The sequence below is a fragment of the Microcaecilia unicolor genome, chromosome 3 (assembly GCF_901765095.1).
Source record: "Microcaecilia unicolor chromosome 3, aMicUni1.1, whole genome shotgun sequence".
NCBI classification, from domain to species: Eukaryota; Metazoa; Chordata; class Amphibia; order Gymnophiona; family Siphonopidae; genus Microcaecilia; species Microcaecilia unicolor.
The window spans coordinates 205,062,746-205,184,641 of NC_044033.1; the positions used below are offsets into that span (position 1 = coordinate 205,062,746).

Consider the following 121,896-nt stretch of genomic DNA (forward strand, 5'->3'; position numbering starts at 1 on the left):
GCTCTCAGCCTGCAGTGAGGCCTTTGACACTGGTGTTGCGTGCGGCTCCAGTGTCAACAGCCACCCAAGCCGGTACCTTTTCGACGTCAGTGGAGGAAGCTTCACTGGAGTCAAGGCAGGAGCTGACTCCTCAACGCCCTTCTCGAGGACATGTCTCCTCAAGGTTGAGGCAGGCTCGGTCTCATCCTACTCATGAGGAGTAGCTGAATGACAACGATGAGGATCGTTCATAGGAGGATCCAAGGTACTTTTCAGAGGATGAGTCTTATGGCATCCCCTCTGAATCCTCTCCTCCACTGGAAAGGAGAAAATCTCTGCCGGAGAGCCTTTCCTTCCCATCTTTTATGAAGGAAATGGCTGAGACTATTCCTTTCATTTGGAAGTGGAGGGCGAGCCCAGGGCTAAGATGCTTGAGGTTCTGGACTACAAATCCCCTCCTAGGGGGGCTGTGACTGTTCTCTTCCACGAGGTACTCAAGGAAGTCCTTGATCAGAATTGGAAGTCCCCTCTGTCAGTCCCTGTCTTTCACAAGAAGATCGACACAATGTATCAGATCCACAGCACACCTGGGTTTGTTAGGCCTCAGTTGCCTCAGGGTGGTGGAATCCGCCCTCAAAAGAGCCAGAAATTCTAGAGACTATGCCTCTGCGCCCCCAGGCAGGGAAGTTAGCACCTTGGACTATTTTGGGAGGAAGATGTTTCAGGCCTCAGTGCTCATGTCCTGTATTCAGTTTTACCATTGATATGTGTACTTGTGGGACTCGGTAAGCAAGTTGCTGGACTTGGTGGGCTCTCTCCCACCAGAGCAGGCCGAGTCTATGCACCAGTTGGCCAAGAAGCAGAAGGCGTATCATAAGTTCTTGGCCAGAGGTGCCTACGATACCTTTGATGTGACATCCAGGATCTCTGCTCAGAGTATAGAAATGCGCAGATTCTCATGGCTGCGTGTTTCTGACTTTAAACAGTCGGTTCAGCAGAGGTTGGCAGATGCCACATGCTGGGGGATAACCTTTTTGTGGAGAAGGTTGAGGAGGTCACTGACCAAATCAAGAAACATACTGATACCATCTCTTCTCTCTCCCGCCGGGTGCCTTCTGCATCAGCCTCATCTAGGAGGTCTTTTTGGCAAGTTGAGGAGGGGTGCCTACTACTCTCAGAGGCATAGGTATGCCACCTCCTGTCACCAGCCTGCTTAGGCTCAACCCCAGTGTACTCATTCTCGTCAACAGCATGTTCCTAAGGCCCCTGCTGCTCCCCAGTCAAAGCAAGGAACGAGCTTTTGACTGGCTCCAGCAAAGCATAACTGCTGTCAAAAGTGTCTGTACCGGATGACCTGCTGGTCGGAAGAAGGCTGAAGTTTTTCTATGAAAGGTGTCCCCTTATAATCTCTGACTGGTGGGTTCTCCAATAGTCTGACTCGGATACGCCCTCAATTGACTTCGAAAACCTTCAGATTGCCCACTGAGAGCTCACTACTTCAGCTCTCAGCATGAGCAAGAACTTGCAGAGGAACTCTCCGCCCTTCTGAAGGCCCATGCGGTCAAGCCCATTCCACCAGGAAAGGAAGGGCAGGGATTCTATTCCAGGTACTTCCTCATGCAAAAGAAGACAGTCAGGATGCGTCCCATCCTAGACTTAAGGGACCTGAACAAATTCCTGGTCAAAGAAAAGTTCAGGATGGTTTCCTATAAGTGCATTCACTCTGCAGTTCCTCAGTACCTCTCCACTCTCATCTCTCCCCACATTCCTCCCTGGGAACTCCGTTCACTGGGTAAATCTCTCTTATCTGCACCCTTCTCCTCCACTGCTTACTCCAGACTCCGTTCTTTTTATCTTGCTGCACCATATGCCTGGAATAGACTTCCTGAGCCGGTACGTCAAGCTCCATCTCTGACCGTCTTCAAATCTAAGCTAAAAGCCCACCTTTTTGATGCTGCTTTTAACTCCTAACCCTTATTCACTTGTTCAGAACCCTTATTTTATCATCCTCACTTGAATATTCCCTTATCTCTTGTTTGTCCTAATTAGATTGTAAGCTCTGTCGAGCAGGGACTGTCTCTTCATGTTCAAGTGTACAGCGCTGCGTAAGTCTAGTAGTGCTATAGAAATGATAAGTAGTAGTAGTAGTTTCCCTGGGCAACTTTTGATGATTCAGGAAAACGATTGGCTATGCTCTCTAGACTTGAAGGATGCGTATACTCACATCCCGATACTTCCTGCTTACTGGAAGTATCTTTGACTTTGGCAGGGAACTCACCACTTCCAGTACCGTGTATTGCCTTTTGGCCTCGTGGCAGCACCCAGGGTCTTTACCAAATGCCTAGCAGTAGTTGCAGCGTCGCTAGGCAGGCTGGGGGTGCATGTGTTCCCTTACGTCGATGATTGGCTGGTAAAGAGCACATTGCAGGATGATGCTCAGGAGTCCATGCGGAGTACTATTCGGGTGCTGGAACTACTAGGGTTCATTTAAACTACCCCAAGTCCCATCTTCACCCTGCCCAGCAATTGGAATTCATCAGAGCCCTGCTAGATACACAGAAGGTTCAAGCTTTTCTCCCAGAACTGAGAGCGGACACTCTAGTCGCTCTAGCTTCTCAAGTTCGAGCCTCACAGCAGGTCACAGCTCGGCAGATGTTGAGGCTGTTAGGCCACAGTGCTTCCACAGCTTATGTAACACCCATGACATGCCTTCACATGAGATTAGCCCAATGGACCCTAACCTCCCAGTGGTGCCAAGCTATGGGAGATCTAGAAGATGTCATCCAAGTGACTTCAGAGCTTGTTCACTCTCTGTTGTGGTGGACCATTCGATCCAATTTGACTCTGGGACTCCCATTACAAATTCCTCAGCCTCAAAAGGTTCTGACGACAGATGCATCTGTCTAGGGTGGGGAGCTCATGCAGGTGGACTTCACATTCAAGGAGCTTTGTCCGCCCAGGAAATGTCTTCAGATCAACCTTCTGGACCTCCAGGTGATGTGGAATGTTCTAAAGGTTTTCAGAGATCGTCTGTCTCATCAAATTGTACTAATTAAAACAGACAACCAGGTTGCAATGTATTATACCAACAAGCAGGGGGCACTGGATCACACCCTCTGTGTCAGGAGGTCATCTGGATGTGGCGTTGGGCTCACCGACACAGCATGTTCCTTCATGCCACTTATTTGGCAGGCAAAAACAACAGTCTGGTTGAGAGACTGAGCAGGGTTATGCAACTGCATGAGTGGTCTCTCAACATGGGCATTGCCCGTGAGATCTTCCAAGCGTGGGGCACCCCCTCGATGGATCTTGTTGCCACTAAACCGAACCACAAAGTTCCTCAGTACTGTTCCAGACTTCAGGACCACGACAGTGTCAGATGCCTTCCTCCTGCACTGGGGGACAGGTCTTTTGTATGTGTATTCTCCCATTCCTCTTGTGGCACAAGAATAGCAAGTTTGGTCCAGTGAAGACTAACTCCAAATAATCTCTTAATTAGCTGGGCCCTAGTATTACCATATTGAAAATGTGACCATACCATGCCTCTGTGGTTATGTTCCACTAATAAGTTTAACTTAACGATTAACTGGATTTCTTGAAAGGATTATATAAACTTAGGATGTATGACTAGGGACACAAACATGCACTTATTTATTCAATATCACAATTCCTCATATACAGCCACAAAACAACTTTTTAGGGTGGATAGTGTTCACAATTTTATTATCGACCAGATAGAGATAAGAGTTTCCAGTTTTGGCCAGTGGCGTAGCTATGGGGGGCCTGGGCCCCCTCAGATTTGGCCCTGGACCCCTCCCCCGGCGTTGCCAACCCTCCCCTGCCGCCGCCACCATCGCCGTCGAGTACCTGTGCTGGCGGGGGTCCCCAATCCCCACCAGCCGAAGTTCTGTGTCTTCAGCCCATCTCTGAGTCGGCGCATTGCTGCAGACTGCTGCAGCAGCTGATCTGATTCTGCAGGACGTCAGGACGATTCATACCATGCAAAGAGAATCGGCTTCCCACTTGCAGAATCAGATCAGCTGCTGCAGCAGTCTGCAGCAACGCGCCGACCCAGAGATGGGCTGAAGAGTCTTCAGTGAAGACACAGAACTTTGGCTGGTGGGGATTGGGGACCCCCGCCAGCACGGGTACTCGACGGCGATGGCGACGGGGGAGGGTTGGCGACGCTGGGGGAGGGGTCAAAGATGGCATCGGGGGGGGGGGTCAAAAATGGCGGCGCAGGGGGGATTTGCCCCCTCACCTTGGGCTCTGGACCCCCCTCCCGCCGAAGTCTGGCTAAGCCCCTGGTTTTGGCACAGTATAAGTCATCACAAGAACAAAATAGAAGAAAAACAATGGGCAGCATTAGGGGCATTTATGTTTGAACAAAAGAGATCTGCATGAAACAGAATATTTATTTTTATTTTGACTTGTAAAACCACTTGCCCCTGAAACATGTTCGAAAACAAAATAATCTATTTGTGTTTCTAAAAGGTAAACCTCTAGAAAACAAATTGTATTGTATAGAAGAGTGTAGAAAAATGAGCACAAAAAGTTGCTGTTTCTACCAGCTACAATAATTTTTGAAGCTGTTTTTTTTTTCTATATTAAATTGTTATTTCTTTTCTCCACCACCGTTTAAGGCACTGCCTATCCGACTGAAACATCTTTAGACTTGTTACAGATGGACCAACAACAATAAAGAACGACAGTGTGGATGCAGCAGTTCAAAGGTTTGATTGCTTTATTTTGAGTGTATGGCAATGACGTCTGCGCGGGAGAGTGGAAACAGAGATTAACCAAATTGGCTTCCTTGCTTACAGTGGACTAGATAGGCTCACTTCCACTCCCTGGGCCCGATTGGATGCGGCACTCGTCTTCCGGAAGTGACCTCAGGTGGGCGAGGCCGGAGCGGTAAAGTGTGTGGTGTTTCAGTTCTTGTTCAAGGAGACGGGAGGAGGGTTTGAAACGCTGGATTGCATCTTTGTCACCGTACGTATCCACCGGTGCGTTCCCACCTGGCCACTTTAACGTTCTTTCTGTTCCTACTAGGGGGAAGAGAGACAAGGGCTTAAAGAGGAGAGAAGTGAAGAGCAAGGGATTGAAGGGGTGAGAAGGATGGGGAAGAGGAGTAGGGCAAGGGATTAAAGGGGTGACAAGGAAAAGAACAAGTGATTGAAGGGGGTGAGAAGGATGAGAAGAGGAGAACAAGGAATTAAAGTTGGGAGGGATAGGACTGCATAGGAGAAGGGATGTAAAGGAATTGAGGGATGAGGTAGAGGAGGATTAATAATGTTATTTGCTCATTTTAAATGATGAAAAATCAAAATGTGTTGGCTATGAACAGTTTTGGAAGTGAGTTTATATAAGACAATTATGTGCATTAGGATATTGGTTGTAGCTGTTTTCCTAGCCAACTAAGATGGTTTTATAATGATACTGTGAGCATACTCACTGTGACAGTGTAATGTAAGCCATGTGTTGCTCTTTCAAAAAGATGGTCTAGTGTTGAGAACTGGGTTGAGCACTCCAGCTCATAACACACAAGCCCCTGGCTTCCAAGGTATCCACAATGAATATGCATGAGATAAATTTGTATATTCTTCTATTTTTATGCATATCTACCTCATGCATATTCATTGTGGGTATTCTGAAAACCTGCCTTGCTAGGTGTGTTCTGAGGTCAGGTTTGAGAACCCCTGGGTTACAGAAATGGACTAAAAACCAAGAATGTCAGGATTCAAATCCTGCTGTTCTTCCTCTGAACCTTGAGGAAGTCGCTGTATCTTTTATTTCCTGGGATATAACAGAGATATTGCCATGTATCAAGTGAGCTTAAAAACTTCTGCTAAAAGCAGTGGTTAAATTTATTTTTTAGGAAGGTATGAAAGGTGTCATTGCCACAGAGATTCCAGGTAGACAGAACAGGATATTTACCCACATGCCCTCCTATGTCTCATTACTTGCAGGTGATAGCACGTCCACCCCCCAATGGTAAGGCTTCCTCTAGCCATCTCTCTGGGACAGTGGGTGCTGACTGGATCCATCTGTGTAAGTGGAAATAAGAGAACTCGGGGTGGGGGTGCATAAACAAATGATGCAGAATGGAACGCATATAGACCTGACCCCTCCCAGCATTTATCCATGAGAATCACTGCTCTTCACTCCTTGATATGAGGATTGCTCTCCTTGTCTTGTCTTTCACAGGCATTGTTGGGGATATTATTTATGTACACTCCCCTGAGGATTGTAGGAACGCGTTTCTTTTCCATGGCGTCTGAGGTCTACATATCTGGAACCCACTCTGCTGCATTTATCACATGTCCCAATGATACAGTAGCAAAAGAAATCGCAAGGTGAGGCTCAGTTTACAATCTGCAGCACGCTGCATGCCATTCTTTGAGCCATGCCAGGTTCTCTGCCTGCCATGGTACAGTTTAGATCGCAGCTGGAAACGCATCTCCTTGCTCCCATATGTTGTGTTGTGAATTGCATCTCCTCTTGCATGAAATATTAAACACTCTTACCGTTTCACATTGTATTTTCTCAGAGCTTGAAACAGAAAGTTTTTATATGGGTTATTTCCTTTTGAGGATTACCTAACCCCCAACCATAGTCATGTCTGTTTTAAATCATTCAGATCATTATCTCCTGATGCAGGTCCTACTCCAAGGTTCCACAATTAATTGTTATTGGTCCACCTCTTATGGAGATACTACATAAATATATTGCCACTACTGAGCATCAGGAATGTGAAATGTTGCTGTCAGCTACAGCTGTTTGTCTTTTTTGTTGACAATTTTTATGAATATTGTGCATTTCTTGTAGACTCTGATATTTAAAGCTAATGATTGAGTGGCCCAAAGTTGTTTTTTTTTTTTCTCCTTCAAGCATTAGTTATAAACAGTTTTTATTGAACAACAAATACATCAACAATCAACATGGCAGATATCTGAGTTGTTTATTATTTTACAATACTAATGCAATCTCTCCTCCACCCCTAAATAACCCATCCACCAACCCATCTGCAACTATGGAATTACCAAACATCGTGAAAACAACGTATGACCTATCAAACTTCCGGAAATCACTAAAAACTAACTTATTAAAAAAGGCATACCCTAACGGCCCAACTTAAATACCTGAGCCCTGCAACACAATGAAACTAATACTCAAACTGGACATAACTTAACTCTTCTCCCTTTCGATTCCCTAATGTGTCTGCCACACATGAACTTTACTATACCACAATATCACTCTGTATTTGACATACCGGAATTGGCGATTGCCTTCACGGTACTATGTAAGCCACATTGAGCCTGAAAATAGGTGGGAAAATGTGGGATACAAATGCAACTAATAATAATGTGCCTACCCACCCTAACAAAAAAAAAAAAACAATTAGAATGCGCAACACCATAAATCCCCAATTTACAACCCCCCTCCCACGCCAAAATATATTGTAAATGATCATAAACAGAGAAAGCCTTGGTTCTTATAGTTTCCCCTGCTATCTTGTAAAAAAAAATCCCCAGAACCCTATAACTAGACATAAACCCCTAAAAAAAACAAAACCCTATCCAAATTTTCCACCCATATTTACCACACCAAAACCAACAGTACTCAAAACCCAAACCTTAAGTATAATTAGGTGATCCCCCCTCAACTGATTTAGAATTTGGCTCTGGGGGGGAGAGACTGAATATAGCCCTCCCAAATACTAAGAAATTGTTTAAGTTGCTTATGATAACCCCTAGCTCCCTGAAGCTCTAAAGTTCAGAGGTTATGCAGACCATTTCTCCATTCCCAAAATGAAGGGGAGTCTATGGAATCCCAATGACAAAACATACACTTCAATCATGAAGGTGAAATATATTTGTGAGATGGAGAGACTGACGGCTGTGAAAAGAAAAGTGTTACCTAAATGGCAGAAGGTGTGGATGCCATTTTTGAATGCCTGTCCGAAATAGATGAAGATTGGTCTGAGAGGGGAGGGAGAGGGGGAGGGATTGGAGGGAGGGTGGTCGAGGGAGGGCATAGGGGAGGTAGGGGGGAGGGGGGGAGAGGGTATTACAAAACTGGATTAAAAATATGAAGTATACAAGGCGATTATGGTGAGGCCAAAGACACCATATGATACTTCATGTATATTAATTAATGTTGTGTGGGGCTCACTTGGAATATGCTGTATTGAGCCGAGTTATATATGTTCTGTCATGTTCTTTTTGCTCAATAAAGACTTCTAAAAATTAAAAAAAAAAACCATACACTTCAGAGCTAATACCCTTGCTTGCTGAACTAATAGTATTTAGGACATTTTTCACGCTCCCAACCTATCACTATAGAAGGAATGTTGCTTGCAGACATTTGTAGATAAGGAATGTTCTTTGTTTACACACATATAAGGTGTAAATAAACACTATACCCCCAAGCTTGACATTTAACACGTCTCCCCAAGCTTTAAAAAACTTTGTGTGAACTAAGTATTGGTGGGAGTAGGGTTTTTTTTTTTTTTGGCTTCTGTTATTTTTCTCCATATACCCCTGGATTCTATAGTGCGCTGAGATTTCCATGTGGTAATTGGAGAGTAAAACCAATGCTGGGTGGACTTCTATGGTCTGTGCCCATATTGTGGCTGAATAGGTATGGATGGGCTAGAGTGTAAATTTTAAGGGGCTTCGTTAGCTTCAGAACTTTTAGTACAGGAACAGTGCTGGGCAGACTTCTACGGTCTGTGCCCTGAGAATGGCAAGGACAAATCAAACTCGGGTATAAAGTATCACATACCATGTAAAATGAGTTTATCTTGTTGGGCAGACTGGGTGGACCGTTCAGGTCTTTATCTGCTGTCATTTACTATGTTACTATCATTTACTATGTATTCTATAACAATGTTCATAACCTATTTGGGTAACAAGTCAATCAGTGCTAATTGTCAATTAGCTAGCAGTTATTGACACTAATGGGCATTAATTAGAATTTACACAAAGAACTAACATCCTGCGTGTAAATTTTAAGTCACATAGTTGAAAAGGTGGCATGGAGTGGGTGGATCATGGGCATTTCTAGAATCTATGCGCATTGTTTTAGAATAAACCCGGTCCATACCTAATTTAAGCGTTGGCATGTACACCAGGTTTTACTTGATGTAACTGCCCACAACTAAATTTAGTTGCGTGGACCAGCACTCGGCATACTCTACAAACCACACAGAAATGTAGGCTTATTCTATAAAGTATGCGTAAATTAAGGTGTACTTTTTAGAATGCTCTAAGGCAAATTTAATTTTGGCACTGAATTTTTAGGCATGATATATAGAATCTAGACCATTATGATCTTTTGGATTTTGCCAACTTTGAGGATATTTTGACCAATAAGAAACTGTGCCCCATTATAAGCCTTTTTGAAAATTATAGGCATGTAGGGGGTTTGAGGTCTATTCTTCTCTTAGTTTTGGATATATGTTTGTTTTGGAGCCCTCATCATCGGTTGTATTTCAGCAGATTTGTTTTACGAAATAATACTATGCATTGGCTTATTTTTACTATTTCCTCTCTGGCAGGGGGATTGTGGAGAAGAAATTGGCAGCATGTGTGAATATTGTTCCTCAGATAACTTCCATGTAAGTAGAAAAACATCATTGATGGTCCCAAGACCCTTTTGGTTCTGTTCTGTTTTTTTGTAGTTAGGAGATTTACTCTTTGTTTCTGTGTCGTTCCCCCCCCCCCCCCACCCCCCACCCCCCGGTCCTGTTGTCTTGGCTGTCCTTATGCTGTGCCACAAATTTATCAGTCTGTCCTGGTGCTTGTTGGTCACTCTCTGCCTGTTTCTCATCTAGTATTCTTTGTTGGATTTCATCAGATATGAATGGAAAGGAAAGATTGAGGAAGATTCTGAGGTTTTGATGGTAAGTGAATCTTTGTTTCTGTTTTAGCTTGCAAAAGAGTTTCATAAAGGCCTCTCCTCTGTCATTCCTAATACTTGTTTGCCCAGGCCTTTGCTGCATTAATCTTCTCTGATGTATTGGATTTTATTCCGCTAAGCTTTCATTGATATTTTACTGCTACAAGTGCCGTGTAATTTAGACTTTTTTTTAACTTAATTTATGTTGCATTTATATATCTTATTATTTATGTTTTATTATTAACCGTTTTCATTTAAAATTTGATATACTGCCCATATACCTATCTAGGCAGTTAACAACATTAAAACAATATTCAAAAATTTGAAAGGAACCGGAAAGAAAACAGCAAAGGAATAATAATTTTTAAAAAAACCACACATACATACACAATGACAGCAGATGCTGAATGGTTTGCACAAAAGTGCCCACCTGGGCTCAGTAGAGCTTTCAATTTCTTCTTAAAAAGTGGTAGAGAAGTCTCTAATCGCATGGTAAGCGGCAAAGTGTTCCATTAAAAAGGACCAAAAGCACTGAATAATTTAGCTCTCAGTGGACGCTATTGCTCGAAATGAAAGGACCACCCATTGATTCTGTGAAGCTGACCTGAGAATTCTTGTAGGAGTATAGGGGGTCTTTTACAAAGCCATGCTAGCAATTTTAGCTCACGGTAGAACTCAGCTAGCAGTAAGTGCTGAAACACCCACTGATTTCTACCATGAGCTAAAAACACTACTGCGGCTTAGTAAAAGACCTCCATAGAGAATTAACTGAAAAGATATTGTGGGGTTCCTGAATTTGAATATGTTATAAACCAGGTGTGAGATCTTAAAGGTTATCTTACGATTTAACACAAAGCCCATGTTCATGCCATAAAAGATGCATGACATGATTATATTAGAATTTGTCAATAATTTGATAGGCAGTTTTTGCTATTACCAGATAGCTGTAGACCATTATATAACTGCCTAGAATTGTCAGATTATGCAGTCTACAAATTTTTTAAATAACCCTTTGTTCTTCCCTCCTTTCCATCATCCCTGGCATCTCTTCTCATTCCTCTTTCATTACCTGCAGCCCTTTCTTCTCTCCATCAAGCACAATATATTACATTTTTTTGTTCTTTTTCAGATGATTAAAACACGGAGTTCCAAAGTTCCAGCACTGACAGAGTTTGTGCGGTAAGCTGGCTTGTTTGTCCTGGATTGCTTGGTGCTAGATCATGCTTGTGTTTGTGTGTACACGATTTGCTCTGTGCTGTTTTAAATTTTTACACATCTGTGTTTGCACATAGACAACATCAGACTCCCAAACAGCTGCCATGTGTGTTTGTGTAACCTAATGTGTGTATATGTTTGTGGCAGTCTTTGTGGAATCTGGGAGGTGCTTATAGTGAGAAAAAAAAAAAAGGAATGGAAAACAAAAGTGAGGACATTATAATGCCTTTGTATTGGTCCATGGTGTGACCGCACCTTGAATATTGTGTTAAATTCTGGTCACCGCATCTCAAAAAACATATAGTGGAATTAGAAAAGGTACAGAGAAGGGTGACGAAAATGATAAAGGGGATGGGACGACTTCCCTATGAGGAAAGGCTGAAGCGTCTAGGGCTCATCAGCTTGGAGAAAAGACGGATGAGGGGAGATGTGATAAGAGGTCTATAAAATGATGAGTGGAGTGGAACGGGTAGATGTGAATCATTTGTTTACTCTTTCCAAAAATACTAGGACTAGTGGGTATGCAATGAAGTTACAAAGTAGTAAATTTAATATGAATTGTGGAAAAACTTTCTTCACTCAACGTGTAATTAAACTCTGGAATTCATTGCCAGAGAATGTGGTAAAGGCGGTTAGCTTAGCAGGGTTTTAAGAAGGTCTGGATGGCTTCCTAAAGGAAAAGTCCATAGACCATTATTAAATTGACGTGGGGAAAATCCTTATTTCTGGGACAAGCAGCATAAAATGTATTGAACTTTTTCGGGATCTTGCCAGGTATTTGTGACCTGGATTGGTCACTGTTGGAAACAGGATGCTGGGCTTGATGGACCTTTGGTTTGTCCCAGTGTAGCAATACTTATATAAATGTTTTTCTTTCCCTTTCTCCAGATCTGTCCATCCCTATGAAGTGGCTGAGGTTATTAGCCTTCCTATAGACCAGGGAAACCCTCCCTACCTGAAGTGGGTGGGGGATGTGGTGCCAGAATGAGTCACCTTTTGCCTCCTCTAAAATTGAAATTATGTATCTTTTCTCTGATTTCAACATCTGATCAGTCAGAACATTTGCACAATAAATTGAATATTTATATTTGAAAGTTAACAGTCGTCCTTCTCAGGGTTTTTTTTAAGTATCTCAGAACTATCAGTCCATGTGTTGCCAAGTAGCAGTTCCTCTCTGACACGGTGTTGCTGCCTGCTAGTCGAGTTCAACAGCTGAGTATTGGGTATATTGCTGATGAAGTCCTGCCAAACAGAATTGCCCTGGCTTTGTCCATAAATTCAGGCAAACAAGCATTGTTTCTTTTTACTGTGCATTATGAGCTGAGAAAAATTATGTGGCCCATCATAAAGATAAAATGTAGTAGAGAGCGAATTGGTGGCAGGGCCGGTCCAACCCAGTAAGCGGGGTAAGCACCGCAGGGGGGGGCGCCTGCCTTCAAGGGCGCCTCCCTCCTGCGGCCTGCCCAGCTGTTCGACGATGCCCAGGCTTCCCGCTTCCTGTAACGCTGCATGCTGTGCTGCTCTTGCCTCTTGTCTCCTTCCAGCCTTCCACTCTTGACGTCACGACGCCTCCTCCCCCTGCGGCACCTTCGTGCGCGCCTTGCAGTTGCGGCCCTGCTTGAAGCGTCTCACGTCTCTGAGTCCTCCGGCCGGCTCGCTCCTCCATCCCAGCCAGGCTCCGTCCCGTCTGAGGCTCCCAGCTGACTGACAGTGCCCTAAGGCTCTGTCCCTGCCTTGGCCTTTCCTGCACTGGCTAGTGCACTCCTCCTCCACCCCTGCCGTCCATGGACCACGTGCCACCAGTCAAGACTCGGCAGAGCAGAACGCAGAAGAAGAACAAGAATCTTCAAGTTCTCAATCAAGTTCTTTAAGCCAGGTAAGGTAATGGCCCTGCGGCACGGATCTATTATTTATTTATTTCTGCTGCTGCTGCTGTCAGTGCTGCTAGAAGTTTGATTTGATGAGAAGAGCACTAGAGCAGCAAGCTGCAGTCAGGGGGAGGGGGGCAAGACAGGGTCATAATGTGAAAAGGTCAGGATGGGGGGGGGGGTGGGCAAGAATACTACTATGGTGGATGGGATGGGATAGAAAGAGGGCATGATGTCGATGATGGAAGGCACTGGGCTGAAAAAGGGGACAGGGTGAGGGAGGGAGAAGAGAGAAAGAAGATGCTAGACTGGGGGGGCACCAGAGACCCTAGGACTGGCCCTGATTGGCGAATATAAACAGCTTTCTTCTGTTCCACTCCTTGCAACTGTCAAGATTGTGGGGCTGTGTTTTAATCCAGACATACTGCTAACAGCAGCCCAGATACTGCTGAAGTCTGTTGCTTTAGATTAGACCAGTACATCCCTGTCCCTGGAGGGCTCATAATCTGTTTGTACTTGAGGAAATAGAGGGTTAAGTGACTTGCCCAAGATAATAAAGGAGCCACAATGGGCTTTGCTCACCCCGCTGCTCTATTGCCCCACCCAGGGTTGAGGCTGGAGCTGCATTCACAAATCAAAATGAGTCTGAAAAGAACTCCAGATTAATTCAGATACTTTTATGTATAAGAATCATTTTGAGCTAGATAGCCCAGGAAAACTATTCATCTAAGGCCGAGAAAGACTAGATCTAAACTGTAGAGACCCTCACTTTGCTTGAGCCTGAGAAATAATGATGTGGGCTGCACAGGACCCTTTACATTGTTGAAGCAGTGGTCCTGCTAGCAGCAGACACTAAACACACATCTGGACTAGTTTGGAAGGATAAAGAAGAAACATAATTTTGAGCTTAATAGGGAAACATTATTGTGTTTACTGTCCTTCCTCAAGCCTTAACCATCTTGAAAATTCGGGTGAGGATAATGCACACATAGAAGAGTGCTAAAAATGAAAGGTAGCTTGCGGAATTCTTTTCTAGTGTAGGCTTTCTGGCATGAAATGGCCCATTTCAATTGAGAATTTTCACCTATTTGTAGGATAGTTATAGATTATCACATAGACCAGTGCTTATCCAACTTTCTGTAGCCCTGACCCTATTATCATGGCCACCGAAAGAATAGGACCCCTCCAAGAGGTATGAGCTTTCCTCCTCGAAATGCACCACCTGTTCTTCTGATCCCATCCCCACCAACCTACTTAACACCATCGCCCATACTGTCAACCCCTCCATCTGTCGCATCCTTAACCTCTCTCTCCACTGCAACTGTCCCTGAAACCTTTAAGCACACCGTAGTCACACCTCTCCTCAAAAAACCATCACTCGACCCTACCTGCCCCTCCAACTATTGCCCCATCTCTCTCCTACCCTTCCTCTCCAAAATACTTGAGCGCGCCGTTCACAGCCCGTCTTGATTTTCTCTCCTCTCATGCCATCCTCGACCCACTCCAGTCCGGTTTCCGTCCTCTCCACTCGACAGAAACAGCACTCCCTAAAGTCTGCAATGACCTGCTCCTGGCCAAATCCAGAGGCCATTACTCCATCCTCATCCTCCTCGATGTTTCTGCCGCTTTTGACACAGTCAATCACGATTTACATCTCGCCACACTGGCCTCATTTGGGTTCCAGGGCTCTGTTCTCTCCTGGTTCTCCTCCTATCTCTCCCACCGCACATTCAGGGTGCACTCTCATGGATCTTCCTCCACTCCCATCCCGCTATCTGTTGGAGTTCCCCAGGGATCTGTTCTTGGACCCCTTCTCTTCTCTATCTACACCTCTTCCCTAGGCTCACTGATCTCATCTCATGGCTTCCAGTATCATCTTTACGCTGATGACACCCAGCTCTATCTCTCAACACCAGACATCACCGCAGAGACCCAGGCCAAGGTATCGGCCTGCCTATCCGACATTGCTGCCTGGATGTCCAACCGCCACCTGAAGCTGAACATGTCCAAGACCGAGCTCCTCGTCGTTCCACCTAAGCCCACTTCTCCTCTTCCCCCACTCTCTATCTCAGTTGATGGCACCCTCATCCTCCCCATCTCATCTGCCAGCAACCTCGGGGTCATCTTCGACTCCTCCCTCTCCTCTGTGCATATCCAGCAGACTGCCAAAACCTGTCGCTTCTTCCTTTTCAACATCAACAAAATTTGCCCTTTCCTCTCTGAGCACACCACCCGAACTCTCGTCCACGCTTTCATTACCTCTCGTCTCGACTACTGTAACTTGCTCCTCACTGGCCTCCCACTCAGCCATCTATCCCCCCTTCAATCCATTCAGAACTGTGCCGCACGTCTCATATTCCGCCAGAACCGATATACTCATATCACCCCTCTCCTCAAGTCGCTTCACTGGCTTCCGATCAGATACCGCATCCAATTCAAGCTTCTCCTCCTTACTTACAAATGCACTCACTCTGCTGCTCCTCACTACCTCTCTACCCTCATCTCCCCCTACGTTCCTGCCCGTAACCTCCGCTCACATGACAAATCCCTCCTCTCAGTACCCTTCTCCACTATAGCCAACTCCAGGCTCCGCTCATTTTGGCTTGCCTCACCCTATGCCTGGAAGTCTTCCTGAATCCCTACGCCAAGCCCCCTCCATACCCATCTTCAAATCCTTGCTTAAAGCTCACCTCTTCAATGCTACATTCGGAACCTAACCTTTCGAACATATAGGTTGCCCCAATCTATCTGACCTATCAGATTAACTGTACATTTGTCTTTTAGATTGTAAGTTCTTCGAGCAGGGACTGTCCTTCCATGTTAAATTGTACAGCGCTGCGTAACCCTAGTAGCGCTTTAGAAATGTTAAGAAGTAGAAGTAGGAGCTAACATTTGTATGGACAACCTGTCCAGGTCACAACCTCAAAACAGTGGTTTTGCAACTGCATCTGGTGTCCCAGCCCACAGTTGGGAAGCTCTAACATATATATTTTTTTAAACTTCTGTATGAAATTATACACATTAGGAAGGGGAATAGAATTTGATATATTGCCTTTGTGGTTACAATCAAAGCAGTTTACATATTATATACAGGTACTTATTTTGTACCTGGAGCAACGGAGAGTTAAGTGACTTGCCCAGAGACACAAGGAGCTGCAGTGGGAATTTAACCTGATTCCCTGGGTGCTCGGGCTGCTGCACTAATGGTTAGATTATTTCTCCACTTATTTGCCTGATTTTAAGGACTAATGTTTTACAAACGTGAAATACACAGAATACAGTCTGGAGGGATGCTAAAGAATGTCGTGTTGGCTACGTGTGCACAGCTCTGTGTCAGAAGAGCGAGACTTGTACTCTTTTCCAGAAGCTTGTTTATTGTATAGTTAAGGTGCTGCTGTTACATACAATATGGAACTGGAATGGAAAGCAGTTCGATGAATGTGACTTGGTCCCTGCTGAAGATCAAGAGACCTTTCCATAGAACAGAACAACTGGCACAATGAGGCAGACTTCTACAGGTTACATTCACAAAAGATCACCGTGGTATTAAATTACAGAAGCAGAGCGGTGAACTCTGTATCAGAACACAATATTTCTCAGGCATGGTGCTACGAGTAGGTTATCCTGTCACAGGTTAGGACAGAGGGCCTTGCAGTGGCTGTCTTGTTCTGGTAAGAAAATGGACAATGAAACACACACCCAGATACCACAGCAGTCTGACACTGACATCCATGCAGTTTTGTGGAAAAGCTGCAGTCTTGATGGGTTTCTGCTGAACACATCCTGTATGGATAGCTCCTGCTGGAGCAGTCCTGGCCTGTGTCTATCCCCCAGAAAGCTTCTCGTGGAGTATGATCCTGTGTGTTATACTGTACACATCTTATGTCACATATTTTCTCCCACTACAGTTACCCAGGAAGCTTCTATTGTGGTTCCATCCCCACAAAGGCATCAGTTGGAACAGTACCTGAGTCCTGTGGCAACTATTCCCTGCCATCAGATGACCCAGAAAATTTCTGCTAGAGTAGGGCATTTTAACTTAGTCCTCAGGTCACACCTAAGCCAGTCAGGTTTTCCAGATATCCACAATGAATATGCACGATAGATCTGCATGCACCACCTCCATAGTATGCAAATCTAACTCATGCATATGCATGTAGATAGCCTGAAAACCTGACTAGCTAGATGTACCCCAGGGACTGGGGTGAGAAGTACTGCCAAATGGTATAGCACATCCATCCTATGTGTCACTCCCCTCCCTCCCCCCCCCACACCCCCACTTTGGTTCATTACCCAGAAAGTGTCTGCTGGGCCAGTACTGCCACCTTGTGGTATACTGCACTGATCCTGTCTGACATCACCCCCCCCCCCCCCCCCGGGACATTACCCAGGCAATATCAGTTAAAGCAGCACTTACACTGTGTGATATGCTGCATATATTCTCTTCCACCTGCCAGTGGAACAGAGTTTGCAGAAGATGCACCATTCCCATAGGGTACAGTGTACATATGCCACATCTTTCCCACCATCCTCTAGAAACTGTTTGAGCAGTACTGGGTTCAACCATTACACTGCACCCATATCATGCCTTTGCATGAGAGAAGCAGCTGTGCTCTGATGCAGAGTATTATGATCCTGCAGCTGTACACACTACTGCAGTTAGGAACATTTGTGATGCATTACACAAGCATCCTGGGCTATGACCTCCAGCCACCTGGAGCAGTAACATGACCGTGCAATGCTCTCACACAAACCATGACTGAACATTGCTGTCCCTGCATTTTTGCAACGCTGTTCTGCTGGTATGTGATTTCCTGTGACTTTTGTGTATATCATAAACGAGGGCCTGAGGAAATTCCCAAATCCCTGTACTAGCCGCCTTCCTCCATAAAGGGACTGTAGCGCTGCTCATAGTTTTATTAAATATATATTTACAAAAAAAAGAAAAGAAATAAGAAAATAAAGGTTTTATAAATAGGAACAAGACATCATGTCCTTCTCCTGCCACCTTCATAGAGGTGAAATGTTTAGGGCCCTTCTCCAGAGCTAACTGCACCAGGCCGACAATTCACAGCCTAAAAATAAGAGGGGGGGGTCAAGCAATACTTTCAAGATTAACCCCTCCTCATCTGTGACTCAACCCCGTCCCTTCTCTTACCTTTCTGCACCAACTGTATATTACAGCATTAACAAATACTGTACTAATATAACCTTTCATCCCAGTTCACTTAGCAATGTCCATACAAAACAGGCTGTGCTGTGCTGTGCACACAGGCTACACCAACCTCATTCTGTGGTTCTATCTGCTCCCTTCTCACTCGGTGGAAGGAGTAGGACATGGCTGGGAATGTATTTACAGCTACTCTGATTGAGCGATTGCTAGGTTACAGAGTCGAGCACTACCCAGATTTATCGAAGCTGAATGTAGGGGAACCAGCTATTCCCCTTGATACTTCCCCTGCAACCCTCTCTCTCCTGGAGCATTTCCATTCTTGCCTGGAGCTTTTGTGCTTTTTTCAGGGACTCAAGGAGGCAGAATGTTCAAAAGAAATCTCATTACTGGATCAAGGCTGAGCAGAATGGAGAGAAATAACTGAGGCTCCTGGTAGAGATCCATCCCTAATGCACATCAAAACATTACACTGAAAGATAAAGCACAGGAGACCATGAGTCCATACTGGTGGAGGGTGTCTGTGCCAGGAGTGTAGAGTTCTTCAAAATATGTCTCCTCCCCCCCATTCCACTAGGTACTGCACAGCCCCATCCAGGGTGACCCGGCGGGCCAGAACGCGTACAGGCTCGCCTTGGACCAGTTGTCCTGCTGCTCCAAAGCAGCTGGCAGCTATGTTCGTGGCTGAGCCCGAGACTAGGCTCTGTGGCAGCTTGCTGCTACAATGGGCGACAGCTGGAACTTCTGGAGCAAAGGGAAGCAGGGAGGGCAGAGGAGAGCAATCCAGTCGCTCGGGATCGGGGCACAGAGCTGAGCAGCATGGGTCCTTCTGATCAGGTGAAGGGTCACTAAAAACACAGATCAGTAAGTGTTTAGTAATAATCACAATATCACCAAACTACAAAAATCTGTAATCACTTAATATCAATAAAACAACAAGACCAGTAATCAATAATAATCACATCAATAAAATACACAGATCACTAATTACTTAATAATAATAATCATATCACCAAAATACACACATCAGAAACTGCTTAATAATCATTACAAAAAAACCACAAATAAGTAATCATTTAATAATCATCACCACAAAACACAGATCAGTATTTGCTTAATAATAATCATAACATCACCAAAATACACAATCAGTATCACTTAATAAACGTAAGATCAACAACACACATCAGTAATTGCTTAATAATAATCATAACATCACCAAAATACACAATCAGTATCACTTAATAAACGTAAGATCAACAACACACATCAGTAATTACTTAATAATAATCACCAAAAAAACACATCAGTAATCGCTTAATAAATCATAACAGCACCAACTTCAAAGCGTCTGGTCACATGGATTATGAGGGGAAGGTTTGTGTATGTTAATTTAGATGTAGATTTATTATTTGTAACCCGCTCTTATTCGTGCCACAAACAAAATAACATACATAAAATCACATAAATAAAAACAAGCACATAATCAACAACACATCTAGGCAATATTCTCCAGTATTAACAGAGGTGATCATAGCTCTGTTCAACATGGTCCATGCTCCCCAAGCAACAATTTATATGTGTCCATCAGGGTTATAATAGACCAAACATAACACATTGTCTTTCAACTGCCATTTAAACACTAACATGAGTCTCTTTTCAGTCTACAAGGCAACTTGTTCCACGCAAGTGGCTCAGCAATAGAAAACACCCCTCTTCTCGTCTGGTCCAGCTGCAAACGATGCAAGGCAGGCACAACCAGGTCACATGCCGCTGCCGAGATGCAAACTACCACCAAAGGCACAAGTTCCTTACCTCGGATGTAAAGAGGCAATTAGTGATCCTGAAGTATTTGTAGACGGGTGAAAAGATGCAAACATCCTGATTGGAGGACTGCAAAGGAAAGCCAGATGCATAAGTTTAAATGAAAGACAGAGAATGCCACTGGTTTCCTGCCTGAATTGGCAAGATGCAGAGTGCATCTCTCTCACTTTTTCTTTATATCTGTAAGACTGTTTTCCTTTCTGTGTACATGTGTCAACAGAGGAAAAACAGAAATGCATTTCCTGCAAAATTCAAAGACAGCAGAAATGCACATTTCCCACAACTAGAAAAATAGCATGTGTGAAGCAAGATGGCACATTGTACAGAGAAAAACCTGTAGATCACTTTGCAGAAGTGGGCACACAGACTATCCCTTGGTCATGTTGCTGCCGGCCTGAGGATGACAGATTGTTCAGTTCCAGCTACTGCTTCTCTTCTCTTCTGGTGTTAGTTGTGGGAAATATGCATTTCTGATATTTTTGAATTTTACAGGAAATACACTTCTGATTCTCTTCGGTTGCACATATACACTGACGCTCAGTAAGACAAAGCCTTACAGATCCAGGAGTGTGAGAAGGCTCTCTACATGCAAGATACACGAACAAACATCTCAGTAAAGGGAGAAACCAAAAACAGAGAACAGCAGCAAGAGATCTGAATGAGACAGGAGGAGACCAAAGAAAGAAGGAAAAATCTCAACTTTAGAGTTGGAGAGACATCAACTAGGAAAAAGATAAGGAAGTCTCACTCACCTCTCACTGCATCGGCCTTCGGAACGACGGAAAGTGTGACAGTTCCCACAGTAGCCCTCGTAGCTCTGGTTAGCACTGACTGAACTTTCTGCCACACCCTACCATTACAGACAGAGAGAAGGCGGGAAGCCTAATTACACCAGGGAACCAGACCGTTACAACATCTCATTCTCTTCCATGTCTGCACTCTCTAAATTGCAAGCTCCCTTCCTTCCATCCCTTTCTTCACCCTGGTTTTCCCAATTTCCCTTCTTCCTGTGTGCTTTCATATACCTGGCTCATCGCTCTCTCCAGCCGCAGTTTTTCCTTCTGGTTCCTCAATTCTACGCCCAGAGTTTCCGCCCGGAGTTTTCTCCTCTTCAGACGTTTTCTCTGTACAGTCCCACCCTGCCCTGAAAAAGAACTGTAAGACATCTCTTTATCTGCACAGCAGTGAGGGCAGCAGCACCATCCCTGGGAGAGGGAAGGTGGCCAGCAGCCGCGGCACTGTTCCCTGGGAAGACAGAGGTATGGTGTGCTTAGGTGCACACATGTTGAGACAGGGGTACTGTACACTTGGGTGCGCTTGTGGCAAGATAGGGAAGGTACAATATAGTATGATCAGGTGGAGGTAACAGTGACGAGACAAGTTAATTCCCTTCAACCAATACTTTCAAAGAAAGATAGCAGAGCGGACATATGAAAGAGATGTTCAAATAAAACGCATGGGAGGTGAGTCTCTTTCAACTGAAAGGAAGCTCTGGAATGAGGGGGCATAGGATGAAGGTGAAAAAAGACAGGAGTAACCCGAGGAAGGGTGGTGAATTCATAAAACAGCCTCCCGGTGGAAGAGATGAAGATTGTATCTAAATTCAAAAAGGTATGGGACAAACAGGATCTTTAACGGAGAGGAAGTGATAGTGGATGGGCAGACTGGGTAGGCCATATTGATGGTCTTACAGACAAGTGGGCTAACCCTCAATGTTGCTGATTTGTGGCTTTTTGGATCTAGTGCATCAAGGCATTGATAGTTACCTATGGAAAAGGGGGGAATAAGCTAAAAGCCAATGAATTCTGCAGATTCCTACAAATGATTAAACAGGTTATCCCTTCTGGCTAGTTGGGCCAACCACAAATGCTATGAAAATGGGTTAGCCAACTTGGCCATGAGACTATCCATATGGTCTTTACCTGCAATCATGTTCTATGTTTCTAACAAGACTAACCTTCCATGGGTAAGTGTGGGATGAGCAGTCCTCCCATGATTGGTTGGTACCTCAGTCACACGACTGATATCTCTCTCTGTGTGTTGCAGGGCAGGAGGTGGCTCACGACTGTGAAGCCCAAACAGACATTTCTTCTTTTTAATCTCCTTCCCTGAAATGAATCTGCAAGAGAAAATAAAGAGTCAGACTACAGAAAAGATTCTAGATTAGATGAGTTATACATTTTAAATTAAAAAAATTAAAATAAAGGTAGACGGTGAAAGGGACTTCAGAGGGTGGCAGTACAGACATAAATGAGAAAGGGACGTCACCCTTAAAAGGGCAAGCTGATTACATGGAAGTAGCTGGAGAACCAAACTGCTTATCTGGAACAGGTGCTCTCTGATGACGGCAGTGTCATGTGCCACAAGGATAGGTCACGTTAACTCCTTGTAGTGTACAGCTGCAACTGTCGAGTGTGGACAAATTTAGACTAGGAGGACGGACCCGTACCAATGTGGAAGGGCCCGTGCACGGTCAACAGACGCCAAAAGGTTTTTTGAGCTGGAGGAGGGCTTTGGCGCAGTGGATTTGTCATGGACAATGTCACCAAGTGTGCCTCCGTGTTCCCTGCTTGTCAATAGAGAACAGGTATTCTCTGGTAACAGCAGTGCCATAAGCCACAGAGATGGGTCACATTAACTCCTCCTGGTACATAGCTATGGATTAAATCATCGCAGTTTAGTTTGCAATCTGGGAGCTTCTTGCATGCAACATTTCGTGGGTATCTTGCAAAAGAGAAGGGGCGCTGCAGTCAACTCCTTCGGCGCATCCAGGTATTTCAGGAAACCAAAGTGCTCCTGAGATGACCTAAATTTCTGGTTGTCATGACAAGATAGTTGTTTGTTGCTAAAAGAATGGGTTTGTGTGTTATATATATATTTTTAATGCACACCATATAATGGGCTCTTCTAATTCCACAGTATGGCAAATCATTTTGAATAAACAAATAAATGGGGACAGGATCTGCAAAAATGAGGAAAGCAAATATCCTCCGATGGGAAAAGAATTCTTTAGCTCTGAGGAGGAGTCATCTTCAGCTTAGTTTGTCAGGCCTGATCCTCATTTTGCTATGGAGGATTCCAACGATGGGTCAGCCTGGACATTTTGGGTACAGATGGCATAGATCTACCAGTAATCAAGGCAGATATGATCACTGGTTTGACTAGTACTGAGCAAAGTTTACCTGAATTGCGGCTGAGTTTGGCACAGGCACTGCCTGGCACCCTTGGTGATGTCACCAAGGCAGGCCATTCGAACACGTTTACTGGTGTTGAAATCCATATCACGTTCGCTTAACACTTCTGAGATGTTGACTGAAAACCTTCAAGATGATCTTATCTCCACACAGAACGTTGCCAGACACAAGACAAACTAGGCCAAGCAACGAAACTGCTCAAAGCCTGATGGATGGCTCTTGAGACACTGGCATAGTGTGGAAGACTAGGCAGTCCTCAAGCTAGGCCATGCAACATGACTACTCAGAACCTGATGGATAGCTCTTAGGAGATTGGTATGATGTGGAAGACTTGTCTCACCAATTTGCCAAGGGAAGTCTTGCCTCACCAATTAGCTTAATTTCTTTGAAGGTGTGAATAAACATGTGGATAAAGGTGTGCCCATTGATGTAGTGTATCTAGATTTTCAGAAAGCTTTTGATAAAGTGCCTCATGAGAGCCTCCTGGGAAAATTAAACAGTCTTGGGATAGGAGGCAGTGTTCTGGTGTGGATTAGGGATTGGTTAGTGGACAGAAAACAGAGGGTTGGGTTAAATAGTAATTTCTCTTCAATGGAGGAGGGTGAACAGTGGAGTGCCGCAGGGATCAGTACTGGGACCAGTGCTATTTAACATATTTATAAATTATATGGAAATCAGAACAACAAGTGAGGTGATAACATTTGCAGATGACACAAAAGTATTCAAGGTTGTTAAAACACATGTGGACTGTGAAATATTGCAGGAAGACTGGGCATCCAAATGGCAGATGAAATGTAATATGGACAAATGCAAGGTGATGCACATTGGAAAGAATAATCGGAATCATAGTTACCTGATGCTGGGGTCCACCTTGGTGGTGAGACTCAAGAAAACAATCTAGGTGTCATTGTAGATAATACGCTGAAATCTTCTACTCCGTGTGTGGCAGCGGTCAGAAAAGCAAACAGGATACTAGGAATTATTAGGAAAGGGATGGTTAATAAGACCGAAAAATATTATGCCTCTATATCGCTCCATAGTGCGACTGCACCTCGAGTATTATGTTGTTCTGATCGCCGTATCTCAAAAAAGACATAGTGGAATTAGAAAAGGTTCAGAGAAGAGCAACCAAAATGATAAAGGGGATGGAACGTCTCTTGTATGAGGAAAGGCTATAGAGGTTAGGGCTCTTCAGCTTGGAAAAGAGCCAGATGAGGAGAGATATGATTGAGGTCTACAAAATCCTGAGCGGTGTAGAATGAGAAGTAGTAAATCATTTTTTTACTCATTCCAAAAATAGAAAGACTAGGGGACACTCAAGGAGTTACATGGAAATACGTTTGAAACAAATAGGAGGAAATATTTTTTTCACTCAATGGTTAAGCTCTGGAACTCTTTGTCAGAGAAAGTGGTAACTGCGGTTAGTGTATCTGGGTTTAAAAAAAGGTTTGGACAAGTTCTTGGAAGAAAAGTCTGCTAGTGAGACAAACATAGGGAAGCAACTGCTTGCCCTGGGATTTATAGCAAGGAATGTTGCCATGATTTGGGTTTCTGCCAGGTACTTGTGACCTGGCTTGGCCACTGTTGGAAAAAGGATACTGGGCTAGATGGACCATTGTTCTGACCCGGTATGGCTGCTCATGTTCTTATGACTAGACTTCATCCCAGGCCAAGCAACAGGACTGCTCAAAACCAGATAGCTCTTAGGAGACTGGTATGGTATGGAAGGCTAGATGCTCCTCCGAATGTGATTGCTCAAAGCCTGATGGATAGCTCTTAGGAGGCTGGCATGGTGTGGAAAGCTAAACAGTTTTCCAGGCATTGGTGCTTCCACCAAGTGCAAACCTTCAGAACTGTGCACCAAGTACTAGGTCAGTGATGGGCAACCTTTTGAGCTTGGTGTGTCAAAATTCGCCAAAAAAACCGAGCATAACTCGGGTGGTGTGTCACTTCGAGAAAAAAACCATAATTTCGCGATATTTATAGTTTAAATAACAAAAATGTATAATTGTAATATAAAACTGTATTTAATAAACCAAAAACTAATTATTTAACTTACCTACTTAGTGACTTCTTTGTTCATCTGTCAGTCGGTTTCTTTTGTTGGTCTTGATATTATTTAACTTGTGTGGGGTGCCATGAACTAAGATAAGTGAGGGGGAGGGGGAATTCTTTAACTAATCTGCCTATTAGTGACTTTTTTGTTGCTGAATTTCATTGGCTAAGGAGAAATTAGATCTTACCTGCTAATTTGCTTTCCTTTAGTCCCTCCGGACCGGACCAGGATTGGACTGTTGGGTTGTGCCCGCCTACCAGCAGGTGGAGACTGAGAAAAACTCTGACTCTAGAGAGCCAATAGGAGCCCTGGCCATGTGACCTTAGCCTCAGTATTTGAATAACAAAGCAGGAAAGAAAGAAAGAACTTCTGTGCCGTATGGAATCCTAGCAGCCACAAATTCCTTGGCAAACCCGAGTACTAGAGCTCACCAGCAACTCTCACCAGAGAAGTGGTATGGCCCATTTGTATTAGAGCTCGCCAGCAACTCTCACCAGAGAAGTGGCATGGCCCATTCATATTAGAGCTCACCAGCAACTCTCACCAGAGAAGTAGTATGACTCACTTAAGGTTTCATATATATTCCATCAACTGAGCTCACCAGCAACTCTCAACAGAGAAGTGGTATAACATATTCAAGGCTTTATATATATTCCAGCAACTGAGCTCACCAGCAACTCTCACCAGAGAAGTGGTATGACATATTTAAGGCTTTATATATATTCCAGCAACTGAGCTCACCAGCAACTCTCACCAGAGAAGTGGTATGACATATTTAAGGTTTTATATATATTCCAGCAACCGAGCTCACCAGCAACCCTCACCAGAGAAGTGGTATGACATATTTAAGGTTTTATATATATTCCAGCAACCGAGCTCACCAGCAACCCTCACCAGAGAAGTGGTATGACATATTTAAGGTTTTATATATATTCCAGCAACCGAGCTCACCAGCAACCACCAGAGAAGTGGTATGGACCACGCAAAGTCTTTTTTTTTTTTTTTTTTTTAATATATATACAGTATCATCTGTTTTGGTTTGTTTTTTGAAACATTCCACTTTAAACTTAATAAAAGAATCTAAAGAGTTGATAGAACATGGGAGGGGCCTGGTCCGGTCCGGTCCGGAGGGACTAAAGGAAAGCAAATTAGCAGGTAAGATCTAATTTCTCCTTCCTTAGCGTCCCTCCGGACCGGACCAGGATTGGACTGTTGGGAAGTACCAAAGCAGTAATCTTACGGGAGGGACAGACATTGAGAATGCGGTAGAGTTCCTGAAAACACCCAAACTAGGATGAATACGAAGCCAAAAGCTTGACGATCCAAGAACCGCCAATAAACTAAATAGAATGACTACAAAGCAAAAAAAGCTGAAAAGTCCAAGCGACGCTGAACATTGTCCCCTACCAAGTGGCCGCTATATAATGTCCCCTATCGCAAAGGACAGAGAGACTCAAGAAAAAAAAAAAAAAAAAAAACAACTGAAAGAAAGATGGCAAAGGTAGAAGCAGAGCCGCCTGGAAACAAAAAACTGCAATGAATCTACCTCAGCTGAGAAAGTGGAAACCGAGATCCTGAAGTACAATACTCCAGATATCGTAGACTGTTGCTAACCTAGCAACAGATTGGAAGTATGTAAAGCCTGTCAGTGAGAAAGTACCTGATCACTAGAAGCTAAATAGGTAAAAACAAGAATGCAGTTAAATACTATGCAAAAGAAGAAGGTACCTAAATCCCTGCTGCAAACTACACTGAAGGTCCAAATAAACTGACAGCCGCTGCAGTTACCCAACATGAAGAAAACATATCTCAGAGCGCAATTCAAATGAGAGAGAAAGAATCATCTGTAGCTGTTGCCTCTGCAAGCAGATCACCTGAGACTCTTGTCATAGACCCCAATTAGTGAAAACGGGAATAAATCAACAGTAGACACTTGTTAGTACCTTTCATCTGTTAGATACATATAGAAGTCCATAAAACACTACACAGTTCCAGGAATAACATGTATAGAATGTTTGTACGTTTAGGAATCTAGCCAGGTGCTCATGGTCTGGATTGGCCGTGGACCGATAGGTGGGCTCGATAGGACCTTTGAGCTTTTCCCAGTGTGGAATTAAATATGTACTTATGTAGTAGAACTATAAATATACATATATATTTTCACAGATGCAGCCATCAAAAAACTGCTCACTGTGTATATGCTCCCGGCATACTTGCAGGAAGAATGCTCAATCTCAACCACCAGACCCAAGTGCTGCACTAGTGAGAATACAGAGGCCAACTGAGCGGAGGGAATTCCATCCGAGATAAATATCTGGATACGAGAGGGCATCTATCTCTGCCGCTGACAAGTCTTTTTAGCAAGAGAGTAAGCGAGGCACATGGAAGCTCAGATCGAAAAGAAACAGTTCTAGAACTGGGACCTCCCCTTAAGGTACTATCCACTGAGAACTCGCAGAAGTTTTTTTTTTTTTTTTTTTTCCAATGGTCACGAAATTGACGGAGTGAAAAGCTGCCAAAAAAGACTACCGAGACTCCAAAGAGAATGAAGAAAAAATTCCTTCTTGGGAGCTAGAAAGTAAAATTTTACTCTGCAAAATAGAGCAAGGTAATGGCTGAAGGCCCAAGAACATCCAGAGAAAACAGAAAGTGGGACGCTTGTAGAGAAGACAAAAACAGTCTGCGCCAACTTGACTAAACAAAGAGAGAAAAAATAGAGACATGCTACAAAATCTAATGAGATCACATGAGAGCTCAAAAGAGAGATCAAATGAGAGACCTGGCTACATGCACCCCGTAACAACCTAGAGTGTGCCCGAAATGCACCACCCGTTGCTGGACCTGACAACTCTGCCAATAAGACTGTCTGTAATGAACCAGACATCTAGGAAAGGATGAAACGAGGAAACGTTGTTTCATGAGCGCCGCTGCTACTACGACCATAACTTAAGAAAAAAGTGCGCGGAGCCGACGCAAGACCGAAGAGCAGGGCAAGAAAACTGGTAATGAGGACCTTCTCATCATCCTCGTATCGTGGACATTACTCCTCCTATACTGAGATGTACTAACCCACACCCATAAGAAATGAATGTGGTACTTGCAACCTGGATTGACCACAACTGAGGACAGGATGCTGGGCTTAATGGACTCTTAGACTTTCCCCGTATGACAATACTCGTATACTAATAGCAAAAATGCACAGGAAGTGAAAGAATCCCCTTCCAATTGAAAGGAAGGTCTGGAGTGAGGACGTATAGAATGAAAATGAAAGGATCACCATATGTTGAGCGTGGACTGAGACACACTGGCCTTTAATTTTACCGGATCTCCCCAAACCTCGTATCATGTCATGCCTCCTTCCTCAATGAGATGTACAGAGATGAACAGATGCACACTCACGAGATATGAATGTGGTATTTGTAATCTGGATTGACACCATCTGAAAACAGGATGGGGACTCTTGGCCTTTCCCATTATGGCAACACTTATGCCCTTATGGCAAAAAATGCACAGAAAATGAGTGAATCTCCTTCCAAGAGAAAAAAAAAAACTCTGGAGAGAGGAAGAATAAAATGAAAATGAAAAGGAATAGACTTGGAAAATACCTATTACGGAAAAGGTGGTGAATTTGTGCCACAGGAGACAAGACTGTACCTGACGTCAAGAAAGCTTGAAACAAGACCCTAAAATCTGTAAGGAAGAGAAAGGGATAGCAGATGTTATGGATGGTCATACTGGACAAAACCAGAATGTTTACCATGTGCCCAGGCTGAATAGATAGAGGAAACAAAAATACAAGAAGATGGCATGAGGACCTCCCACTATCCTTAAGTGGGAGAAAATGCAAATTGACCGGATAACTTTACTCCCTAAGTGGACATATATCTTGTAAGTCCTAGAAGAAAACTAAGATAACACATGAGAAACTCCAAGACAGTTGGAAAGTAGAGAAGACGTGAATAAAACATGCCTTCTAAAGCATCTGAGAAAACTGGGTGCTCGGTAGACAGGACTGAGTCTCCTAGAATATGAGAACCATCTGAACCATGTAGCCTATGCAGCTGTCATCTGCTATGCCAAAGAAAACGCATAGCCATGAAAGAAAATTGCTGAAAGGAAGTAAGACCTTATGTCCAGAATTGCAAAGTACGCAACAACTGAGTATCAGACAATGTATTTAATTGCACATGGCATCTGAACCATACAGCCTACACTCTAGAGAACGTTTGTTAAGATCTTAAAACACTGTATAAGAACATAGCCACGGAGGAAAATTTCCTGAAAGGAATTAAGATCTTATATCCAGCATTGTAAAGTACCAAACAGTAGACTATCCGGCAATGTAGTTCTATCCACATGGCACCTGAACCAGATAGCCTATGCCATAGAAAATGTTTGTTAAGTTCTTAAAAACACTGTATAACATCATAGCCATGAAGGGAAATGCTTGAAGGGAACTAAGATATTATGGCCAGATTTGTAAAGTACTAATCAATTGACTATTAGACAATGTAGTCCTATTCACCAGGAAATGAGAAAGACACAGAGTGACGTACACTGGACCCCCATAAAAACTGCGCTAGACAATAGCGAAGACCTTTCCTCCAAACATCACACACAAGGGAAAGGAATAGGAAAATGGTTATTTTGGAGCTGAGATACAATTTAATTCGCCCCATTGTCAAAAACAGAGAATTTCCGACTGAGCTGCACTTTAATTCACAACATTGCTAGCAACCAAAAAGTCCCCGACGGACAAAAAACAGAGGGAAAAACAAAATGAGCGCCATTCGTATCGTAGCATTTCATTTTTTTTTTTTTTTTTTTTAATAGCTTGAAAAATACATGTAAAAATTAATTTTGGGGCAAATATACTACCAATTGCCCCAACTACTGGAGAAAAAAATATCTCCTTTCCATTGCACAAACAGCCAAACACAGTAAAAGCAGAAAAATGCTGCCGCGTCAAGGGAAATTGTAGCTGCAAGCAAAACAATGGCGGCCAAGCGCACCAAAATGAGAAGAATAAAGTTCGGGGGAGAAAACCACTGACCGGACCGACGAAGAAGCAGGAAATCCGTGCCGCCGAAAAACAGATAGCCTCCGATGCCGCACAAAACATGGTTTAGCCTCTGGCCCGAACAGGAACCGTCAATACAGCTTCCAAGCTATACAGACCCATCCAAGAGCGAGCACGCGCTTAACAGTTCGCGCCTCTTTTTTTTTTTTTACAACTACCGCCGCTAACAACGCCGGATAGCAGAGGAAAAATAATGAAGATAACAAAAAAAACGCCGATTAAAGTCACAGACGCTGACTTATCACTTTTTTTTTTTCTTTTTTTTTAAATAGCTCCGCCAGAAAAGAAAATAAAGATTACTCAAACAGAATAAGATAGAAGAGCTACCACCTGCTCATTATAAGCCTGGGGAAAGCAAAAACTACTTCCTTTAAATTCCTTTCAATTGAATTAATTCTTTTAATTTTCTTTTACTTGATTTAATTCTTTAAAAACAGCTGCCTATTAAAAGTGGCTGCCTCTCCCAAAGACAGTACACCTTTCCAGAGAAAGGGACGGCCCTTCCCTGCTAAGCCAGGGAGATGGGGAGGAAGGGGGGTGGACTCGAGACACCCGAGTTTAACACCCCAGAGGCTGTCAAAGAAAGAAAAGAAACCCTGTCAAGCCTCTAATTACGATTCCAGGCACAGAAGAAGTATTATAAATATATCTGTAATATCTTATAGAGAAAAAGAGAGAGAGAGAGACTAATGGGCTCACTTCCTACCTGCTGAGAGACTGAGAAAATACTGGGGCTAAGGTCACATGGCCAGGGCTCCTATTGGCTCTCTAGAGTCAGAGTTTTTCTCAGTCTCCACCTGCTGGTAGGCGGGCACAACCCAACAGTCCAATCCTGGTCCGGTCCGGAGGGACGCTAAGGAAATCTTCAATTGAAGGTTGGTATTTTGTACACTTCAAGCCCAAGCAAGCGCTACTAACTTCATCTGTCAATCTGTTTCTTTTGTTGGTTTTGATATTATTTAACGCTGAGAATAAGGTTTCACAAAAGTACGTAGAGGGAAAAATTGTGAGTAAAGCCATTGCTATATTTTTCAGGGTGCTAAAAGTGTCTGGTAATCGGATCCAGGCACTCCAAATTTCCTGGTAACTCAGATATTCTCTTAATAATTGCATCTTTATTCTGCATATCGTGAAATAGAACTGGTGCACATCTTAGGAGAGTTTCTTTAATAAATTCTCCCTCACTGAGTGCTTTTCCATGCTGAGCTATGGAGTGAGCAATGCTCAAACTTGCAGATGTTAAATTTGTAGAACCTTTTACAAATTTAAGGATGGACTTAGATTGGCTCTTATAAAAGTGTAGCTGCCTGGAAATGTATTCCTTCCGTTCATCCTCACTTTTTTTCAAGAGCTGGGAATGATTAGTTTCAAAATGTCTATTTATATTCCACGTTCTGCTTACTACCGTTTCAGTACATAGAACGCAAAATGATTTGCCATTTTTTTCTATAATGCCATACATCTCGGTCCATGTCTCTTGAAAGGGTCGGCTACTGCTACTACCACTTCCTTTACTTAACCTTGGTTTTTTATTTTTTGAGTTCTCCATCAGGGGGGCAGAGACAGAAGATAGAATTATAGATAGCCTGTTAGCCCTGCAGGCAATTAAGGGTTAACTAGCCTAACTGACCACCTTATGTAAATTAAGATGGCTGCCGCTATTTCTAATGGCGGGAAACGGCACCCATAGCACATGCCCTCGCCTCTCCCAGCCTCCCCCTCACCTATCTCAGTAATGGTGGTCAATTACAAATCCACGACACCCCAGAACAGTAGATTGGATGATGGTTGCTGGTAATGGTGATCACAGGGCCCTCAGAGATGCGTCCCCCACGGCATTCCGCTGCTCTCTGCTCCGCCGGCCGGAAGTGAGGAGCCGGGGCAGAGGGAGCAGCAGGGAGGGAGCCAATAGGAGCGCACACGGCACACCCCCAGCGGGTAAACATGCACCGGGTGATTTCGCCGGGGGGGGGGGGGGAGGTCGCGCTGCACCGGGGGGGAGGGGGGGCGCATCGGCGATCCGCCCCAGGTGTCAGCAAGGAACTCCGCTGCTTCTCTGTATGCGGCCACATGCGGCCGCGTGTCACTGAAAATGGCTACGCGTGTCAGTACTGACACGCGTGTCATAGGTTCGCCATCAGGGTACTAGGTCTTGCCCAATTTGACTCATGCCGAATCCTTAAATTGCTTGTGATGATTCAGCTTCAGTAGCTGGAGAACTACTGCGACTGAAGAAAGCAGTGAGCCAGTTATATGAAACACACAGGAAGGGATAATTGGAAGAACCAGGGATAATAAAAAGGGGTGGAGGGAAGGGAGCTTGCGGACATGGAAGAGAATGAGATGTTGTAACGGTCTGGTTCCCTGGTGTAATTCAGCTTTCCGCCTTCAATGGTGGGGTATGTCAGAAAGTTCAGTCAGTGCTAACCAGAGCTACGAGGGCTATTGTGGGACCTGTCACACTTTCTGTCGTTCCGAAGGCCAATGCAGTGAGAGATGAGTAAGGCTCCCTTATCTTTTCCCTTGTCGATGTCTTTCGAACTCTAAAGTTGAGGTTTTTCCTTCTTTCTTTGGTCTCCTCCTGTTTCATTCAGATCTCTTGCTGTTGCTCTGTTTTTGGTTTCTCTCTTTACCGAGGTTTATGCGTGTATTTTGCAAATGTAGAGGAGCCTCTCTCTCACTCTTGAAGCTGTAAGGCTTTGTCTTACTGATCTTCAGTGCCGAGAACTTCTATGGTCCTGATCGTGGCTGGACAGATAGGCCAGTGCCAGGCCGACTTCTACTGTCGGTGTCCTGATCACGGCTGTGATTTGGATGGGCTGGAGTGGAGCTTTGATGATAGCTTCAGAAGCTGGAGAACAAGGCCAGTGCCGGGCAGACTTCTACAGTCCGTGCCCTAAAAATAGCAACGCCAAATCAAGATCAAGTATGCATTTGTAGTATCATATCATACCTCATGCTATAAGTTTATCTTGTTGGGCACACTGGATGGACCGTACAGGTTTTCATCTGCCGTCATCTACTATGTTATTATATTTGAGCAGAAAAGAGGGATTTTTTCCTGCGTGACCTATCCTTGACCTGAAGTGTTGAGATTATAGTCCTCGGTCACTTTGATGAGACCTGGCTACCAATATGAATTCTCAATTAGTTGCCCAGGTCTTCTCCATTGACTTCAGCTTTTAGTTAAGACTTGCTGAATGCCGACTGTAGGTTCAGAATATTTCCAACTAAATCTGAACCATACTCGGTGACGAAATGTTTGTACTGAAGTTGCACAAGAAGATAGCCTGTTAGGTGCATCTTCTGTGAGTATTATGAGCAAATCCTGAAGCCTTTAGTTTGCTTCTTGGTTGTGCTGGGAAATCAACTTTTAAAGAAATGTTCAGAGAAAGCAAAGATGCACGTAATGAAAAAAACCTGCAGAACTAGTAGAATACAAAGTAAGCGGAACTCAGGTAAGCATGCAGCAAAGTCCAAGGAGGAAGCTTCTTAAAAAAGTACAAAACCAGAACACAATACAATAAACCTGCAAAGAAAAAATGCTCTCAAAAGTCAGAAGGCCCAAATTAACGGCAGAAGTGGTCAGGTAGGATAGTCCGCCAAGCACAAAAAAAAAGGAACAGCCAGCCCAGCAGTAAAAGGGAAGTCAACACACACGCCCAGAAAGCTTTTCAGAACGTTGTATAAGGATCCTCCATCCTGGCACAAGACAGAGTCAAGTGACCTGTCTGCGTGGCTCTAATACACCTGTCATCAGAGAGTCTTTGGTGTGTGAACAAACCAAGGGACAGATGCAAGGGAAACTAGTGAGTTGCAGGTGAAATGGAAAAGAAACAGCTGAAAGACCTTCTGTCCGATGCTGATGGAAGAAGATGAGAGGTTCTTCACATACTGTACCTGTCTTTATGTGTGTTTAATACGTTCAGTAGCTGATTATAGCGCTCTGCTTTGGGTGTGCTTGAAAGCTGAAAAAGACCAATCAAGTGGGGAGTTAGTGTCAAGAGACCAATCAGAGAGCAGCAAACCAGCGCTAAAGGATCTGCTACAAGCTGGCCGCCTCCTCTTTGTACACATATACAATATACATCCTTAACCAGATGCTGGCCTGCCCCTTTTCTCCCTACGTGTAAATATAAAAAACCTGGCCTGCCCCCTTTTTAAAATTTATTTACAGATTTTCCAATATGATAATCAAGTAAATACACGTGTACAGCAAATGTGATAGATTAAAAAAAACAAAACAGCAAATAAACAATCATCTGCATCCACTACATTCCCCCCTTTTCTCCACAAACATAGGGCCTGCCTCCCCCCCCCCACCCTGTCAAATCCACCTTAAAACTCAGTCCCACTGGTTTGTCCTGGCTCCGGGCCCGCCCTTGTTCATACTACCACTTTGTTTAAAAGATACAAACTCACCTCCCCTAGCAGCAGGTTCTCCCAGTTCTCATTGGCAAAGGTAAGAATCTCCCTTTCAAAATCAAAATATTTCTTTTTGCAGCAAACACTGAGGTGATAAAGGATAAGGTGAGCAATATCCACCCTGGGGGAGAGAGAAAGAGGAGGCAAAAAAACAGCATGGTGGGCAACATCCATCTTGGAGGGGAAGAAAGAGAGAAGGGTGATAGAGGCCAATGGATTCCTCATACTAAGCATTTCCCCATAGATGCAAAATAAGAAAAAAAAAAAAAAAAAAGGTTTAATGCGTCAAGCTGAGAGCATCTAATATCTGTCCTGGGAGGAAAGAGGAGAAGGAGACAAGACAGCAACCAACCCAGTGTGCAGAGAGACAAAGGGTACAGAATATGCTCCCAGCACCCACCCTCTCTAATGATGCAGTGTAACCACAAATGCAGCCCTTCCTCCCCGTTAGGTACGGTGGCCTACTTCCTTCAAAAATCACCACTGGTTTAGTTTCCTTTCTTAATCCGTTTAATGCTGCATCACAAAAGTTAATCTTGCATAATCGATTCTTTCCTACCTCAAAGAGGATTTCAATCCTACAGAAAAGTGAACTTACCATCGCAGAGGAAGCCTCCAGACGCTTTCCAGTCCCTTGGTACACACAGCACACTCAAAAACGTAAAATCTGGAAAATAAAAACCACAAACCCACACGGTCACAAGCAGCACAGTCCTCTTCCCCTACCCGACAAATTTCATGCCCCTAGAGTGGGAATAAGTAAAATACGGCCCACCGATTTACTGCAACGTGTCTGCGTTCACCCTGCAGCCTGTGTTTGCAGCGAGAGAACCCCCAGAAGCAGAGCTTCCTTCACCTGCAGCCACAGCACACATACAGAAACAGATTTCCAGAACAAAACAGAAAACAAGAAGCACACTCCGCAGACTACCAAGAAAAAAGAAGGGCAGAGACGGCCAAAGGAGTGCGGGCTGCCGCACTCCTGCTACTTTGAGACTACGCTTTTTAAATCCACAAAGGCTCAGTTTTTATGATATATGTGTCCATTATCATAGAGGGCATACTACTGTGCTTAAGTGTCTATAGTTCTAAGGGGCCCCTGGGTCACTGAGTCAATGTAAGTAAGTATGGCTCCCTGTGGCAATCCTCACTCCTTTGATCCTAAAAACAGATATCCAATATCCTTAAACGCCCACATCGATAGAATCTGTAGAACCTTCCAGCACTCACCCCTGCATTCTGTATTGCAGATCCATATGTAAAATAACTAGCTAACTGGGTGCTAACAATCAATAATTGATGTTAATTGGCGACCCTCAGGGGGAGGAATGCTGGCTTCGGCCTAACCCCTGGTAAGCCTTTCCTCAGCTGAGAGGTGCCCAGCTCTACCACCGGCTGCCTTTCAGGTACTGTGGAGGACTTGCAGCTCATCTGCATATCCTTACAGCCTTCTTCGGGGTGACACCCAGGTCCACGCCAATCCACTCAGGGCCTCCGCTCTAGGTGGTGCGCGCCGAGGCATTTTTCTCTTTACATCTAATCTTCTTCCCAGTTGCTAAAGTACCTCAGTCATTTATGGCCCCTATTCACATTCTCTTCCTAGCCCTGTCCCTTCCTAATCTTTTCCCTCACCCCCTACCTCTCTCCGCTACAGGAACTCACTGCCCATCCATTGACTTCATCACCTCACCTTCTCTCCTACCCTCTTCCTCCCTCTTGGCTTTTAATCTCCGCCTCTTTCTTCCGTCCATTTTGCCTTCCCCATTCCACCTAAATACCTCTCGCCTTCGTGGCCACACCTCTCCTACTCTCCTCCACTCTCTTTTACTCCTTCTCTTACTCTCAGCCAGTGACATCAATCCCAATCCTGGCCCCCCTCACCAACTATTATCCCAATACAGATCTCACCGCGACCTCTCTAACCTCATCTCTATTTCTCTACTCCCCTCCTCTTCTCTGCCCTTCTCTTGCGCCCTATGGAATGCCCGCTCTATCTGTAACGAACTCGCCTATATCCAGGACCTCTTTATCTCGCGTCACCTCCATCTGCTCGCCATAACAGAAACCTGGCTCTGCCCTGATGACTCTGCTTCAGTCGCAGCCCTGTGCCATGGCGGTTATCTATTTTCACATACTCCTCGGCCTGCTGGCCGTGGGGGCGGTGTTGGACTACTTCTCTCTCCCTCCTCCAGATTTCAACCCCTTCTTCCACCTCAATCTCACTGTTTTTCCTCCTTTGAAGTCCACTCTATCCGCCTTTTCTCTCCTCTGCCTCTTCGAATAGCGGTCATTTATCGTCCCCCTGATAAGTCCCTTTCATCCTTTCTCAGTGACTTTGACGCCTGGCTTGCCTTCTTCCATGATCCTTCCTCCCCCTTTTTTTCATCCTTGGTGACTTTAATATTCCTGCTAATGATCCTTCCAACTCTTATATTTCCAAGTTACTCGCTTTAATGTCCTCCTTTAATCTCCAACTATGCTCCACCTCCCCCACTCATCAAAATGGTCACTGTCTTGATCTCATCTTCTCCTCCAACTGTTCACCCTCTAGTTTCCTTGCCTCTGATCTTCCCTCCTCTGATCACCATCTTATAACTTTCACACATAAATCTCCCTCCCTCCCAGTCCCGTCCTATCTTATCTAATTTATCTAGGAATCTTCACGATATTGACCCTTCATCTCTATCCTCCCATGTTTCAAACCTCCTCTCTACTGTGGCACCATCCACGTCTGTCAACGAGGCTGTTTCTTCTTACAACAATACTCTATCCTCTGCCTTAGACACTCTTGCACCTTTGATGACCCGCCCTGTAAGGCGTACAAAACCCCAACCTTGGCTGACTTCTAATATCCGCTACCTACGTTCCTGTACCCGCTCCGCCGAACACCTCTGGCGGAAATCTTGGGCCCTTGCTGATTTCTCACACTTTAAGTTCATGCTGACCTCCTTCCAATCTGCTCTTTTACGTGCCAAACAGGATTATTATATCCAACTGACCAACTCTCTTGGCTCTAATCCTCGACTTCTCTTCACCACATTGAACTCTCTCCTCAAGGTGCCCCCTCCCCCAACTCCCCCTTCATTATCTCCTCAGACCCTTGCTGAATTCTTTCACAAGGTTCAAAAGATAAACCTTGCTTTCTCTACCTCACCACCTCTCCCTCCACTAGTCCGTTCCCCTCTCTCTCCTTCCCTCCTTTCCTGAAGTTACTATTGAGGAAACTACACTTCTCCTTTCTTCCTCAAAATGTACCACCTGTTCCTCTGATCCCATTCCCACCCACCTTCTTAATGCCATCTCTCCTGCTCTTATTCCTTTTATCTGTCACATTCTCAACCTCTCACTTTCCACTGCGACTGTCCCTGCTGCCTTTAAACATGCTGTGGTCACACCTCTCCTTAAGAAGCCTTCACTCGACCCTACTTGTCCCTCTAAGTACCGACCCATCTCCCTCCTTCCTTTTCTCTCCAAATTACTTGAGCGTGCTGTTCACCGCCGCTGCCTTGATTTTCTCTCCTCACATGCTATTCTTGACCCACTACAATCTGGTTTTTGCCCTCTCCACTCAACCGAAACTGCTCTAACTAAAGTCTCCAATGACCTATTACTGGCTAAATCCAGAGGTCAATATTCCATCCTCATTCTTCTTGATCTTTCTGCTGCTTTTGACACTGTTGATCACAGCATACTCCTCGATACCCTGTCCTCACTTGGATTCCAGGGCTCTGTCCTTTCCTGGTTCTCTTCCTACCTCTCCCTCCGCACCTTTAGTGTTCACTCTGGTGGATCCTCTTCTACTTCTATCCCTCTGCCTGTCGGTGTACCTCAGGGTTCTGTTCTTGGTCCCCTCCTCTTTTCTATCTACACTTCTTCCCTTGGTTCATTAATCTCATCCCATGGCTTTTCCTACCATCTCTATGCTGATGACTCCCAAATCTACCTTTCTACCCCTGATATCTCACATTGCATCCAAACCAAAGTTTCAGCGTGCTTGTCTGACATTGCTGTCTGGATGTCTCAACGCCACCTGAAATTAAATATGACCAAAACCGAGCTTCTCATTTTCCCCCCCAAACCCACCTCCCCGCTCCCCCCGTTTTCTATTTCTGTTGATGGCTCTCTCATTCTCCCTGTCTCCTCAGCTCGAAACCTTGGGGTCATCTTTGACTCTTCTCTCTCCTTCTCTGCTCATATCCAGCAGATTGCCAAGACCTGTCGTTTCTTTCTTTACAACATCCGTAAAATCCGCCCCTTTCTTTCCGAGCACTCTACCAAAACCCTCATCCACACCCTTGTCACCTCTCGTTTAGACTACTGCAATCTGCTTCTTGCTGGCCTCTCACTTAGTCACCTCTCCCCTCTCCAGTCGGTTCAAAACTCTGCTGCCCGTCTCGTCTTCCGCCAGGGTCGCTTTACTCATACTACCCCTCTCCTCAAGACCCTTCACTGGCTCCCTATCCGTTTTCGCATCCTGTTCAAACTTCTTCTACTAACCTATAAATGTACTCACTCTGCTGCTTCCCAGTATCTCTCCACACTCGTCCTTCCCTACACCCCTTCCCGTGCACTCCGCTCCATGGATAAATCCTTCTTATCTGTTCCCTTCTCCACTACTGCCAACTCCAGACTTCATGCCTTCTGTCTCGCTGCACCCTACGCCTGGAATAAACTTCCTGAGCCCCTACGTCTTGCCCCATCCTTGGCCACCTTTAAATCTAGACTGAAAGCCCACCTTTTTAACATTGCTTTTGACTCGTAACCACTTGTAACCACTTGCCTCCACCTACCCTTCTCTCTTCCTTCCCGTTCACATTAATTGATTTGATTACTTTATTTATTTTTTGTCTATTAGATTGTAAGCTCTTTGAGCAGGGACTGTCTTTCTTCTATGTTTGTGCAACGCTGCGTACGCCTTGTAGCACTATAGAAATGCTAAATAGTAGTAGCAATTTGGAGTTTCTTGCACATTTGTCCTACGCTCTATTCCATAACATGCACGCCTAAATTTTGTACACAACTCCAAAGGAAGCGTGACCATCATTGCCCCACAAGTCTATCATTTACACACCTAACTACCATAAGTTGGGCGCCAGCCTATGGCAGGCGTAAGGGGGATCATCCGAACTTTGGGTGCCATTTATTAAATCTCCCCCCCCCCCCCCCCCATTACCATCATCATGCAGAGACAGACTCCTGATCTGCATGGCAAGAATCTGCATTTGTACATCGGGCACACATCTGCATATAAAACCAGTGCCCCCCCCCCCCCCCCCCAATCTCTCTCACCTATCTCCATACAAGAGTGGTTTGGTAAGACATTGAGTGCAAGCTTCATGGAACCACTGGCCACATCTACAGCACTGCAACATCTTCATATTCCATCTGTAGCAGAAAGAAACAGCCCTGTCACTATTCTCCACAAAAGGAAGGACACTCCCTACCAGCAACCTACAGAGAGACGGAGGCTCACATTCAGTCTCGCTCATCTCCCACAGTTAAGGATCCACCCAACCAGCCTCCATGAAAAAGAGAAACTTCAACCTGTCAATCTCCCAGAAAAAGAGAGAGGCTCTGCATGGAAGTTGTTGCTTGGAGATGAGTTTACAAATATATCTCCTCTCTTGTGAATCTACACTCAACTGCTACAGGCTTCTCCAATCAGCTCTGCCACTGGCAAAAGTACACCTGAGAATGGAATGGATATAGCACCGTTCACGGAAGAGAGTGTGTATCAACAACTTGGAAAGCTAAAGGTGGACAAAGCCATGGGACCGGACGGGATCCACCCCAGAATATTGAGGGAGCTCAGGGAGGTCCTGGCGGGTCCTCTTAAAGATTTGTTTAATAAATCCTTGGAGACTGGAGAGGTTCCGAGGGACTGGAGAACGGCGGAGGTGGTACCTCTTCACAAAAGTGGTGATAGGGAAGAAGCTGGAAACTATAGGCCGGTAAGCCTCACTTCGGTTATTGGAAAAGTAATGGAAGCCATGCTGAAGGAAAGGATAGTGAATTTCCTAGAAGCCAACAAGCTGCAAGATCCGAGACAACATGGTTTTACCAGAGGGAAATCGTGCCAAACGAATCTCATTGAATTCTTTGATTGGGTAACTGGAGAATTGAATCATCGACGTGCTATAGACGTAATCTACTTAGATTTTAGCAAAGCTTTTGACACGGTTCCTCACAGGAGGCTCTTAAATAAACTAGATGGGCTGAAGATAGGTCCCGAAGTGGTGAACTGGATTAGGAACTGGTTGACGGACAGACGACAGAGGGTGGTGGTAAATGGAGTTCGCTCGGAGGAGGGAAAGGTGAGTAGCGGAGTGCCTCAGGGATCGGTGCTGGGGCCGATTCTGTTCAATATATTTGTGAGTGACATTGCCGAAGGGTTAGAAGGTAAAGTTTGCCTATTTGCGGATGATACTAAGACTTGCAACAGAGTGGACGCCCGGGAGGGAGTGGAAAGCATGAAAAGGGATCTGAGGAAGCTAGAAGAATGGTCTGAGGTTTGGCAATTAAAATTCAATGCGAAGAAATGCAAAGTGATGCATTTAGAGAGTAGAAACCCACGAGAGACGTATGTGTTAGGCGGGGAGAGTCTGATAGGTACTGAGGGGGAGAGGGATCTTGGGGTGATAGTATCCGAGGATCTGAAGGCGACGAAACATTGTGACAAGGCGGTGGCCGTAGCGAGAAGGTTGCTAGGCTGTATAGAGAGAGGTGTGATCAGCAGAAGAAAGGAAGTGTTGATGCCCCTGTACAAGTCGTTGGTGAGGCCCCACCTGGAGTATTGTGTTCAGTTTTGGAGGCCGTACCTTGCGAAGGATGTTAAAAAAATGGAAGCGGTGCAAAGAAAAGCTACGAGAATGGTATGGGATTTGCGTTCCAAGACGTATGACCAAAGACTTGCTGACCTGAACATGTATACCCTGGAGGAAAGGAGGAACAGGGGTGATATGATACAGACGTTCAAATACTTGAAAGGTATTAATCCGCAAAAAAATCTTTTACGGAGATGGGAAGGCGGTAGAACGAGAGGACATGAAATGAGATTGAAGGGGGGCAGACTCAAAAAAGATGTCAGGAAGTATTTTTTCACGGAGAGGGTGGTGGATGCTTGGAATGCCCTCCCGCGGGAGGTGGTGGAACGGTAACGGAATTCAAACATGCGTGGGATATGCATAAAGGAATCCTGTGCAGCAGGAATGGATCCTCAGAAGCTTAGCTGAAATTGGGTGGCGGAGCAGGTGGGGGGAAGAGGGGTTGGTGGTTGGGAAGCTAGGATAGGGGAGGGCAGACTTATACGGTCTGTACCAGAGCCGGTGATGGGAGACGGGACTGGTGGTTGGGAGGCGGGAAATACTGCTGGGCAGACTTATACGGTCTGTGCCCTGAAAAAGACAGGTACAAATTCAAGATATGAGTTTATCTTGGGCAGACTAGATGGACCATGCAGGTCTTTTTCTGCCGTCATCTACTATGTTACTTACTCTCCAGGGCCGCCGCAGTAGCAGTAACATTGCTGCTGATTGGTCTGGTGCAAAGGGTCCCAGTCCAGAGACTTCAGCTGATAGGGCAATACCAGTTTCATAAGCCGCATGGCCTTGGCATAGGGACCTTTCTTCAATGCTCCGCCTCGCTACAGGAGAGTGGGGAAACAGGACAATGAGAACCCCACTTACAGAAGTGTCAGCAACAAGCGAGCTGGCGCTGGGAAAGGTTACCTTTGTGGCCACAGCAAAGACACACTGCCGACACATCCAGGAGCTCAGCACAAACTCCGCCTCGGAAAGGATACTGGGAAGATGGCATTCCTGGTGATAAGCTATGAAAAACAGAGACAAAATAAGCTGAGGAAGAGCAGAGCAGTCTATAAATTAGGACTGTTTCCTGTCGTACAACAGATCCTGGGGCAAAGGGGTGGGTGAAACACATTTCTTCATCAATATTCGTTCTGCTTACCATGTTTACATTTCCCACAATGCACTAGTTTGTTTTCTACGGACACAGTGCGATCATTACACACACAGCACACCTGCTGTGTGCCAGGAGTCACAGCTAGAGAAGGAAAAAAGCAATTTAGTGACATAAAACCCCAAAACATAGGCTGTATGTAAAAAGTTATCAGCGAGAGGCTGCAACTAAGAAATCGTCACACTGCTATATATCCCAGGGGTACTATACAGCAAAACGTTGAGCTCTGAGCGCTAGGTTAGAACAACATGGTTCCAGTCAGATCATGCTGAAGAGATCGGTCCGGCTTCCAAAAGAAACAAATGTAGGGCATTAAAGGTGATACAAAATGCAGCGGCTAGAATGGTGATGGACGTTTCCAAATATTCACATAATATTACACCGCTGTTGAAACATCTGTACTGATTAACCAGTAGAATGAAATATAAAGTTTTGATTCATCACACTGTATTTGGTTGCACCTTGGTATTTGTCTCAGGCCCTTTTAAGATAGCTGCCAGGTAGACGATGCTGTCTGTTCAGGTTGTGTTGATGGTGCACTATGCTGTAAGGGCCACTTTTGTGGAATGCACTGCCGAGACACTGCACAATTTAAGAAGCTTTTGAAAACTCATTTATTTGTACAAGTGTTTTGTTATTGATTGATTATGAGGAGATGTGGTTTGGCAGCAACTAGAACGATAAAAAGCATTAGGCAGTTTGGGGTGTATGTTTTGTTCTGGAATCCACCTAGGTTATAGATTATTTAAAACAAATAAATACTTACGAGGGCTGATATCTTTCCAGAGAACCAAGAACTGTGAGTTATCCTCAAACCGCACCAGGCATGTCTGCTGAATGCTGTCAACCTGGAGAGAAAGATGGGAAAAATAGTGACACAGATGTCACATGTGAGAGGACTGCACCAAGCGAATCTGCCTCCTGCTGTCCACACAGAGAATCAAGGGTGGTAGATGCTGATTTTTTAAACTCCTTTATTAGAAAAAGCAAAGTATATTTAACACATTTGTTTCAAATTTTAAAAAAAATAGCATCCCCCCCCCCCCCCCCCCAATTAATTCTCTATGTGCGTGCCATTCAAGGCCCGATTCTGAGTGCATTGGAGGAAAAATGTAATGAAAAGCCTTAGGCTTGGAGTCACAAGAGGGACGGATCCCTCCAAAACCATTCAGTCCAGGCTACTGTCTGAGGCCCCCTGACAATTTACACATACAGACAGGGCTGGTCTTAGGGTGAGGCGACCACATAGGGCTTTGCGCTCAAGGGGGCGGTGCGACTCCGCCCCGACCACCTGAGTTCCAGTCCCCCTCCCTCTGAATTTTAAAAGTTACCTCGTCGGGTTACAGGCAGCAGCAGTGAAAAGCGTGCGAGCTGCTCGGCGCTTCAGGAGCCTTCCCTTCTCTCTCTCAGCTCTGGTCCCGCCCTCGTGGAAACAGGAAATGAAGGCAGGACCAGAGCTGAGAGAAAGGAAGGCTCCTGAAGCGCCAAGCTCGCACGCTTTTCACTGCTGCTACCTGCCGCTGCCTGTAACCTGACGAGGTAACTTTTAAAATTCAGAGGGAGGGGTCCTGGAGCTTGGAGGGGATGGCCCGGGAGGGAGGGCTGGCCACCCTGGAGCTCAGAGGGAGGGGTGGCCGGCCCTTGAGCTAGGGTGGGGTCCCATCAAATTGGACTGCACAAGCCCCGCACTTGCTAAGACCGGCCCTGCATACAGAGCCACGTTGAACAAAACTGTCACGATCCTTGTGGACCCCAATAACATGTAAGGAAATTTAGTGCTAATCAGACATAAAGCACAAAAGTTGGTGGGAAAAGAGAAACATGAAGAGACGGTAATCTTGGCCAGTAGGATCAAAATAATTCCCTTACAAAAATAAAGAGAGAGAGCGAAAAAGAGGCCATGAGAGAAAAACAGGAGAAGCCTCTCGTGGGGTACCAACTCCAAATAGGTAACCTCACGTACACCAGGATAGAAATGAACCTTGCTCCTGAGCCAGGGTATGCCAAAGATGACACAGCCTCTCAAATGTACTGCTAACTCCTATCTCAACACCTGTGTTGTGCCTGAGAGTTCCTTCTGGAAGTCATATGGTGTAACTCAGGCCAGTGGTGCCCAATACAAATAGGACTATTTCTGTATCTTTTCCCCAAATGTTTTGCATTTGTTGGGACTTGAGAACCTCCTCTTTCTCCACCCGTAATATAAACAAGCTTATCAAGCAACCTTCTGGCAAGGGAGAGAGGAAGTGCTACTCACCTTTTTAATTATCCCCAGGTAGAGCAAGCCGTCGGTCCAGCGGGCCAGAACATCCTGCCCTTCCCAGAATCGGGCCAGTGTCTGAAAGCGTGGCCTCTTCACCTGGCCACACACCAGCTTGGGGCAGTTGCGGGTCACTCTGGGGGACAGTGCTGAAGGCTCACCCTCCATTACATTGTAAAACAACTGAGCTAAAACAGAAGGGACAACAAGCCACGAGGAGAATCATCAGCCAGTATATTCAACCAGAAAGCCAGACACTGACCACATAAAATCAGGGCTCCATACACTGACCACATACGTTAACAGAGACTCCATTCCATCCTTCACCAGAAGAAAGACAGAATGTCAGCATCCCCCAGTTATCAAATATTAGCTCAAAAACACAGGATCCTATCACCCACACAGACACCAGAACACAGGGGATCCTGTTACCTACCCCCGTGACCAGAACACTGACTGGATCCCCTCCCCGAATGACTAGGCACTACAACACAGACTGGTTCCCATCACCCCTCAGTGACCAGACACCAGATAAATTGGATCCCATTACCCCCAGTGAAAATAATCCAAAATATCTCCCATCACCCTCTGTGACCAGACAGCATAACAGATCACATCATCCCTCAGGGACCAGGCACCAGAAAACAGATGGGATCCTCTCCCCCAATGACCAGGCACTACAACACAGACTAGATCCCATCACCCTCAGTAATCAGAATGGATCCCGTCACCCTCTGTGACCAGACAGCATAACAGATCACATCATCCCCCTGTGAACAGGCACCAGAACACACATGGGATCCTCTCCCCCAATGACCAGACACTACAATACAGACATGATCCCATCACCTCGCATTGACCAGACACCAGATTGATGATCCTTCACCCCCACCCAGTGATCAGAATCCAGTGAGGATCCCATCACTGGACACCAGAATGCAGACTAGATCCCATCATCCCCCCCAGTTCCCTGAATATAGACAATCCCATCACCCACCGTGATCATGCCAGATGATGCCATCACCCCCACAGTGACCAGATACTAAAACACAAATTGGATCCCGTCATTCCCCCTGTGTCATGACACAGGCAGGATCACTACACAGACTAGATCCAATCACACCCCCTGATCAGAATCCAACCTGAATCCTATCACCCTGAATTATCAGAATACAGAGTAGATCCCCAGCCCCTCCCCCAATTAGAACACATACTGGATCCTATCACCACCAATGATCAGTACACAGACTGAATCCCCACCCCCAAAATCAGAAACTGGATCCTTCACTCCCAATGGTCAGAATTCAGACTGGATCTGTTCATACTGAATCCATCACCCCTCAGTGATCAGAACACAGACTGGGTCCTCAACCCTCCCCCCCTAGAACAGACTGAATTCATTACAGCCCAGTGATCAGAACACGGACCTTGATCCCATCGCCCCTCATGGTCCGAATTGAGACTAGATCCCATCACCCCTGTGATCAGAATCAAGATTAGATCCCAAGTAATCAGAATCCAGATATCATCAACCCAGAATCCAGACGATCTCATCACCCCAATTGATCAGAATTCAGAGAAGATCCTATCACCCCCCCCCCCCCCCACACACACACACACACACAAGATCAGATTACGGACTGGATCCATCACACCCAGTGATCAGTACACAGCCTAGATCCCCAACTTCCCAAATCAGAATCCAGAATGGATCCACCCCCCAGTGATCAGGATCCAGAATCGATCCCCCTCATCCCCTGTGATCAGGATCCAGACTGCATCTCCATCACCTGGATCTCTCCCCCCCCCCCCAACCCCAGTGATCAGTACACAAACTGGATCCACAACACCGCCCCCCACATATATCAGAACACAGACTAGATCCCTTCACCCGCAGTAAACGGATATGCACCTCCCCTCTTTTTTTTTTTTTAAATCTCCCGACCTGCTCCCGATCCCGCTATCTGAATATAGCCTCTTCATCCCGGTTCGTCCCGTTACCTTGTGTCGCCGTCAGTCTTGGTCTCTCAAGCACAGGGCCCGCCGCAGGGATGCGGGAACCGGAGCCCAAACAGCGTCATCACCATCACCACCACTTCCATCCCTGCGCCAGTGACGCAGCAAGGAAAGGACCGAGTACGAGAACGCGGAGAGGGGGCGTGGCCGAGCGCGAGCCCGCGGAATGCGAAGTGAAGGTGGGCGAGGTCGACATGGGTGGAGCGAGAACGCAGGGGGCGGAGCCAAATAAGGGTGGGCGTGGCTGCAGAGCGGAGGGCGACGCTCCTATTGACCTTTCCAAGATGGCGTCGCTATCACAACTTTTCCGCTGCCGGGGAGATAGCACCGCGCACCGTTTTCTATTTTATTTTTGCTGTCGCTCCCTTTACATGTCCGGAGCCCATCTCCCAACGGTTCCCGTGGCGCTCAGTGGGTACGCCAAAACCGAGGGGAATCGCTAGCTTTCTGCGCATGCGCCATCTGGCTAACACCGGTCTCCTCTTGCTATTGGCCGGATGCTATCGTCCGCGGTTTCAAATTTTAAAAGTGAGCGCGCGCCGCCCTGAAGGCCGCCTGGCTGAGGCAAAGAAAGAAAAAGAGGACAGGAGAAGAGAGACGAAAATTTCAGAGATACAGCGAAGAGACGGACAGAGAAGGGGCAACAACTCGGAGGCCCCTAGAGATTCTGGGAGAGACGAACTGAGGAGGAACCATTAACCCGAGAGGCCCCCCTGGGTAGGTGAGAAGGAGAAATAATGGGGTAGGAGTTGGGGAGGAGCAGGATACAAACTCGGGAGGCCTCTGGTGGGGAAGGTGATGGAGGAGAGCCACCTCCTAAAGGGAGGAGGGTGGGGATGCCAACCCAGGAAAAGGACTTCTTGTACCTGAAACATTTTAGGAGGGGAATAGAGGCACTGGCAGACCTTATGTGTATCAGTACAGTGTTTGATACACCTGGTAAGAGGATTTCTGCGTCTCCTCAGCCCAGCTCTTACGCCTTGCTCGCCTTCCTCCATCTCCCCAGCAGTGGTGGCATTTGAGAGTACAGAGCAGAGATTGTCTATTTATAGGTCTGGTGCTGTCCTAGATCGGGTGATCACCTAGGGTGGAATCTTCTTGAAGGTAGCCCAGAGAAATTAATCACAGTCCAAAGCAATAAACACATTCAAAGAGCCACTTGTGTATTCTTAGAGGGTGGTACTTTGCTGATCATGTTTGCTGAGTATGTCCAAATTCCTTGGGAGGGACTGGACATCCTTGGGTTCCATACTCTTACACCAGCCCTGTCTGTCTTTGTACAGTACTATATATACCTGTCATCAATATGTAAGTGCTGTTGGTAAACAGCAGCTTTCTCTAGGTGCAAGACTCCTGGCACTTGAGGAAAAAGGGGGAAGGCTGGTAACCTGGCATGCACAAAGCTTTAGTACACAGTGTTTATTTATTTATTGCATTTGTATCCCACATTTTCCCACCTCTTTGCAGGCTCAATGTGGCTAACAATACATCATGAATGTTGGAAATGTATAAGAGAATATACATTTAGTATTACATAAGGATCTTGTTTAACATGATAATGATGAAATAAGATAGTAGAGTGACAAGCAAATGCTGTAAGACAATTCTGGGTATATTTGTAGGAGTTCACATTTGTTGATCTTTGTGGTATGCCTTGTTAAAGAGGTGGGTCTTCAGTAGTTTGCGGCAGGGGCGTATGTGGACTCCGGCGGTAGGGGGGGCAGAGCCAGAGGTCGGGGGCACATTTTAGCCCCCCCCCCCCTAACAACCCCCGCTGCCATTGCCAGATCCCCCCACCAACGACTCTCCACCCTCCCCCCCCCCACCGCCAACCCTTCCCCCGCTGCCGTTGCTTACCTTTGCTGGTGGGGGACCCCACCCCCCGCCAGCTGAGGTCCGCTGCCGCCTTTAAAGATATTTCTTCAGCTGGCGGGGGACCCCAACCCCCACCAGCCGACCCGACGTCTTTAAAGTTCTTCGGCCTCCGTGACTGAAGAACTTTAAAGACGTTGGGTCGGCTGGCAGGGTCCCCTGCCAGCTGAAGAAATATCTTTAAAGGCGGCAAGCAGACGTCGGCTGGCGGGGGGTTGGGGTCCCCCCCAGCAAAGGTAAACAATGACAGCGGGGGAGGGTTAACGGCGGTAGGGGGGGTCCAGGGCGAAATCTGCGGGGGCCCAGGCTCCTGTGGCCCCACGCAGATATGCCACTGGTTTGCGGAAGTTAGTTAGTTCATAGATCGTTTTCAGGCTCTGCAGCAGCGAGTTCCAGAATTGTGTGCTCAAGTAGGAAAAGGTAGAGGCATGCGTTAGTTTGTATTTTAGACCTTTACAGTTGGGGAAATGAAGATTGAGGAATGTGCGGGATGATTTTTTAGCATTCCTGGGTGGTAAGTCTATTAGGTCTGACATGTAGGCTGGGGCATCTCCGTGAATGATTTTGTGAGCTAGGGTACATATTTTGAACATAATGTGTTCTTTAAGTGGGAGCCAGTGTAGCTTTTCTCGTAGGGGTTTAACACTTTAATATTTTGTTTTACTGAATATGAGTCTAGCTGCTGTGTTCTGAGCTATCTGAAGTTTCTTGATTATTTGATCCTTGCAGCCAGCGTAGAGTGCGTTGCAGTAGTCTAGATGACTACCATTGACTGTACCAGATTGCGGAAGATGGTCCTTGGGAAGAAAGGTCTTACTCTTTTTAGTTTCCACATTGAGTGGAACATCTTCTTAGTTGTGTTTTTTGCGTGACTCTCAAGAGTTAGGTGTCAATCAATGGTAACTCCAAGAATTTTTGGGTATCCGAAATTGGAAGGTTCAGTTTTGATGTGGTAATGGTGGTGAATTTGTTCGTGTTGTGTTGAGAGGTGAGGTTTAGGCATTGGGTTTTTTCTGCATTGAGTTTCAGTTGAAATGCATCCGCCCATGAATGCATGATATGTAGGCTTTGGTTGATATCATTGGAAATTTCCTTTAATTCTTGTTTAAATGGGATGTAAATCGTTACATCGTCTGCATAATATATATGGGTTGAGGTTTTGGTTTGATAGTAATTTCGCCAAGGGTATCATCATTAGGTTGAATAAGGTCGGTGAGAGGGGGGATCCCTGTGGAACTCCGCATTCAGGTATCCATGTGGCTGATGTAGTCGAGTTAGATGTCACTTGGTATGATCGTGAGGTTAGGAACCCCTTGAACCAACTGAGAATGCTGCCTCCAATTCCGAAGTACTCGAGGATATGTAGTATTCCATGATCAACCATGTCGAAGGCACTAGACATGTCAAATTATAGAAGTAGTATGTTCTTGCCAGTTGCAATTGTTTGTTTGAACTTATTCATGAGAGTAACTAGTACTGTTTCGGTACTGTGGTTAGACCGAAATCCTGATTGGGAGTCATATAGTATTGAAAATTTGTTTAAGTTGTTTGGTCACCATCCCTTCCGTTAGTTTGGTTATTAAGGGAATGGATGCTAATGGCCTGTAGTTGGCTAGTTCACTAGCATTTTTTTTTTTTTTTTTGCGTCTTTGGGTTTGGGGGTGAGTAGGATGTTTCCTTTCTCCTTCGGGAAAAGTCCATTTTGTAGCATATAGTTCACGTGATTCGTTTAGGTCTGTTATAAATTGTTGAGGGGCAAATGTCATAAGATTGTTTGGACATACAGTGGTGGAAATAAGTATTTGATCCCTTGTTGATTTTGTAAGTTTGCCCACTGACAAAGACATGAGCAGCCCATAATTGAAGGGTAGGTTATTGGTAACAGTGAGAGATAGCACATCACAAATTAAATCCGGAAAATCACATTGTGGAAAGTATATAAATTTATTTGCATTCTGCAGAGGGAAATAAGTATTTAATCCCTCTGGCAAACAAGACCTAATACTTGGTGGCAAAACCCTTGTTGGCAAGCACAGCGGTCAGACGTCTTCTGTAGTTGATGATGAGGTTTGCACACATGTCAGGAGGAATTTTGGTCCACTCCTCTTTGCAGATCATCTCTAAATCATTAAGAGTTCTGGGCTGTCGCTTGGCAACTCGCAGCTTCAGCTCCCTCCATAAGTTTTCAATGGGATTAAGGTCTGGTGACTGGCTAGGCCACTCCATGACCCTAATGTGCTTCTTCCTGAGCCACTCCTTTGTTGCCTTGGCTGTATGTTTTGTGTCATTGTCGTGCTGGAAGACCCAGCCACGACCCATTTTTAAGGCCCTGGCGGAGGGAAGGAGGTTGTCACTCAGAATTGTACGGTACATGGCCCCATCCATTCTCCCATTGATGCGGTGAAGTAGTCCTGTGCCCTTAGCAGAGAAACACCCCCAAAACATAACATTTCCACCTCCATGCTTGACAGTGGGGACGGTGTTCTTTGGGTCATAGGCAGCATTTCTCTTCCTCCAAACACGGCGAGTTGAGTTCATGCCAAAGAGCTCAATTTTTGTCTCATCTGACCACAGCACCTTCTCCCAATCACTCTCGGCATCATCCAGGTGTTCACTGGCAAACTTCAGACGGGCCGTCACATGTGCCTTCCGGAGCAGGGGGACCTTGCGGGCACTGCAGGATTGCAATCCGTTATGTCTTAATGTGTTACCAATGGTTTTCGTGGTGACAGTGGTCCCAGCTGCCTTGAGATCATAGACAAGTTCCCCCCTTGTAGTTGTAAGCTGATTTCTAACCTTCCTCATGATCAAGGATACCCCACGAGGTGAGATTTTGCGTGGAGCCCCAGATCTTTGTCGATTGACAGTCATTTTGTACTTCTTCCATTTTCTTACTATGGCACCAACAGTTGTCTCCTTCTCGCCCAGCGTCTTACTGATGGTTTTGTAGCCCATTCCAGCCTTGTGCAGGTGTATGATCTTGTCCCTGACATCCTTAGACAGCTCCTTGCTCTTGGCCATTTTGTAGAGGTTAGAGTCTGACTGATTCACTGAGTCTGTGGACAGGTGTCTTTCATACAGGTGACCATTGCCGACAGCTGTCTGTCATGCAGGTAACGAGTTGATTTGGAGCATCTACCTGGTCTGTAGGGGCCACATCTCTTACTGGTTGGTGGGGGATCAAATACTTATTTCCCTCTGCAGAATGCAAATAAATTCATATACTTTCCACAATGTGATTTTCCGGATTTAATTTGTGATGTGCTATCTCTCACTGTTACCAATAACCTACCCTTCAATTATGGGCTGCACAAGTCTTTGTCAGTGGGCAAACTTACAAAATCAGCAAGGGATCAAATACTTATTTCCACCACTGTATGTCTAGTTTGCAATGAGATTTGGCGAATCTTTTGAGCGTTTGGGAGATGAGATCCTCCGATAATATCTCGAAGTTGGTCCAGGTTCTGTCTGCTGGGTATACACCAGGGTCTGGGTCTAGACAGTCAAGGAGTGTGGCGTAATCAATGGTACTGACAGGTATTTTAAGTCGTAGTTGTATGATTTTCTCATTGAAATATCTCGCAAGATTATCTGCTCCTGGTGTATCTTTGCTGTTGGTTGTGACTGGTGTGATATCTAGTAGTTTATTCACAAGTTGGAAGAGTTTATGTGTGTCCTTGTAATTTGGTCCAATTTCAGGTTTGTAATATAGTCTTTTTGTTTGTCTTATGGTATATTTATATTTTCTTTGAAGTTGTTTCCAGGCGTTGAGTGTGGGGTCGTCTTTCTTTTTTTTCCACGCACGTTCTAATCTTCTCACTTGTGTTTTAAATTTTTTCAGTTCTTCATTGAACCATGGTGTTCTAATGCATGCCCACTGAAAACTAGTTTTAATCCGGATGCAGCAAACTAATGGCATGCAAATTACCCCGGTGTTAAATGTGCACGGACACAAAATAACAGCACATGCTAGAATTTACTGCATTAGGTGTTTTTTCTTCTTCCTTTTTGTCAGTGAGTGAGCGGAGATTGGTTTAGGTGATTGACAGATGTTGGCCCTTGATCCTATTCTCCACTGCAGTGAAGGGTGGCACATTGGGTCTTCATCCACCTGTAGTGCAGAGGGGTAGGAGTGATACTTGGGATCACTAATCGGTTCTGACGTATAGAGCCAACTTGACTACAAATTCGGTCTTATTTAGCTAGAGTCACTTGTTTTAGCATGAGAGCTCCTACATTATGGAATTCTTTAGGATTAGATCTTCAGAAAGAAATTTCAATAACAAAAGTTTAAATCTACTTATTCTCTACTCTAGACCATTCCTGAGGAGTGGGTAATATGTTCTCCTACCAGCAGAGGGAGACTGAGAACTATTGACCTTACAAAGGAGCTATGCAACCCCCCACCTCCCCGGTATTTCTCAGCCTCCCAGAAGAAGTAGGTGGTCTGGTTTTTGAATGCGCCCTTTTTGGTTCCATTTAAAAAAAAAAAAATGAAATTCTACAGGAAATGGGTGTTCTACAGACTTAAGTAAAATAAAAAATAATTTTAAAAACCTTCTGAAAACTAAGTGAAGGAGCACAGGGTCTCAGACTTTGTCCCTGCACCCTTGTGGTGCACAGTCCGGGTGCTGGGTCCCTTTCATGGAGTGTTCATGCCTTCGCCTTCTCCCCCGCGTTGATTGGTGGGAGTTCCTTTAGACAGCCATCGGGTGTAAAGGAGCTGCGGACCTGGGGGGAGGGCAGGTTTGGGTAGGTGTGCCAGAAGCAGTGAGCATGGAGGCACCTTCAGAAAAGGCATGCCAGTGTGTGGCCTGTGTAGTGTGTGATTTCTATGGCAAGTGGCCAGGAGTGGGGGTCTCCGGGGCTGTTGATGGTAAGGCACAACAGGTGCCTCGGGAGGCTCTGGTCACTGAGTCTGGCCCGGGGATATACTTGTTTTTTTTCTTGCGGTTTTGGCAGGAACTGCTGCCATTTTAACTTTGGCTTCTGAGGCCTTGGATAACCCGCTGGTTTTGTCCTGGCATGATTTTCCTGGAGGCTTTTGCGCCTTTTTCCCACAAATTTGTTTTGTTGTTGCACCAGGCCTTCTGTTTCAAGTAGAGCTTGGTGGCGGAGTCCTCCAGTGGTCCTTCCACGTCCCTTGAACCCTCAGTTGGGGTTGGGGACTCTGCTTCAGTTCTACCGCAGGCCATGCAGCCTCGGGTGACCTTGCAGGAGGACTTAGAGGTCCTTTCCTTGGGGTTGGACAAAGGCGAGCCCTAGCAGTTGGACCGCCCAAGAGGTCTCTGAAGTCCCTCTGGGCGAGGACCCTTTTGTGGTCCACATTTTTAGGCTGCAGGAGTTACCTTTTCTCTTGTCTGAGATGCTTCAGGCACGTAAGATCTCGGAGGATCAGCCGCCAGCTCTTAGGAAGAGCAAGTCGCTTTTGAAAGGGGTGCATAAGCCTGTGCAAACCTTTTCCTACCATGAGGACTTGGGTGAGCTGATGGAGGCCGAGTGACAGGTGCCAGACTCACAGTTGCTGATTGAGCGGGCCATGCCACATCTTCCAGCTTCTGCGGACTTAGGTCCTTTCGGCTGCCTAAGGTGGATGCTCTGGTTATAGCTGTCGCTAAGAAGATGGCTATTCTTGTGGAAGGGGGTGCAGCTCTTAAGAATATCAGAATGGAGACGCCTTTGAAGTGCTCTTTCTTGGCCTTCAGGCGGCCATGTGTGGTGGTTATATGGCTCGAGCTTGCTTTTAGAGGGCCGAGCACATGCCAGACTCCCCATCAGCAGGCTGTTCTTCAGAGATCGTTAATTTGGAGATGGATACTGCCTTTTTGGTGGATACCTTTTATGATTTGGTCTGGGCATCTGCGAAGTCATCAGCTCTGCAGGTAGCTGAGGAGCGTTTCGTGTAGCTTCGGAACTGGTTAGCGGATGTGGCTTCCAAGGTGCAGCTGAGTCAACTTCCTTGTTAAGGGAAGCTTCTCTTTAGAGACAAGTTGGTCAAAAGCTAGGGGTACACCAAGGTCCCGAGGCTTCCTGAGAACACGTCGCAGGTGGTGCTTCTGGGAGATAAGGAAGTATTAACTGCACAAGGGAGCCGGTCCTCAGTGAAGGAGTTTTTGGAATAGAGGTCAATCCTTTGAGCCCTTTCGAGGTGGTCGTCAAAGGGAACAAGATGGTGCTCCAGGGAGTTCTGGACCTTCAGTCTCTCACAATGAGGATTTAGGAGGTCTGTCATGAAACGCCTAGCCGCCTGCGGTTACCTTGCAGCCACTTAGAGGGTCTATCTCCAGCGCATCTCAGGTCCGCCTGCACCTGCTGCTTGTGCCCTACACTAGCACCCACTGACCGGGTCCCAACCACCTCTGGGCAATTCTCCATTTCTCAAATTATCCCCAAGTACTTGGGAAGATCTGGAAATATAACTGTTCACTGAGCCTTAGCAAAGAGATCCTACTCTTTTCTTCCTTGCTAAGACTGGGGTAAAAGCCAGTAAAATCCAAATGAAAATTAAGCTCCTGGGCCAATCGGAGCCCAGAACAACAAGTTTTAAAAGCTGGTTACATCACTGCAAGCATTTCCTTTATCTGTGTTAACTAAAGAAGGAAAGGTCAGTTCTTTGTAATAGCTTAAAACATAACATGCACCACCAGCTAGCCAAACTTGAGAAACGCATTTCAAGAATTAAGGCAGTTTTACAGGCTTAAAACACACTGTTCTGTCACAGGCCCATTCTCTGGTTCATCCCATCACGGCAAGTTGAAGCAGTTTTACCGGAGGTGGATTCTCGATATCTTCATTTACGGTTATGCTCTGGAGTTATGTCGCCCTCTTCCGAATGCCTTTCTCATGTCTCCCTGCATGTCCCTAGTCAAGGCAGAGGCGATATGTCAGACTTTGGACAAGCTCCTGGCTTCTGGTTACTCTGGGAATAGATGTTCTGGGAGGTATTCTACTTTGTGGTGTCCAAGAAGCAGAGCTCCTTTCAGCCAATTTTGGACCTAAAACCAATGAATCAGACCTTGCGTGTGTTGCCGTTTCGGATGGAAAGTTTGTGGTCGGTCATCACTGTGGTGCAGAAGGGAGAATTTCTCACATCCCTGGATCTGTCAGAGGCATATCTGCACATTCTAATTCAACTGAATCATCAGTGCTGTCTTCGTTTTGAAGTTCTCGGGGGTCATTACCAGTTCTGGACGCTGCCTTTCGAGGTTCTTCATGTTGGTGGCAGCGACAGCCTCCCTCCAACGGGAAGGAGTGCTGGTTCACCCTTGCCTGGATGACTGGTTGATTCGAGCCAAGTCAGTGGAGGAGAGTCATGCGGTGACAGCCAAAGTGGTCCAGCTTCTCAGGCATCTGGAGCTCTCTTGTTTCCAGTCAATCTCTGTTGTGCTTGGGAGTGTGCTTTGACGCTCGGGTTGGAAGGGTGTTTCTTCTGAATCTCAGGATTCAGAAAATCTGTTCTCAGATCTTCCATTTCCTCGGGGCCAGGAAGCCTTCGGCATGGGAGGTTCTGCAGGTCATAGTATCTGTGGCAGCCACTGTAGAGGTAGTTCTGTGGGTGCAGTATGCCCCTGGATCCTCCAGATTGGATTCTAGTGACAACGGATACCTGTCTGTTGGGCTGGGGCACACATTGTGTGGGTCGAGTGGTGTAGAGGCGGTGGTTGGTGGACGCAGAGGGCTCTGCCTTTTTAGTGGATGCTTTGTATGACTTGCTGAGGGCTTCTAAGTCCATGGCCTTGGGAGTTGCAGTGCGCCATTCTCTTTGGTTGAGAGGTTGGACTGCAGATGCAGCTTCTAAATCTAAGTTGAGCAAATTTCTTTTCAAGAGATCCTTTTTGTTTGGGGACGAATTGGATAAGTTAGTCTGCAGTCTTGGAGATACTAAAGTCCCTCGCCTTCCGGAATACTGGCCTAGAGTGTCAGGTCATTGCTTACTTCTGGGCAGCATTGGGGTTGAGATTTCCATTGTTTTTTGTCAGGAAGAGGAGCTCGAACTCAGGGGTCTAGATTTTTCCAGAGAAATCGGTCCTTTCGAGGTTTCCGCCGAGGTCATAGAGAGCCCGAAGCGTCTTTCCAGTCCCCAGCACATCCGGCCCAATGAAGGTGTGGAGGGTCCTTCCTCTGATTCTTGTGGGAGTTAGTTTAACACAGTTTTATTGGAGGTGGGCCCAGATTACCACTGATCAGTGGGTGTTAGAGGTTATTCGCAATGGGTACACCTTAGAGTTTGAGCGGCATCTTTCAGGCGCCTTTCTGGAGTCTTCCTGCTGATCTCGCCTCAAGGCGGGCGCAGTCCAGGATACTCTTTCAAGGTTTCTAGAACTTGCTATATGTCTGATTCTTTCCTCAGAGGTCAGGCAAGGCCGTTATTCCATTTAGTTTGTAGTTCCAAAGAAAGAGGGGTCCTTTCACATACTTAACGCATGGAAACAAATACAAAGAAAATACAAATAAGCAATAAGACAAAAGGTCATACTACAAAACTAAAATAGGACCAGATTACAAAGACACAAAGAAATTATACCAACTCGCGAACAAACTACTAGACATGACCTTGGTCACCACAACCAATACAGACATCCCATCTGCAGACAACCTTGCTAAATACTTCAATGAAAAAATAGCAACCCTACGTAACACGCTTCCTCAGGACAACACCGATATTGAAAATTTCATCACTGGCTTGGACCCAACCCCTGGTGAATACCCAGCGGACCAAACCTGGACAAACTTCACTCTCCTCACCGTTGAAACAGTCACCCAGGCAATTAATAAGTTCTCCAACTCCCACTGCAAACTGGATACCTGCCCCAGCTACCTATTAAAATCCGCCCCCACCGCTCTTCCCTAAGGAAAATGGCAACATCCTACTCACCCCAATACCAAAAGATCCCAAGAAAAAAGCAAATGAAATCACTAACTACCGCCCAGTAGCATAAATCCCACTGGTGGTTAAACTGATGGAAAGCATGGTAACCAAACAACTTACTGACTATATAAACATATTCACAATACTACATGAGTCACAATCAGGATTCCGCCCCCTCCATAGCACTGAAACAGTACTAATTACCCTCCTAGCCAAATTCAATCAGGAAATAGCAACAGGTAAAAGCATACTTCTCCTCCAATTTGACATGTCTAGCGCGTTTGACATGGTAAACCATAAAATACTACTAAGACTCCTAGATTAATTTGGGATTGGCAGACACATACTTAACTGGATCATGGGTTTCCTAACTACTAGAACATATCAAGTGAAATCAAGCTCAAACATATCATCACCGTGGAAAGCAGAATGCGGAGTACCTCAAGGATCACCACTATTGCCGATCCTTTTCAACCTAATGATGACCCCACTAGCCAAGTCCTTATCCAACCAAGGCCTTAACCCTTTCATCTATGCAGACGATGTTACAATATACATTCCTTACAAACATGATCTGACAGAAATCACCAACGAAATCAAGCTCAGCTTGAATATATCCGGAGTGGAGGAGTGGCCTAGTGGTTAGGGTGGTGGACTTTGGTCCTGGGGAACTGAGGAACTGAGTTCAATTCCCACTTCAGGCACAGGCAGCTCCTTGTGACTCTGGGTAAGTCACTTAACCCTCCATTTCTCCATGTAAGCCGCATTGAGCCTGCCATGAGTGGGAAAGCGCGGGGTACAAATGTAACAAAAAAAAAAGCCAAGAGGTAAACCGTGAACAATCATGAACACAATAGGAACAGGCGAGGAACCCCCAAACACCAAAGGGGGGGAAGGGAGCACCCATACAGAATGACCATTGGCCCCAAAGACCAATACAACAAACCTGAAGATAAGCAGAGACCAGACTCAGTAGAGTCCCAGAACCACCCGTATCCTAACACTACTCATCACCTGGGTGGGGTTTGGGAATGGTCTGGAGAGACTCAAGGAAAGTAAATTAGCAGGTAAGATCTAATTTCACCTTCCTTATTTTATACTCCAGACCATTCCTGATGAGGGGGAAGTACCTAACAAGGGTGGGAACGGTCTCTAGCTAACACCAACACCCCAAAAGAAGCATCCTGATGCACCTGGATATCAATGACTTACAAAGGAATGCAGAGAACCAAGTCATAGCCCTGTAAATATCCTGCGGCAGGATAAGAGAATGTTCCAATCGAGAAGCCTGCACCCATATGGAATGAGCCTTCAACGCAGGAAGCACTGGTTTACCAGCCAGCAAGTACATGGATGCACTCCTTCCAGCAGGTGGAGACTGAGAACTCTGACTAGTGAGCCAATAAGAGCCCTGGTCATCCAGATCTAGATGAAGGAAGGAAGGAAGGAAAGATAGAAAGCCTGGCCAAAAAATCTGTTCCAAGTGTAAAGCCAAATATGTTTCTATGGTCGAAAGCAAGGCAGAGTCATCGTCATCAGAAAATTACGATATGGACATTTGACACTCTTGATCAAAGTTTGACTGATTTGGGGACTTCTCCATTAAAAATTCGGAGGTTGGCCAGTAGGGATAAAACTGGATATGTGAAACGAAAAATTGAACGCGTGCAGAAAGTGGTAGCAGAAAAAATAATGGCAGCCGCTGCAGTATCAGCCGAAGATATTGGACAAACTAGCAAGTCGGCTGCTAAGGAATGCCTGTCATGCCAAGATTACACTGACCTAATCGAAGATGTGAAAACGAAAATTAAAATATCCAATAGATCCATGAAAATTCAATTATTGACTTTGGCCCCAAAGAGTTGGTCAATACCAGTGAAAGCAAAATCATAAAGCTCCGACTCACGATACCTACTAATGCAACAGATTACACAAATATCCTTGAATGTCTAGACCCAAAACCCGAGGAATGCCCAGCAGACCGATCATGGACCAATTTTGACACGATCTCACCAAATTAACTCTCACATTGGCTCGGAAAATACGCCAAATCACAATGCAAACTAGACATCTGCCCTAATAATCTAATAAGATCAGCACCAAAACACTTCAAAACAGAACTCAAGAACCACATAAATCACAGGCTTCAAAATGGGCTCTTCCCCACAGATAAAGGAAACATCCTTCTTACGCCCCTCCCAAAAGATGCTAAGAAAAGCTCAATGGACCTAACCAACTACCGCCCAGTAGCATCTATTCCACTCACAACTAAACTCATGGAAGGTATTGTGACGAAATAACTCACTGAATACCTAAATAACCATTCAATCTTGCACAACTCTCAATCAGGATTCCGATCAAATCACAGCACCGAAACTGTTCTAGTGTCCGCAATGAACTCATTTAAACAAACAATCGCAACTGGTAACAACATACTCAGTCTACAATTCGACATGTCCAGCGCCTTTGACATGGTTAATCATGAAATACTGTTACATATACTACAATACTTCGGAATAGGAGGTACAGTCCTCAAATGGTTCAAAGAATTCCTGACCACAAGATCTTACCAAGTAACAAAGAACGCGGAAAGATCACCTCCTTGGACACCCGAGTGTGGAGTCCCCCAGGGATCCCCCCTCTCGCCAACATCATTCAATCTGATGATGATACCTTTAGCCAAACTGCTGGCTAATCAAAACCTCAACCCCTACATATATGCAGATGACGTCACAATCTACATCCCGTTCAAACATGATTTAAACGAACTCACCAACGAGATCAACAGAAGCCTCCAAATAATGCACAACTGGACAGATGCATTCCAACTAAAACTTAATGCAGAAAAAACACAATGTCTTGTACTCACCTCACAACATAACACAAAAAAACTTCTCTACCATAATCACACCATACTGCTCTCTTCTCCACCATAACCACATCATACTGTTCTCTCCCTGTCTCAAAAAACTTGAAAATTCTTGGAGTCACCATTGATCGAAACCTCACCCTTGATGATCACGTGAAGAACACAACGAAAAAGATGTTCCACTCCATGTGGAAGCTTAAAAGAGTAAACCTTTCTTCCCGAGTTACGTATTCCGCACCCTGGTACAGTCAATGGTAATAAGTCATCTGGACTACTGCAACGCAGTATACGCTGGATGCAAAGAACAAACTATCAAAAAACTATAAACCGCCCAGAATACTGCCGCCAGACTCATATTTGGAAAAACTAAATATGAAAATGCAAAACCCTTAAGAGAGAAGCTCCACTGGCTCCCACTTAGGGAGCGCATTACGTTCAAGATCTGCACGATTATTCACAAAATCATTCACGCAGACGCCCCAATCTACATGCTAACCCTCGTAGACTTACCTCCAAGAAACGCCACAAGAGCATCCCGCAAATTCCTCGACCTACACTTCCCCAGTTGTAAAGGACTAAAATACAAGCAGATGAACGATACTACATTCTTGTACTTTGACACGAAACTGTGGAATGCGCTGCCTACAGACCTGAGAACAATCAACGAAACAACTATTTTTCGCAGATCTCTAAAGACATATCTCTTCAACAAGGCATACAATGAGAACGGCTACACAAATCCACCCGACAACCACTCAGCCACGATAACTTACCTACTATAACTACCTAATCACCCCTTTTCTTCTTCCTTCTACCCTTACCTAACCTTGGCACAATATTAAATGTATCTGTCACCCTGCAATGACTTTGCTAACAAAACTATGTAAGCCACATTGAGCATGCAATGACTATGCTAACAAAACTATGTAAGCCACATTGAGCCTGCAAATAGGTGGGCTAATGTGGGCTACAAATGCAATAAATAAATAAAAGATTAACTTTGTGGCCAAAATTTCCGATATCGTCGATCCTAATTTAAAATTGGCCAAACTATTGCCTGGTTATGTTGCCTGCATTTATGTCAATAAGTGGTGGGTAGGCAACGTTGTAGAAATTTCCATCAAACAAAATGATGCATTAGTAACACCAGGCCCGGCTCATTCATTTTATTGGCCTGAAAGAAAAGATGTTTGTTGGGTTCCAGCACATCTTATTTGTGTGCTTCCAGCGCCATCAGTTACGTTGTCAGGCCACCAGTATCAATTCCCAGAAGTGACACTAAAGAAAGTGGCTTGTAAATTCAATAATAAATAAGCAATCGTTGGAATCTGGCAGTTCTTACAAACATTACGGACTTCGGCTTGGGAACCATTTAAGATACCCACTTTAGGCTTAGGAACCTAGGATAAGCTGCCCAATCGTCAGCTTGGGAGCCGCACAGATACCCACACAAGGCTTTGGAACCTTGATGAAGAAACCAAACTAGAGGCTTGGGATCCTCATCCAAGAAACCCACCCATGGCTGGTATTGCACATCTTTCGGGCGTGACCCCTATGGCAATGGGGTTACTGGTTCAAGTTCCTGAACTGGAAGTGACAATGTCACCATGGACCAATGCAATTTAGGTACTAATAATGTCTGTATAAAACAAAAATAATAGAATGCATGTGATGTTGCGATAGCAGCGTGCGATAGCAACATCCTCAACTTTGTCCCTATTTCTAGGGCCTTGTATGCCAGCGATCAAAAAACAATCCTACTTTTTAAAGGGGTTTGAAACATGCTCTAATGAAAATGATTAAAAATAGTTTCCAGGAGGTCTTTTTTTTTTGTAAAAGTGGGCTAAAAATACCCTATTTTTGGCGTTTTTGCAAAAATCATCAACTTTACACTCAATTTGTGAACTAATGGAAATATTAGGAGAATGAAATTTTATATTCGAAAACCTTGTGTTAAGTTGTTGTGTGCAAAGTTTCACGTTTATCACACCTTTAATTCCAGGAGATATAAAAAGCCAAACTTTACCATTTTTTTCGTGCTGCAAAATTTTCGGACCACCTTTGCTCCAGGTTTTCTTCATGGAAATCGCTCATGAAGATGTTTTTATTATTTTGTTTAATAGAGCGCAAAAAGTTGTACAAGATGGCCAAGTTTTGTTTCTCTCAACAAAATATTACCGGAGATAGTGTCTCAAAGTTGCCGAAATCTCGGAGTCATACCATAGAAGGCTGCACTATGGGGTCAAACAGATTACTATATCTCAGCAACTATTGCATCGACGAATGTAAAACTTTACGAATGTTCATTGGGGACATGTATGAATGTTCACAGAAAATTTCATCGAAATCTGTGATGGTCGCGCAGGGACCACCAGACCACTTGACATGGAATGACCCAAGTACCTGGCAGAAACCCAGATTGTGGCAACATTCCATGCTACCAATCCCAGGACAAACAGTGGCTGACTCTTCCTCTAGGAAGTTGTCCACACCTTTTTTTTTTTTTTTAACCAGGATATGCTAACCACTGTTACTACACCCTCCAACAAAGAGTTCCAGAGCTTAAGTATTTGTTGAGTGAAAAAATATTTCCTCCTATTTGTTTTAAAAGTATTTCCATGTAACTTCCTTGAGTGTCCCCTAGTCTTTGTACTTTTGGAACGAGCAAAAAATAGATTCACTTCTACTCGTTCTACACCACTCAGGATTTTGTAGACCACAATATCTCTCCTCATCTGTCTCTTTTCCACGCTGAAGAGCGCTAACCTCTTTAGTGTTTCCTCATATGAGAGGAGTTCATCCCCGTTATCATTTTGGTTGCTCTTCTTTTCTAATTCTTCTATACCTTTTTTGAGATACGGCGACCAGAAAAATGCAACACTTGAGGTGAGGTCGCTCCATGGAGTGATAAAGGTATTATAGTATTTTCAGTCTTATTCACCATCCCTTTCCTAATAATTCCTAGCATCCTGTTTGCTTTTTTGGTCGCTGCCTCACATTGAGCAGAGGATTTCAGCGTATTATCTTCGACACCTTGATCTTTTTCTTGGGTGCTGACCCCAAAGGTGGACCCTAGCATCTAGTAACTATGATTCTGATTATTCTTTCCAATGTTCATCACCTTGCATTTGTCCACATTAAATTTCATCTGCTATTTGGATGCCCAAGTCTTCCTGTTTCCTAAGGTGTTCCAGCAATATTTCACCGTCCGCACATGTTTAACAATCTTGACTAGTTCTGTCATCTGCAAATTTAATCACCTCAGTCATTGTTCTGATTTCCATATAATTTATAAACATGTTAAATAGCACTGGTCCCAGTACTGATCCCTGTAGCACTCCACTGTTCACCCTCCTCCATTGAGAGAAATGACCATTTTACCATACCCTCTGTTTTCTGTCCAATAACCAATTCCTAATCCACACTAGAACATTGTCTTCTATCACATACTCTTTAATTTTCTCAGGAGTCTCTCATGAGGGGTTTTATGAAAAGCTTCTTCATCAGCCGGCTTACCTTTAGCGACATGTTTATTCATACCTTCAAAGAAATGACGCTAATTGGTGAGGCAAGACTTTCCTTGGCTGAACCCATGCTGATTCATCCCATTAAACCAAGACTTCTAAATCAGTTGGATATGCGGTGGACGTTGTGTTAAGAGTTTTGATGTTTTGACTGTTTTTAGTGTGTGAAGAAGCAGTCTCTAAAACAGTGGTCCATTGGATTAAAGAAGCTACTGTCAGCATATATTTGGGGATGCCCAGTATTCTCCATTTCTGAAAGTACATTCTTCCATGGATCAAGCTTTGTCTGTTGGGTGGAACATGGTCTGATTCTACCAAGGGAGATTTTGCAGGGTGGCCACTTGATCATTGTTGAATTTCTTTGGGTGGTGCTGTAGGCTAGATGTGCAGGCTCATCAGTATGCAGCTTTTGCGGCTAGATAGCAGGCTTGTCTGGACCCCTCCCTTGGGAAGTACTGCTTTGATACTTCCAGGGCATCTGGACTGGTCTGGAACTACAAAAAGGAAAAAGAAATTGGATCTTACCTGTTGATTTTTTTTTTTCTTTGATTCTCTCCATAGTAGACCAGAACCTGCCCGTGATTGGATTAGGGAGACTGAAGGGGGAGGAGTTATAGTGCAGTCTGGAGAAAGACTAGTGAGACTATTCTTGTTTTAAAATGTTTCTTCATTTTACTTGTATACTGTTTGGAAGTCTGAAAACTATTGAAGCAGTTTGCATTTAGATACAGTTGGTATATATATATATTTTTCTGTCCCTGGACAGCTCACAGTCTGAGTTTGTACCTCAGGCAATGTTTCTTGCCCCTTGGTTTTAAGAGAAAATGAGTTACTTAATTGCTTGATTATGGAAATACTGTTTAGCTGTGGAGTGCCTAGGGCCTTTTATAAGGTAACACTGTTAAAATCAGTGGTTCTCAGTCTCCGTTTGCTGGTAGGAGAGCCTGTACTATCTGGTCTCCGTTTGCTAGTAGGAGAGCCTGGAGGAACTCAGTAAAGCAAATTAGCAAGTAAAATCTAATTTTTCCTTACAAATGGCCTTGGGCATCCTGAACTTGAAATTCTGGGGGGCTATAAGCTGTGCTGCATAAAAGGTTTGACTGTAGCTTTTTATCTCGCTCCATTAGAGAGGTCTGCAGAGATGGAGAACAAGCCACCATTTGCAGTGAAGGCCACATCCCGGCTACCTGTTCCCAGTAGCCTGCGGAATAAGCGGGTGCTAAGTGAAGAGAACCTGCCAGCTATCGACATGGTAAGGGGGAATGACAAATCACCCTTTCTTGGAGAGGGGAGCAGGTGTTAAGGCTTCTGCATGGCAGCAGTTGTGTGGTAAGGATAGGGTGGGAGGATGGGAGGACGTATTTGCACAGTGGGTGAAAAGGGCAGGTAAGCCACCTTTATGTGAAGAGGAACAGAAGGGACTTCACCCCCCTATCCTCTAAATATCCTGTTCCATAGAAGTGATTGAGGTCCGTCCGTTTCCCCCCCACCCACCCATATGAATCTGTGGTCAATAAGATGGTGGACCACTGTTTAACTCTTAAGATGTCTGCCTTTTTTCCTGTGGAGCAGAGTTTGCCCAACTCTGTAAAACAGCAAGGTAAGGTCAGACAGTATTTCAGTATAATCATATCTTACTATTCTACTTGCAAGCACAGCAACAGGGAGGAATGAAGAAGGAGATTAAGCTCTAGGACTATTCTGTGCAAAGATTTACGGTTGGAGGTCATGAGACTGGTTTTGCTGGAACAAGTAATTCAAATGTTGTGTTTAGATAAGGGGGCCATCAGCAGAGACAGCAGACTAAGAACGGTCACATACACATAGTTAGAAAAAATGTATAAAAGGAATTGTTTATCACTACATAACCAGGAATCTTGCTAGCTCTGCATAGCGCTTTTGCTCCAGGCTGGTAAATCCTCCACAGGAACAAGATACGTACTCTTTATGAATTGTAATTGGCAAAGGTGAAATTAGGCCTTACCTGCTAATTTTCTTTCCTCTAGATCCTCCAGACCGGTCAAGACGCTTGGGTTATGCACTCCTACCAGCAGAGGGAGACTGAGAACACTAAAACTGTAACAATGTATAAGCCACCTGCCAACCCCCAAGCAGCCAGTATCAGCCATAGCAACCCTGAGGCACAAAACCAAAACCAGTCTGCAGACCACACTAGACTAAAACATACCGGGTGGGTTCTTGACCAGTCTGGAGGGTCTAGAGGAAAGAAAATTAGCAGGTAAGGCCTAATTTCACCTTCCTCAGCGACCCTCCAGACCGGTCAAGACGCTTGGGAAGTACCAAAGCAGTAAATAGTCTAAGGGCAGGAACCCTGAAAACCAGAAGTCAGAACTGCCACACCAAAACTCGCATCCTCTCTAGCCTGCACATCAATCCTATAATGCTTCACAAAAGAATGCAGAGAGGACCAGACAGCTGCTCTGCAAATATCTTGAGGAGGAATCAAACTACTTTCAGCCCAGGAGGAAGCCCCCCCCCCCCCCCCCGAGTAGAATGCGCCTTAAGTACCGAAGGCACCTCATGCCCCTTGTGCAAGTATGCCGAACAAACTGCTTCTTTCAACCATCTGGAAATCGTTGCTTTAGAAGCTGCAGCATCCTTCTTAAGAACCCCATACAACACAAACAACCTATCAGAGGCCCGAAACACTTGTCAAGTAAGAACGCAAAGCTCAACGAACATCCAATTTAGTTAAACGGCGTTGTGTCGAATCTCCCGACCTATCGCCCAAAACCAGCAAAGAAATGTCCTGATTCACATGAAAAGAGGAAACCACCTTAGGCAAAAAGGATGGAACGGGCTTCAGGGACACCTTTTCCTTAGAAAAAGTCAAAAAAAGGAGCACGACAAGACAAAGCCTGCAACTCCAAAATCCGCCGAGCCGAAGCAATAGCCACCAAAAACACCATCTTCAGAGTGAGATCCTTAAAAGTACTCGAAGCCAATGGATCAAAGGGGGAACCCACCCACACCTCCAACACCAGATTCAAATCCCACGGAGGAACCACCCGATGCCGCGGCGGACGGATCAACTTCACTCCCTGCAAAAAATGAACCACGTCCAGAGAAGAGGCCAAGGATACACCCTATACCTTCCCACGGAAATGAGCCAAAGCCGCCACCTGTACCTTCAAAGAGGAAAGAGCGAGACCTCTATCCACACCATCTTCAAAAAATTCTAGCACTTCTGGAACCGAAATGCACCAAGGAGAATAAGAACGCTCCTGATGCCAATTTTCAAAAATTTGCCACATGCGAACATAAGCGATGGAGGTGGACCATTTACAGGACTGCAACATAATATCAGTTACTCTGGACGAAAACCCTTTCTTCCGCAACCTTTTCCTCTCGAGCCAAGCCGTAAGCGAGAACAGAGACGGATTGGGCATCACTATGGGGCCTTGCACTAACAACACCAACTCCTCCAGAGACAGCGGACCCCGAACTGCCAGACGCACTAGATCTCCGTACCACGGCTGACGAAGCCAATTCGGAGCTACCAGAATCACCGTGCCTAAGTGCCGCTCTATTCTCTGAACACGACGTACCAGGGCCCAAGGAGGAAACACGTACAACAGCTGTTGAGGAGGCCATAGAAACACCAGGGCGTCGATCCCCTCGAACCGCGGATACCCATAACGACTGAAAAACCTGGGCACCTGAGCATTGGCGGGCGTCGCCATGAGGTCCATTACAGGCAGACCCCACCCCATCACCAGACGATGAAACAGCGGACAATGAAGCGACCACTCTCCGGGGTCCAATGTGTGTCTGCTCAGAAAATCTGCGTTCACGTTGTCCACGCCGGCCACGTGACGTGCTGAGAGACACTGCAGATGAACTTCTTCCCAATGCATTAGCTCCACTGTCTCCTCGGTGACCACCCGACTCTTTGTGCCCCATTGACGATTGACATATGCGACGGCCGTGGCATTGTTGGACAGAACCCGGACCACCTTGCCGCCTAGAAGAGCCTGGAGAGCCAAACGGATCGCCCGCGTTTCCAGAAAATTGATGGACCATCCGGCCTCCTCCGACTACCAATGGCCCTGGACCGCCTGTCCGAGGCAATAGGCACCCCAACCTCCCAGACTGGCATCCGTGGTGAGAACAATCTAGTCCGGAGAATCCAAGGGCACGCCCTTCTCCAGATTCGGTGTGTGAAGCCACCACTGAAGGCTGAGGCAGGGAGCATCCGGCAAAAAGAGTCTCTCCTCCAAGTCCTGAGTCTGAGGAGACGAATGATCCAGCAGGGACGACTGTAACTGCCGCATGTGAGCCCGGGCCAATGGAACTACTTCTATCGACGCTGCCATGAGACCCATTACCTGCAGATAAGAGCGAGCTGAAGGAAGTCTCTTGGGGTCAAAGCTGACAAATCACAGCCTGCATCTTGACAATCCGAGCTGACGGTAGGAACACTCGCCCCTTCAACGTGTCGAAACAAACTCCCAGATACTCGAGGGACTGCGACGGAACTAGGTGACTTGTCCACATTCACTACTCAACCGAGTGACTCTAAGAAACTCACCACTCTCGTGGTCGCCTCTACACTCTCCTGCCTTGACTTGGCTCGAATCAGCCAATCGTCGAAATACGGATGGACCAAGGTTCCTAGCTTCCTCAATGGTGCTGCTACAACCACCATAACCTTGGAAAAGGTATGAGGCGCCGTTGCAAGACCGAATGGCAGAGCACAGAATTGAAAATGCTGTCCTAAGACTGCAAAACGAAGAAAACGCTGATGCGCCGCCCGGATGGAAATATGTAGATAGCCTTCTATCAGATCCAACGAAGTGAGAAACTCCCCCGACTGAACCGCTACGATGACCGAATGCAAAGTCTCCATCCCGAAGGAGGGAACCTTCAGCGCCCCGTTGACCTTTTTCAGATCTAAAATAGGCCAGAAGGCATCCTCCTTCTTGGGAACCATGAAATAAATTGAGTAACAACCCGCCCCCCTCTCTGAGGTGGGTACAGGAACCACAGCCCCCAGATCGATCAACTGAAGAAGGGTTTGGCGAATTGCCCTGGCCTTGAGATGAGAGCGACACTGAGATCCGAGAAAAAAATTTTTTGGAAGAGGGCCATCGAACTCTAGGGCTGCGTACGCTGAAAAAAATCACCCTCTAGGCGCACCATTGGCCCTACCTGGCCTGTACCGCCGAGCATCTCGCAGACGACCACGGCCCGATAGCCCTCGACCACCTGTTCTGGGACGCATCTCTGGCAGGAGCAGAACCTTAGCATCCCCAAGACAGCGTACCAACTTATCCAGCTCTTCCCCAAACAGCATAGAACCCTTGAAGGGGAGAGAACACAACTTGGACTTAGAGGCCGCATCTGCGACCCAACCTCGAAGCCAAAGAGCCCGACGAGCTCCACAACCAATGCCATATTTTTTGCCGACACTTGCAGCAAATCATAAAGAGTATCCGCTAAGAAAGAAGAGCCCATCTCCAGCTTGGCTAGTTCCTGCACCCAGGAAGATCTATCTACCGCCAGATCATCTAAGATTTTTTCTGCCCAGCGGAAGCAAGCACGAGCTACTAAACCTCCACACACAGAGGCCTACAGCGACAAGGTGGACAGATCAAAACTACGCTTAATAAATGATTTCTATCTTGAGGATCCCTGAGAGCAGTCCCCCCATCAACAGAAATAGCAGTGGCTTTAAGTGATCGCCACCGCCACCACCGCGTCTACTGTAGGAGACTTTAAGGAGTCTCTATCCTGTGGTGGAAGAGGATAAAGCCTCACCATAACTCTAGCCACCCTACAAGCAGAATCTGGGGAAGACCACTCCTGCATGACCATATCTCTGAGGTCTTTATTCATGGGAAAAGAACGGGAAGACCGACGAATACCTTTAACCAACGGGTCTATCTGCTTTACCTGCGCCACCGTGGTCTCAGGAGAATCAAATTTAAGTGTAGCAACCACCTGATCAATCAGTTCAGCCAGCTCATCTCTATGAAAGATCCTCACTACCAAGGGATCGTCACCTGGCAAGGACCCCTCCTCCTCAGGACAGGTGTCCAAAAGAACATCATCTCCAAGATCACTGCACTCCTGAGTGCTGTAAGGACAAAAACTCAGGGTCTTCTGACAACTCCAGATGAGGGCACGGCAACAAAGGGACCTACCCCCTTCTGAAGGTCTGCCTGCTGGGATCCTGACTTCCACGCCTTGAACATTGACCAGATAAAATCAGGTGGGAATCCCATTCCCCCTGAGCACTCAGGAGACCAGCCTATGTTCTGCCCCTGAAAATCCTGCAACGTCTGAGGCGAAACCGCAGGGCCGGAGGAATCCAAGATGGTGGCGGTTCCCTCCAAAATTGGAACCGCCGCTACCGCACCCGGGAGCAAGGACGTATCAACGGAGCCCGAGCAGACCCTGGAAACCTCTAAGGACAATACCGGATGCGAAGAAAGAGGCGGTTTCGGCTCCCCACGGAGCCTGCATTGTGCCCCTGGCGCATCCACACCTCGGCGCGCACAGAACTGGCAACGGGACGGTTTCCCCGCCAACATCCCTCAGGGAAGAAAGGAGGTAAGCAACCCAACAGGCAGCAGCACCCAGTCTCACTCTCTCTCACAAATGCACTGCAGCTCTCCCGGTCAGCCCCAAAACAAACAAGCAGAGCTTTTTTTTTTCCCCCCCTTACCTCCCAGCCCGGTTGCTAAAAGCTGACAAGGGCTATGGCTCTCAAGGTTCCTGCAATCACACAGGAGCCAAGGCACAGGTCTGACTGCTCAGGAGATCACAGCAGGGGGAGGGACCCGATCACCGGGTGTGACACCCCAGGGGAAAAACGGAGCCCCACCGGACCCACTTCCCCAAACCACACAGACTCTAAGTACAGGGTGCTAACCAACAAAAGGCCTAAAACAAGTCCCAGGCCTACCAGACCGACTGCTCAGGCTGCACGTCTACCCTCTGCTGGAGACTGAGATTTACTGGCTGCTTGGGGGTTGGCAGGTGGCTTATACATTGTTACAGTTTTAGTGTTCTCAGTCTCCCTCTGCTGGTAGGCGTGCATAACCCAAGCGTCTTGACCGGTCTGGAGGGTCTCTGAGGAAGCAGTAATTAGATGTCTATTTTTCTATTTATTATAAGCTTCTAAGATAAATTTATGATTGGCTAATGGTGTATCTCTTCCTGTGTTCTTTAATCCAAATTATTTTATCCAGAGAATAAATGTCAAAGTTTAGCCTTGCATCTTACAGCCTGTCTGATAAGGGGGCATAGGTATAAGGCTAAACACAGTCGAGTTTTACTCCAAGCAAGGAGAACTTCTCTAAGGTTGAAGTGTAGTCCCCTCCCAAAGAGCAGCCAGAAAGACATTTTATTTTGCTTATGCTAAAATTTAGATTTATATAAATAAGAATTCAATTTTCTGTAACACTGGGATAAACGAATTTTATTGTAATCATTTATTTACTCTAATACATTTTAGCATTATTATAAAAGAGAAAAGATGTACTCTGGAGTGTTTCATTTGCCAGAAGGGCTTTCTGACCCCTCTGAAGTGTTTAGTTCCCCTCAGAGGCAAGGGGGTGCTTTACAACCTCCCCCCCCACCAAAAAAAAAACCAAAAAACATCAGAATGAGTCTGATGCACAAGCACCACCCACCCTGTTGCAGGTGCTGAAAGCAATCCACTGATCAAAAATTGAGCTAAACACTGGAAAGCTTGAACGTTGCCCAGAGAATATCCATTTGTGAGGTGTCTCTTTGCCTGTGGCTCATACCTGCGAGTGCCTATACAGGATGCTAGTCTCATGATAAGAGAAAACTGGGTTAGCTTAACTACCTAACTTTCTTCTTCAGAAGCGGTTTTGTGAGTCTTCTGCTGAGGAAGAGATGATTCATCGAAGGATCCCGGCCAGCATTGCTACCACTCGCCCCAAAGCCCTAGCAGTAGCAGCTGTGACCAGGTCCCAGGTTACAGGTGAGGTCTGCTGGCAGCTGAAAGAGTCCGAGGTCCTAGGCAAGGTCTGCTGACTGCTATAGCCTGGCTACAGGTGAGGTCTGCTGGACACTTTAACTCGCTGTATCCCTGCACCTCTACTGCAAAATTAGCTATCTTAAAAAAAAAACCCAAAACCAAATACTGCAGAATGCTATAAGTGGTGATCGTGCAAATTACTGCTGTATTAAAATTGCAAAAGTAATTTGCATCTCACTGCAAATCATCACCGTTCCTTGTCAGTGCCTGACAAAGTTGCTGGCAGTCTGCTTGGGCCCCGATTTCCTCCCCTCGCCCCTATTAAAACAAACAAACAAATTTCCCTGGTGTCTAGTGGCACCAACCTTCCCTCTCCCCTGACTTAAAAATATTGTCATGGTGTCTAGTGGTATCTCCAGACATGAAGAGGCAAGAGCTCCTGCCTCCAGTACCATGATCAACAGAATGGCAGCACCCTGTCTGCTCTTTTCAACCATTGTCACAGTCAGATCAATGGATTATCAAGCACTTGTCTTCCCCGTCAAGATCCAATTCCATCATGGGATCTAAATATAATCCGTGATCAACTCATGAAGGAACCCTTTGAGCCACTCTGCCTAACTGCTCATATATCTTATGTGGAAAACTGACTTGCCCATCACATCAGCTAGGTAGGTTAGCGAGCCACAAGCACTTATAACCTACTCATATTATAACCAGTTCTTCTGTAGTAGACTTCTCTATATGCAACCCAAATTCCTGCCCAATCTATAGTACTCAGTCTTCCTTTCCAAGACCTCGTGACTCCAACCAAAGAAGCCTTACACATCTTTGTGGAGCCTTGTAAGACAGGCTGTGAATCAAACATCTGTAGGTCATCCCAACTTTTGGTCACCCTCAACTCAAACTATCCAAGATTACCAGCGTTATACAAATGCTAACTAATCTCTACCAGGCCACGCTGGCCCCATTGCATCAAGGCAATAGTAACTTTCAGTGCACATCTTAGAGTTACTCTTTTACTGGACATTTGCAAGGCCACCACCTGGTTTTCGATCACACTTTCACCAGATACTACTGCTTGGATTCTTCCACTCTCAAGACATGGCATTTGATCAAGCAGTATTTGTTAACCGCTTCATCTTTTAATTATTAATCCATCCACTTGTCGCAATAAAAGCTTGGGACTCACACCTGAGTGTGCCTGCATCTCCCCTGCATGTCTGCAGAAAAAGTGGAGTTGCTGTAACGGGAGTTCTCTGTAGACACTGAGAGTATACATCCACATTTACCCACCCTCTGTCCCTGCCAAACACAGTATACATAGCATTGCAACATATGCGTTGGAGCTAATGTTGAAACTGAGGAGAGGAGGAGGAACTCCTGCACATCCACAGCAAAGCCAAGCTGCAGTACAGAGAATCTGTCAAATGATGTCACCATGAAGTTGACTGCATTCCCCTGCTGTTTTAAAGAGAACTGCCATTATAGGTAAGCAACTTCACTTTCTGCTGTACTTTAATGTGGGATTTTTTCGTTTAATCTGCAGGAAGAAAATCAGTGTCTTCAACCAGGTCTGGATTCAGAGCTCCTGCATCATCTGCCAGAGGTAAGGTATGGCTTTTTTTTTTTGGGGGGGGGGGGGGGGGGGAGGTTGGCATTGTGGCAGCGACATCATAAACCAAGAGCTATGCCTGGGAGAAGAGTGCAGTCCAGGAAGGTAGGCTGAGGGTACAAGAGATCGTGGCTACCTTCCCTTTTGTGACTCTGGGCAAGTCACTTAACCCTTCATTGCCCCAGGTACAAATAAGTACTGTATATACTATTTAAACCACTTTGAATGTAATGGCAAAAAAAAAAAAAAAGCCACAGAGAGGCAGTATATCAAGTCCCTCATTCCCTTTCCCCTTTTCAGTGGGGTTTCTTTTTTTTTTTTTTTGGGGGGGGGGGGGGGGGGGCAGGAGTTAAATAGGTCTCTCTATGTCAAAGGTGAAGGATGTACATTTGGTGAACATGTTAAAGATACAAATGTGCTTAACATGGCTATCCCTTTTTTTCTCATTTCCTCTCCTATCAGTGGTCAATAAAAAAGCTATCCCTTCCATTTCTGCTCCCAGGACAGGTAAGTAGATCTATATATGTGGATCATGTGAGTGATTGATCCCTTTATCCTGACTCCTCTGCTCCCTTCCTCTTCCTGGAAAGACGTTTGTTTAAATTGCACTTTTTGTCTTGCTCTCCCAACTTCCTTATGTATAGATACTTTGTCTTCAGTGTTTGTAGTCTCCCGTGTGTCTTTCCAGCAGGATCTTCAGCTGTAGTTGCCACAGTGCCTGGGAAGAAGCGTGCGGCATGGGATTTGAAGGGTCAGGTCAGCGACATGCGAGATAAGGTGACCAGTTACAAAGATAAGGTACATCTGCTGTCCGGGGATAATGTGCAACTACGCAGGAACATGGAGGAGATGCAGCAAAGGCTGGATACGTTGAGGGTCGAGAACAAGGAGCTGAGCAGCAGGTTCTGGTGAGAGGGGCTGAAACAGCAGGCACAGGCCATTGAAGTTGGTGGGAGAATAGGTTGAATTCTTCGCAAGGATTGATTTTTTTTGTTTGTTTGCATTATGGCTCTTGAGTTTTTAATAAGGGTTTGAGTGTTTCAGACTTAGATAAAAAGTCTTGGCCTTGGGTGTGGGAGGTGCTACGGGTGGGGAGAGATGTCAAGAAGCATTGGATGTAGTAAGTGTCTGTTAAAGGGTTAGAGTAAAGGTAGTGAGAAAAAAAATGTCAGCCTATGATCTTGTATCTCCCTGTGTTGTGAGAGCATATTGGGGAATGAGGTGCTGACAATGCAGAGTGCATTTTGTGTGATACTCTACTTTTGGAACCAGGAGACTAACCCTCTGAATGAATTTTGCAGCATGTTGGAGACTGATATGAAAACAGTTCAGGAGAAACTACAGCAGTCCATCCACCAGGTGAAAGAACTGACCAGCTTGAGCACCGGGCAGAAGCAGCAGATCACAGACCAGCTTCAAACAATCCAGGAGCTACAGGAAGCTAAACAAAGCCTGTGTAGACTTCTGGATTCCGCAGAGGTGAGTCTGCCCCCCACCCCCTCCCTTTACATCCTAATCAGCCTGGCTTGCCCTGGCTCTTGATGGCCATGTATTTTCTGTCTGACTCTTCTGTGTTCCTCCTGCAGCTTAAACTGAAGCAAGCTGAACAGGAGAACTCCCACTTGCGAGATGAGACCAAAGCTCGGCGGGCACAGATTGGTGATCTCCAACAAGAAATCCAAGAAAAGGAGGAGAAACTTCACATGCAAGAAATGGATCGGCGGCACCTTCACAATGTCATCCAGGAGCTTAAGGTCAGAAAGTTTGAGACTGTGGGATGCGATAGGTTGGGTTTAATATATGGAGACCCGAGGATAAAAGGGATTCTGGGGGAGCTGCTGCTTCAATTCAGTGATGGACCCCACTGGAAAGCATTGGACTCTGCAAACTCCATTCCAACTGCAAGTTTGATGCTTCAGAGTACTGTGGTGGGTGTGTGGGACTCACACTGACAGAATATTCTGTCTGTTTTTCTCTTCTTTGTGCAGGGAAACATCAGAGTATTTTGTCGTGTTCGTCCATTATTAAAATCAGAGGATCAGAAGAATTTGGATCAGATTCACTTTCCCCTGCAAGACAAGAAAAGCCTGGTCCTCTCCAGGACAGAAGAGGTGAGAGGGCAGGAGTGATCATAGAGAAATCGGGAGATTGAATGGAATGAGATTTCTGGTGATTCCTCAACAGCAGAGGGAGGGAAGATGTTACCTGGGTTGTTACACACATGGGTCAGAGGAAGTTGTGCTGGTAAATTGGAATGGGGAGCTGTGGTGGCAACAGATACCCATTAAACAAGGTTAACAGCTGGTAAAATCCCAATGGTCTGGAATGATATAAGGACTTGGAACCAAACTGTTTCCTCATAGCTGGTAAAATCTGAAATGAGAGGGCTGACTGAGTGGTGGTGGTGCAAAATGACCTAGGTTTGTTTGTTTGTTTATTTATTATTTATTTGTAACATTTATACCCCACACTTTCCCACTCAATAGCAGGTTCAATGCGGCTTACATAGAAATCATGTTAACAAAGTGATATAAAATGGATGCAGCTATGATATTGTAAGTAAAGAGGTAATCGTTTATGTGTGGATAGGTTTAGTTATTGGCTCTGGTTTTCACCATTGCAGGTGGGCTTGGATGTTGTGCAGGCAATGTTCATGGCCTTCTGGGGAAGTGGGAGCCTCAAATCACCACCTACATAATCGAGGGTCAGTGACTTGGATACAGGGATCGTGTTTGCAGGGTTCCAGAGGACGCAGACAGTCATTGTGATGATTTGGCTAAGTGGGTTGGGAAGGGACTTAAATTGGGGGGGTGGGAGAGGGGTTGGAAATCCCATAGATGCAAATGAAAATTCAGGGCACCAGGCCCAGGCTATACTACTAGTTTGAGCATATGGGGACTGACAAGATCTTAATATGTATTCTTTGGAAGAAAGGCAGGAGAGGGGAGATATGATAGGTACATTTAAATACTTATGAGGCATAAATTCACAAGAGGCAAGCCTTTCAATTGAAAGGCAGCTCTGTGGAAGTGGTGGAGGTGAAAATAGTATCTGAATTCAAGAGAGCTTGGGCGAAGTACATAATTTATTATATTTATTTATTAGGATTTATTTACCACCTTTTTGAAGGAATTCACTCAAGGTGGTGTACAGTAAAAATAAATCAAACATAAGCAACAGACAATTACAGCAGTAAAAATATTCAGCTAGGGTAGGGGTGGATAAGCATGTCCTGCTGCAGTATATAAGATCTCTAAGGGAGTGATCAGGAGAGTAGATGGCATGTATAGGCAGACTGGATAGTCTTTATCTGCTTACATGTTTCTGTGAGCTGAGCTAGAAGCTCAGAATCAGGAAAAAAATGTCAGAGTCAAGAAAATCGTAGGCAGAGTAAGGGAGATTCCTTAGCGTCCCTCCAGACCAGCCCATAATGTGACTGATGGGTTGTGCATGCCTTCCAGCAGGTGGAGACTGAGAAAAAAAAACTGACTCTAGAGAGAGCCAATAAGAGCCCTTGCCAGCCAGAGAAAGATCCAGTAATCTCACTCTCCAGCAGGTGAAAGGTGGTGAGCCCTTCAGTCTCATTCTTGTACTTCTCTATTTTTTCTGTATTTTTTCTTATTGGGTTTATTCTGTGTGCACCCTTTTATTTCTACTACTACTACTACTTATCATTTCTATAGCGCTACTAGACGTACGCAGCGCTGTACACTTGAACATGACAGCAGAAAGCCTGTTATGTGGAGGCAGAGGTCCGCGGGGGCCTTTTAGTGCCTCGGGAGTGCTAAACTCGGGTGGCCGGGTCCATCCCCTCTTGTCCTTCCTGATATTGTCTCTGAGCTTTGTTTAAAAAAAAAAATTATAGCTCATTTAATTTTTCTGTACAGTTGGTCTATTCTGAACATTATCAGCTTCCTCAGGCTCTTCAGGCCGGTTCCAGTGCGGGCACGACTGACGCCGTTTTATCAGAGGAGGGCCCAGATTACTTCCGATCAGTGAGTCTTAGAGGTTATTCGAGACGGGTACACCTTAGAATTTGCTTGTCCTTTGTCAGACGCCTTTTTGGAATCTCCTTGCCACTCTCAGCTCAAGGCAGTGGCTGTCAGGGACACTCTACGCAGGCTTCTTGATCTTCGGGCTATTTGTCCAGTTCCTCTGTCAGAGCTCTGTACAGGTCATTACTCCATCTGTTTTCTAGTTCCCAAAAAGGAGGGTTCCTTCCGGCGGATTCTGGATCTCAAGGCAGTGAATCTGTCTCTTAGGGTACCTTCATTTCGTATGGAGACACTGCAGTCTGTCGTGGCGGTTCGGCCCAGGGAGTATCTGACGGCTCTCAACCTAACAGAGGCTTATTTGCACGTTCCCATTCATCCTGCACATCAGTGTTTTCTACATTTTACGGTCCTAGGCCCACATTTTCAGTTTCGAGCTCTTCCCTTCGGCTTTGCGACCGCTCCGCGCACCTTTACCAAAGTCATGGTCGTCGTAGCAGCAGCTCTCAGAACGGAGGGCATTCTAGTCCATCCTTATCTAGACGACTGGTTGATCAGAGCGAAGTCTTTCCAGGAGAGCGTTCAGGCCACTGCTCAGGTGGTAGATTTCTTGCAGTCCCTAGGTTGGGTCGTCAATTCCCAGAAGAGTCGCCTTCAGCCCTCTCAGTCATCGGAGTACCTGGGGGTGTATTTCGACACACAGCAAGGCCGGGTCTTTCTTCCTTCAGCTCGCATCCTCAAGCTGCAGTCTCAGATTCGCAAGTTGTTGAAATCCTCGAGACCTTCAGCCAGGGATTATCTTCAAGTCCTGGGTTCCATGGCGGCAACAATCGAGGCAGTGCCCTAGGCCAGGGCTCATATGAGATCTCTGCAGAGGTCTTTTTTTGTCTTGTTCGTCCTCCCAGACGGGCTCGCTGAATCTCAGGTTGTCCCTTCCTGCAGAGTTGAAGAGCAGCCTCCGCTGGTGGCTACGGGACGCAAATCTGACCAAGGGAATGCCGCTGGATCAGCCCAGTTGGATAGTGGTCCTGATGAATGCCAGATCAAAATGTTCCATTTACTTTGTGGTTCTGAAAAAAAGGTCATCTTCCTAACCCCTTCTCACTTATCGGTACAGGGAGGCCTGCTCCTAACTGGAGAGTTTGAAAATGGGGCTTTATCAAATTTTCAATTCGGCCCCAAATACATTATTTGTATTCGGCTGAATAGTGATTTAAGTTCAAATAAAATAATCTGGGGCTCTACTGTGTTAAATCTACTGAAATAAACACGATCTCTAATTTCATGTTGCTTTATTTGTTAAAGCTCAAAGCCCATGGTAAAATGTTGTTCGGTACAGCTGATTGAAAGCACTGTTTTAATACCTTGCAGGGAGATTTTTAAGAGAAAAATTTGCAAGTGGATTGGAAAACTTATTACCACTTTCTTTGACCTCAAGGACCCATTGATCTGAAGTTATCTTGGTCCACTCCTTGAAAAATTCCAACAGGTAACTGCCTATCAAAGTGAGTGAAGAGTAGACCCTGTACCCCATCATTGTGAAGTATTTATTAGGGTTTATTTACTGCCTTTTTGAAGGAATTCACTTAAGGTGGTGTACAGCAAGAATAAGTCAAACATTAGCAATAGACAACTACAGCAGTAAAAATATTCAAATAACAGTACAAGTATGGCAATAGTATATGTCAGCACAATAAAACATTTTAATAGCATAGGGTATAAGCAAAGGTGTGTGGGAGGAGTTGGAGGAATATGAAGGTTGACTTGTACTGAAAGGTTTGTTTCTTCTGAAACAGAAGCCTTTGAAAGGGATCAGATTGCCTGGCCTGTTTTGCTTTGTGTTGATTTGGGAGTGGGATTGGTTTGACCAGAAAGGAGTACTTAGGCTATAGTTTCGGCAGGCGCTGATGCTTAGAATCCCTTAAATCCTTAAAGAGCTTCTCAAGGTCCTAGCCAAAGAGTAGTTTACTTCAAAGGGCAATTTATTAAGCCTGGATTTGGAAGCATTGGCCAACCAATACATGAGCCACAAGAGATACTGGGAAGTTACCACTAAGGCCATCTACATAGCTGACACACAAGAAGGAGATCATAAATGGTATCCACCAAATAAGCTAAGCCTGCTTTGACAGATGGAAAATCAAGAATAGGGTGTAGATCATTCTTCCTAGAAGATTCACTAGGCAGTTGAGCCCAGCTAAGGCAAGCTCAGGCTACATAAGAACCACAAACTGAAGCCTACAAAAACAAGGCAGCCATCTCAAAGGAAAGCTTCAGAACATTTTTCAATTTTCTGTCTTGAATATTGTTTATAGGGTACTCCCTTCTTGCCTCTAAAAGGAAGCTGAACAGAAGAAACTAAAAAAAACCCAAGCCCTTCTAACAAAGGAAAAACACTTAGTTCAGTTTTTTCTTTTATAATAATGCTAAAATTTATTAGAGTAAATAAATGGTTACAATAAAAATTCTTTTATCCCAGTATTACAGAAAATTGAATTCTTATTTATATCAGTCCAAATTTCAGTATAAGGAAAATAAAATCAATCTCTCTCTGTGTTTTTCCTTTGGAAGCTGTCAGACTCTGACCTAGTACAAAAGGTACCCAGTCTGAATATTGAAGCTTAATTTGTCCAATCACTTAATGCCTTATATTTTCTCTTACTTATCTGGTATTTTTCAACTCTGACCTTTAAGGTCACCTTCACATAATTCTATTTCTTTGGTGTTTTTCTCAAATATTCATCTTTTGCCCTTTGTAACCTCTGTACCTATCACTCATTGTGGTCCTTCACTGAAAATGTCCCTGTGTTATGTTAAAAGCCTGTTTGAAACAAACAGACACTTATTAAAGTTTATAGCCCATTACTAGGGTTAAGCAAGCCTGTCTATAGTCTGTGAGAAAACCAAGACAAGCTAGCTAATTGCCCTACTAGATCAAAAATAAGGGAATGTTATATTCAAAGTTGTCTGATCTGAAAAACCAAACAGCTCTATACAATATCTTTTAAGAATTGTACCACTTTCAATCAACTGGAATAGTCATTTTCTTAGTCCTTCTGTTAACCAAACCATCCCCTTTAGGTAATTTGTTTCTCCAACTCCTCTGGAAGGATAGGGTACAATGTGGACATAGTCCGAGCCACCTTGAGACTGGCATCTGGTGTATTCCACTGTGCAGAAATAAGCTCCTCGGTAGCCTCATGCAACCGGATTCAGGGTTTAGTGGCTTTTTAGTGCTCATCATAATAGAATTAGAGAGAGAGAAAGCAGCACTTTGAGATACCGGAGAAGAAATATTGAGAATTTAGTAATAAAGGCAGATTCTTTATGAAACAGCTTAGCTGCTATAGAGTCATCACCTTCATCATGAGGTGTCACGGAATGCCTAGCACCCACCTGGGGCTAACCCTGCGGCCACTTAGAGGATCTGTACCAGCACTGCTCAGGCCCACTACCACCTGTGCACGTGCTCTACTCTGGCATACCCTTCCTTCCACCTGCTGGGTTATGCTTACCTCTGGGCGTGTCTCCCACTCAACTTAATTTTTCAATGGTTTCTAAGGACACTGGGATCACACTTCGAGGGGTCCACAGACCCAAAACTCAAATCACCAGGATTCTTGGTCCAGGACAAACAGAGCTAAGAAATGAATTGATTTATTATCATAACAAGTTAGAACAGTGAATGAATGGATGAATAGGGTGTAATTAGCAGACAATAACAGGTAAATTAAACAGGAATCAATATTAAACTAACTAAACACTCACTACCTGGGGAGTTCAGGAACGTTAACTGACCTGTCTTTGAACGGGGTCTCAGTATAGAGATCTGTACTTTTCACACTTACACTCTGAGACTAAAGATTTCTAGCAGATTTGATCAGAGTCCAGAGCATAAACACTGAGGGGCTTCTGACCAACAGCACTGCAGATTACTTCTCAGCTTAGGCGGGAAGAAGAAACTGTCAGCTTTACAAACAAAAGAGAGACCATTTGCTGGCCAAACAAGGGAAATGCACATCATAAAAAAAATAGCTATACAATTTATAAGCAGGAAAATTTCCTGTTTTGCCACAGCAGGCAACTCACCACCTTGGAAGAAATCTCTGAAAGCTGAGAGTGCCCCTTCAGAATGAGGCTCTGACAGCGCATTCAGTATCTAATTCTGGAGGGTGATCTATTGTCCTCCTTTTAGAAGACCATTTGTTTTTGAAACTGAGGAACAGATCCCTGACGTTCCTGAAAAGATTGTGCTATCTTCAGTAAATAAGCCTGATGAAGTAACAGAATGAACCTAGATGAAAGGGGACCAAGGGGATTCCAGAAGCCTAAAAGAGGAAACAGGTAAGTTCAAAACTGACCCCAGAAGAGAGGACTGAAGCATAGGAAAAGGATTCCTGTGTTTTTCTCCCAGTTGCTAACAAACTAAGATGGCTGCTGTTCCTACACTTTGAGGTATCAAGCTGGCCCTTGAGCGGATCAGTCTCCTGTGTGACACTAACCCAAACTGGGACTGCCCAAGAAACTGTCTACCTGGTCTGAAGAGTGGGGAGAAAAAATTAAACAAGCTGAGCACTAGCCGGACACCATTTTCTGCATACTACAATTGGAGCAGCGTTAACTATCTCAGCCATTATCAATTAGAAGCTGCTGCAATCAGAAACAGAAAGTTTAGAGTGATAGGCAGATCCAGCTGAAGGAGTACACCAAATAGGAAGTGGGCTTACCAGAGACAGCATGGAAATATAAACCTGAAGTAAGGGCTTCTCTTTGAGAGAGAGAGCTTCCCCAGAAGGCAGCCAGAAATATTTTTACCTCCAGAAATCAGAGAGAGCAGCCTTAGGAGAGGTTTAGCAGCAATGCGGTGGGAGAGAGATGGCACAACCAGGTATGCCCCTTAGAAAGTTAGAAATCCAAGCCTTTGCCCCCTCTAGCAAAACTAGAGCAGGAGCAATTATCCGCAGAGATAAGAAGCTGCACAGAGCACAGATTGAGCCAGTTGCACACCACCCTATATGGCAAAGCTCAATTTCTCTCTATCACCACCTTCCGGTAGGTATAACCCACAATTTGTGGACTGATCTGTTGGTGATACTAGGGAAAGAGAAATCTGCACAATTTTTTTATATACATTTTCTTTCCCAGAGAAGTTAATTTATATTTACTTAGTCAAACTTGACTTGTTCAGAATCCCACAGTGAGAACTACAGCTATGCTTGAACTTCAAGTCCTCCACTGCTTTGTATTTTACTTTTTGTGGGTTTAGCTTGCATCTTTTTTTCAGTAGTAGCTCAAGGTGGGTTACTTTCAGATACTCTGTATTTCCCTATCCCTGATGGACTTGGTCTAATTCCTTATTCTCCTGCTAGACTACTTAATTCAATAAATGATCGTAGACTTAATTCTCCCTAGTCCCTTCTAAGCTTATTGGGAATCCACAAGAAAAAGTGCTTTCTCCAAAGACAAGCAGGCTGCTTTTTCTCACGACTGGGTGATGTCCACGGCAGGCCCCCCCCCCCCCCCCCCCAAGAACGGCATTCTTTCTAGCAACAAAAGTTTGCTAGAGCCTTCGAGCGCACGGCCATCCTCCCGCCCAGTCTTTTTCTTTCCGTGGTAAGGGAGCGGCTGTTTTTCTGTCTCTCTCTGTGCCCCTGTGAAAAGAGCCTTCGTTTTCGCGGGGTTTCCCGCCTTTTTTTCTTCTTCTTTCTTTTTTTTTGCTCTGTTTCTAAAAAAAAACCAAAAAACTAGTATCCTATATATTTTTAGGTTCGTTTCCCCCGCTATTTTTCCATCCATGACAAGGAGGATTCCCAGCGGCTTCCAGAAGTGCGGTCGGTGCAGCCGGGCAATCATTTTTTTTTTCATTGTGTTATGTAAATTATTCCACAAACATATCTTCCTTAATTCTTACATAGTAATATGTTAATTTAGAACAAACCTCTTACTCTGTTCATAACTATATCTTCCTCAGCAATCCTCCAGACCGTTCAAGAAGCTTGGGTTATGCACTCCTACCAGCAGAGGGAGACTGAGAACACTAAAACTTCTTATACAAGTAGCCTGTGCAGACCTTCTACTAACCAGTATTTTCTCAGTCTCAGCAGAGGGTAGATGTGTGCAGCCTGTGCAGTGTACTCAGTCTGGTAGGCCCATTGGGGCTTCTTATTCCCTGTGCTCTTCCTCTGGAGGTCTGCTTGACCTCGGCTACAGACCTCGTTCTGTACACTTGAGGCGTTTAGGCATCAGCAACGAGGTTAAAAAAATATATATATATATGTCTATGTATATATCTATATATAAAAGGCACCTCCAACGTTCTAAATTTGTAGTTGCAAGATCCCATGAGTGTCTGCCCCGCCCCCACGTCACAACGTGATGACGTTGATGGCAGAGCAATGACACTGAACAAATCAGATTGTCATTGGGTAATCTCTGTTTCCACTCCCCAATGCAGCTGTCATTCCCATACACTCAAAACCAACCAACATCGGCGCTGCACCCCGTCCCCCCGCCCACAGTCCCCCTCACCCACCCTCCGGCAGATGCTCGCTCACCGTTCCACCGCCCTCCCTCTCCTCTCCAACTCCGGCCATGGTGCATGACGATTACTACACACGAGCAAGGAAGCCCATTGGTTAATCTCTGTTTCCACTCACTAACACAGCCGTCATTCCCATACACTCAAAACCAAGCGCACACATTTTTTTTTCTTCCGAGGAGCACACACACACAGTCGCTCTCACATACACTCTCTCAAACATACACACTCCAAGGAAGACCTTGCTAGCGCACGTTTCATTTGTGTCAGAAACGGGCCTTTTTTACTAGTATATATATATAAACGTTTTTAAAAGGCGGCTATTTTGGCCGTTCTTGTGGCAGTCCAGAGATAAAACGTCTTCAAGGGCGTTCTTGCCTTAGGCGGTTTTGCCTTTTATTCTGTCAGAGCACAAAACAACTGTTTGTTTTCATTGTGTTCGCGGCCATTATGTGTAAGCCGGCGAGGTGTCTGTTTTGCGTGAAGCGCGGTGTCGAAGTGAAAGGTGGCCTATGTAAATTTTGTGGAGAGCCCCCCCGTGCATTCCCCTGAGTCGGCGGAGGTGTTGGGCGGCGATTTGACCGTACATTTCAGGCTGGCAATGGTGGGGCCGGTTTTGGCGGGAAACGCGGCTATTTTGGCTGCGCGTCCCGGGTCAGCCTCGACGGAGCCGTTTTTGGCGGGAAGCGCGGCCCTTTTGGCCGTGCATTCCTTACCGGCGTCGGGACCCGTGTGTGGCGGGAAGCGCGCTTAGTTTAGCTGCGGATCACGTGATGGACCTGCTGCCTCGGGAGCGAGGGGGGTCCGTCACGGAGACTGCGGGAAGTATTGGGGCTTCAGCAGCGTCGGGGGGGTCTGGTTTCCCCCTTGAGTTTGTTTGGTCTCTGTATAATGCCTGGAGAGCTGGCCCCTCTCAGGCTGTTTGTTCCCCGGAGGCTGCTAGCTCAGTGGGAGTTAAGCGCCCAAGGGTGGATATTTCGGAGCCTATGGAGATACTTTCTTTGCCTGGGTCGGACGTTTGGAGTGACCCAGGAGAGGAGGATCTCTGAGATGTGTCTGAGGATCAGGATGGGCTAAGGCCTGGGGAAGATTCTTCAGTGCTTCGCATTTTTCATGAGGAGGAGTTGTTAGAGCTCATTGATCAGGTGATCTCTACTTTGAAGTTTGCTCCGGCGGCCACTCCTTTTGCGGAGGGACCCCAGGTAGATCCCTTGGTTAAGGGGATTCAGAGAGCCTCCCGCTCCTTTCCCATGAATTCAGACATTAGAGACATGGTTTTTCAGGAATGGTCTGTGCCGGAGGCTGCTTGTAAGGTGTCTAGGGCTATGGTGCGGCTGTATCCCTTGCCTCCGGAAGATTTGGCCCTGCTGAAACCACCTACTGTGGATGCGGTGGTTACGGCGGTTACTAAGGCTATGGCCATTCTGGTGGATGGCGGTACAGCCTTACGGGATCCTCAGTATAGGAAGCTAGAGTCCTTTCTGAAGTGCAGCTTTGATTTGTCGGCTTTGGCCTTGCAAGCCTCTGTGTGTGGGGGCTTGGTAGCCAGAGCTTGTTTCCGTTGGGCAGAGAAGCTCTTGGATGAGCCTGCGTTAGATAGGACTGGTTTGGTTCGGGACCTGGCCAAATTGGAGATGGGGTCTTCGTTTTTGGCGGACACCCTTTGTGATTTGCTAAGGGCTTCGGCTAAGAATATGGCTCTGGCGGTGACAGCTCGCAGGGCTCTTTGGCTTAGGGGCTGGGTGGCAGATGCGGCCTCCAAAGCAAAGTTGTGTTCTCTCCCTTTCAAGGGTTCTATGTTGTTTGGAGAGGACTTGGATAAACTGATGAGTGGTCTTGGGGATACCAAGGTCTCACGGTTGCCGGAGTTACGGCCTAAGGCGACTAGTCGAGGTGGTTCGGCTAGAGGTCGGTTTAAGGACGCGAGGCGGTACAGGCCGGGCAGATTTGGTTCTCCTTCTAAAAGCCGGTTTCCTCAGCGACCCTCCAGACCGGTCAAGATGCGTGGGTTATGCACTCCTACCAGCAGAGGGAGACTGAGAAAACACTGAGCTTTGGATACTGTATATATAACTTGTGCAGTACACCCACTAGCCAGTATTTTCTCAGTCTCAGCAGAGGTAGAAGGACAGCCTGTGCAGTCTTCACTGGTCTGGTGAGGTAGTTTTCCTCATAGGAAGTAAGAATTGGGTTGTTTGTTCCAAATTGGTTCATTCTGTGTCTACCTGTACGTGGATAATACAAAAAAAAAAAAAGAAAAGAAAGAAGTGTGCTTCGGGACCCTGGGTCCGGTGGGGCCCAGTGTTTCCCCTGGGGTGTTACACCTGTGTTGCGGGTCCCTCCCCCTAAGCTGCTCTCCATCTCTGAATAAGTGGCAGCTCTGTGCCTCGGCTGCTTTCTCTGTACTGGAGCCTTGAGTGCCTCACAATTTTCAGCTGCCAGCAGTGTTCTGGGCCTTTTATTATTTATTTAGTGCGGAACGGAAGGGGAGTTCAGTTCCCTGCACTAGACGGGAGAGCAGTGCGAAGTTGCTTAACAGAGTATTTGGCGTGAAGGCGGACTGTGTGTGTGTTTTATTATGACCGGCAAGCTGCTTCGATGTCGTGCTTCGAAGTCCGGGCCTCCTCAGGTGGAGGAGGGTCATGGCTCTATGCTGACTAAAAGACCAAGGTTAGAATGGTCAGAAGATGGGGACTGTTTGTCTCAACTGGGGTCGGAAGACCCAATAGGTATTGAGGAAGAGGTAGAGGGGTTTGAAGACTCTCTTAACCTTATTGATGCCTTACCTGGTGAGGACCCCTCTGTTGTCAGAATCTTCCATAGGGATGAGCTTGCGGAGCTCATAGACCAGGTCACAGTGACACTTAAGTTTGAGCCTGAGGTGCCCGTGGGTGAATCTGGACAGGACCCTTTGGTAAAGGGTATTCACAGTAAGGCGCGGTCCTTTCCTATGAACAAGGACCTCCGGGAGATGATTTCCCAGGAGTGGAAATTACCGGATGCTCCATGCAAGGTCTCTAAGACAATGGCACGGCTCTTCCTCAGCAGGACAAAGATTCCTTTAAGGCCCCTACGGTAGATGCAGTGGTTACAGCAGTGACTAGAGCTACGGCTATCCCGGTAGACGGCGGAGCCGCTCTCCGCGACCCCCAGGATAGGAGGGTTGACGCCTTCCTTAAGCGTAGTTTTGATTTGTCGGCGCTCGCGCTCCAGGCCTCTGTATGTGGGGGCCTGGTAGCCCGAGCATGTTTTCGCTGGGCCGAGAAACTCCTGGATGAGTCAGTGGAGGTTGGGGCCTCCGGAGTTCATGAGTTAGCTAAGCTCGAGATGGGTTCATCTTTCTTGTCAGATGCCCTTTATGGTTTGTTGAGGGCGTCCGCCAAGAATATGGCTATGATAGTTGGAGCGCGTAGGGCCCTATGGCTGCGAGGTTGGGTTGCGGATGCGGCTTCTAAAGCGAAGTTGTGTTCTCTTCCCTTTAAGGGAACCATGCTCTTTGGAGAGGATTTGGACAATTTGGTGAAAGGCCTTAGTGATGCTAAGATTCCTCGCCTGCCGGATTTACGTCCCAAGTCGGGCACCAGGGGGGTGTCTGCTCGTGGTCGTTTTGCTGAGGCCCGGCAGTGTAGGCCAGGACGGACTAGTGGGTCTTTTAGAGGACGGTTTTTTTCAGCGCACCCAGTCCTTTCGAGGGAATCGTCGCGGAGGGCGTGACTTTGCCTCGAGAGGACAGTCTTCCGGATGGAATGTGCAATGAAGGTGTGCGGACCCAGGCTCTGGTACGAGTAGGGGCTCGGCTGAGTCGGTTTTACCAGAGCTGGGTCCAAATCACGTCCGATCAGTGGGTTCTCGAGGTGATTCGAGATGGTTATGCGCTGGAATTCGAAGAGTCGCCTCCCGAGAGGTTTCTGGAGTCCCTGTGTCATTCAAGAATCAAGAGAGCAGCAGTTCGAGACACGTTGCGTCGTCTTCTCGCCCTGGGAGCAGTGGTTCCTGTTCCTCCCGCGCAGAGATGCTTAGCGTGCTATTCGATCTATTTTGTAGTACCAAAGAAGGAGGATGCCTGGCGTCCTGTATTGGATCTCAAGGGAGTCAATTCAGCGCTCAAGGTTCCCTCTTTTTGCATGGAGACGTTGCGGTCTGTTGTTGTTGCAGTTCGGCAGGGAGAGTTTCTGACGTCGCTGGATTTGACGGAAGCTTATCTTCACATTCCCATTCGGACGGCGCATCAGCGTTTTCTGCGCTTTGCGGTCTTAGGAAAGCATTTTCAGTTTTGTGCTCTTCCCTTCGGGCTAGCAACAGCTCCCCGCACCTTTTCCAAGGTCATGGTAGTAGTGGCGGCGGCTTTGCGGAGACAGGGCGTTTTGGTGCACCCGTATCTGGACGATTGGTTGATTCGGGCCAAGTCTCAGTCGGAGAGCGAAGTGGCTACAGCGCGAGTGGTAGCCTTGCTGGAATTGCTTGGTTGGGTAGTGAACCACAGCAAGAGCCACCTCGTCCCGTCCCAATCTCTCGAGTGTCTAGGAGTGCGCTTCGAGACGCTCAACGGTCGAGTGGTGTTGCCGGCTCTTCGGATCCGCAAGTTACAGGATCAGATTCGTCGCTTCCTGGCGGGGGACAGACCGACAGCGCGTGCTTACCTTCAGGTTTTGGGCATGATGGCAGTGACTATAGAGGTGGTTCCCTGGGCCAGAGCGCACATGCGGCAGTTACAGTCGGCACTTCTCAGTCGGTGGTCTCCTCAATCACAGGGGTTGGAGATGCGTTTGCCTCTGACTGCTCTTCCGCGTCTCAGCCTCCGTTGGTGGCTAGACGCTCGAAACCTAGTAAAGGGAATGCTATTGGAAGCTACAGAGTGGGTAGTTCTCACCACGGATGCCAGCCTGTCCGGTTGGGGGGCTTATTGTCTCGGTCAGGTGGCGCAGGGACGGTGGTCTCAGGAGGAAGCCCAGTGGTCCATCAACCGGTTGGAGACACGGGCCATTCGTTTGGCTCTTCAGTCTTTACAGACGCTGCTTCAAGGCAAGGCTGTCAGAGTTCTCTGCGACAATGCCACGGCCGTAGCTTACGTCAATCGGCAAGGGGGCACAAAGAGTCGAGCGGTCGCAGAGGAAGCAGCGCAGTTGTGCCAGTGGGCGGAACTTCATCTTCAGGCCTTGTCGGCAGCTCATGTGACCGGGATGGACAACGTAGACACCGATTATCTGAGCAGACATACTCTAGACCCCGGGGAATGGGCGCTTCATCAATCGGTTTTCAATCGCATTGTGTCGGTGTGGGGGATTCCAGTGATGGATCTCATGGCAACGACGTGCAATGCGCAAGTGCGGCGGTTCTTCAGTCGCAGAAGGGACCCGCGGTCGGAAGGAATCGACGCCTTGCTGCTGCCATGGCCTCAGGAGTTGCTGTACGTGTTCCCTCCGTGGCCGTTAGTGGGGAGAGTAGTTCAACGCATCGAACGTCACCCAGGTCGGGTGATTCTGATAGCTCCAAATTGGCCGCGTCGCCCGTGGTACGGAGATCTGGTGCGTCTGGCGGTGGCGGAACCCCTGCCATTGACAGAGACAGTGTTGTTGTATCAAGGTCCCATCACTCTCCCAGATCCTGCTCAGTTCTCGCTTATGGCTTGGCTCTTGAAAGGTGCAAGTTGAGGAAGAAGGGTTTTTCTTCCAGAGTTGCTACGATGTTGAGTTCCCGTAGGCAGTCCACTTCGCTGGCGTACGTTCGAGTCTGGAGGCTTTTTGAGCACTGGTGCCTGGCTCGGAATTTGAGGGCTATACACGCTTCGGTCGCGGATGTGTTAGAATTTTTGCAGGATGGTCTGGACAAGGGGCTGGCCTTGTCTACTTTGAAGGTTCAGGTGGCAGCCTTGTCTTGTTTTCGTGGCAAGGTTCAAGGTAAGTCGTTGGCTTCGTCTCCGGATGTGATTCGATTTTTGAAGGGAGTGAAATTGCTTCGGCCTCCGCAACGCCGGCTGGTTCCCTCCGTGGGATTTGAATCTGGTTTTGGAGGCGTTAATTCAGCCTCTGTTTGAGCCTTTGGCTTCGGCTACGGACAAGGATCTATCCTTAAAGATGGTGTTTTTGGTAGCCATTTCATCAGCGCGCAGAGTTTCAGAACTCCAGGCTTTGTCTTGTAGGACACCCTTCTTGTCTTTTTCCAAGGAAAGGGTTTCTCTGCGACCGGTGCCCTCCTTTTTGCCCAAGGTAGTGTCCGACTTTCATGTGAATCAGGTCATTTCTCTGCCAGTCTTAGGGAATCTAGCTGGAGACTCGGAACAGCGTCGACTGGCGAAGTTGGACGTGAAGCGAGTGTTGCGGTGTTATCTGTCTAGAACTCGAGAGTTCAGAACATCTGATCGGCTGTTCGTTCTTTTTGGCGGTTCTAAAAAGGGAGCGGCTGCGTCCAAGGCAACGATAGCTCAGTGGTTGAAGGAGGCGATTGCGTCTGCTTACGTCTTGAAGGGTCGTACAGTACCTAAGGGTTTTTCGGCTCATTCCACCAGGGGAGTAGCAGCCTCTTGGGTGGAAAGTAGTATGCTTACTTCTCTAGAGATTTGTCGGGCGGCAGTCTGGTCCTCTCTGCATTCGTTTGTTAAACATTATCGGATTGATGTTCATGCTAAAGAGGAGGCAGGTTTTGGGGCTGCTGTGTTGACCTCTGGCCTAAGGGGGTCCCACCCGTAGAGATTCACTGCTTTGGTACGTCCCACGTGTCTTGACCGGTCTGGAGGGTCGCTGAAGAAGGTGAAATTAGATCTTACCTGCTAATTTTCTTTCCTCTAGACCCTCCAGACCGGTCAAGAGCCCGCCCTGTTTTTTTCTGTAGGCCAGGAGGTAGACTTTAGTGATTGGATATCTCTTGGCAGCTGATGATTGTGGTTTACATAATTCAGACTCTTGTTTTTTTCAGATGATTGTTAGTATGAGTCTGAACCAGGTGTGTTGGATAGCCCACCTGTGGAAGCACAAACAGAACACAGTGAGTAAAACAGATAAAAAGAACATAAAGTTGTTCTTTCATTTGGCAATGTCCACGTACAGGGTTGATAGTTTTGGTTAGTGTTTTAGTTCCTCTGCTTTGTTACGGTTATACTGGCTAGTGGGTGTACTGCACAGGTTATATATACAGTATCCAAAGCTCAGTGTTTTCTCAGTCTCCCTCTGCTGGTAGGAGTGCATAACCCACGCGTCTTGACCGGTCTGGAGGGTCTAGAGGAAAGAAAATTAGCAGGTAAGATCTAATTTCACCTTTTCCAGCGGACGCAGTCCTTTTGAGGGGGTCGTCGAGGAGGTCGGGACTCCTCCGGAGGTGCCGGAAATGGTAATACGTCCTCCTTGTGAAGGTGTGTGGGTCCAGCCTCTGGTGAAGGTCGGGGCGCGACTTTGTCTGTTTTATCAGGGGTGGACCCAAATTACTTCAGATCAGTGGGTGCTGGAGGTTGTTCGCTACGGTTATGCGCTTGAGTTGGAGCACCTGCTGCCGGATCTGTTTCTTCCCTCTCCTTGTCACTCTCGAGTCAAGTTAAAGGCTATTCAAGAGACTCTGGGTCGCTTAATCCAGTTGGGAGCTGTTGTACCCGTTCCTCTGCACGAACTGGGAATGGGTTGTTATTCCATTTACTTTGTGGTGCCGAAGAAGGAGGACCAGTTTCGACCCATTTTAGATCTCAAGCGGGTCAATGGGGCGCTCAAGGTGCCATTCTTCCGCATGGAGACTGCGCTCGGTCATAGTGGCTGTTCGTCAGGGAAAATTTCTCACGTCATTGGATCTCACGGAAGCGTATCTGCACGTGCCAATTCGAGAGGCCCATCAGCGTTTCCTTTGTTTTGCTGTTTTAGGGAGGCACTTTCAGTTCTGTGCTCTGCCTTTTGGTCTGGCAACGGCTCCACGCACCTTCTCCAAGATAATGGTGGTGGGAGCAGCGGCTTTGCGGAGGCAGGGAATTCTGGTGCATCCGTATCTGGACGACTGGTTGATCCGGGCGAAGTCTCGGGTTCACAGTGTGACAGCGACGGCTCAGGTGGTCGCGTTTCTGGAATCGCTCGGATGGGTAGTGAATGTAGTCAAAAGTCAGTTGATCCCATCGCAGAGTCTGGAGTACTTGGGAGTGCGGTTTGACACGGCAGTGGGTCGTGTTTTCTGCCGGATTCTCGGATCTCCTCTCTTCAGCAGCAGGTCCGGCTGCTAATGTCCATTCAGAGTCCGACTATTCGAATGTACCTTCGGGTTCTGGGCCTCATGGCAGCGACAATAGAGGTAGTACCATGGGCCAGGGCGCATATGCGTCAGCTTCAGGCGGCTCTGTTGTCCCGGAGGTCTCCTCAGGTACACAGTTTGGAGTTGAGGTTGCCATTGAGGGGGGCTCCTCGGCGCAGTCTCCAGTGGTGGCTGTGCTCGGCCCATCTGAAAAAGGGCATGCCGTTGGAACCTCCTAAGTGGGTGATTCTGTTTACGGATGCCAGTCTGCTGGGCTGGGGAGCTCAGTCAGTCCGCGCAGGGGCGGTGATCGACGGAGGAAGCTCAGTGGTCTATCAACCGGTTGGAGACGAGGGTAATTGGGCTAGCTCTGTTGGTGTTTCGCTCAAGTGTGGTCGGAAAGGTGGTAAGAGTTATGTCCGACAACGCGACAGCGGGTAGCGTATGTCAACCGGCAGGGCGGTACAGAGAGTCCGCGGTTGGCAATCGAGACAGCTCTGCTCATGAGTTGGGCAGAAAGGCATCTAGTGCAGATTTCGGCGGCGCACGTGGCCGGGGTGGACAACGTGAACGCGGATTTTCTAAGCAGACACATGTTGGACCCCGGAGAATGGTCTTTGCACCGGTCGGTGTTCAACCAGATATTTCTAAAGTGGGGAATGCCAGTAGTGGATCTCATGGCGTCGGCACAGAATGCTCAGGTTCCTCGGTATTTCAGTCGGCGTGTGGATTCCACATCCTTGTCGGTACCGAGGAGTACCGATGCCGTGCCTCGAGCGAAGGCTAAGAAGCATCGCCATCGGTCTCCTTCTAGACACGGTACCGGGAGCTCTGGGGCGTCAAAGGATTCGGCACCTGAGAAGCGTCGACGCTGGGAGGACTGCTAGCCCTCCATTCAAGAAGTGTCGGTCATCGGACAGCCCGGTACCGCCTCCTCTGCAGATTCTGCCTCCGACTCCTACACTGGTCCCACAGCCTGTCCCGGCAGACACTCTGGACGAGCACATCTGAACCATCCTTCCAGGTCTTCTGGAAGGGCTGCTGCGTCAGTCTGTGCCGGTACTGGGGGTGCTTGCGCCCTCGGTACCGTTGATGGAAGCGTCGGCTGGGTCTCCGCCCGAATTGAGGTCTCCGATGCCGGTGCCACTTGCGGCTTTGGCTGCCACCCAGGTTGACGTCATCGAGGACGTGGTTCCTTGGAGTCGACACAGGCCCGGTTTCGGACTGCAGTTCGAGCACTTTTGTCCGATACCGAGGAGAATGCCTCGTGGGAGGAAGAGAAGGATCCCAGATATTTCTCATCTGAGGAGTGATGTGGTCTCCCCTCTGATCCCACTCCTTCACCAGAAAGAAAGCTTTCTCCCCCGGAGAGTCTTTCTTTCTCTTCATTTGTCCAGGGAATGTCTGTGGCTGTTCCCTTCCCTGTGGTAACTGAGGATGAGCCCAGGACTGAGATGCTCGAGGTCCTTGACTATCCTTTGCCACCTAAGGAGTCGTCCACTGCTCCTTTGCATAATGTTCTTAAGGAGACATTGCTTAGGAACTGGATGAAACTATTAACAAATCCCACCATCCCCAAAAAAGCTGAGTCCCATTATTGGATTCACGGAGAACCTGAGTTGATGAGAACGTAGTTACCGTAAGCACGATTGTATGGTTGTGGATTCCGCTCTCAAGAGAGCCAGGAGTTCTAGGGATTTTGCCTCCGCGCCCCCGGGATGAGAATCTAGAACCCTGGACTCTTTTGGGAGGAAGGCCTACCAGTCCTCTATGCTCGTGTCCAAAATTCAGTCTTACCAGCTCTACACGAGCATTCATATGCGGAACAATGTGGAGCAACTGGCGGACTTGGTGGACAAGCTCCCTGTGGAGCATGCCAGGCCTTTTCAGGAGGTGGTCAGGCAGCTGAAGGCGTGTCGTAAATTCCTGTCCAGGGGTGCTTATGACACTTTTGATGTTGCATCCAGATCCGCTGCTCAAGGTATAGTAATGTGCAGACTGTCATGGCTGCGTGCCTCTGACCTGGACAATTGGACCCAGCAGCGGCTTGCGGATGTCCCTTGCCGGGGGGATAATATTTTTGGGAGAGAGGTCGAGCAGGTGGTAGAACAGCTCTACCAGCGGGAAACCGCCCTCGACAAGATTTCCCACCGGGCGCCTCAGCATCTACTCAACAGGTAGACGTTTTTCCGGGGAAGGAGGAATGTTCCCTATACTTACAATAAGCGTAGGTACACTCCACCTTCCCGACAGCCTTCTCAGGCTCAGCCCCAGCGCGCTCGTTCGCGTCAACAGCGTGCGCCCAGGTCGGCCCCTGGAGCTCCCCAGCAAAAGCAAGGGACGGGCTTTTGACTGGCTCCAGATAAGCATAGCCGCCATAAAGGTACCTGTGCCGGACGATCTACCGGTTGGGGGGAGGTTAAAATTTTTTCACCAAAGGTGGCCATTCATAACCTCCGATCGGTGGGTTCTTCAAATAGTCCGGTTAGGGTACTCCCTCAATTTGATCTCCAGACCTCCAAATTGCTAAAGAAAATAGGGGGGGATGTGTCCCATCCTAGACCTAAGGGCCCTGAACAAATTCCTGGTCCGAGAAAAGTTCAGGATGCTTTCCCTGGGCACCCTTCTTCCCATGATTCAGGAAAACGATTGGCTATGCTCTCTGGACTTAAAGGATGCTTATACACATATCCCGATACTTCCCGCTCATAGGAAGTATCTTATATTCCGTCTGGAAGCACATCATTTCCAGTATTGTGTGCTGCCCTTTGGTCTCGCTTCTGCGCCCAGGGTGTTTACAAAATGCCTAGCGGTGGTTGCAGCGTCGCTACGCAGACTGGGGGTGCATGTGTTCCCTTACCTCGACGATTGGCTGGTAAAGAACACGTCCAAGACAGGAGCTCTGCAGTCAATGCAGATGACTATTCAACTCCTGGAGCTATTAGGGTTTGTTCTAAATAATCCAAAGTCCCATCTTCTTCCAGTTCAAAAACTAGAATTCATAGGAGCTCTGCTGGACTCACAGGCGGCTCATGCCTATTTCCCAGAGGCGAGGGCAGACAACCTTCTGTCTCTTGTTTCCATGGCCAGAGCGTCTCAGCAGATCACAGCTCGGCAGATGTTGAGATTTCTAGGCCATATGGCCTCCCACAGTTCATGTTACTCCCATGGCTCGTCTTCACATGAGATCAGCTCATTGGACCCTAGCTTCCCAGTGGTATTAGGCTGCAGGGAATCTAAAGGATGTGATCCAGCTGTCCACCGATCTTCACAATTCCCTTCAGTGGTGGACAATTCGATCCAATTTAACCTTGGGACGTCCCTTTCAAATTTCTCAGCCACAAAAAGTGCTGACAACGGATGCATCCCTCCTAGGATGTGGAGCACATGTAGATGGGCTTCACACCAAGGGAGTTTGGTCCCTCCAGGAATCGGGTCTTCAGATAAATCTGGAGTTGCGAGCTGTCTGGAATGCTCTAAAGGCTTTCAGAGATCGGCTGTCCCATCAAATTATTCAAATTCGGTCAGACAATCAGGTTGCCATGTACTACATCAACAAGCAGGGGGGCACTGGATCTCGCCCCTCGTGTTGGGAAGCTGTCCAGATGTGGCTTTGGACGCGTCAGCATGGCATGCTTCTCCAAGCCACGTATCTGGCAGGCTTAAACAACGGTCTGGCCGACAGATTGAGCAGGATAATGCAACCTCACAAGTGGTCGCTCAACTCGGGCATGATTCGCAAGATATTCTGAGTGTGGGGCACCCCTTCGGTGGATCTTTTTGCCACTCAGCTCAATCACAAGGTCCCTCAGTTCTGTTCCAGACTTCAGGCCCACAACAGACTAGCTTCGGATGCCTTTCTCCTTCATTGGGGGAGGGGCCTTCTGTACGCATATCTTCCCATACCTCTGGTGAGGGAGGAAGACTTTGCTGAAACTCAAGCAAGACTGAGGAACTATGATTCTGATTGCTCCTTTTTGGCTGCGTCAGATTTGGTTCCCTCTTCTTCTGGAGTTGTCCTCCAAAGAACCGTGGAGATTGCAGTGTTTTCCAACTCTCATCACTCAGAATGAGGGGTCGCTTCTGCATCCCAACCTCCAGTCTCTGGCTCTTACGGCCTGGATGTTGAGAGCGTAGACCGCCTCCTTGGGTCTTTCTGAGGGTGTCTCCCGAGTCTTGCTTGCTTCCAGAAAAGATTCCACGAAGAGGTGTTACTCTTTTAAATGGAGGAGGTTTGCCATTTGGTGTGACAGAAAAGCCCTAGATCCTCGCTCGTCCTACACAGACCCTGCTTTAATACCTTCTACAGTTGTCAGAGTCTGGTCTCAAGACCAACTCCGTAAGAGCCCATCTTAGTGCGATTAGTGCTTTTCATTATAGTGTAGAGGGTAAGCCTATCTCTGGACAGCCTTTAGTTGTTCGCTTCACTACTACTACTACAAATCATTCCTATAGCGCTACCAGTCGTACGCAGCACTTCACAATTGAACGTGAAGAAAAGACAGTCCCTGCTCAAAAGAGCTTACAATCTAAATCAGGACAGACAGGACAAATAAGGGATAAGGGCAGGACAGACAGGACACATAGGGAAAAGGGACTATTGAAGAGAGGAAGACAAGATAAGGTTGCGAGCAGGTGACAAGTTAGGAATTAAAAGCAGCATCAAACAGGTAGGCCTTTAGCCTGGATTTGAAGGCGGCCAGGGATGGAGCTTGACGTAATGGCTCAGGAAGTCTATTCCAAGCATAAGGTGCGGCAAGATAAAAGGAACGGAGTCTGGAGTTAGCGATGGAGGAGAAGGGTGCAATTAGGAGAAATTTGCCTAGTGAACAGAGTTCCTGGGAAGGAGTGTAGGGAGAAATGAGAGTGAAGAGGTAGTGAGGGGCAGCACAGTGAATGCACTTATAGGTTAATAAGAGGAGCTTGAACTGTATACGGAAACGGATAGGGAGCCAGTGAAGTGACTTCAGAAGAGGGATGATATGGGCATAGCGACTTTGGCGAAATATTAATCGTGCAGCAGAATTTTGAACAGATTGAAGAGGAGAGAGATGTCTGAGTGGGCTTCATGAGAGGTTTGCTTTTGTCAAAGACCCCTGTCAAACCTCCACCAGTATCATGGGATCTCAACGCTGTTCTCACCCAGCTGATGAAACCTCCTTTTGAGCCACTGAATTCCTGCCATCTGAAGTATTTGACCTGGAAGGTCATTTTCTTGGTGGCAGTTACTTCAACTCGTAGAGTCAGTGAGCTGCAAGCCTTGGTAGCCCATGCTCCCTATACTAAGTTTCATCACAATAGAGTAGTCCTCTGCACGCACCCTAAGTTCTTGCCAAAGGTGGTGTCGGAGTTCCATCTGAACCAGTCAATTGTCTTGCCAACATTCTTTCCCAGACCGCATACCCGCCCTGCTGAACGTCAGTTGCACACATTGGACTGCAAGCGAGCATTGGCCTTCTATGTGGAGCGGACAAGCCCCTTCAGACAGTCCGCCCAAATGTTTGTTTCTTTCGATCCCAACAGAAGGGGAGTTGCTGTCGGGAAATGCTCCATTTCCAATTGGCTAGCAGATTGCGTTTCCTTCACTTACGCCCAAACTGGGCTGACTCTTGAGGGTCATGTCACGGCTCATAATGTTCGAGCCATGGCAACATAAGTGGCCCACTTGAAGTCAGCCACTATAGAACAGATTTGCAAGGCTGCGACGTGGTCATCCATCCACACATTCACATCTCATTACTGCCTTCAGCAGGATACTCGCCGCGACATTCGGTTTAGGCAGTCGGTGCTGCAGAATCTGTTCGGGGTTTAGAATCCAACTCCACCCCCCAGGCCCATTTTTGTTCTGTTCCAGGCTGTACTCTGTAAGATTTTCTTCGTAGGTCGATTCTTTTATGTCCTCGCCGTTGCGAGGCCCAATTGACCATATTTGTTGTTTTAGGTGAGCCTGGGGTCTAGGGATACCCCAGTCGTGAGAACAAGCAGCCTGCTTGTCCTCGGAGAAAATGAACATACCTGTAGCAGGTATTCTCCGAGGACAAGCAGGCTGCTTGTTCTCACGACTAGGTTGACGTCCACGGCAGCCCCCACCAACCGGAACAAAACTTTGCGGGCGGTCCCGCACGCAGGGCACGCCCACCGCGCATGCGTGGCCGCCTTCCCGCCCGTGCGCGACCGTTCCCGCTCAGTCTTTTCTTTTCCGCGCTGGAGAGAGCCGTGTTCGTCTCTCTCTCTCTGTTAGCCCCGGAAACCGGATCGCGCTTTTCCCGCGAGTTTTTTCTTCTTCGTTGTTTTTTCTTCGTTGTTTTCTCTATTTTATTTTGTTTCAAAAAAATTAAAAAAAGAGAACTCTATTTCCCCCTCGTACTTTTAGTGGGGGCGTCTCGTTGTGGCCGCGCGGTCGATTTATTTTTCGAGGTGTGATTTTTACCGCCACCATCGACGACTTTGACTTCGCCGACGCGATTTTTCTGTCGATGTCCTCGAAGGTCCCGAGTGGATTTAAGAAGTGTGGTCAGTGCGGCCGGCATATCTCGCAGACCGACACTCACGCTTGGTGCCTCCAGTGCCTCGGGCCGGAGCACGATACCAAGACGTGCACCTTGTGTTTCGGTTTATGGAAACGGACACAGGTGGCGAGGCAAGTTCTGCGGGACCGTCTTTTTGGAACTTGCGCTGGCCCCTCGACTTCGACAGCATAGGTGTCGACGGCCGGATCTTCGGTACCGTTACCGATGTCCACGAAATCGGCACCGACCCCAGGAGCACAGGTCCCGTTGGCCCGCCGGTCTTCCGGAGATGGCAGGCGTGGGCAATCGGCCCCGGTCACTCCCTCTACCCAGGGCCCTCGGGACCGAACCCTGTCGGATCCGAGGCCGAGGGGGATCTACCTCCTCCTCTTCGGTACCGCCGAGCGCCGATGACGGGCACCGAAAAAAGACAAAAAAGCACTGTCATCGGTCGCCCACGGCGCATGTGGCTACCGGCTCCAGAGATGATTCGACGCCGAAGAAGCAGCAGCGCCGGGAGGAGCGTTCCCCCTTGGTGGTAGAGGTATCGTTACGTCAGGGCACCAGCACTTCGGTGCCGTCTCCTGGACCCGAACAGCTTCCGGCACCGACACCTCTACCGGCCCCCTCGCCTTTCCCGACAGCAGGCCTGGACGAGTGCCTCCGAGCCATCCTTCCGGGGATCCTGTGCCGGCGCCGGGGGTGCTTGCACCCTCGGCGCCGTTGATGGAGGCGCCGGCGTGCTCTAGCCCGGTGCCGAGACCTTCGACACCGACGCCGCTTGCGGTGCCGGTATCGAACGCCACGCAGGTGGAGTCCCCGTCGATGGAGGGAGCTTCATCCCCGCTGGCGCGGGAGTCCACCGCTCGATGACGCCACCGAGGACTCGGTGCCTCGAAGTCGAGCCGGGCCCGGTTGAGGTCTGAGCTACAGGAGCTCATGTCCGACACCGAGGAAGAGGCCTCGTGGGGGGAGGAGGAGGACCCCAGATATTTCTCCTCAGAGGAGTCTGTGGGCCTTCCCTCCGACCCCACTCCTTCACCAGAGAGGAAGCTCTTGCCACCTGAGAGCCTCTCTTTTGCCTCCTTCGTCAGGGACATGTCTATTTGCATTCCCTTCCCCGTGGTCTCTGTGGATGAGCCGAGGGCCGAGATGCTCTAGGTCCTCGACTATCCATCACCACCTAGAGAGTTCTCCACGGTACCGTTGCACAATGTCCTCAAAGAGACACTGCTTCGGAACTGATTGAGACCTTTATCTAATCCCACCATCCCCAAGAAAGCGGAGTCCCAATACAGGATCCACTCAGACCCAGAGTTAATGCGGCCTCAATTGCCTCATGACTCGGCGGTCGTGGACTCTGCTCTCAAGAGGGCACGGAGTTAAAGGGATACCGCCTCGGCGCCCCCGGGGCAGGAGTCTCGCACTCTGGACTCGTTTGGGAGGAAGGCCTACCAATCTTCAATGCTCGTGACCCGCATCCAGTCCTACCAGCTTTACACGAGCATACACATGCGGAATAATGTGAAGCAACTGGCGGACCTGGTCGACAAGCTCCCCCCGGAGCAGTTCAGGCCTTTTCAGGAGGTGGTCAGGAAGCTGAAGGCGTGCAGAAAGTTCCTGTTCAGGGGTATATATGACACCTGTGATGTGGCATCTCGTGCTGCGGCCCAAGGCATAGTGATGCGCAGGCTCTCATGGCTGCGTGCCTCTGACCTGGACAACCGCACCCAGCAGCGGCTGGCCGATGTCTCTTGCCGGGGGGATAATATTTTTGGTGAGAAGGTCGAGCAGTTGGTGGACCAACTACATCAGCGGGAAACCGCCCTCGACAAGCTCTCCCACCGGGCGCCTTCAGCATCCACCTCAGCAGGTGGACGTTTTTCCCGTGCCAGGCAGGCTGCGCCCTACGCCTACAACAAGCGTAGGTACACGCAGCCGGCCCGAAGGCCTCAGGCACAGGGACAGTCCCAGCGCGCTCGTTCCCGTCAACAGCGTGCGCCTAAGCAGCTCCCGGCGCCTCCACAGCAAAAACCGGGGACGGGTTTTTGACTGGATCCATGGGAACATAGCCGCCATCAAAGTGTCCGTGCTGGACGATCTGCCAGTCGGGGGGAGGTTAAAATTTTTTCACCAAAGGTGGCCTCTAATAACCTCCGACCAGTGGGTTCTCCAAATAGTGCGGTGCGGATACGCCCTGAATTTGGCCTCCCCTCCACCAAATTGTCCTCCGGGAGCCCAATCCTTCAGCTCCCAGCACAAGCAGGTACTTGCAGAGGAACTCTCCGCCCATCTCAGCGCCAATGCGGTCGAGCCCGTGCCACCCGGGCAGGAAGGGCAGGGATTCTATTCCAGGTACTTCCTTGTGGAAAAGAAAACAGGGGGGATGCGCCCCATCCTAGACCTGAGAGGCCTGAACAAATATCTGGTCAAAGAGAAGTTCAGGATGCTTTCCTTGGGCACCCTTCTACCAATGATTCAGAAAAACGATTGGCTATGTTCCCTGGATTTAAAGGACGCATACACTCACATCCCGATACTGCCAGCTCACAGACAGTATCTCAGATTCCGCCTCGGGACACGGCACTTTCAGTATTGTGTGCTGCCCTTTGGGCTCGCCTCTGCCCCACGGGTGTTCACGAAGTGCCTCGTGGTGGTCGCGGTGTATCTACGCAAGCTGGGAGTGCACGTGTTCCCATTTCTCGACGATTGGCTGGTCAAGAACACCTCGGAGGCAGGAGCTCTCCGGTCCATGCAGTGCACTATTCACCTCCTGGAGCTGCTGGGGTTTGTGATAAATTACCCAAAGTCCCATCTCCAGCCAGTCCAATCTCTGGAATTCATAGGAGCTCTGCTGAATTCTCAGACGGCTCAGGCCTTTCTTCCCGAAGCGAGGGCCAACAATCTCCTGTCCCTGGCTTCCCAGACCAGAGCGTCTCAGCAGGTCACAGCTCGGCAGATGTTGAGACTCCTAGGTCATATGGCCTCCACAGTTCATGTGACTCCCATGGCTCGTCTTCACATGAGATCTGCTCAATGGACCCTAGCTTCCCAGTGGTGTCAGGCCACCGGGAATCTAGAAGATGTCATCCGCCTCTCCATCAGTTGCCGCACTTCACTGCACTGGTGGACCATTCGGACCAATTTGACCCTGGGACGCCCATTCCAAATTCCACAGCCCACGAAAGTGCTGACGACGGATGCATCTCACCAGGGGTGGGGAGCTCATGTCGATGGGCTTCACACCCAGGGACTGTGGTCCCTCCAGGAAAAAGATCTTCAGATCAACCTCCTGGAGCTCCGAGCGGTCTGGAACGCACTGAAGGCTTTTAGAGATCGGCTGTCCTGTCAAATTATCCAAATTCGGACAGACAATCAGGTTGCAATGTATTACATCAACAAGCAGGGGGACACAGGATCTCGCCCCCTGTGTCAGGAAGTCGTCGGGATGTGGCGTTGGGCCTGCCAGTTCGGCATGCTTCTCCAAGCCACATACCTGTCAGGTGTAAACAACAGTCTGGCCGACAGACTGAGCAGAGTCATGCAACCGCACGAGTGGTCGCTCCATTCCAGAGTGGTACGCAAGATCTTCCGAGAGTAGGGCACTCCCTCGGTGGACCTTTTCGCCTCTCAGACCCAACCACAAGCTGCCTCTGTTCTGTTCCAGACTACAGGCACACGGCAGACTAGCGTCGGATGCCTTTCTCCTCCATTGGGGGACCGGCCTCCTGTATGCTTATCCTCCCATACCTTTGGTGGGGAAGACCTTACTGAAGCTCAAGCAAGACCACGGCACCATGATTCTGATAGCGCCTTTTTGGCCCCGCCAGATCTGGTTCCCTCTTCTTCTGGAGTTGTCCTCCGAAGAACCGTGGAGATTGGACTGTTTTCCGACTCTCATTTCGCAGAACGACGGAGCGCTTCTGCAACCCCCAACCTTCAGTCTCTGGCTCTCACGGCCTGGATGTTGAGGCGTAGACTTCGCTTCGTTGGTCTGTCTGAGGGTTGTCTCCGCGTGTCTTGCTTGCCTCTAGGAAGGATTCCACTAAAAAGAGTTACTTTTTTAAGTGGAGGAGGTTTGTCGTTTGTGTGTGAGAGCAAGGCCCTAGAACCTCCGTTCGTTGTCCTGCACAGAACCTGCTTGAATACCTTCTGCACTTATCAGAAGTCTGGCCTCAAGACCAACTAAGTAGGAATCACCTAGTGCGAATTAGTGCTTACCATCTTCGTGTAGAGGGTAAAGTCATCTCTGGAGAGCCTTTAGTCCGTTCGATTCATGAGAGGCTTGCTTTTGTCAAGCCCCCTGTCAAGCTCCTGCAGTGTCATGGATCTCAACGTCGTCCTCACCCAGCTGATGGAAACCTCTTTGAGCCCTGAATTCATGCCATCTGAAGTACTTGACCTGGAAGGTCATTTTCTTGGTGGCAGTTACTTCAGCTCGTAGGGTCAGTGACTTCAAGCCCTGGTAGCTCGTGCTCCATATACTAAATTTCATCATAACAGAGTAGTGCTCCGCACTCACCCTAAGTTCCTGCCAAGGTGGTGTTGGAGCTTCCATCTTAACCAGTCAATTGTCTTGCCAACATTCTTTCCCAGACCGCATACCGCCCTGCTGAACGTCAGTTGCACCATTGGACTGCAAAAGAGCATTGGCCTCTACTTGGAGCGGACACAGCCCCACAGACGTCCGCCCAATGTTTGTTTCTTTCGACCCAATAGAAAGGGGTCGCTGTCGGGAAAGTGCACCATCTCCAATTGGCTACAGATTGCATTTCCTTCACTTACGCCCAGGCTGGGCTGACTCTTGAGGGTCATGTCACGCTCATAGTGTCAGAGCCATGGCAACGTCGGTGGCCCACCTTGAAGTCAGCCACTATTGAAGAGATTTTGCAAAGCTGCGACGTGGTCATCTGTCCACACATTCACATCTCATTACTGCCTCCAGCAGGATACCCGACGTGACAGTCGGTTCGGGCAGTCGGTGCTGCAGAATCTGTTTGGGGTTTAAATCCAACTCCATCCTCCAGGACCCGAATTTATTCTGGTCAGGCTGCACTCTCAGTTAGTTCTTCGTAGGTCAATTTCTGTTATACCCTCGCCGTTGCAAGGTTCAATTGACCTAGGTTCTTGTTTTGAGTGAGCCTGAGAGCTAGGGATACCCCAGTCGTGAGAACAAGCAGCCTGCTTGTCTTCGGAGAAAGCGAATGATACATACCTGTAGCAGGTGTTCTCCGAGGACAGCAGGCTGATTGTTCTCACCTACCCTCCCTCCTCCCCTTTGGAGTTGCGTTTTTACTCATTTTTGCTTGTCATTCATCTGAGCAGGAACGGTCGCGCACGGGCGGGAAGGCGGCCGCGCATGCGCGGTGGGCGTGCCCTGCGTTTTATTCCGGTTGGTGGGGGCTGCCGTGGACGTCAACCCAGTCGTGAGAACAATCAGCCTGCTGTCCTCGGAGAATACCTGCTACAGGTATGTAGCTTCAATTTTTCTGGCCCCCTTCTTGTGGAATAATTTATCCTTTCAAACTGGTCGAATACCCATCTTTTTTTTGTTTAGTTATAAACTGGTCTTTCCAGTTTGCAGAGAATTTTTGTAGCTGTTAGCTTGATTTCCATAGCAGGATGATTATTTTATTGACTTTCCTTGTCTATTTCTCTTTACTTTTGGGTGATTGTATGTGTGATTGTGAATCCTTTCCTGTATCTTTCCTTCTTTAATTTTGATCATCGCTGTGATTTACTTTGTAAGAAGAGTGACTTTATCAAATCATAACATAAATATAATTTTTGTATCTGAGACAATGGAGGATGAAGTGATTTGTCCAAGATCACAGAGCAGCAGGATTTGAACCAGGATTCCATGGTTGTCAGCCTCATACTGTAACCACTAGGCAACTCCTCCACTTTTAAAACAATTGCTTGATGTGAACTACCAAATTGTAGAGTGCTGGATGGAAACACAATATATTATCTTTCAATTTCAGTCCCACATTGGTCGAGAGAAAGAGGATGTTAAATACGACTTCAGCTTTGACCATGTCTTCCCGCCGTTGTCTTCCCAGGCCGAAGTGTTTGAGGAGATATCACTGCTAGTTCAGGTATGAAAGGGGGAGGTGATAATCTTTGAAGATTAGGGGAAGGGGAAATTATTAGCCCACCAAATGAGTTGCTTGCAGCTTTTTCCCTTTTTGAAATGGTTACCTATTGTAGGATTAGTGTAAAAGCTTGTCTCTTAAAATAGGATAGCAAGTTCTCACAGCATGGAAGATGTCATTGACTGAAGCTTGTGTGGAAATGCTGCTTCAGTTTTGATCTCTAAGATTCTGAGCCACCTCACTGCATCTGAGCCACTTTCCCACCTACCACTGTTGTGTGGGCCAGTCTTCATTTTTTATGGAACCAGTTGGTTGCTTTTCACCAGAGCTAACATCAAGGCAACTTCTTTGGGTTTTTTCATATGTTAAGTTTGTTTTGTCCTCCAAATTTCTTTAAAACCTGTTGCTATCATGCACTGCCAATCCCATTAGTGCATTAGGCATTAGTGCCTTATCAGTTGTTTTAAGGTTCCTTTTCATATTTCGTGTTCTGCCCCGTGTATGCCTCTGGCACCCCCAGTCAAGTATTGCTTCAAAACTGAGTCATGATTTCAGTGTGGTGCTCTGTCAACAATATATCCCAGAGAAAACTTCCCAATAGCTTTAATGGAAGTTTTGCCTTACCAATTTGCTTCATTTCTTTGAAAGCGTGACTAAACATGTGGATAAAAGTGAGCCGGTTGATGTAGTGTGTCTAGATTTTCAGAACGCTTTTGATAGTTCTTCTTGAGAGACTCCTGAGAAAATTAAAGATAGGAGGCAGTGTTCTGGTGTGGATTAGGAATTGGTTATTGGACAGAAGACAGGGAGGGTTAAATGGTCATTCCTCAGCAATCCTCCAGACCGTTCAAGACGCTTGGGTTATGCACTTCTACCAGCAGAGGGAGACTGAGAACACTAAAACTTCTTATACAAATAGCCTGTGTAGACCTTCTACTAACCAGTATTTCCTCAGCAATCTTCCAGACCGTTCAAGACGCTTGGGTTATGCACTCCTACCAGCAGAGAGAGACTGAGAACACTAAAACTTCTTATACAAGTAGCCTGTGCAGACCTTCTACTAACCAGTATTTTCTCAGTCTCAGCAGAGGGTAGATGTGTGCAGCCTGTGCAGTGTACTCAGTCTGGTAGGCCCGTTTGGGGTTTCTAGGTTGGGTTGTAAATGTTAGAGAACCCTCACTTGGATCTCTATTACAGGGTGTAAGTCCTAAGGGGCTTCTTATTCCCTGTGGGGTGCCACACCCGGGTGGCCGGGTCCCTCCCCCTGTGCTCTTCCTCTGGAGGACTGCTTGACCTCGGCTACAGACCTCGTTCTGTACCCTTGAGACGTTTATTCATCAGCAACAAGGTTCAAAAAATAAATGTTTTTAAAAGGCCGTTCTTGTGGCAGTCCAGAGATAAAACGTCTTCAAGGGCGTTCTTGCCTTAGGTGGTTTTGCCTATTAGTCTGTCAGAGCACAAAGCAACTGTTTTTATTGTGTTCGCGGCCATGCACATATGAGTTTATCTTGTTGGGCAGACTGGATGGACCATGCAGGTCTTTTTCTGCCGTCATCTACTATGTTACTATGTCTAAGCCGGCGAGGTGTCGGTTTTGCGCGAAGTACGGCATTGAAGTGAAAGGTGGCCAATGTAAATTTTGTGGGGAGCCTACGTTGTCAGCGCTCTTGCCCCCCGTGCTTTCCCCGGAGTCGGCGGAGATGTTGGGCGGCGATTTGACCGCACATTCCAGGCCGACAACGGCGGGGCCGGTTTTGGCGGGAAACATGGCTATTTTGGCTGTTCGTCCTGGGTCAGCCTCGACGGAGCCGTTTTTGGCGGGAAGCGCGGCACTTTTGGCCACGTATTCCATACCTGCGCCGGGGGACCCATGTGTGGCGGGAAGCACGCCTAGTTTAGCCGTGGATCACGCGATGGACCTGCCGCCTCGGGAGCGAGGGGGGTCCGTCGCGGAGACTGCGGGAAGTGTTATTGGGGCTTCAGCAGCGTTGGGGGTGGGGGTCTGGTTTCCCCCCTGAGTTTGTTTGGTCTCTGTATAATGCCCAGAGAGCTGGCCCCTCTCAGGCTGTTTGTTCCCCGGAGGCTGCTAGCTCAGTGGGAGTTAAGCGCCCACGGGTGGATATTTCGGAGCCTATGGAGATACTTTCTCTGCCTGGGTTGGACGTTTGGAGTGACCCAGGAGAGGAGGATCTCTGAGATGTGTCTGAGGATCAGGATGGGCTAAGGCCTGGGGAAGATTCTTCAGTGCTTCGCATTTTTCATGAGGAGGAGTTGTTAGAGCTCATTGATCAGGTGATCTCTACTTTGAAGTTTGCTCCGGCGGCCTCTCCCTCTGCGGAGGGACCCCAGGTAGATCCCTTGGTTAAGGGGATTCGGAGAGCCTCCCATTCCTTTCCCATGAATTCAGACATTAGGGACATGGTTTTTCAGGAATGGTCTGTGCCGGAGGCTGCTTGTAAGGTGTCTAGGGCTATTGCGCGGCTATATCCCTTGCCTCCGGAAGATTTGGCCCTGCTGAAACCACCTACTGTGGATGCGGTGGTTACGGCGGTTACTAAGGCTACGGCCATTCTGGTGGATGGCGGTACAGCCTTACGGGATCCTCAGTATAGGAAGCTAGAGTCCTTTCTGAAGTGCAGCTTTGATTTGTTGGCTTTGGCTTTGCAAGCCTCTGTGTGTGGGGGCTTGGTAGCCAGAGCTTGTTTCCGTTGGGCGGAGAAGCTCTTGGATGAGCCTGCGTTAGATAGGACTGGTTTGGTTCAGGACCTGGCCAAATTGGAGATGGGGTCTTCGTTTTTGGCGGACGCCCTTTGTGATTTGCTAAGGGCTTCGGCTAAGAATATGGCTCTGGCGGTGACGGCTCGTAGGGCTCTTTGGCTTAGGGGCTGGGTGGCAGATGCGGCCTCCAAAGCAAAGTTGTGTTCTCTCCCTTTCAAGGGTTCTATGTTGTTTGGAGAGGACTTGGATAAACTGATGAGTGGTCTTGGGGATACCAAGGTCTCACGGTTGCCGGAGTTACGGCCTAAGGCGACTAGTCGAGGTGGTTCGGCTAGAGGTCGGTTTAAGGACGCGAGGCGGTACAGGCCGGGCAGATTTGTGTCTCCTTCTAAAAGCTGGTTTTTCCAGCGGACGCAGTCCTTTCGAGGGGGTCGTCGAGGAGGTCGGGACTCCTCCGGAGGTGCCGGAAATGGTAATAAGTCCTCCTTGTGAAGGTGTGCGGGTCCAGCCTCTGGTGAAGGTTGGGGCGCGACTTCATCTGTTTTATCAGGGGTGGACCCAAATTACTTCAGATCAGTGGGTGCTGGAGGTTGTTCGCTACGGTTATGCGCTTGAGTTGGAGCACCCGCTGCCGAATCTGTTTCTTCCCTCTCCTTGTCACTCTCGAGTCAAGTTAAAGGCTATTCAAGAGACTCTGGGTCACTTAATCCAGTTGGGAGCTGTGGTACCCGTTCCTCGGCACGAACTGGGAATGGGTTGTTATTCCATTTACTTTGTGGTGCCGAAGAAGGAGGACCAGTTTCGACCCATTTTAGATCTCAAGAGAGTCAATGGGGCGCTCAAGGTGCCATTCTTCCGCATGGAGACTCTGCGCTCGGTCATAGTGGCTGTTCGTTAGGGAAAATTTCTCACGTCATTGGATCTCACGGAAGCGTATCTGCACGTGGCAATTCGAGAGGCCCATCAGCGTTTCCTTCGTTTTGCTGTTTTAGGGAGGCACTTTCAGTTCTGTGCTCTGCCTTTTGGTCTGGCAACGGCTCCATGCACCTTTGCGGAGGCAGGGAATTCTGGTGCATCCGTATCTGGACGACTGGTTGATCCGGGTTCACAGTGTGGCAGCGACGGCTCAGGTGGTCGCGTTTCTGGAATCGCTCAGATGGGTAGTGAATGTAGTCAAAAGTCAGTTGATCCCATCGCAGAGTCTGGAGTACTTGGGAGTGCAGTTCGACACGGCAGTGAGTTGTGTTTTTCTGCCGGATTCTCGGATCACCTCTCTTCAGCAGCAGGTTCGGCTGCTAATGTCCATTCAGAGTCTGACGGTTCGAATGTACCTTCGGGTTCTGGGTCTCATGGCAGCGACAATAGAGGTAGTACCATGGGCCAGGGCGCATATGCGTCAGCTTCAGGCGGCTCTGTTGTCCCGGTGGTCTCCTCAGGTACACAGTTTGGAGTTGAGGTTGCCATTGAGGGGGGGCTCCTCGGCACAGTCTCCAGTGGTGGCTGTTCTCGGCCCATCTGAAAAAGGGCATGCCGTTGGAACCTCCTCAGTGGGTGATTCTGTTAACGGATGCCAGTCTGCTGAGCTGGGGAACTCAGTGTCTCGGTCGGTCCACACAGGGGCGGTGGTCGACGGAGGAAGCTCAGTGGTCTATCAACCGGTTGGAGACGAGGGCGATTCGGCTAGCTCTGTTGGCGTTTCGCTCAAGTGTGGTCGGAAAGGCGGTAAGAGTCATGTCAGACAACGCGACAGCGGTAGCGTATGTCAACCGGCAGGGCGGTACAAAGAGTCCGCAGTTGGCAATCGAGACGGCTCTGCTCACGAGTTGGGCAGAAAGGCATCTAGTGCAGATTTTGGCGGCGCACGTGGCCGGGGTAGACAACGTGAACGGGGATTTTCTAAGCAGACACATGTTGGACCCCAGAGAATGATCTTTGCACCGGTCGGTGTTCGACCAGATAGTTCTAAAGTGGGGAATGCCAGTAGTGGATCTCATGGCATCGGCACAGCATGCTCAGGTTCCTCAGTATTTCAGTCGGCGTCGGGATCCGCGGGCGGAAGGGATCGGTGCGTTGGTCCTTTTCCGTGGCCTCATCGGGTATTGCTGTACGTGTTTCCCCTGTGGCCCTTGATAGGTCGAGTCCTACAGAGGGTAGAATGTCATGTGGGTCCTGTGTTGTTGGTGGCTCCGAATTGGCCGTGTCGGCCGTGGTTCGAGGATCTGATGCGCTTGTTAGAAGGCGAGCCTCTGCGGCTGGGGGGCTGGGGGGCTCGGTGCTGTTGTGTCAGGGTCCAATTGTCATGCCAGATCCGGTGGACATTTGTAGAGCAGCGGTGTGGTCCTCCCTGCATTCTTTCATCAAACATTACAGAGTGGATGTACAGGCAAGGGAGGATGCCAGTTTTGGAGCTGCAGTCCTGTCCTCTGGGCTTCGCAGGTCCCACCCTTAGATGTGTTTACTGCTTTGGTACGTCCCAAGCGTCTTTGAACGGTCTGGAGGATTGCTGAGGAAGGTGAAATTAGGCCTTACCTGCTAATTTTCTTTCCTCTAGATCCTCCAGACCTTTCAAGAGCCCACCCAGTGTATCGGACAGTTCAGTATGATAATTTCTTTAGACTTCAGTTGCTGATATTTCTAGTAGCTCCTGTGATTTGGATCCTGGAGTTTTACTAAGGGCAGTTTGTGGTACCGTTTGTGACCATCTGCAGTTGAATTCCCCCGTCTTAAGGGGAGGAGATCTGAGTGTGAATTCAGTGGTTTTGTGGAGGTGTTTTGTTCCTCTGCTTTGTTACTGTTTTACTGATTAGTAGAAGGTCTGCACAGGCTACTTGTATAAGAAGTTTTAGTGTTCTCAGTCTCCCTCTGCTGGTAGGAGTGCATAACCCAAGCGTCTTGAACGGTCTGGAGGATCTAGAGGAAAGAAAATTAGCAGGTAAGGCCTAATTTCACCTTTGTCAATATTTCCACACCATCTCTCCTGTATCCCCCAGATAAAGTTAATGAAACAGGTGCATGGTTTGACCAAGTTCTTCCGCTACATGAGCTTTAATCATAATAGCTTTTTTTTTTTTTTTAATCTGAGAAATTGTTATGATGTCCTATGGAACATTAGCTCTGGGTTGTCCTGTAACATGATAGTGCTTGTCCCATGCAAAGCACCCCTATTGTGTAAGCTCCTTCATTGTGCCTAGGAAGGGGCAATTTGTATCATTCAGCACACACAATCATTTTGAAATGCTGGCACCTATGGTTGTGAGGACTGATTAATCCTGCTTGTGTTTAGAGAAAACTAAGTTACTTACCTGTAGTAGATGTTCTCCGTTGACAGCAGAATACATATCCTCACTCAAGGAGTTGTCTTGTATTCTCATTAGACTGAGGTGGTCCCATGTGACATTGCCAAATGAGTGATTTAAAAAATGTATAGATCGCTCTATCTCATGATTCTAGGTGGTTTTCCAAAAGTGATGTGTTTGTGCGGTGGCTCATAAAACTTTGAGAAATCGAAATTGGAGTATCATTCCCACTGGTGATTTGTAAATTACTTTGATGTTTTTGAAAGGTGGCATATCAAGATCGGTAATAAACATAATTGACAAGGACTAGTATCCTGCTGTCCATAGAGAACACCTGCTACAGGTAAATAACTTAGTTTTTTTTTTTTTTTCCCTCTGTCATTTAGTCTGCACTGGATGGATACCATGTCTGCATCTTTGCATATGGGCAGACAGGTAGCGGGAAGACATACACTATGGAGGGACCGGATGACATGGCGGATGAGACAATGGGAATGATCCCACGAGCCGTTGATCAAATCTTTCAGCATGCTGCAGAGCTGAAATCCAGGGGCTGGACTGTGAGTTTTAAACCTTCCTTCCAGATACCAGGGCTGCTGCACCCACCTCATTCCCTTTCACTTATGTAGTAGATGGCAGATAAACATCAAGTGGCCTTTCTTGATGCTTCTAACGCTTTGCATAGCTGAGTATAAGAATTCACATGCTTGTTCAGACACCAACTACTCCCTATTTCCCAACAGCTTTAACCCAGTCTCAACCCTGTTCTGGCCACTTAGGCCTCAGTAGCTGTTTCAAGCTTATATAAAGTCCTTTGCTAGCCCCCACCACTCTGCTGGGTAGACCATTTCAAGAAATATCCTACAAGTTAATCCCTAGCTACCATCAGTCTTTCCATTAAGCTTTGAAACATCCAATCAGTCATCAGATCTAATAAAGCAATTGTCTGAACATGTGACCACTCTGTGGTGTTGGGGCTATAATTTCAGTTGCCTTTTTAATCTTCCTGGAAGTCTGAAGCAGCCCTGTCACTTGCAGTCTTCTTTCTTTATCCCTGTAAACCAGTGGTTCTCAACCTTTCTTCCATTGGCACACCTGACAAACTTTACATCTGTGGCACACTGAACACCTATAGATCATGGCTGAATAAAAAAAAATCCCTTATATATTATTGCTGAAAATGATGCAAAGAAAGGTGCTGACTGAATGGGGAAGAGCAGACTTGCAACATTTCCAGTTGGGGCTGGTGGCAGCAGGCATTGTTGTGGGTAACGGTGAAGCAGAAAGGATATGCAGATTCTAAGTACCCGATTCCTTGCTCTGCTCTCCCCAGCCCTCAGGCGCACATGGTGGTTAAGGAAAGCAAGCACTTTTTTTTTATTTTTTGTTACATTTGTGCCCCGTGCTTTCCCACTTATGGCAGGCTCAATGCGGCTTACATGGGGCAATGGAGGGTTAAGTGACTTGTCAACCCAGTCCTCGGGACATATCCAGCTAGTCAGGTTTTCAGGCTTATTCACAGTGAATATGCAAGAGATAAATTTGCATGCAGTTCTATCCAATTCATATTCAGTGTGGGTGTCCTGAAACATAATTGGGTTGAGAAACTTTGCTCTAAAGCCTCATATTGCTGAGTAACATGGAAGGCCGCTGCATTTATTTTTTCCTTGGCTGCCCATATCACAACACTCACCATCTGTCCCATTCATGCTTTAATTCAGTGTCTCCGCTGGTAGGCTCTTCTGGGCATGTTCCTCCCTCTTATTTAAGTAATTTACTCATGTTTCTTCTGAACTCTCCTTAATTCATGCTGCTCTTCTCACACATCCTTTCTAGTACAAATTTACCGCAAACTTCTTGGAAATCTATAACGAGACCCTACAAGATCTTCTCGTGAAAAGATCAGAGAAAAATGTGGACTATGAGATCAAGAGGGTCAGCGCAACCAACGAAGAGCTTCATGTCACTAATCTTCAGTATGTGGCTGTGGCATCCAAGGAGGAGGTAACCACCACCAGGGGAGGATGAGGAATTTTATCCTGAGGAAGCCAATGAATTTAGAGGAATGAGGAAACCTTGTTCTGTTTTCTGTGGAAAGGAATATGTAGTTGGACCTGAATAGATGCTAGAGAGCATGAGCTTGTGTGAGGGGGAAATAGTTTCTGTCATCAGGAATATGCCTAAGGTATGCTAATTTTTGTCTGGCAGTTTCCTGTCCCTCTTCTGCAGCTTTAATCAAAACTAGCCTCCACTGGGTTACAGGCCCACCCCCATCCCACATCTTTCCTGGCCATTGCAGCGATAGTCCATGAAACAAGCAACAAACCATAGCTGCTCCCGGAATGTGTTCCAAGCGCTGCCACTAGGTGTCACCTTTGTGATGACTGAGGCTTCCTTCCCCAGTGGGCTTTAAACATTGTTTTTCCCCTGAGCAGAAGCTATGCTAATGAATCAAACCAGTTACCCACATGGCTGTGCACAGCAATGGGCTGGCCCAGGCAGATTTCTTATAAATCTAATATCTCCTTCCTCAGGTTTACAAATTGTTGCACAGTGCAAAAATGAATCGTTCAGTAGCAAAAACATCACTGAATGATCGATCTTCTCGGAGTCACAGCATCTTTCAACTGCGCATTGAGGGCAGGAATGAAATGCGAGACTTAAAAACTAATGGTAAGTGGTTGGCTTTCCTATGTTTACTGTAATTTATGTTCTCCGAGGACAAGCAGGCTGCTTGTTCTCACGAATGGGTGATGTCCACGGCAGCCCCTTCAATCGGAGATCTTCTCTAGCAAAGACGTTTGCTAGCCCTCGCGTGTGCACGCACACCGCGCATGCGCAACCGTCTTCCCGCCCGAACTCGCTCGTGTTCGTCAGTCTTCTTTTTTCCGCGGCTCGGGACGGCTGTGTTTTCGTTCTGTTCCCTGAGGAGACCCTCGCGCTTTTGCCGCGTTCTTCCTATTCGGAAGTCTTTTTTCAAAAGTTAATCGCGTTGTGTGTTTGTTTAAAAAAAAAAAAAAAAGAAAACCCTTATTTTCGAGTTTGTTTTTCCCCGTCAAGTTTCCTTTCGCTTTGGAAAGCAGCCCTGTTGACCGCCCATACGGGTTTTTCCTTCTTATTTTTTGGTGCCCTTTGCCATCATTGCGGATTTTGACTTCGCTGGCGTGATTTTTCCGCCCATGTCATCGAAGCCTCCCAGCGGCTTCAAAAAGTGCACCCAATGCAACTGGGTTATCTCGCTCACTGATAGGCACGCTTCGTGCCTTCAGTGTCTGGGGGCTGGGCACCGTCCTCAGGCCTGTAATCTCTGTCTTCTGTTGAAGAAAAGAACTCGGGTGGCGAGATTGGCCCAGTGGAACGTTTTGTTCGGGGCCTCACCTGGTGTTTCGACGGTCACAGTATCGAGGTCATCGGCCGGTGCATCGACGTCTGCAGTACCGAGGTCATCGACCGGTGCTCCAGCGTCTACGGTACCGAGATCATCTTTGGTACTGATGTCGGAGGGTGCCTCTTCGTCAGGAGTGTAGGTGAGGGCTTTCCATTCCTCTGCTGGTGGCGGTGAGCGCTCGAGCAGGTCTCCCCCTGCCTCGAGGGCTCCTGCGGTACACCCCCCCCCCCCCCGATCGACCTTTGGACCCGCCCCCGAGGAAGAGACGCTTGGATTCGACGTCCTTGTCGGTACCGGGAGGTTCTGGTGACATGCTTCGTGTGAAGGCAAAGAAGCATCGGCACCGGTCACCTTCCCGTCATGGTACCGAGAGCTCTGGGTCGCCAAGGGATTCGGCACCCACTAGGCATCGACGCCAGGAGGACTGCTCACCCTCCATTCAGGAGGTGTCGATGCGCTCTACCCTGGACAGCCTGGTACCGCCTCCGTGCCCCGGACAGATTCTGAGTTCGTCGCCTGTGCTGGACTCCCAGCCTTCCTCTACAGCCGCTCTAAGCGAGAGCCTCCGGGCCATCCTTCCAGGGATCTTGGAGGAGCTGTTGCGCCCTTCTCCGGTACCGGGGGTGCTTGCGCCACCGGTGCCGTCGAGTGAGGCGATAGCTGGCCCCTTGCTTGTCGTGAGGTCTCCGATGCCGATACCGCTTGCAGTGCCTGCTTCGGCTGCCTCCCAGGCAGACTCCCCGACGACATCGATGGAGGGAGCTTCATCGCCGCCGATGTGGGAGTCTGCTTCTCGACGTTCCCACCGTGGCCATGTGTCTACGGAGTCGAGGTGGGCACGGCTTCGGACTGAAGTTCATGAACTGGTGTTGGACACCGAGGGTGAGGCCTCGTGGGAGGCGGAGGAAGACATCAGATATTTCTCAGATGAGGAGTCTTCCTTCTGATCCCACTCCCTCTCCTGAAAGACAGCGTTCTCCTCCCGAGAGTCTATCTTTCGCGGCCTTTGTCCGGGAAATGTCTACGGCCATTCCCTTCCCTGTGGTTACGGAGGATGAGCCAAGGGCTGAAATGTTTGAGCTTTTGGACTATCCTTCGCCACCTAAGGAATCGTCCACAGTACCCATGCATCATGTCTTCAAGAAGACACTGCTGGAGAACTGGGCGAAACCGCTAACTAATCCCCACATTCCCAAGAAGATCAAGTCCCAGTATCGGATCCATGGGGACCCGGAGTTGATGCGGACTCGGTTGCCTCACGACTCTGGGGTTGTGGATCTGGCCCTTAAGAAGGTCAAGAGTTCTAGGGAGTATGCTTCGGCGCCCCCGGGCAGAGACTCTAAAACCTTGGATTCTTTTGGGAGGAAGGCCTACCATTCCTCAATGCTCATAGCCAAAATCCAATCTTACCAGCTCTACACGAGCATCCATATGCGGAACAATGTGCGGCAGTTGGCGGACTTGGTGGATAAGCTCCCTTCTGAGCAAGCCAAGCTTTTTCAGCAGGTGGCCAGGCAGCTGAAGGCGTGTCGTAAATTCCTGGCCAGGGGTGTTTACGATACTTTTGATGTCGCGTCCAGGGCCGTTGCTCAAGGTGTGATGATGCGCAGCCTCTCATGGCTGCGTGCCTCCGACTTAGAGAATAGGATTCAGCAGCGGATTGCGAATTCACTTTGCCGGGGGGATAATATTTTTGGTGAAAAGGTCGAACGGGGTAGAGCAGCTCCACCAGCGGGACACCGCATTCGACAAATTCTCCCGCCGGGCGCCTTCAGCATCTACCTCAACTGGTAGACGTTTTTATGGCGGAAGGAGGACTGTTACCTACTCTTCTAATAACGGTAGGTACAATCCTCCCTCTCGTCAGCCTGCTGCCCAGGCCAAACCCCAGCACGCTCGTTCCCATCAACAGCGTGCGACTCAACAGGCCCCTGCGGCTCCCCAGCAAAAGCAAGGGACGGGCTTTTGACTGGCTCAAGCAGAGCATAGCCGAAATCAAAGTGTCCTTGCCGGACGATATGCCGGTCGGGGGGGGGGGGGGGGGGGGGTTAAATTTTTTCACCAAAGGTGGCCTGTCATTACCTCCGACCAGTGGGTTCTTTAAATAGTCCGGCTAGGATACTCCCTCAATTTGGTTTCAAAGCCTCACAGACAGTATCTTCGATTCTATTCCAGGTACTTCCTTGTGGAAAAGAAAACAGGGGGGATGCGTCCCATCCTAGACCTAAGAGCCCTGAACAAATATCTGGTCCGAGAACAGTTCGGGATACTTTCCCTGGGCACCCTTCTTCCCATGATTCAGGAAAACGATTGGCTATGCTCTCTGGACGTAAAGGATGCTTACACTCATATCCCGATACTGCCAGCTCACAGACAGTATCTTCGATTCCGTCTGGGAACACGCCATTTTCAGTATTGTTTGCTACCTGTTGGTCTCGCCTCCGCGCCCAGGGTGTTCACAAAATGCCTGGCTGTAGTAGCAGCGTCTCTACGCAGATTGGGAGTGCACGTGTTCCCTTACCTCGATGATTGGCTGGTGAAGAACACCTCCAAGGCAGGAGCTCTTCAGTCCATGCAGATGACTATTCGACTCCTGGAGCTACTAGGGTTTGTGATAAATTATCCAAAGTCTCACCTTCTTCCTGTTCAGCAACTCGAATTCATAGGGGCTCTGCTGGATTCTCAGACAGCTCGTGCCTACCTCCCGGAAGCGAGGACCGACAATCTTCTGTCCCTTGTTTCTTGGGTATGAGCGTCTCAACAGATCACAGCTCGGCAGATGTTGAGATTGCTCGGCCACATGGCCTCCACAGTGCGTGTGACTCCCATGGCCCGCCTCCACATGAGATCAGCTCAATGGACCCTAGCGTCTCAGTGGTACCAAGCTGCTGGGGACCTAGAGGACGTAGTCCTGCTTATCCTCCCATACCTTTGGTGGGGAAGACTTTGCTGAAACTCAAGCAGGATTGAGGCACCATGATCCTGATCGCTCCCTTTTGGCCGCGTCAGATATGGTTCCCTCTTCTTCTGGAATTGTCTTCCGAAGAACCGTGGAGATTGGAGTGTTTTCTGACCCTCATTACTCAGAACGAGGGGGCGCTTCTGCATCCCAACCTCCGGTCTGTGCCAGAGCCGGTGGTGGGAGACGGGGCTGGTGGTTGGGAGGCGGGGATAGTGCTGGGCAGACTTATACGGTCTGTGCCCTGAAGAGCACAGGTACAAATCAAAGTAGGGTATACATAAAAAGTAGCACATATGAGTTATCTTGTTGGGCAGACTGGATGGACCGTGCATGTCTTTTTCTGCCGTCATCTACTATGTTACTATGTTATTTCGCCTCCTTGGGTCTCTCAGAGGGTGTCTCCAGAGTCTTGCTTCCAGGAAAGATTCCACTAAGAAGAGTTACTTCTTTCTATGGCGGAGGTTTGCCGTCTGGTGTGACAGCAAGGCCCTAGATCCTCGCTCTTGTCCTACACAGACCCTGCTTGAATACCTTCTGCACTTGTCCAAGTCTGGTCTTAAGACCAACTCTGTAAGAGTTCATCTTAGTGCGATTAGTGCATACCATTACCGTGTGGAAGGTAAGCCGATCTCGGGACAGCCTTTAGTTGTTCGCTTCATGAGAGGTTTGCTTTTGTCAAAGCCCCCCATCAAACCTCCTACAGTGTCATGGGATCTCAATGTCGTTCTCACCCAGCTGATGAAACCTCCTTTCGAGTCACTGAATTCATCCATCTGAAGTACTTGACCTGGAAGGTCATTTTCTTGGTGGCACCATTTCTAATTGGCTAGCAGATTGCATCTTCTTCGCTTACGCCCAGTCTGGGCTGACTCTTGATGGTCATGTCACGGCTCATAGTGTTAGAGCCATGGCAGCGTCAGTGGCCCACTTGAAGTCAGCCACTATCAAAGAGATTTGCAAAGCTGCGACATGGTCATCTGTCCACACATTCACATCTCATTACTGCCTTCAGCAGGATACCCGACGCGACAGTCGGTTCGGGCAGTCGGTGCTTCAGAATCTGTTCGGGGTTTAGAATCCAACTCCACCCCCCTAGGCCCATTTTTATTCTGTTCCAGGCTGCACTCTCAGTTAGTTGGTTAAGAGGTAGATGCACTAAACGTTTTTCATCGTTAAATGAGCCCTCAGGGAAGAATTTCCTATCCTTTCCATGCACTTAAGCCTATTTTCCGACGACAGTAGCAGCTAACGAAAACGGAATGGAGATGAGCAATCAGTGTGAAAACCCCATTGAAACGACATGCACTAACCTTTTCCGATTGCCTTTACGCAGGAAAAAGGCAGGAAAACTAACGAGAGGTCTGGACCTCTCGTTAGGACAGCTCTGTGCCAGGAAAAAGTGTTAAGTGAAAAAATAAACAAACTTTGAGCCAATCCCAGCGCATTAGCAGAGCTAAAAGCGCTGTGATTGGTCCAAAGGACCTCAGAAAACACATAAAAAAATAAAAATAAAAAAAGGATCGGGAGGGGGCAAGGGCGCTCATCAGGAGCGTCCTGTACGGACGGCCTTGCCCCCCCCCCCCCCGCTGCTCCCCACTTTCCGCTGCTCCCCCCACCCCGAAAAAGCAAACTTCTAGAAGCCCCTGCCCCCCTCCCTTCCTCACTACTCTCTCACCTCAGCTCCGCCTCCCGACATCCTCCGTCCGTGCCCCGCCCCCTTTTGGGGTCGTCGCCGCCATTCCCCTCCTCCATCGGGCCCCCCTTCCTCTTACCGGGCCCGTGCAGCGCCTCTCTCCTCTGTCCGAAGGCGCTGCACGGGCAAGAAGAAAGCTGAATCAGCTGATGCCTGCCTTCGCGATGGCGCGTCTTTCTCCTGCTGCGCCCGCCCCTGTCTGACGTCAGTAACCTACGTAGGTTACCGACGTCAGAAAGGGGCGGGCCCAGCAGGAGAAAGACGCGCCATCGAAGCTGGGCAAAGGCAGGCATCAGGCTTTCTTCTTGCCCGTGCAGCGCCTTCGGACAGAGGAGAGAGGCGCTGCACGGGCCCGGTAAGAGGGAGGGGGGCCCGATGGAGGAGGGGAATGGCGGCGACGACCCCAAAAGGGGGCGGGGCATAGGACGGAGGATGTCGGGAGGCGGAGCTGAGGTGAGAGTAGTGAGGAAGGGAGGGGGGCAGGGGCTGCTTGAATTTTGCTTTTTCGGGGTGGGGGGAGCGGCGGAAAGTGGGGAGCAGCGGGGGGGGGGGGGCAAGGCCGTCCGTACAGGACGCTCCTGATGAGCGCCCTTGCCCCCTCCCGATCCTTTTTTTATTTTTATTTTGATTTGGGAGCCATGTGCTTGTGATTTGACTGTGTTTTGACTGTTTGTGGCATGCGCAGAGCAGCTAACATAACGCTTGGCTGCTCTGCGCATGATTTGGGGGCCGATTAACGATGTGTATTGTGATTCTTTGGTACATTGTACGTTTCAATACCGATCTCAGCATGTGTGACTTTTTTTTTTGGTGCATTTTTCGTTATTTTAAAATCGTTAGGGACTTTAACGATTTAGATTTTTTTACGTTTGGTTGCTGCATCTGCCTCTATGTTAGGTCAATCTCAGTTATGTCCTTGCCGTTGCGAGGCCCAATTGACCATATTTGTCGTTTTGAGTGAGCCTGGGGGCCAGGGATACCCCATTCGTGAGAACAAGCAGCCTGCTTGTCCTCAGAGAAAGCTACAAACCTGTAGAAGGTATTCTCAGAGGACAGGAGGCTGATTGTTCTCACCAACCTGCCCGCCTCCCCTTTGGAGTTGTGTCTTCCCTTGTCTTTGTTATTTACTGGACTGACGAACATGAGCGAGTTCGGCCGGGAAGACGGTCGCGCATGCGCGGTGTGCATGCGCACGCGAGGGCTAGCAAACGTCTTTGCTAGAGAAGATCTCCGATTGAAGGGGCTGCCGTGGACATCACCCATTCGTGAGAACAATCAGCATGCTGTCCTCGGAAAATACCTTCTACAGGTATGTAGCTTTCGCTCTAGTCACTAATCTGTGTGCTTCTGTCTTCCATCAGCTGTCCTTAGTCTGGTAGATCTTGCTGGGAGTGAGAGGCTGGATAAATCCCTCTCCAAGGGTGATCGACTGAAGGAAACGCAAGCCATTAACTCAAGTCTTTCAAACCTTGGCCTAGTCATCACCTCTCTCTCCAACAAGGTAACCCTACAGGCTGATCTGAATGCTTTGTAAATACTTTCATATCCTCTTAACCATTTTCCTTCTACAGTCCTGTTTGGATAGAGAGTAATCAAATCTAAAATCAGGAAAACCCTGAAGTATCTCTGCTGTAAAAGTGCAGTTAGGCAGTCAGACTAAGCAACCTGTAATGCCTTAAGTGAAGATGTGAAATTCTAGCTTGATATAATGGCACCTGAACAAATGTCTCTCCTCTGGGATAAAGTCTCCTTCCCTTACCCTTGCCCCTTCTTTCAAATTTTTTTGTTGCAGTTTCTGTGCACTCTTGAAAATGAATTTGTTTTCATGTTTGAAGAACAAACTGTTGGTCTCAAAACATGCAATCAAGTGTTGTTTTATTTCAAACAGGACACCCATATCCCTTACCGGAACAGTAAACTGACATACCTGCTTCAGAACAGCCTGCGGGGTAATTCTAAAATGTGAGTATCGTGGATGCTGTCTTCTGTCCTTGCTTCTGGGGGGGGGAATATGTTGGGGGGAGCTGTCTGACAGTTTTTCCTATCTTTTGTTCATACAGGCTAATGTTTGTGAATATTTCACCGCTGGGTGAGAATTTCTCAGAGTCTCTGAACTCACTGCGATTTGCCAGTAAGGTAAGTTAACAGAATTGTGTGTAAGATAAGTGATGGGTACTGATTCCTTTTATTCATTTATTTGTATTTTTGTATTTATGTTCCTGACTCACTCTTACATCTCTGCTATCTACTAGGTGAATGAATGTGTTGTCGGTACAGCACAAGTGAACAGGAAGTGAAGTGTGAGGACTGCTTTATGTGACTGCATATCGCTCTTGAGGACAGAAGCTGTGACACAGTGGGTTAGATTAAGGGTTCCACCGAGTCCAGCATCATCTGCCACTGGCCAATGAAGTTAGCTTGGAAGTACCCTATGGATCCTAATGGGGAGGAGATGTATTAGCTACACTTTTAATTTCAACACTGGTCTCTGTATATTCTTGGCTCTGCAAATATATATTCATGTGTTTTTAAAATTTTGTTTGTTCTTTTGATTGAAATTTTATAGTCCTCGAGAAAGGATGACTGCAGTTGTCTCTGTTCTGTAGGAGGCCTAGGAAATTCAAATAAATAATCCTGATGTGGGTTTTAGTTTGTATTGATACTTTGGGGGCAGTATCTCCAAATGGGATAGTTTTGCACAGAACAGGAATGGACCTCGCTCCTAAGCCAGGAAATGTGGATTATGATTTGTCCTTCAAATATACTATTGTTTGCTGTAGTAATTGCATTATGCCAAACAGCTTCTTGCTGGAGT

General features: G+C 47.3%; 3 protein-coding genes across 13 annotated transcripts; 2 read left to right on the plus strand and 1 right to left on the minus strand.

The window, feature by feature from the left end:
- Positions 1-4,865: 4,865 nt before the first annotated feature.
- Positions 4,866-12,196, plus strand: CUTA (cutA divalent cation tolerance homolog). Of its 6 annotated transcripts, none has more exons than XM_030195309.1 (7): positions 4,870-4,971; positions 5,949-6,030; positions 6,187-6,335; positions 9,542-9,601; positions 9,841-9,886; positions 11,012-11,061; positions 11,986-12,196. In XM_030195309.1, exons 2-7 carry the CDS (start codon positions 5,971-5,973, stop codon positions 12,083-12,085), a joined length of 465 nt encoding a protein of 154 aa, XP_030051169.1. In that variant the 5' UTR covers positions 4,870-4,971; positions 5,949-5,970; the 3' UTR covers positions 12,086-12,196. The 6 variants fall into 6 exon arrangements, with proteins under 6 accessions (XP_030051174.1, XP_030051169.1, XP_030051172.1 ...); XM_030195312.1 differs by having other exon boundaries at positions 4,871-4,971; positions 5,949-5,973; XM_030195311.1 differs by having other exon boundaries at positions 4,878-4,985.
- Positions 12,197-16,319: 4,123 nt separating this feature from the next.
- Positions 16,320-47,115, minus strand: PHF1 (PHD finger protein 1). 4 transcript variants are annotated; one of them, XM_030197200.1, is made up of 15 exons: positions 46,953-47,115; positions 44,949-45,134; positions 43,458-43,539; positions 42,680-42,775; positions 42,442-42,542; positions 42,208-42,356; positions 40,004-40,099; positions 35,313-35,381; positions 34,712-34,835; positions 34,190-34,257; positions 21,917-22,078; positions 20,985-21,114; positions 20,712-20,809; positions 19,951-20,028; positions 16,320-18,983 (listed from the first exon to the last, which is right to left on the minus strand). In XM_030197200.1, exons 2-15 carry the CDS (start codon positions 45,117-45,119, stop codon positions 18,680-18,682), a joined length of 1,728 nt encoding a protein of 575 aa, XP_030053060.1. In that variant the 5' UTR covers positions 45,120-45,134; positions 46,953-47,115; the 3' UTR covers positions 16,320-18,679. The 4 variants fall into 4 exon arrangements, 3 of the variants coding, with proteins under 3 accessions (XP_030053060.1, XP_030053059.1, XP_030053061.1); XM_030197199.1 differs by having other exon boundaries at positions 44,949-45,139; XM_030197201.1 differs by lacking the exon at positions 16,320-18,983 and having other exon boundaries at positions 19,210-20,028; positions 44,949-45,139.
- Positions 47,116-47,227: 112 nt separating this feature from the next.
- KIFC1 (kinesin family member C1) lies at positions 47,228-121,659 on the plus strand. Of its 3 annotated transcripts, none has more exons than XM_030197197.1 (17): positions 47,228-47,688; positions 65,229-65,353; positions 71,959-72,079; positions 73,626-73,685; positions 74,154-74,198; positions 74,380-74,599; positions 74,993-75,170; positions 75,278-75,445; positions 75,680-75,802; positions 104,914-105,027; positions 111,425-111,598; positions 112,875-113,042; positions 113,573-113,711; positions 120,443-120,582; positions 120,970-121,043; positions 121,142-121,217; positions 121,334-121,659. In XM_030197197.1, exons 2-17 carry the CDS (start codon positions 65,243-65,245, stop codon positions 121,376-121,378), a joined length of 1,956 nt encoding a protein of 651 aa, XP_030053057.1. In that variant the 5' UTR covers positions 47,228-47,688; positions 65,229-65,242; the 3' UTR covers positions 121,379-121,659. The 3 variants fall into 3 exon arrangements, with proteins under 3 accessions (XP_030053057.1, XP_030053058.1, XP_030053055.1); XM_030197198.1 differs by having other exon boundaries at positions 47,228-47,684; positions 74,383-74,599; XM_030197195.1 differs by having other exon boundaries at positions 47,228-47,684; positions 121,334-121,658.
- Positions 121,660-121,896: the final 237 nt, after the last annotated feature.

What these genes read in the sequence shown, in the direction of transcription:
- CUTA (XM_030195309.1), top strand. Translation starts at nt 5,971, where the DNA reads ATGGTAAGGCTTCCTCTAGCCATCTCTCTGGGACAGTGGGTGCTGACT. An exon ending in GTTCCTCAGATAACTTCCAT is followed by an intron (nt 9,602 to 9,840) that starts GTAAGTAGAAAA and finishes GGATTTCATCAG; the next exon opens with ATATGAATGGAAAGGAAAGA. An exon ending in AAGATTCTGAGGTTTTGATG is followed by an intron (nt 9,887 to 11,011) that starts GTAAGTGAATCT and finishes GTTCTTTTTCAG; the next exon opens with ATGATTAAAACACGGAGTTC.
- PHF1 (XM_030197200.1), bottom strand. Translation starts at nt 45,119, where the DNA reads ATGGAGGGTGAGCCTTCAGCACTGTCCCCCAGAGTGACCCGCAACTGC. An exon ending in ACCTGGGGATAATTAAAAAG is followed by an intron (nt 43,540 to 44,948) that starts GTGAGTAGCACT and finishes CTTTCTCTCCAG; the next exon opens with GTTGACAGCATTCAGCAGAC. An exon ending in CCACTCTTGTATGGAGATAG is followed by an intron (nt 35,382 to 40,003) that starts GTGAGAGAGATT and finishes TTTATTTTCCAG; the next exon opens with ATTTTACGTTTTTGAGTGTG.
- KIFC1 (XM_030197197.1), top strand. Translation starts at nt 65,243, where the DNA reads ATGGAGAACAAGCCACCATTTGCAGTGAAGGCCACATCCCGGCTACCT. An exon ending in TGAAATCCAGGGGCTGGACT is followed by an intron (nt 111,599 to 112,874) that starts GTGAGTTTTAAA and finishes CATCCTTTCTAG; the next exon opens with TACAAATTTACCGCAAACTT. An exon ending in CACTGCGATTTGCCAGTAAG is followed by an intron (nt 121,218 to 121,333) that starts GTAAGTTAACAG and finishes GCTATCTACTAG; the next exon opens with GTGAATGAATGTGTTGTCGG.